Source organism: Cetorhinus maximus, chromosome 21 (assembly GCF_964194155.1).
Source record: "Cetorhinus maximus chromosome 21, sCetMax3.hap1.1, whole genome shotgun sequence".
Taxonomy (NCBI): Eukaryota; Metazoa; Chordata; class Chondrichthyes; order Lamniformes; family Cetorhinidae; genus Cetorhinus; species Cetorhinus maximus.
Window position 1 is genome coordinate 12,236,239 of NC_135899.1, and position 119,412 is coordinate 12,355,650.

General features: G+C 45.2%; 2 protein-coding genes and 2 long non-coding RNA genes across 7 annotated transcripts; 1 reads left to right on the top strand and 3 right to left on the bottom strand.

Annotated features, from left to right (window-relative positions):
• Positions 1 to 8,937: 8,937 nt before the first annotated feature.
• Positions 8,938 to 21,803, bottom strand: LOC144695685 (uncharacterized). 2 transcript variants are annotated; one of them, XR_013579991.1, is made up of 11 exons: positions 21,716 to 21,803; positions 19,524 to 19,576; positions 19,257 to 19,331; positions 12,181 to 12,221; positions 11,870 to 11,969; positions 11,635 to 11,679; positions 10,942 to 10,991; positions 10,690 to 10,746; positions 10,152 to 10,197; positions 9,397 to 9,443; positions 8,938 to 9,202 (listed from the first exon to the last, which is right to left on the bottom strand). It is a non-coding gene; the product is annotated as an uncharacterized LOC144695685 (long non-coding RNA). The 2 variants fall into 2 exon arrangements; XR_013579992.1 differs by lacking the exons at positions 19,257 to 19,331; positions 19,524 to 19,576; positions 21,716 to 21,803 and adding an exon at positions 13,042 to 13,470.
• On the bottom strand, positions 14,729 to 17,642 carry LOC144695686 (uncharacterized). Of its 2 annotated transcripts, none has more exons than XR_013579993.1 (6): positions 17,418 to 17,642; positions 16,736 to 16,785; positions 16,484 to 16,540; positions 15,943 to 15,988; positions 15,188 to 15,234; positions 14,729 to 14,993 (listed from the first exon to the last, which is right to left on the bottom strand). It is a non-coding gene; the product is annotated as an uncharacterized LOC144695686 (long non-coding RNA). The 2 variants fall into 2 exon arrangements; XR_013579994.1 differs by having other exon boundaries at positions 15,188 to 15,346.
• A 23,116-nt stretch (positions 21,804 to 44,919) lies between the features above and the next one.
• Positions 44,920 to 79,181, top strand: LOC144695684 (spliceosome RNA helicase DDX39B). 2 transcript variants are annotated; one of them, XM_078566626.1, is made up of 11 exons: positions 44,920 to 45,172; positions 47,494 to 47,724; positions 51,943 to 52,070; positions 54,206 to 54,298; positions 56,908 to 57,091; positions 59,309 to 59,427; positions 69,577 to 69,708; positions 72,454 to 72,563; positions 73,624 to 73,768; positions 76,446 to 76,593; positions 78,058 to 79,181. In XM_078566626.1, exons 2-11 carry the CDS (start codon positions 47,514 to 47,516, stop codon positions 78,072 to 78,074), a joined length of 1,287 nt encoding a protein of 428 aa, XP_078422752.1. In that variant the 5' UTR covers positions 44,920 to 45,172; positions 47,494 to 47,513; the 3' UTR covers positions 78,075 to 79,181. The 2 variants fall into 2 exon arrangements, with proteins under 2 accessions (XP_078422752.1, XP_078422751.1); XM_078566625.1 differs by having other exon boundaries at positions 44,921 to 45,168.
• Positions 79,182 to 88,437: 9,256 nt separating this feature from the next.
• LOC144695680 (apolipoprotein M-like) lies at positions 88,438 to 118,682 on the bottom strand. Its single transcript, XM_078566617.1, has 6 exons — positions 118,467 to 118,682; positions 107,290 to 107,438; positions 103,985 to 104,055; positions 99,074 to 99,184; positions 93,649 to 93,747; positions 88,438 to 91,573 (listed from the first exon to the last, which is right to left on the bottom strand). Exons 1-6 carry the CDS (start codon positions 118,566 to 118,568, stop codon positions 91,557 to 91,559), a joined length of 549 nt encoding a protein of 182 aa, XP_078422743.1. The 5' UTR covers positions 118,569 to 118,682; the 3' UTR covers positions 88,438 to 91,556.
• Between the last annotated feature and the right edge of the window lie 730 nt (positions 118,683 to 119,412).

The following is a 119,412-nucleotide window of genomic DNA, read 5'->3' on the forward strand; positions in this document are numbered from 1 at the left end:
CTCATCCAGCGGAGGAACAGGGCGGTAGGGTGGGTGAAACTCCGCCAACACCAGAGAGGAAACAGCTGAGAATCTGGGATCTTCCTCTCTCCTCCCCCTCGTCCAGAAATTCTTCCTGACGTTATGTAAGGGAGGGACTTTACGGAAACGTAAAAAGCTCATGTTACACACACACAGACGGTAAGGAGCTATTCAGCTGCCGATTGCAGTCAAAATGCACAACTGCACATCGAACTGGACATTTACTTGCTCTGCAACCGCTCTGAGCCCTTTAAGCACACGCACCCCCCTCAATAACAAAAAACTGAGGCTCTTGCAGCACAACATTCGGCCCATCCGCAAGTTTGCACCCCCCCCTCTGTACATGGGTCCCAACTCCCTGTCTCACTTCGCATTTCTGTATTCACCTCAAAGAGGCTCCTCTTAGGAATCCCCCCCCCCCCCCTCCCCTGTTATAATGGTAGGGAAACGAAGCTGTGATTTTTGCGCACGGCAAGATCCCACAAACGGCGCACCAGCTGGCTGAGGGATAAAGCAAGACACAGTCCCTCCTCCTCCTCCCTGTTTCCAAATACCGCCCATTCTAACCATCCAGCAGGGCCCAGGCCGGGCCGCCAACATCATCCTCTAGCTGCACCCCTGGCAGTGCGGCATTCCCTCCACCAGGGTTAGAAACTGAAAGTCAGTGGAGTCAGACACGAACCGACAACTTCCTGAGTTGGAGGGGAGAGTGTAACCCACTGAGCCACGATTAAACATGTGGCTTTTTGCTTCTCTTTGTTCCTTTATCCGCTTCCATCTTACAAGCTTCTGTGGCCATTGTAACTGAGGACAAGAGTGTTTGAGGGCCACTTGGATCTCAAACGCCAGACTAAGGCCATAAAACGTACGAATTAGGAGCAGGAGTAGGCCACTCGGCCCCTCGAGCCTGCTCTACCATTCACTAAGATCATAGCTGATCTGATTGTAACCCCAGCCCCACATTCCCGATAACCTATCACCCCCCTCACTTGCTTACCAAGAGTCTATCCACCTCTGCCTTAAAAATATTCAAAGACTCTGCTTCCACCACCTTTTCAGGAAGAGTTCCAAAGACTCACGACCCTCTGTGTAAAAAATATCCTCATCTTTATTCTAAATTCTTATTTTTAAACAGTGACCACAAGTACTAGATTCTCCCACAAGAGGAAACATCCTCTCCACATCCGCCCTGTCAAGACCCCTCAGGATCCAATATGTTTCAATTAAGGTCATGGTTTACCGGGTAGCAGTGATCCCCAGGGACTCTGACAACCTGCAGCAGGCACCTTAAAGTATTTGAGAAGGCCCAGCAGCGGTGCCCTCCCAAGATCCTCCAAATCCAGTGGCAAGAAAGGGGGTCCAACAACAGCATCCTCTTCCAAGCCAACTTGCGCTACATCGGGCTGCGAATCACTCAAAACCGGCTCCGCTGGGTGGATCATGCCTGACACCAAGCTCCCGGAGCAACTGCTATACTCGGTCGAGGCAGGAGGACAGCGGAAAGGCTTCTGACAAGGGTGGTGCTGTTGTTGTCTGGCGCACTGACCTCTACCTCGCGGAGGCTGAGCGTCAACTCGCAGACACTTCCTCCTACCTCTCCCTGGACCATGACCCCACCACTGAACATCAAGCCATTGTTTCCAGGACTGTGACTGACCTCATCTCCTCTGGAGATCTTCCTCCCACAGCTTCCAACCTGATAGTTGCCCAACCTCGGACGGCCCGCTTCTACCTCCTACCCAAAATCCACAAACAGAACTGTCCCGGCAGACCGATCGTGTCAGCCTATTCCTGCCCCATGGAACTCATTTCTCGTTATCTTGACTCCATTCTCTCTCCCCTTGTCCAGTCCCTTCCCACCTACATCCGTGATTCCTCTGACACCTTACGTCACATCAACAATTTCCAGTTCCCTGGCCCCAACCGCTTCCTCTTCACCATGGACGTCCAATCCCTCTACACCTCCATCCCCCACCAGGATGGTCTGAGGGCCCTTGGCTTCTTCCTCAAACAGAGGCCCGAACAATCCCCATCCACCACTACTCTCCTCCGTCTAGCTGAACTTGTTCTCACACTGAACAATTTCTCCTTTAACTCCTCTCACTTCCTCCAAATAAAATGTGTGGCTATGGGTACCCGCATGGGCCCCAGCTATGCCTGTCTCTTTATGGGGTATGTGGAACATTCCTTGTTCCAGTCCTACTCCGGCCCCCTCCCACAACTCTTTCTCCGGTACATCGATGATTGCTTCGGTGCTGCTTCATGCTCTCGTCTGGACCTGGAAAAATTTATTAATTTTGCTTCCAGTCTCCACCCCTCCATCATTTTCACATGGTCCATCTCTGACACTTCCCTTCCCTTCCTTGACCTCTCTGTCTCAATTTCTGATGATAGACTGTCCACCAATATCCATTACAAGCCTACCGACTCCCACAGCTACCTCGACTACAGCTCCTCACACCCCGCTTCCTGTAAGGACTCTATCCCATTCTCTCAGTTCCTTCGCCTCCGTCGCATCTGTTCTGATGATGCTACCTTCAAAAACAGTTCTTCTGACATGTCCTCCTTCTTCCTTAACCGAGGTTTTCCATCCACGGTCGTTGACAGGGCCCTCAACCGTGTCCGGCCCATCTCCCGCGCATCCGCCCTCATGCCTTCTCCTCCCTCCCAGAAAAATTATAGGGTCCCCCTTGTCCTCACTTATCACCCCACCAGCCTCCGCATTCAAAGGATCATCCTCCGCCAACTCCAGTATGATGCCACCACCAAACACATCTTCCCTTCACCCTCCCTGGCGGCATTCCGTAGGGATCGTTCCCTCCGGGACACCCTGGTCCACTCCTCCATCACCCCCTACTCCTCAACCCCCACCTATGGCACCTCCCCATGCCCATGCAGAAGATGCAACACCTGCCCCTTCACTTCCTCTCTCCTCACCGTCCAAGGGCCCAAACACTCCTTTCAAGTTAAGCAGCATTTCACTTGCATTTCCCCTAACTTAGTCTACTGCATTCATTGCTCCCAATGCGGTTTCCTCTACATTGGAGAGACCAAACGCAAACTGGGCGACCGCTTTGCAGAACACCTGCGGTCTGTCCACAAGAAAGACCCAAACCTCCCTGTCGCTTGCCATTTCAACACTCCACCCTGCTCTCTTGCCCACATGTCTGTCCTTGGCTTGCTGCATTGTTCCAGTGAAGCCCAACGCAAACTGGAGGAACAGCACCTCATCTTCCGACTAGGCACTTTACAGCCTTCTGGGCTGAATATTGAATTCAACAACTTTAGATCTTAAACTCCCTCCCCCATACCCCACCCCCTTTCCATTTCTTCCCCCTCCCTTTTGTTTTTTCCAATAATTTATATAGATTTTTCTTTTCCCACCTATTTCCATTATTTTTAAATCTATAACTGTAATACCCTGTCAGTCTTTCCACCCCACCCCCACTAGAGCTGTACTTTGAGTGTCCTACCATCCATTCTTAATTAGCAAATTCTCTTAGATAATATCACCACCTTCAACACCTCTCGGTTCCTTTGTCTGTAACATATTTTGATTATCTGCTCCTATCACTGCTTGCTTGTCCCTACAACCACCCCCCTCCCCCCACAACTTCTCCCCCCCCCCCCCACCCCCACCTTAAACCAGCTTATATTTCACCCCTCTCCTAACTATACTCAGTTCTGCTGAAGGGTCATGAGGACTCGAAACGTCAACTCTTTTCTTCTCCGCCGATGCTGCCAGACCTGCTGAGTTTTTCCAGGTAATTCTGTTTTTGGAAAGGCTTTAGGGATGTCCTCAAAGTATCCCTGAAGGGATCCAACACCCCCGACGGCACATGGGTAGTCCGACCAAATTGGACAAGGTTCATCTGGGAGCACCTCGAGGGACTCCGTCGGGAACCGGCAGAGGTGAAGTCGAACGCACAAACCTCCAAACAACCCGCCAACCCTACACCCCTCCCCCAGCCCGCATGTGGCAGAGTCTGCAGATGTGCACTGGACTAATCAGCCACCTCCAAACCCATCGAACCAGAGTGGAAGCAAGTCATCCTCGATCCCGAGGACCTGCCTAGGAGAGACGCAGTGAAGTGGAGATTAGAGCGCGGGAGACGGTTGGAGCAGGGCTCTGCAAAAATCAGTCCCTACTGTAAGATCAACTTTTTTTTTTCTATCCTTACTTTTATGTGTAACTTAGATTGAATATTATCATCTATAATTAAATTCCCAAATTCATGGCAGCGCAGGAAGCAGGGAGGTAGATTTATCTCCATTGGTAAGGCAGTGAAGGGATTTGGAGAGACAGGTAGCCTGTTTTACCATCCCATTTATAAAAAGTTCTCACAAGGTGGGAGAGGAACATTTTTAGATTTGATTATGAGTGACAACAATCAAATTGACACAATACTTGGAGATGCTTTAAGTACCAGAAAGGGGTCACATTTGACATGGCAAGAACATGAGAAATAGGAACGGGAGCAAACTATATGACCCCTGAAGTCTGCTCCACCATTCAATATGATCATGATCTTCTACCTCACTCCCACTTTCCCTCACACTCTCTATTTCCCCTGATTCCCTGAGATTCCCGGCCTTAATATATATTCAATGATGGAGCATCCACAACCCTCTGGGGTAGAGCACTCCAATGATTCACAACCCTTGAAGTGAAGAAATTTCTCCTCATCTCAATCCAAAATGATCGGGCCTTTATCCTGAGACCGTGCCCCTGTGTTCTAGATTCCCCAGCCAGGGGAAACAACCTCTCAGTGTCCACCCTGTCAAACCGTTTCAGAAATCTTCTATGTTTCAATGAGATCACCTCTCATTCTTCTAAACTCAAGAGAGAAAAGGCCCAATTCGCTCAGCATCTCATCATAGGGCAGCCCTTTCACCCCAGGAACCAATCTAGTGAACTTTAACTGAACCGCCTCCAATGCAAGTATATCCTTCCTTAAATTTGGAAACCAAAACTGCACAAATACTCCAGGTGTGGTTTCACAAAGCACTCTACAATTATAGCCAGGCTTCCTTATTCTTGTACTCAAATCCCCTTGCTGTACCTGCATGCTAACTTTCTGTGTGACGAGAATTGGAGTGGTTACTAAAAACACAAACACAACTGCCAAATTTTAAGAAGACCAACTTTATCTACTCGTCTAGCCTTGTTAGATGAGCCTAGAATGGGTGGCACCAAGGAGCAGCTGCGAAGTTCCTTCTGAATGCAAGGACCAAACTGTACACAAGCAAAACTAATGTTAAAAGGGATGTAATGGGCAACGGTGGTGTAGTGGTTATATCAGTAGACTAGTACTTATGTAGGCCAGATCAGGAAATGATGGTGGATTTCCTTTGCTACAGTACATTAGTTTTTTTTAAAATCCAAATGAATTAATTGTTATATTGGGATTTGAACTTGTGTCACCAGGGCATACAGCCAGGCCTCAGATCTAGTCCAGCAACATAACCACAATGCTACCATCTCCCACGTTGGGCCAAATAAGCGCCAAAAGGATTTGGCTATACTGTGCAGAATGTAGGAGTTGGGCAAACAGGTGGCGCGTACAGTTCAATGCAGAGAATAGCAAATTGCTTCATATTTGGACAAAAACATGATCCAGGAAGAAATGTATGCTTAAATGGAAAGAAAATAACACGAGGTGGGGGGTGGGGGCAGGTACCTGACTGACAATGAATTGAAGCTATGGTGCAGTAGCAATGAGTAAAGCATATCAGATCTAAAAACAGAAAGTGGTGGAAATACCCAGAAGGTCATGCAGCAGCAATGGAGAGAGAGGAACTGAGTCGATGTATCAGGTCGATGACCCTTGTCAAAACAGCAAATCAGAGACTGGGATATCTTAAAAGGTTAAACTGCAAGAGTGAGGTACTTAAAAAATCCATGAATGCAGTGGCATTTGAATTGCTGGTCACCACATTACAGACAGGATACTGCAGCAATTGCATGGATACGGAAGGGAGGAACAAGAATGCTGGAGAGAATTTCGGGACTCTGTTAATGTGGAGCACCTTGGCATGTTCTCACTGGTAAAGAAAGGTTGAGAGCTGATATGATTGCTGATTTTAGCATTGTAAAGGATCGAGATGATGTAGACATTGGAACAGCGAAAGGCCATTCACCACCCCCCGCCCCCACCACGCACACCCCCTGAGGCTGCCCCACCATTCAGTTAGGTCATGTTTGATATGTACCTCACCCCATTTAGCTTTATTAGCTCTATATCCTGTGATACACTAACTTAACAATTTTGATGCAATAGTAGCATTCAGAGGGTTAAGCTCACAATACCAAAAATCACACATCACCTTGGAATATAGCTAACAAGCCTGAACCTGACTGAGCTTTTGTTACTGCAATAACACACAAACACAGCTTGTTCCGCTGACTGAGGCTGACTAACAAGCAGATGACTCCTCAGGCGGTGCAGACAGATGGTCAGAGCAAGGATAGTGCAACTGTGATCTTAAAGCTCCCTGACTTACACAAAATATCAGAGTTAACTTGCCAACCAATCAGTACCCTTTTCTCCTGCAGTATAAATTGTTGTGATTGTTTAAAATTTGATATTCTGGCATTTGTCCTGATGAGCACAAGATGAAAAGCTTCAGCCACATGTCTTCCTTTTCAGCAATATATAATTGTGTAACATACATACAGCGGTACATGTATCATGTATACAATCTATAGGATGCTCACCATGTCATAGAATCATAGACTGGCTGCAGGAGGAATGGCAGAAGGAGGCAATTCAGCTCTTTGAGCCGCTTTCTGCAAATGCAATTTAGCTTGTCCCATTTTTCTACCCTTTCCCCATAGCCCTGCAAATAATTTCCCTTCAGGAATTTCCGTTTGAAAGCCATGATTGAACCTGCCTCCAATGCACTCTCGGATCCAAACCACTCGTTGCGTAATAAAAGGTTTCCCCTCATCTTGTCATTGCTTCTTTTGCCAATTACCCTAAATCTGTGCCCTCTGGTTCTCAATCCTTCCACTAATGGGAACAGTTTCTCCCTTCAACTGTGTCTAGACCCCTCATCATTTTGAATATCACGATCAAATCACCTCTCAACCTTCACCTCTCCAAGCAGAACAGTACCAGCTTCTCCAACCTATCCACATAACCGAAGTCCCTCAACCCGGAACTATTTGCAGAATTTTAAAAAAAAATTCATTCTGGGGATGTGAGCTTCGCTGGCTGAGCAAGCATTTATTGCCCATCCCTAATTGCCCTTCAGAAGGTGGTGAGCTGCCTTCTTGAACCGCTGCAGCCCCTGTGGTGTAGGTACACCCACCATGCTGTTAGGGAGTTCCAGGATTTTGACCCAGCAACAGTGACGGAACGGTGATATATTTCCAAGTCAGGATGGTGAGTGACTTGGAGGGGAGCTTCCAGGTGGTGGTGTTCCCATCTATCTGCTGCCCTTGTCCTTCTAGGTGGTAGTAATCATGGGTTTGGAAGGTACTGTCTAAGGACTAAGTGAATCCCTGCAGTGCATCTTGTAGCTGGTACACGCTGCTGTCACTGTGCGTAGGTGGTGGAGTGAATGTTTGTGGATGTGGTGCCAATCAAGTAGGCTGCTTTGACCTGGATGGTGTCCAGCTTCTTCAGTGTTGTAGGAGCTGCACTCACCCAAGCAAGTGGGGAGTGTTCCATCACACTCCTGACTTGTGCCTTGTAGATGGTGGACAGGCTTTGGGGAGTCAGGAGGTGAGTTACTCATCGCACGATTCCTAGCCCCTGACCTGCCCTTCCAGCCACAGTATTTATATGGCTAGTCCAGTTCAGTTTCTGGTCAATGGTAATCCCTAGGACGTTGATAGTGAGGAATTCAGTGATGGTAATGGCATTGAACATCAAAGGGTGATGGTTGGATTCTCTTATTGGCGATGGTTATTGCCTGACACTTGTGTGGCACGAATGTTACTTGCCACTTGTCAGCCCAAGCCTGGATATTGTCCACGTCTTGCTGCATTTGCACATGGACTGCTTCAGTATCTGAGGAATCGCGAACGGTGCTGAACATGGGGACCCTTGCTCTTCCTGATATATATTAATGACCTAGACTATGGTGTGCAGGGCATGATTTCAAAATTTGCAGATGATACGAAGATTGTTGTCAACTGTGATGGGGTTAGTCTTGAACTTCAAAAGTACATAGACATGCTGGTGGATTGGGCAGACAAATGGCAGATGGAAGTTCAATGTAGAGAAGTGTGAGGTGATCCGTTTTGGTAGGAAGAATATGGCGAGACAGTATAAAATAAAGGGAGAGCCTGAAGAGAGGGAACCGTGTACCGTATCGGTTAACATAGGGGCCAGAAGGAGAAGTTGGGTGACTAGTTTCGTGAGAATAGGGTCGAGGGAGCAGGAGCTGGTGTCTCATGGGCAAGATGAGCTCGGAGAGAGAATAGGAAGACATACGGAGAAACTAGGCAAAGATGAGAGTTCAGGGCGAGGCTAGGGGAGAGAATTGAAGGAAGTCTGGCCAGGTAGGCTAATGGGAGGGGCTTGGCTGAGATGATCACAATTTTACTTACAAAGAAATCCACAATTTCCTTGCACTTATATCTGGAGGAGAGCGTGGAGGGGGATAGGGGTTTTCAAAAGCACATTTGCAGCAGAGGGTTTACTCGGCATTCTGTGATAATCCTGGAATAGGGAGCAGTTTTAGCAAAACATGGGTGTTTTAAGTGGTCCAGGCAAATCTGGCAGAGGGGGGCAAAATCAGTTGCCCACTATACCCTCAAGAAAGGCTGAGCAGGTTCCAGAGAAGCAGTAAGGAGCTAAAATATGAGTTGAAGGGGAGAAAAAAATTGAGAAGCCATCTGCCTAACCATCATGTGTGTGAGTGCATCGAAGAAAGTAGCTTTGAATAAAAAACAACAGCAACATCACAAGTCATGCTACCTTTATTACAGATACAAGTCCCCAATAGATAACGCAAATCTAGCAGCACTCAGCTCGAGCACAGCTTAACCCTTCAACTCCAAATCAGCAAGGTCACAGACGTCATCACAGGGGGAAGGACTGCGCAGCTCAACAGGTCAGGCACAGGCGGTAGAAACTTTAAAAGGGAGATTGTTCACACCTCCCACTCTCGTCTCCACTTACACCGTGTTCATGGGTAGACATCTCAGGCCTCGTATGTTCCCTGCAACCTGTGGGAAAGGCAAAGACAGGTAGAACTCCTCAGTGCTGTCAGCATTAGCTGTGGACTATTCAGCAGACCGGCGAGTGTTCAGAGCACTGTGTGTATCATCAGGGGCAAGTCAGTAACTCTAGTCTGTGTAGCGTCATCATTAAACACTCTCTAACAAGGATTTCAATGTGTAACACTGAATTATTTACATACCTCATTACAGCACACGGCTTTAGGTTCTATTATCCTCCTCTGTAAACCTGAAAACAGAAAGAAGGTAAACAGGACCCTTTAAGTTCATTCGTGGAATGTGCCCATCCCTTATTGACCTCGAGGTGGTGGTGATGAGTTGCCTTCATGACCCACTGCAATCTGTGTGGTACAAGTTCACAGGATTTTGATCCAGCAACAGTGAAGGAATGGCAATATAGCTCCCAAGTCAGGATGGTGTGAAACTTGGGAGGGGAACTTGCAGGTGGTGGTGTTCCCATGTGTCTGCTGCCCTTGTCCAGTGGTCACAGCTTTGGAAGGGTTCATCTAAGGAGCCTTGGTGAGTTGCTGCAGTGCATCTTGTAGATGGTACACACTGCTGCCACTGTGCGTCAATGGTGGAGGGAGGGAATGTTGAAGGCGGTGGATGGGATGCATTGTCCTGGGTGGTGTCCAGCTTCTTGTAGTGTTGCTGGAGGCTGCACTCAGCAAGAAAGCAACAGCACAGGCGGGAGGGGATGGTCAGAGCACTGTGTTTACCACCAGGGTTAACTCAGTAACTCTAGTCTGTAAAGTGTCATCATTAACATCCCCATTTAAAAATAATAAACATCTTTAAAAAGCATCAATCCCTGCTGGAGTTCACTGAGGCCAATCCTGAACACTCTCAACAATTTCAACATTAAAATGTCAGTGGAACAAAAATGTGACCAGAAAATCGTAACAGGATGGTGTTGCTTGTCTGAGAATTCACTCACCTTGCTGTGCTGTACAACAATTCAACTCTTCATTCACTTCCCCAACCTGTAAAATACAAACAAAAAGATCAAGATGTATATCAATGATGAGTGTTATATAGATTTAGTTCAGTGCCTCTACTCCATAACATTAATGCTCCCATTGTTTTTTTTAAAATTCCCTTTCCTCAGGAACACTTGCCTCCCTTATCCAAGTCAACATAAACTTGGCACAAACTGAAGAGACGACCTTTTGAGTTCAGTGTGACCCCAAACTGCACTGTTTACCCATCGAGCCAGGAGGGTAGAGGTCCCTCTGCACTGAAGAGTGTTCTTTTTAAACTGTAATGCATCAACAAGTTGCCAATTGACACACCAGTGCCTTCCCTTCCTTCAACCTATGACAAAGGCCATAAACACCCCCCATAATGTACAGCAGAGGATGCCAGAGGCAGGAGTGCTCAACACCATGTGTTATCAGCAGGTTTAACTCAGGCACCAAACACACGCAGAATATTAACCATTTGATTATAAAAAAAAGTTACATTCCTGCACTTGCCTCTCGTATGGAGCCACATGTTTGAGCTTTTCCATTCATCCTGTGCATTCCCCTGACCTGTAAAGATGGAGAGGGAGAGAGGGTGAGCTGCTGTCTGCTGTGAGAATTACCTAGGCTTACCGCACAGTGTCAGAGTGTTCAGAGCACTGTGTGTATCGACAAGGTTAATTCAGTAACTCTAGTCTGTAAAGAATCATCATTACTGCCTCTGCTCCCAGTTAAAGTCCTGATTGTAAGGAATCATTCACATACCTAACAGCACACGACTTGGAATCACGGAATGGAGACTCTTCCATATAAACCTGCGAACAGAAAGAATCTGTAAGACGCTCCCTCAACCAGGGTGAAGTAACAGATCCCAATGGGGGATAGTCAGAGCACTGTGTATATCACCAGGGTTAATTCAGTATCTCTAGTCTGTAAAGCATCATCATTAATATCCCCATATGGGAATTATTTTGTAAACAACTCCCTCGTTTTGAAAGACAAGTCCCTGCTGGAATTCACTGGGGCCAATTCGGAATATTCGTAGCATTTTCAATATTTTTAAAATATATTTCTTGATGGGACATGGGCATCACTGACAAGACCAGCAATTGTTGCCCATCCCTAATTGCCCTTGAACTGAGTGGCTCGCTAGGCCATTCCAGAGGGCAGTTGGAGTCAACCCCATGGCTGCGGGTCTGGAGTCACGTGTAGGCCAGACCAGGTAAGGACTTCCTTCCCTAAAAGGACATTAGTGAACCAGATGGGTTTTCACAACAATGCTGTGTTTCATGGTCCCGGCCTTCAGTTCCAGATTTTTGTTCTGTAAATAAATAGAATTTAAATTCTATCAGCTGCCACAGTGGGATTTGAATACATGTTCCCAGAGCATTAACCAGCCCAGTGACAATACCACTAGGCTACTGTCTGATATATTGATGTAACAAAAGTGTGACTCACCTCGCTATGCAACAATGATTCAACTCCTCAGTCCATGTCTACAACCTGCAAAATAGGAACAGGAACAACTGAATCTTTCCCTCAAGACGTACCATCAGGTGGCATCCAGTGGTGACAAGCATTCAGAGCACTGTGTGTGTCGTCAGGTTTAATTCTGTAACTCTAGTCTGTAATGTGTCATCATTAATACTGTTTTTACACCATCAACCGCAGGTTGTAATAAGTTATCACGTACCTGATCAGATTGTGTGGAGCCGGCATAGACCAGTTGGACCGAATGGTCTCTTTCTGACGCGAATGATGCGTGCGCAACTGCACAACACCAGTCATCCATTCTGGTCAATGAGTGAGAGAGAGAGAAGAAAAAGATTAAATAGGGTCTCCGCGCTGAGGAACCACAGAAACAGGTACAGCAAAAGGTTCAGGAGTGTTCAGAGCACTGTGTGCGTCGTCAAGTTTAATTCTGTAACTCTAGTCTATAAAGGGTCATCATTAACACGCCGCTTAACACATTTAAAGTTTTGGATAGAATTCGTGTGTGTGTACCTGGGCCACAATGCAGAGTCCCGAGGTGTTCGGTCTTCACACTGCAAAACAAAAAGTTAAAGAAAGTTATTTTTTGTAAAAAAAATTCTTTCATGAGAATGTGGGCGTCGCTGGCAAGGCCAGCATTTGTTGCCCATCCCTAATTGCCCTGGAACCCAAGTGGCTCGCTCAGCCATTTCAAGGAGGAGTTAAGAGTCAACCACATTATTGTGGATCTGGAGTCACATGTAGGCCAGACCAGGTAAGGACGGCAGATTTCCTTCCTTCAAGGGCATTGGTGAACCAGATGGGTTTTTACAACAATCGATGATAGTTGTCATGGTCACCATTACTGAGAGCAGCTTTATAATTCCAGGATTTATTAATTGAATGTAAACCCCACTAGCTGCCATGGTGGGGTTTAAACCCAGGTCCCTTGAGCATTAGCCGGGTCTCTGGATTACTAGTCCAGTGACATTACCACTATGCCACCATTTCCCCCCCACCCTGTCGTCAGGAACACAGGAGCAGGCGACACAATGCCATCAGTTGTATCTTCCTCGGTATGTGTCATAGGAATATAGGACTTCAGAGGAATAGGCCATTCGGCCCTTCGAGCCTGCTCCTCCATCCTAATGAGATTACAGCTGATCTGGTTGTGTCAGCAGTGGCCCAGTGGACACTTCTCTTGCCTCAGAGTCGGAACGCTCGAGAAAATGCAAAGTACTTGTTCACCACCTCTGCTATTTCTCCAGCCTCCGCATGCAAGTCCCCTTTTTTGTCCCTTATCATTCTTTTACCACTCTTTTGTTATTTATGTGCTCATAGGCCTTGGGATTCCACATTATTTTAGCTGCCAGACTCTTTTCATGCTTTACTTACTTGCCCTCAGGTCCTTCTGTATTCAGTCTGATTCTCCATTGAATTTTCCACTTGATATCTGTCATATACGCACTTCTTCCTTTTCATCTTCACCTCTTCTCTCTCGTCCAGGGCGCTCTGGATTTACTTGTCCTACCTTTCCCCTTCAAGGGAATATACCTTAACATTGGTCACAATACCTTTTCTTTGAAGATGGCCCATTGTTCGGCCAGTCTTTGATTCCTGCTCACTTGGCTCAGATGCATTCTCATCCCATTGAAGTTGGCTTTCCCCACAATTATCCCTGCTCTGGATTGTGCCTTGTCCTTTTCCATAATTGACCTGAACTTTATGATACAACAGTTACTGTCCCCTAGAGGCTCTCCCACTGAGCTTTGATTCACTTGGGCCCACTCATTCCCCAGAACCAGGTCCAAAAGTGCATGTCCTCTCATTGGACTGGAAAGAGACTGCTCATCTTGGACACGTTCCAGGAACTCTTGCCCCTCTTGACGATTCTTATCCCAGTCCTTATTTGGACCACTGAAGCCCCCCCCATTATGACTCTTAACTTTTGCACCCCCCTCTAACTTCTTTGCAAATTTGTTTCTCCACATCCCTTCCATTAGTTGGTGCTCTATATACTACACCAATCAACTTCATTGCACCTTTTTTATTCTTCACCTCTAGCCAGAGATTCAGTCCTAGACCCCTCTGGAACATCCTCTCTCCAGTCTTATGCCATCTTTAATCAGTACTGCTACCACCTCCCTTTTCTTCCTTTCCTGTCTCTCCTAAACACCTCGTACCCAGGAATATTTAATGCAGTCCTCCCTTCCTTGAACCAGGTCTCTATTATAGCAATAATAATTCCATTTGGCTACCTACGTGTACAGTTCACCAATCTTATTAACCACATAAGCCCTGATTTAGGCTTTTTTACCTCTTCAGCTGACCCCATCTAATGACTCACTATTGCCTACTCTAATTCTATGAAAAAAGGGGGAGGTTGGAAATGGGACGGTAGTTTGCAATAACAGTGGGGGGGGGGGGGGGCAAGGGTTGTTTTTTTGAGGGAGAGGGGTGAGGATAGCAGTTTTGAAGGAGGAACAACACCTGAAGAGAGGGAACCGTGTACAGTATCGGTTAACATAGGGGCCAGAAGGAGAAGTTGGGTGACTAGTTTCGTGAGAATAGGGTGAAGGGAGCAGGAGCTGGTGTCTCATGGACAAGATGAGCTGAGAGAGAGAGAATAGGAAGACATATGGAGAAACTAGGCAAAGATGAGAATTCAGGGCGAGAGTAGGGGAGAGCATTGAAGGAAGTCTGGCCAGGTAGGGTAATGGGAGGGGCACGGCTGAGATGGTCACAATTTTACTTACTAAGAAATCCACAAGTTCCTTGCACTTATATTTGGGGGTGAGCATGGAGGGGGATAGGGGTTTTCAAAAGCACATTTGCAGCAGAGGGTTTACTCTGCATTCTGTGATAATCCTGGAATAGGGAGCAGTTTTAGCAAAACATGGGTGTTTTAAGTAGTCCAGGCAAATCTGGCAGAGGGGGGCAAAAGTTCCAGAGGCTCCAGAGAAGCAGTAAGGAGCTAAAATATGAGTTGAAGGGGAGAAAAAAAATTGAGAAGCCATCTGCCTAACCATCGTGTGTGTGAGTGCAACGAAGAAAGTACCTTTGAATAAAAAACAGCAACATCACAAGTCATGCTATCTTTATTACAGATACAAGTCTCCAATAGATAACGCAAATCTAGCAGCACTCAGCTCGAGCACAGCTTAACCCTTCAACTCCAAATCAGCAAGGTCACAGACGTCATCACAGGGGGAAGGACTGCGCAGCTCAACAGGTCACGCACAGGCGGTAGAAACTTTAAAAGGGAGATTGTTCACGCCTCCCATTCTCGTCCCCACTTACACCGTGTTCATGGGTAGACATCTCAGGCCTTGCGTGTTCCCTGCAACCTGTGGGAAAGGCAAAGATAGGTAGAACTCCTCAGTGCTGTCAGCATTAGCTGTGGACTATTCAGCAGACCGGCGAGTGTTCAGAGCACTGTGTGTATCATCAGGGGCAAGTCAGTAACTCTAGTCTGTGTAGCGTCATCATTAAACACTCTCTAACAAGGATTTCAATGTGTAACACTGAATTATTTACATACCTCATTACAGCACACGGCTTTAGGTTCTATTATCCTCCTCTGTAAACCTGAAAACAGAAAGAAGGTAAACAGGACCCTTTAAGTTCATTCATGGAATGTGCCCATCCCTTACTGACCTCGAGGTGGTGGTGATGAGCTGCCTTCATGACCCACTGCAATCTGTGTGGTACAAGTTCACAGGATTTTGATCCAGCAACAGTGAAGGAATGGCAATATAGCTCCCAAGTCAGGATGGTGTGAAACTTGGGAGGGGAACTTGCAGGTGGTGGTGTTCCCATGTGTCTGCTGCCCTTGTCCAGTGATCACAGCTTTGGAAGGGGCCACCTAAGAAGCCTTGGTGAGTTGCTGCAGTGCATCTTGTAGATGGTACACACTGCTGCCACTGTGCGTCAATGGTGGAGGGAGGGAATGTTGAAGGCGGTGGATGGGATGTATTGTCCTGGGTGGTGTCCAGCTTCTTGCAGTGTTGCTGGAGGCTGAACTCAGCAAGAAAGCAACAGCACAGGCGGGAGGGGATGGTCAGAGCACTGTGTTTATCACCAGGGTTAACTCAGTAACTCTAGTCTGTAAAGTGTCATCATTAACATCCCCATTTAAAAATAATAAACATCTTTAAAAAGCATCAATCCCTGCTGGAGTTCACTGAGTCCAATCCTGAATACTCTCAACAATTTCAACATTAAAATGTCAGTGGAACAGAAATGTGACCAGAAAATCGTAAAAGGATGGTGTTGCTTGTCTGAGAATTCGCTCACCTTGCTGTGCTGTACAACAATTCATCTCTTCATTCACTTCCCCAACCTGTAAAATACAAACAAAAAGATCAAGATGTACATCAATGATGAGTGTTATATAGATTTAGTTCAGTGCCTCTACTCCATAACATTAATGCTCCCATTGTTTTTTTTAAAATTCCCTTTCCTCAGGAACACTTGCCTCCCTTATCCAAGTCAACATAAACTTGGCACAAACTGAAGAGACGAGCTTTTGAGTTCAGTGTGACTCCAAACTGCACTATTTACCCATCGAGCCAGGAGGGTAGAGGTCCCTCTGCACTGAAGAGTGTTCTTTTTAAACTGTAATGCGTCAACAAGTTGCCAATTGGCACACCAGTGCCTTCCCTTCCTTCAACCTATGACAAGGGCCGTAAACACCCCCCATAATGTACAGCAGAGGATGCCAGAGGCAGGAGTGCTCAACACCATGTGTTATCAGCAGGTTTAACTCAGGCACCAAACACACGCAGAATATTATTAACCATTTGATTATAAAAAAAAGTTACATTCCTGCACTTGCCTCTCGTATGGAGCCACATGTTTGAGCTTTTCCATTCATCCTGTGCATTCCCTTGACCTGTAAAGATGGAGACGGAGGGAGGGTGAGCTGCTGTCTGCTGTGAGAATTACCTGGGCTTACCGCACAGTGGCAGAGTGTTCAGAGCACTGTGTGTATCGACAAGGTTAATTCAGTAACTCTAGTCTGTAAAGAATCATCATTACTGCCTCTGCTCCCAGTTAAAGTCCTGATTGTAAGGAATCATTCACATACCTAACAGCACACGACTTGGAATCACGGAATGGAGACTCTTCCATATAAACCTGCGAACAGAAAGAATCTGTAACACGCTCCCTTAACCAGGGGGATATTCAGAGCACTGTGTATATCACCAGGGTTAATTCAGTAACTCTAGTCTGTAAAGCATCATCATTAATATCCCCATATGGGAATTATTTTGTAAACAACTCCCTCGTTTTGAAAAAGACAAGTCCCTGCTGGAATTCACTGGGGCCAATTCGGAATATTCGTAGCATTTTCAATATTTTTTTTTTTTATTACTTGATGGGACATGGGCATCACTGACAAGACCAGCAATTGTTGCCCATCCCTAATTGCCCTTGAACTGAGTGGCTCGCTAGGCCATTCCAGAGGGCAGTTGGAATCAACCCCATGGCTGCGGGTCTGGAGTCACGTGTAGGCCAGACCAGGTAAGGACTTCCTTCCCTAAAAGGACATTAGTGAACCAGATGGGTTTTCACAACAATGCTGTGTTTCATGGTCCCGGCTTTCAGTCCCAGATTTTTGTTCTGTAAATAAATAGAATTTAAATTCTATCAGCTGCCACAGTGGGATTTGAATACATGTTCCCAGAGCATTAACCAGCCCAGTGACAATACCACTAGGCTACTGTCTGTCTCTATAGATATATTGATGTAACAAAAGTGTGACTCACCTCGCTATGCAACAATGATTCAACTCCTCAGTCCATGTCTACAACCTGCAAAATAGGAACAGGACAACTGAATCTTTCCCTCAAGATGTACCATCAGGTGGCATCCAGAGGTGACAAGCATTCAGAGCACTGTGTGTGTCGTCAGGTTTAATTCAGTAACTCTAGTCTATAACGTGTCATCATTAATACTGTTTTTACACCGTCAACCGCAGGTTGTAATAAGTTATCACGTACCTGATCAGATTGTGTGGAGCTGGCATAGACCATTTGGACCGAATGGTCTCTTTCTGACGCGAATGATGCGTGCGCAACTGCACAACACCAGTCATCCATTCTGGTCAATGAGTGAGAGAGAGAGAAGAAAAAGATTAAATAGGGTCTCCGCACTGAGGAACCACAGAAACAGCTACAGCACAAGGTTCAGGAGTGTTCAGAGCACTGTGTGCGTCGTCAAGTTTAATTCTGTAACTCTAGTCTGTAAAGTGTCATCATTAACACGCCGCTTAACACATTTAAAGTTTTGGATAGTATTCATCGTGTGTGTCTGTACCTGGGCCACAATGCAGAGTCCCGAGGTGTTCAGTCTTCACACTGCAAAAAGTTAAAGAAAGAATTTTAAAAAAAAAATAACTTACATGAGAATGTGGGCGTCGCTAGCAAGGCCAGCATTTGTTGCCCATCCCTAATTGCCCTGGAACCCAAGTGGCTCGCTCAGCCATTTCAAGGAGGAGTTAAGAGTCAACCACATTATTGTGGATCTGGAGCCACGTGTAGGCCAGACCAGGTAAGGACAGCAGATTTCCTTCCCTAAAGGGCATTGGTGAACCAGGTGGTTTCAACTATCGATGATAGTTGTCATGGTCACCATTACTGAGAGCAGCTTTATAATTCCAGGATTTATTAATTGAATGTAAACCCCACTAGCTGCCATGGTGGGGTTTGAACCCGTGTCCCTTGAGCATTAGCCGGGTCTCTGGATTACTAGTCCAGTGACATTACCACTATGCCACCATTCCCCCCACCCCCCCCCTTGTCGTCAGGAACACAGGAGCAGGCGACACAATGCCATCAGTTGTGTCTTCATCGGTATGTGTCATAGGAATATAGGACTTCAAAAGAGTAGGCCATTCGGCCCATCGAGCCTATTCCTCCATCCTAATGAGATTACAGCTGATCTGGTTGTGTCAGTAGTGGCTCAGTGGACACTTCTCTTGCCTCACAGTCGGAAAGCTTGAGGCCCAGTGCAGAATCCAGGACAACATACTCGCGAGGAAACGTTGCCGTTTCCCGCCCCCCCCCCCACCAAAAACGAGACATCAAACCAAAGCCTCATCTACCCTTCCCCAGCACCATTCGGAGAGCAGGGGGAGGGGGGGGTTCTCCTGCATGTCCCAGGCCAGTACTTGTCCCTCAACTAGCATCACTAAAAGCAGGTTAATGGGGTCAATTTTGTCAACGCTGTTTGCGGCACCATGCTCCATGCAAATGAGCTACTGCGTTGCCTACGTTACCACCGTGACTAGGCCTCACAGGCTGTAAAGCTCTTTGGGAATTCCTGAGCTTAGGGCCCAGGCAGCTGAAGGCACGGCCACCAAAATGGTGGAGTAATTTTTAAGAAAAATAAAATCAGGAAATGGCCAAGAGGATTAGAATTGGAAGGATTCAAAACATTTCGGAGGGTCATGGGGCAGGCAGAGATATTCAGGGGCAAGGCCTTGGAGGGATTTTAAGAGAGAGAGAGAGATATATATATATATATATATATATAAATAAAAAAAAACGGAGGCGCTGCTGAACCGAGAGTCCATCCACCAAATATCGAGTGTCCAAGGGTCCTACCTCTGCAGAGCGTCGGGAAAAACGGAAAATCGAATTCCTGCATCTCTCCGCTGCTCCGGATTCCATCACCCAAACCTGCTAAACAAACAAAGGCAGCAAGGGTTACTGGCAACAGTCACTAGTGGCGGCGGTTCAGGCCGCTGTATGTGGCTGGAAGCATTCAGTGCGCTGCGGGGTTCTCATCAGTTTAACTCAGGGAAAGCAAAACTTGGGAGTTTCATCATCACACCCAAAGGAAGTCTCGCGCACAACCAGGGTCTCACCTACCTCAGCGCCATGGAGCGGCTTCCGGAAACTCTGCCCGACCCATCACCGTTCTGCTGGGGTGGGGGGGGAAGAAGACGTGAAGAAAAAAAGTTAATGGTTTCACTTTGCTCTCGCCAGGGTACAGTTCCATCGCTGATATATAACGGAGGCTACCAGGGTAACACAGGAGGGGAGAACTGGCCAAGAGCAGCTGGAGGGGGAAAAGAGATCTCAGAGTGACCTGGGCCAAAACCCGACCCTCGGCCCAGACATGGAGGTTGGATAGTTGGCTGCTCTCACGTTACTGTTGGGGGGGGGGGGGGGGGGGGGCTTTGCTGTGCCCAAACGAACTGCCGCAAAAACAAACAGCCAGACTTTCACTGGCCATGAAGCACTTCGAGGCAGCCCAAAAGTGCTATATAAATGCAAGTTACTGCTCAGCACTCAACTGGTTACTTAGCAGTCATGAGGATAGGATACTGGGATTGGCAGTGACCAACACGGGGTGGGGGGGCATTGCTGCCCATTTACCCAGCACATAGCTGGATCAAGAGGGATCGGGTGGATCTCCGGTGCAATCCGTGGGTTAGAGGGTATAAAGGGATTGACAGCAATCGCCTAACCACTTGTTAAACTTTCTATCGACACCAGCTATCCTAGCTGACACTATGTACCACAGACTGAGCCCTGAAAACATAGCCCAGCACAAGCCAAGTCAGGCAAGGGTCAGGAAGAGAAGGCCAGGATTTTTGTCTTGCGGTAATTTGGACGTGATCACCTCCCCCACACCCCACCAGAGGGCAACTACTCCCACCAAATTCAGCGACTGTACATTTCAACTCAACCCAAAAGAAAAGCAGGGGCAGGCAGCTTTGTCCTTTGAGTTTTCCAACCCTCTCCCATTGTCTCTTTTTCTCCCTCACACACACACAGCACAAACCATGATTTAAAAGGTAATAAGTGTACCCCCCAGCATCGACAACCAAAACAATTTTAAAACCCTGACTGCAAAAAGGGTCTAGAGGGAGACACAGAAAGAGAGGAAGCTCGTAAAAGAATGGATCGTTAATAAAAGAGCCTCAGGTTCCGAGAAGGGGGATTCATATCTGAAACACTAGCCTATGTGCCAGTTAATATGTTGGACGTTTTCTGCTTTTATTAAAAAGGCAGCCAGTTTTCCCCACCTTTACACATAAAAGTCTAAGGCAGTGTTTAAAAAAATCTAATCAGCGAGTTTTGGTAATATGGCAATGGAGGAAGCGATGTATCTGGTAACTGTTATTGACTGACCCCTGCCAGCGAAATGGACTCTGGCCTTCAGGCAGATCACTGGGCCCAATGCAATGGACACAGGAGCCCCACTCTGAAGCAGCCTCCAGTCTGCAGCCAGTATGCCACACACTGGGTGAAACAGCAGAGAGAAAACACGACCAATTCACAACCTTCAGCACAGAAGCAGATTCCAAAACACAGGTTTAAAAAAAAAATCAACCAGAGTGGGCCCAGGCAAATCAGCAGGAAAAAAAAAGCATCTGACTCCACATCTGGGCCCACATGGACTTTGTATGAAACCACCTCCCCCCCCACACACACACATATATCAAATAAAACCTCAACAATCTACAACTCTCAGCAAGTTCCCTGAAACGCTTTGAAAGCTTTTTAAAAGGCAATTTTTAAATTAACAGAAAGCATCCCACTTATCATATTGATATATATATAGATATATAAATGCTCTCCCCACAAGCTCAACAATAAAAACTCAACGTTCTTCTTCCAGAGAGAGGGGGAAGGGGGGAACCATCTTCTTTTAAAAAGAAACTACAATATTAAATAATCCCTGAAGCGGTGAAATGTGCTTCTCAAGGTCTCTCCACCCCACCCCAGTGAAATACTTTACAATTGCCCTTTTTTTAAAAAAGGGAGAAAGAACTTTAAAAAATAACCAGGAGCACTAAAATAAGTTGCCAGAAAGTTAAACAGGAGTTGTAGCTGTCTTTGCTTTTTTTTAAAAAAGAGTAACCAGCACTTTGAAGAAGAAATCTAAAGGTCTGCAAACTGCAACTGAGCTCACATTGCAAAAAAAAAGCTCCAATTGCTGCACTGAAGCAAATTAAAATGATGGCACTCATGAATCTTACTCCTTTCTTCTCCCTCTCCCTTTCCTCATTCTTCTTTTCTTTCCCTTCCCCTCCTCCAAACCTCCCTCTTACCTCTCCCTCTGCTCAGCCGCAGATGGCTGCTTTTCGAGGTGCGCACCTCTAAATGCACCAAACCACGTGGCGCCCACAGGGCATCAGGACCCTGAGCCCAGCAGCTGCCCGCTGTGCTCGCCTCGACATTTCACACCGATTTCTATATTTATTTTAAACTTTATTTCCACGCAGTCGTTTTGGAAAAAAAAACCTTCCGTTTACTTACTCCTTCGGTTCGTTTCTTTTAAATTGGACTTCTTTTCGCGCAGGCACATTTGAGGACGAATTGTTGAGAGTGGGGTCCTTTTTTGAATGAATGAATGAATGAATGGCTGCTACAATTATAAGATCAAATAAGGAGAGATTGGTGCCCTCTCCTCCCCACCCCACCCCCATCTCATCCAATGAACAATAAACAACCAAATAAAAGTGACCCCCCACCTTTTTTTTGAGGGAAGTAACTAATAAAGAACTAAACCATCAAAAAATGTAAAGAAAAACATAAATGATATTGGGGATGGTCAGCATGGATTTGTAAAAGGCAAAAACAATGTTTGTTAAAAGCAAAATGCTGCGGATGCTGGAAATCTGAAACCAAAACAGAAAATGCTGGAAAAACTCAACAAGTCTAGCAGCATCTGTGGAGAGAGAAACCAAACAGACTCGAAACATGATCTCTGCTTCTCTCTCTTCACAGATGCTGCTAGACTTGCTGAGGAACGAAAATAAAAACAAAAAACTGTGGATGCTGGAAATCCAAAACAAAAACAGAATTACCTGGAAAAACTCAGCAGGTCTGGCAGCATCGGCGGAGAAGAAAAGAGTTGACGTTTCGAGTCCTCATGACCCTTCAACAGAACTGAGTAATATATTTCACCCCTCTCCTAATATTATTCAGTTCTGTTGAAGGGTCATGAGGACTCGAAACGTCAACTCTTTTCTTCTCCGCCGATGCTGCCAGACCTGCTGAGTTTTTCCAGGTAATTCTGTTTTTGTTTTGCTGAGGAACAATGTTGTTCCATGTTGTTCTTTCACAGAGTGCTTACCCTTGTCCAGCTATTATCACATTCTGCTTTCTTACCTTTATGCTGCAATCAGCACCTCCTTTAGCCTTTACCACTACCGTTAGTCCTTTTGTTCATGACATCTTTGTCAATCTCTCCTTTGCCCCCGCCTATCGCTGGCCTTCTATCCAGCTTCAACTGCCTCCACCCCCACCCCCCCCACCTGCTTAACCAGTATAAATTTTATCACGTTTTTATTTCTCTTTAGCTCTGGAGAAGAGTCAAATGGACTCGAAACGTTAACTCTGTTTTTTTCTCTCCACAGATGCTGTCAGACCTGCTGAGCTTTTCCAGCATTTTCTGTTTTTGTTTCAGATTTCCAGCATCTGCAGTATTTTGCTTTTATCTTTGTAAAAGGCAGATCGTGCCTTACCAATCTAATTGAATGTTTTGATAAGAGAAGGTTGATGAAAGGAATGCGTTGGATGTTCTCTATGGATTTTAAGAAAGTGTTTGATACTACACAGCATGTTAACAAAATTGAGGCTCATGGAATAGGAGGGTCAGTGTCAGCTTGGATTTAAAAAATTGGCTTTAGTACAGAAGACAGCGAGTCTTGGTAAACGGTTATTTTTCAGACTACAGGGTGTTAGACAGTGATGTTCCCCAAGGGTCAATGCTAGGAGCATTGCTGTTTTGCTTTATATAAATGATTTGGATCTTTAAAAATTTCCTGATGATATGGCAAACAGTGAGGATGATACAAAACGCCTACAACAGGACATAGTTAAGCTAGTAGAATGGGCAGAGAAGTGGCAGGTGGAATTTAATAGAGAATGCGAGGCAATAGATATTGGCAGAAGGGATAGGGAGAGGCAATGTAGACTTAATGGCACAGTTCTAAAGAGTGTGCAGGGACAGAGGGACCTAGGCATGCATGTGATAGATCTTTGAAGGATATATTGAGGACATATTGAGAGAGTGGCAAAGCTTATGGGATCTTTATAAACAGAGGTACAAAAGTATTGAATACAAAAGCAGGGAAGTTATGCTGAATTTAAAGCTCTGGTTAGGCCCCAAGTAGGGTACTGCACCCAGTTCTGGTCACCACACATTTGGAAAGATGTGAGGGTCCTCGACAGGGGGCAGAGGAGATTTATCAGAATGGTTCCAGGGATAGGGGAATTTAGTTACAAGGTTAGGTTGGAAAAGCTGGATTTTGGTGCAAAGGAGATTGAAGGGAAAAATTAACAGAGATGTATAAGATTATGACAGGCTTAGATAAGGTAGACAAGGAAAAAACATTTGCTGATGGCACAAGGACTGGGAAACACAGATTTAAGATTTTGGGCAAGAGATGCAGGGGGGGAATGTGAGGAGGAACATTTTTTAAGGAGCAAGTGGTAATAACCTGGCACTCGCTGTCCACGAAGGTGGTAGAAGCAGAAACAAACAATTTCATAAGGCAATCAGGTGGGCACTTGAAGGGAATAAACCTGCAGGGCTACGGGGATCGAGCGGGGGAGTGGGACTGATTAGGCCAGCAAAGACTCAATGGGCTGAATTGTTTCCTTCTGCGCCATAAATGACTCTAATTGACTGGCTTGCCAGGCCATTTCAGAGGACACTTAAGAGTCAAAAACATTCCTCTGGGTCTGGAGTCACATGTAGATGAGACTGTAATGATGGTAGATTTCCTCCCTAAATGAAATTAGTACACTAGATGGGTTTTTATGACAATCCGGTAGTTTAACGGTGACTATCACTGAGTCTTAGGAAAGTTGGGTCATTTGAGACCTCAGAAGGTGGTCATCCCTACCCTATGTTCCCTCATGCCTATGTAAGGGTCAATTGCTCAGGGTTATGAGCTACAGCCAATGGCAGAAACGACAAATTTTTGGTTCCTTCACCGTCATTGGATCAAAATCCTGGAACTCTCTCTCTCTCTCTAATTCCTGAGCCAACCAGGTGTGGACAACATCGCAGAAGACATTGAAACATTTCAAATGGTGCTGCAACCCACATTTTACACACAAGGTTCACTCGCTTCACAGATTTTCCTTTCCGGTGAAAGTATTTGAAACTGCGTCTGTGGCAATAATACTTACTGTAAGATAAACACATTCCATAATTGCCTCCATTTACTTCCAGACATTTCAACCCAGTCCAGAGCATAAGCACCAGCATAGACCAGTGCTGTCCAATAGGATTTCAATGCTTGCCAACCTGTGGCAATCAGGTCACCATATTTGCACATGATACAAAATATATACAACATTAATAAAGGTATATAGATAGATAATTAGCCATAGTGCACGAGGGACTTTTTTTTATTCATTAATGGGCTGGCTAGGCCAGCATTTATTGCCCATCCCTAATTGCCCTTGAGAAGGTGGCGGTGAACTGCCTTCCTGAACCGCTGCAGTCCATGTGGTGTCGGTACACCCACAGAGCTGTTAGTTAGGGAGTTCCAGGATTTTGACCCAGCGACAGTGAAGGAACGGCGATATATTTCCAAGTCAGGATGGTGAGTGGCTTGGAGGGGAACTTCCAGATGGTGATGTTCCCATGCCTCTGCTGCCCTTCTCCTGCTAGATGGTAGCAATTGTGGGTTTGGAAGTTGCTGTCTAAGGAGCCTTGGTGAGTTCCTGCTGTGCATCTTGTAGATGGTACACACTGCTGCCACTGTGCGTCAGTGGTGGAGGGAGTGAATGTTTGTGGATGGGGTGCCAATCAACTGGACTGCTTTGTCCTGGATGGTGTCAGGCTTGTTGAGTGTTGTTGGAGCTGTGCTCATCCAGGCAAATGGAGAGTATTCCATCACACTTGTACCTTGTAGATGGTGCACAGGCTTTGGGGAGTCAGGAGGTGAGTTACTCATCACACGATTCCTACCCCGACCTGTTCTTGTAGCCACGGTATTCATATGGCTAGTCTGGTTCAGTTTCTGGTCAATGGTAACCCCCAGGATGTTAATAAGTGGGAGATTCAGCATTGGTAATGCCATTGAACCTCAAGGGGCAATGGTTAGAGTCTCTCTTGTTGGAGATGGTCATTGCCCGGCACGAATGTTACTTGCCACTTATCAGCCCAAGCCTGGATATTATCCATTTCTTTCTGCATTTTAACATTTGCATCTTCAGTATCTGAGGAGTCGTGAATGGAGCTGAACATTGTGCAATCATCAGCGAACATCTCCACTTCTGACCTTATGATGGAAGGAAGGTCATTGATGACGCATTGACGGTTGGGCCGAGGACCTGCAGTATGACTGACCTCCAACAACCTTTGTACAAGGTATAGCTCCAACCCTGATTCCCATTTTGCTAGGGCTCCTTGATAGGTGTCAAGGGCAGTCACTCTCACCTCACCTCTAGAGTTCAGCTCTTTTGTCCATGTTTGGACCAAGGCTGTAATGAGGTCAGGAGCTGAATGGCCCTAGTGGAACCCAAACTGAGTGTCAGTGAACAGGTTATTTCTAAGCAAGTGCCACTTGATAGCACTTTTGATGACCCCTGCCCTCACTTTACTGATGATCCAGATTGATGGCTGGGTTGAGTTTGAGTGGCTTGCTAGGCCATTTAAGAGTCAACCACATTGCTGGAGTTACATCTAGACCAGGTAAGGATTGAAGAACCAGCTGGGTTTTTATGACAATTGACAATGGTTTTCATGGTCATTAGATGTTTAATTCCAGATTTTTATTGAATTCAAATTCCACCAGCTACCATAGTGGGATTTGAACCCTGGTCCCCAGACCTTGGGTCTCTGGATTACTTGTCCAGTGACAATGCCACTACGCCACCACCTCCCCTCTATACTGTAGGCACCTCTCTCTCTATTAATGAAAGACAATTGGTTGCATAGCTCAGGGGGATACTATTCCACATCAAGCATGGGGCAGGTGGGGAGGCAGGTTCCACGTCTACCTCAGCTGGAATGGGAATGGAACCTGTGCTTTGGGGGTTATTCTGAACTACATGTTGGCCAGCTAGCCAACTGAATTAACCAGCCACCACCGGTTTGTTAATAATCACTTGAAAGTAGGTTTGAGATGTTAAACCATCAGCAGTCAAGACCAATATATTCACTGTCGGAGCCAGGGAAACAGCTTTAAAAAGAGTTCTGCAATCCAACAGTTCCGCAAGGCAAGACTGCTGTACATTCTCTTAAAGGATGGTGACGATCTGTGAGCTGAGGTGTTCTGTTTCTGACAGTGTGCTCCGGTTTATTTTTTTTTAAAAATAAATTTTTTCAAGAGTAAACTGTCTCTATTTTATCAGAAACGATGTATGAGGAGACTTGGCGAGGGAAAAGGAGTGACAAATCTCTACATTTTGGCTTCTGTACTCTGACCCTCGCTTTGCTTACGCTCCGTCGCCTGCCATTTTGACACACAGTGGCTGGGCATTTAATAGACCTTTGGCCTTTAGCTCCAATTCCTTTCGAATGCTCGTTTCAGCAGATCTATTACGATGAAGGTTGAATGTATTTGGATGTTGCTACACCACCCCAGCTTGCCAAAATTTCACATTTCAACCCTCATTGGCAGCCATGCAGCCCTGTCTGTCGTTCGTGCATCTCAACTGATTTGCAAAAAAATAAGTTCAGGTCAGCGAGCGCAAGGGATGATGGATGAATGGAACTTGGTGCGAGTTAGCACACAGACAGCAGGGTTCTTGTATGAGGGAGTTTATGGAGGCCAGTCAGGAGTGCATTAGAATAATCAAGTCTAGAGGGAACAAAGGCATGGATGAGAGTTTCAGCAATGAATAAGCCAAGGCAGTGGCAAAGCTGGGCAATGTTAGGTTAGTGAAGAAAAATGTAGGTCCCTTACAGTCCGAAATGAGAGAATTTATAATAGAATAGAAGGAAATGGCAGAGCAGTTAAACAATTACTTTAGTTCTGTCTTCATGGAAGAAGATACAAATAACTTCCCAGAAATACTAGGGAACTAATGAGAAGGAGGAATTGAAGGAAACTAGTATTGCTAAAGCAATAGTGCTGGAGATATTAATGGAGCTGAAAGCTGATAAATCCCCAGGCCCTGGTAATCTATACCCCAGGATACTAAAGGAAGTGGCCGTGGAAATAATGGACGCGTTGGTTGTCATCTTCCAAAATTCTGTAGATTCTGGACCAGTCTCGGCAGATTGGAGGGTGGCAAATATAACCCCATTATTTAAAAAAGGAGGGAGAAAATAGCAAACTAAAGGCCAGTTAGCCTAACCTGAGTAATAGGGAAAATGTTAGAGTTTATTATAAAGGATATGATAACAAGACACTTAGAAAATATCAATGGGATTAGACAAAGTCAACATGGATTTATGAAAGGAAAATCATGTTTGACAAAACCTACTGGAATTCTTTGAGGATGTAACTAACAGAATAGATAAGGGAGAACCAGTGGATATGGTGTATTTGGGTTTTCAAAAAGCTTTTGATAAAGTCTTACATAAGAGGTTAGTTTGTAAAATTAAAACACATGGGGTTGGGGGTAATATATTGGCATTGACTGAGACTTGGTTAGCAGACAGGAAACAGAGAGTAGGAATAAATGGGGTCTTTTTTTGGAGTGGCAGGCAGTGACTAGTGGGGTACCGCAGGGATAAGTGCTTGGGCCCCAGCTATTCACAATATATATCAATGATGAGGGAACCAAATGTAATATTTCTAAGTTTGCTGATGACATGAAACTTAGTGGGAATGTGAGCGATGAGGAGGGTGTTAAGAGGCTTCAAGGCAACTTAGACAGGTTGAGTGAGTGGGCAAATACATGGCAGATGCAGTATAATGTTGACAAGTGTGAAATTATCCGCTTTGGTAGGAAAAACAGAAAGGCAAAGTATTATTTAAATAGTGATAGATTGAGAAATGTTGATGTCCTTGTACACCAATCACTGAAAGCAAGCATGCACATCCTGCAAGCAGTAAAGAAGGCAAATGGGATGTTGGCCTTCACTGAGAGAGGACTTGAGTACAGGAGCAATGATGTCTTACTGCAGCTGTACAGGGCCTTGGTGAGACCACACCTGGAGTACTGCGCGCAGTTTTGATCTCCTTAACTAAGAAAGGATATACTTGCCATAGAGGGAGTGCAGCGAAGGTTCACCAGACTGATTCCTGGGATGGCAGGGTTGTCGTATGAGGAGAGATTGGGCCGATTAGGCCTGTATTCACTTGAGTTTAGAAGAATGAGAGGACATCTCATTGAAACATATAAAATTCTGACAGGGATGGACAAGCTGAATGCAGGGATGATATTTTGTCTAGCTGGAGGGGTCTAGAATAAGGGGTCACAGTCTCAGGATACGGGGTAGACCATTAAGGACTGAGATGTGGAATTCTCTACCACAGAAGGCTGTGGAAGCCAAGTCACTGAATATATTTAAGAAGGAAATAGGTAGATTTCTAGACTCTAAAGGGGTCAGGAGTATAGGGAGTCAGCAGGAGTACGGCGTTGAGATAGAGGATCAGCCATGATCATATTGAATAACAGAGCAGGCTCGAAGGACCAGATGACCTACTCCTGCTCTTATTTTCTATGTTTCTATGTTACAGAGGTGGATTTAGGCGGCCTTGGAAATTGCACAGATATATTCAGGATCAAATACAACACCTAGGTTGCAAACAGCATGTTTCAGCCTCAGGCATTTGGCAGGGAGAGGGATGGAGTCGGCGGCTATAGGGAACGGAGTTTGAGATGGGCACTAAGGGCAACAGTTTCTGTCTTCCCAATATTTAATTGGAGGTAATTTCAGCTCATCCAGTACTGGATGTTGGATAAGCAGCCTGATAAGCAGCGAAGGAGTTGAGAGAGACAGTGGTGAGGGAAGAGCTGGGTGTTGTCAGCGTATACGTGAAAACTAACGCTCTGACTTTGGATGAGGTTGTCGAGGGGCATCACGTAGATGAGAAATAGGAGGGGTCAAGAATAGATTGTTTGGGGAAATCGAAATAACAGGGTGGGAGCAGGAAGAAAAGCCATTCCAGATGATTCTCTGACTACGATAAGAATGAAACAGGCAAGTTCCAATGCACCCAACTGGACAGCGGTGGAGAAGTATTGGAGCAGAATTCCAATTAGGAGTAACTGGCTGCCAAAGGTCAATGGCGTAAATCAAGAGTGAATACTGTAATTACCTGCAAAACAATCTGCTTATTTAAGGGATGGCAAAATTGAAGTGCTTATGACGATTAAAAGATTTGATTGGGTAGATAGTAACTATTTCTGCTGATGTGGGAGAATCTAGAACAATGGGGTGTAAACTTGGAGCTAGAGCTAGGCCATTCAGGGGTGAAGTCAGGAAACACGTCTTCACACAAAAGATAGCGCAAATCTGGAACTCTCTCCCCGAGCCCCCAAAAATGTTGAGGCTGGAGATCAACTTAAAATTTTTACATTGAGATCGATCAATTTTTGTTAGGCAAGGCTGATACATTTCACGGAACCAAGATGGGTAGATGGTGTTAGACACCTATAGGTCAGCCAAGATCTAATAGAGTGGCGGAACAGGTCTGAGGGGCTGAATGGCCTCCTTTTCCTATGAGTATGATAACATCATTGTTAATATTTTTCCCACTTTAACAGTTTAATCTTTGACAAGAAACGGCATAGGAAAATTATTTGTAAACAAAGTTACAATCAGTGACCAAACACTCAGAAAATCAGGGAGAGGATGTGGCCCTTCCTAAAATATCTCTCGGAACACTCCTCAACCTTGTACAGTTTGTAGCTCCGGCCTCTGGTCATGGAACTCAACAATGAACATTTCTGAAAGACAATGATCAGTGCATTGTGAAGGATTGCTGCCTGAGAGTACACTCCTGTTTTAACACAGCTCAAAAGCTCCAACATAGGGTTACCAATATCATCCAAAATCGCCCTCAAATCACGAAGACATAAATACTAACCTCCAGGAGACAACTTCCAGGAGAAAATTTGCAGAGGCTTCAAAATAAGGCAAATAAGTGTTTCTTTAAAAAAATTTATAAACTAGTTTTGAAAATATTGGAAGTGGGAAATTCTCACAGCCAAAAATCGTCCAATCAGGTAAGGAGGAGTCTGTTTGTGTTCTGATTGGACATATTGGGTGACCAATGGTAGATGTCTGGGGGCAGGCGTTTAGTGATAGGAGGGTCATACGATTAAACCTCCAGGATTAGAGTTGGTAGCACTAAAGTCCACAGGTACAGGCACACTGTACTGCGCATCAGGTCTCGCTGCCCAGGAGGTGACAGGCAAGTGACTCAGTCGAACTCTTCCCTGATGAAAATCCAGTGCTGTTGCGTGTCCGCTGGATCACACTGCATCATTTTCATGTATTCTCCCTTTGCAGATAGACAGAGGCCCAGTGCAGCATTCAGTATCATTCCATCCTGGGTTAAAAAAAAAACCCAGAACCGCATCAGTCGCCTTCTGGGGACCATTCCTGCAAACCTTTCCTGCACCCTCTGTATAGGAATCATAGAATCATTTACAGCACAGAAGGAGGCCACTCGGCCCATTCAGTCTATGCCGGCTTTCCATGGAGCAATCCAACCAATCCCATTCCCCCGCTTTATCTTTGTAGCCCTGCAAGTTTATTTCCATCAAGTGCCCATCCAATATCCTTTTGAAATCATCGACCATCTCCACTTCCACCACCTTCGTGGGCAGCGGGTTCCAACTCATTACCACTCGCTGCGTAGAAAGGTTCATTCTCACATCCCCACCTTGTCCACCTCTTGCCCAAAACCTTAAATCTGAGTCCCTCAGCCCTTGTACCATCAGCTAAAGGGAACAGGTTTTCCTTGTCCATCCAAACCTGTCATAATCTTGTACACTTCTATCAAATCCACCCCACCGCCCCCCTATTCAGTTTCCATTGCTCCAAGGAGAACAACCCCAGCTTTTCCAACCTAGTCTTGTGGCTGAAATCTATCACCCCAGAACCATTTGGTTAAATCTCCTCAGCTCCCTTCCTAAAGTGTGTAAAGTCTTCACATCTTTCCTAAAGTGTGTTGCCACTATTCCTGCCCAGCATGCAGGTCTTTGGGTAATTATGAAGAAAGGAGCAGGGCATTCAGCCCCTGGGGACTGCTCTGCTGCCAATCAATTAGATCATGATTTTGATCTGTACCTTAACTCCATCCACCTGCCTTGATTCTACAAGCCTTCAATACGCTAAAAGCTGATAAAATTCTATCGACCTCAAGTTTCAAAAATTTCAAATGAAGCCGGATCTTTTTTTGGGTTTTGGGTTTTTGAGTTCAAAATTTCCACTACATTTTATGTAAAGAAACTGCTTCCTGGCATCATGCCTGAACAGTCTGACCTTTGCAGTAAAGGCCCTAGCCTCTGGTTCTCTCCCAATAGAGGACATAGTTTCACTTCATCTATGAATTCCTTTAATCATCTTAGACACCTCAATTAGATCACCCCTTAATTCTCCCACATGCAAGGGAATACTACCCTAGTCTATGCAATGGCCCTCATAATTTGACCCGCCAAGCCCAGCTATTCTTATAGTGAATCTGCACTGCACCTGCTCCATGGCCAAAATATCCTTCCCGAGGTGCTCAGAGCTGAATGCAGCTAATCCAGGCGGGGTCATCCAGAGTTCTGCTCCCCTCCATTATACCTGGAGATCCCAATTCTAACTGGTATTAATTTCATGCACTAAATTTGTATGTAGCTATCTGACCTACTGTCCCACCCAGTCCCAGAGGGGGGAAAGGACAGCGGCTGACCCACAGTCCTACCCAGTCCCAGAGGGGCAAAGGACAGCGTCTGACCCACTGTCCCACTCAGTCCCAGAGGGGGAAATGACAGTGTCTGACCCACTGTCCCACCCAGTCCCAGAGGGGAAAGGACAGCATCTGACCCACTGTCCTACCCAGTCCCAGAGGGGGAAAGGACAGCATCTGACCCACTGTCCTACACAGTCCCAGAGGGGGAAAGGACAGTGTCCAACCCACTGCACCCACCCAGTCCTAGAGGGGGAAAGGACAGTGTCTGACCCACTGTCCCACCCAGTCCCAGAGGGGGAAAGGACAGCGTCTGACCCACTGTCCCACCCAGTCCCAGAGGGGGTAGAGGACAGTGTCTGTCCCACACAGCCCCAGAGGGGGAAAGAACAGTGTCTGACTCACTGTTCCACCCAGTCCTAGAGGGGTAAAGGACAGTGTCTGACCCAATATCCCACCCAGTCCCAGAGGGAGAAAGGACAGCGTCTGACCCACTGTCCCACCCAGTCCCAGAAGGGGAAAGGACAGTGCCTGACCCACTGTCCCACCCAGTCCCAGTGTCCAATGAACTGCATCGTCCTGTCTGAAAATGCAGTCAATGTTAAGCTTCCTCCCAGTGCATGCCTGATCTTCCAAAACCTCCATTTGCAGAGAGGGCAGGGTGGGGATGTGGGGGAATGTGACTGCTCTACCATCTCCATGATTGGTCAGGAAGTGGGTTTTCAGGACAGTTTGTAGATGGGGAAGCCACCCAGATTGGAAAAACTCCCCACTTGACCTCCGTCTGCTGCAGAATTTCGACAGCTGCCCACGTCCCGGAAAGCTCCCACCCACTCACCTGTTTGATTTGGAATCTCTGGGCTGCCAGTGCATTGACGACCCATGTGTAGGTGGCACATTTAGCCAGCAGCACTGCCAAAATCCCAGCCTGAAGGCACAGGCGGCGGGAGGATTTGGTGAGAATTTCGCCAAGGAACGTGTACTCAAAATACGACGGGGAGTCGGGGAGGAGAGAGAACATGTGAAGGGTGAGAATCCATTTTGAGTACTTCTATCATAGAAGGTAAGACTTGAATTAATGCAGAGCTTTTCCAGAAAGTCCCAAATCAGTTACAGCCAGTGAAGTGCAGTTGCAAGCTAGGAAATGCAGCACCCAATTTGTGCACAGGGAGCTCCCACAAACAACAAGAGCAGATAATCTGATTTTTTTTTATGCTGCTTCTCAAAGAATAAACATTGGCTAGGACGCTGGGGAGAACATCTCTGTTCTTCTTCAAAATACTGCCATGTGTTCTTTTACATCAACCCAAAGGGCAATCGGGACCCTGTTTAATGTCTCATTCTAAGGATGGCACTTCTGACAGTGCAGCTTTCCCTCAGTACTGTGCTGGGAATGTCAGCCTAGATTATGTGCTCCAGTCTGTGGAGTGGGTCTTGAACCCCAAACCTTTTGACTCAGAGGTGAAAGGGGCTACCTACTGAGTCATGACTGGCGGCTGCCGTGGATGCTTCTTCTCTAGTTTGGGCGGTCTCGAGCAAGAGATTCCCATAAACTGGTGGAGATTTTGCATTTTCTTCAGGGAGGCTTTGAGGACCTCTCTGAAATGTTTCCTTGCCCTCCTGGTAACCGCTTGCTGTGACGGAGCTTGGAGCTGAGAGATTGTCTTGGGAGTCTTGTGTATGGCATACGGACGATGTGACCCACCCAACACGGCTTATTAGCCATAACTAGTGCCTCGATACAGGGGATGTTTTTCTTCCTGACAGAGGACACTGATATTGGACCGTCTATCCTGCCACTGAATTTACACCATTTCGAGGAGGCATTGCTGGTGATATTTCTCCAGGGATTTGAGGTGTCTGCTGTATGTTGTCCATGTCTCTGATGTGTACAGACGGGCAGGTAGAACTGCAGTTCTGTAGGCCATGAACTTGGCGCCAGGTTTCAGGTCTTTGTCATCAAATACTCTTTTCCTCAGTTGGCCGAAGGCTGCGCTGGCACACTGGAGGCGACATTGCGTTTCATCATCGATCGGACATACTCCTGCAGGTTCCGAGACATGCGTTCACTCACCCCATGCCCTACACTCCTACCATTGGTCGCATTGCGTGCCCATTATCGCCGAGAACTGCCTTTCCTCCACCAACCAGACAGCGGCCAGACTCTTTGTCAACCAATTGTGTGACTCCCAATTAAACAGTCGTTCTTCCCCCATTCTGTCAGTCAACGATACAAAGAAAGAACTTGCATTTGTATCGTGCCATTCACAACATCAGAACGTCCCAAAGTACTTTACAGCCAATGAATTACTTTTGAATTGCAGTCACTGTTGTAACATAGGAAATGTGGTAGCCAATCTGCACACTGCAAGCTCCCATGAACAGCAATGAGATAAATGGCCAGATCCTCTGTTTTTCAGTGATGATGGCTGAGGGATAAATATTGGGCTGGAAGCTGAGAGGAGGTTCCCAAGGGATGAGAAATGATCCACATTGCCCAATGCTTCGTCGTGGATCTTGACAGTCGGGGTGCAGGGTTGTGCAGTGGGAGCAGGCTGATTCAGGACCTTTGTCTTCTGGATGTTTAGCCTGGGGCCCATTTTTTCATACTCCTCTGTGAATAAGTTGATGATAGTTAGGAGCTCAGCCTCTGAGTATGCAGCGTCGTCAGCATACTGCACCTTGATGACAGAGGTTGTGGCGATCTTGGTTTTGGACTGGAGGAAGCATAGGTTGAATAGTTTCCTGCTCGTCCTGTAGAGTGGCTCCACTCCAGCAGCGAGCTTCATGGAAATGGGGTGGAGTCTTGCTGTCTGTCCATATTCAGGGTGTACTCGTACAAGAAACATAGAAAGTTGGCATGAAAGTACAGCAAGCAATTAAGAAGACAAATAGTATGTTGGCCTTTAGTACAAGGGGATTGGATTACAAGAATAAAGTAGTCTTGCTGCAATTGTACAGAGCTATTGTGAGTCCACACGGGGAGTACTGTGTGAAGTTTTGGTCTCCATTTCAAAAGAAGGATACCCTTGCATTGAAGTTTCACTAGATTGGTTCCTGGGATGAGAGAGTTGTCCTAAGTTAAGAGGCTGAATAAATTGGGCTTATATTCACTGGAGTTTAGAAGAATGAAAGGTGATCTCACTGAAACATACAAGATTCTGAAGGGGTTCAACAGGGTTTTTTTTCATATTCATTCAAGGAATGTGGGCTTCGCTGGCTAAGCCAGCATTTATTGCCCATCCCTAATTGTCCTTGAGAAGGTGGTGGTGAGCTGCCTTCTTGAGCCACTGCAGTCCATATGGTGTAGGTACACCCACAGTGCTGTTAGGGAGGGAGTTCCAGGATTTTGACTCAACGGCAGTGAAGGAATGGTGATATATTTCCAAGTCAGGATGGTGAGTGGCTTGGAGAGGAACCTCTGGATGGTGATGTTCCCATCTATCTGCTGCTCTTGTACTTTTAGACGGTAGTGGTCATGGGTTTGAAAGGTGCTGTCTAAGGAGCCTTGTTGTGTTTCTGCAGTACATCTTGTAGATGGTGCACACTGCTGCTACTGTGCGTCGGTGGTGGAGGGAGTGAATGTTTGTGGATGGGGGGTGCCAATCAAGAAGGCTGCTTTGTCCTGGATGGTGTCATTGAATGTTGTTGGAGCTGCATTCTTCCAGGCAAGGGGAGAGTATTCCATCACACTCCTGACTTGCGCCTTGTAGATTGTGGATAGGCTTTGGCGAATCAGGAGGTAAGTTTCTAGGACACTACCCTGAGGAACTCTGAGGGTCTACACGGAGAGGTTGCTTCCCCTGGCTGGGGAGTCTAGAACACAGGGACACAGTCTCGGGATAAGGGGTCAATCATTTAATTAGGAATGAGATGAGGAGAAATTTCTTCACTCAAAGGATTGTGAATCTTTGGAATTGTCTACCCAAGAAGGTTGTGGATGCTCCATTGTTGGATATATTTAAGATTGGGATATACAAATTTTTGATCTCTCAAGGAATGAAAGGATATGGAGAGTGGGCAGGCAAGTGGAGCTGAGGTGGGTCAGCTATGATCATATTGAATGCTGCACTAAGGAGTGAACTTAATTTATTGCGGCTCAAGTCTCTGAAGCAGGTCTTGAACCCAAGATCTTCTGAGTCAGATGTGAGCGTGCTTCCACTGAGCCACTGTGTTCTTATCCATCAAGAGTCATTGGATAGTTGTAGCTCTGGGGACTGACTGATTTTGTTCTCATCTCTCTAACCCAAATAGCACAATTGTAATCTCTGCCCTGGGTTGGAAACAGGTCTAGCACTCGCCTGAAGGAATTCAGTGAATCAGCACCCACCAGAGGAGCTGGCAGCTTGTTCTCTGAGTCCAATATTCTCCAGGAAAGGAAGCATCTCCTAACATCTAACCTTGAATCTGGACCTGGTGCAATTTAAAACCGTGACACCTGGTCCTCCCTAAACTGAAACCTTCTTGATCTGCACCTTTTGCTCATTATTATTTATTATTATTATTTAATTCTACTTAGCTAATTGAGCCTTTGTAACCTCCAGTCTTGACTATTCCAATGCTCTCCTGACCAATCTTTCAGCTACCATAAACCACAGCTCATCCAGAACTCTGCTGCCCATATCCTAATTCGCACCAAGTCCTATTCATCCATCACCGCTATGTTCCCTGACCTACATGCTCCTGGTACGGCAACCCCTTAAATATAGAATTCTCATGCTTTCACTCAAGTTCCTCCATGGCCTCAGGCCTCCCTATCTCTGTAACCTCCTCTGGCCCTACAATCCTCTGAGATATCTGCACTCCTCCAATTCTGGCTTCTCACACATCCATGATTTTAATCGTTCCATCACGGTCAGCCATGCCTTCAGCTGTCTCGGCCTTAAGCTCTGGAATTTCCTCCCTCAACCTCTCTGCCTTTCTCTCCTCCTTTAAGCCACTCCTTAAAACCTACCCCCTGACCGGGCTTTTGGTCACCTGCTCTAATATCTCACTCATGTGTCTCAGTGTCAAATTCTGCTTCATAACGCTTCTGTGGAGTGCCATGGAATGTTTTACTACATTAAAGGCGCTATGGAAATGCAAGCGGTTCTTCCGCTAGGCAGGTTCAGTCTCAAAATGTTAGCACAGATACTAAATACCCTTGGGTTCTGACCTTCGGTGCTGGCGTCGTCCACAAGAACGACCTCTCTCAAAACTTGGGCAGGGACCGTGTACAGAACGCTGTGCACATTCCGCAGCAGAGTAGACCAGGCCTCATTATGGAATGCGATGATCACACTAGTAGGCGGCAGAGGAGGGCAACGCTTGAACTGTTGACTGACACACCTGAGGTGAGTGGAAAAGAAACAGAACTGAGTCAAGGAATTGGCTAGCGAGTCTCTCATCTCTCTTTCTCTGCCATCAGCTTGGTTATTACATTTCCTCAATCTTATCAGCGCCTCCGAGACTGTTTCCCCTTTGAACTTTCCTCTTAGCTTCCTTTCCAAGGTATGAAAATTAGTGTTTTTGCATCTTGGGCTTCCACCTTTCAAGATTTCTCAATTAGGCTGGTAAATGTTTGTGTGCAGAGGGACCTCGGTGTCCTTGTACAGGAATCACAGAAGGTAAACATGCAGAAAGCAAGCAATTAGGAAGGTAAATGTTATGTTGGCCTTTATTGCAAGAGAATTAGAGTAAAAGAGGAAGGAATTTTGCTATAACTGGAGTACTGGGTCCAGTTTTAGGCGCCTCACCTATCTTTGCCTTAGAGGAGGTGCAGCAAAGGTAGACTAGATTGATTTCTGGGCCATCCCACAAGAACAGATATATTCTCTAGAGTTTAGGAGTAGGAGTATATATTGAATATGAAGAGTCGGTTTGGAAATGAAACAGACTAGACAGAGAGTTTGATCTGAAATGTTAACAAGAAGTGAAACAAGGGTGGGAGACAGTTCATGTAATAAGGCATTGCCAAACCACATTAATGTAGAAGTTCAAAAGTGTCACTTGGGTGGGAATCCCATGGGATCCAGAGGAATGTTGATTTAACATCCCGTCGCATGAGTCACAGATTCATTTACGACACAGAAGGAGGCCATTTGGCCTGTCAAGTCAATGCCGGCTCTCCATGGAGCAATCCAGTCAGTCCCATTTCCCCCTCTTTATCCCCGTAGTCCTGCAAGTTTATTTCCTTCAAGTGCCCATCCAATTTCCTTTGAAATCATTGATTGTCTCTGCTTCCACCACCCTTGTGGGCAGCGAGTTCCAGGTCATTACCACGAGATGAAGAGTAAAATCTGTTTGGGGTGTAAACCCCATTGGTTTCCTGACGGGTGATTTTAGGTTCAGGTTGACCCCTTGGGCTCAAAATAAGTTAAAGAATAGTGCTGTGTCTTACTATGCCAACATTTTACTTCCTGGTCCAGCTGGACTTTACATGGAAGCCTTGTGGTGGTTAAGGATAGGGATGGTGGCATTACAGAGTGGAATGCTTTGTCCGCTGAAGTTGCTGGTATTGGAATGAAGTGCTCTGTCAGGCCAAGTACAGCTCGTGTACAGAGTAGAGCTCCTCTCTTCCTGCATCAACCATCTGCCTAAAGCTGGACTCAAAAGAACTTACCCCTCCCATTCCCCCAGCAGCATGACTTTTCCACTTCTCCCCCAGAGCCATTTTTTGAGGGAGATTGCCAACTCAGGCCCCAGAACCGAATTCTCAGATAGTCTCCTCTATACACTGGATACGAAGGATACTAGTGATACGAGGTTGGACAGTCTTATCCCCAGTGGTAACAGGATTAACTCAAGGCGTATTGTATACTGAAATAGAATACATATTCTTTGGAGCTGCGTAGGGGGAGCCTCAATCTGCATAGAACCCATGCTGTACAAGAGCTGGTGTGGGGATGGGGGGGGTGGGGGGTGGGCGGTGGGCAGGAGGAATATATGATGAGAACACATGCCCAAATTATGAACTAAAGGAAGGAAAGATCTTGCATTTTTATAGCACATTTACAACCTCAGGATGTCCAAAAGCACCTTTCAGTCAATGAAGTAATTTTTTGAAGTGTATTCACTATTGTAACATAGGCAAACAACGCAACGAATTGCACACAGCAAGCTCCCACAGATAGCAATGAGATAAAGACCTGTTTAATAATAATTCATTTTAAGTGATGTTAGTTGAAGGACAAATATTTGGCTAGGACTCCATCTTAATTGTGTTTAATTCTATGCAGGTGAAACACATTAACTGGTGATTCACCTCAGCCCCTATAGTAGGCACAGACTGCAACTGTGAGGTTAGGAGCTGCTTGCTTATAATCTGTAATAAGTGCTTTAAAAAGTGTGTAAAGATTGGCTCCAGTTATATCCATCACCAACTGGCTTTATGGAATATAACTCTGTAGAAGAGGATGGTTGCCTAAAGGTGAAGGTTGGAAGGAAAGAAAAAAATTCAGACAGAAAACTACTATCTTAAAAGCCATTATGGAAAATGGCATAAAGCAAGTATAAATTATCAGGGTATGATTACCCTGCACTGTTCTCAGGGTCTGAGACACTCCCTATTGGATCAGATGTCTGCTGTCTTAAAATAAATTCTTGGGAAACAGGCATTTCCTTCGGCCATTGTGGAACAAATGAGACGTCCTGTGATGACACATATGATTGTTAGATTTCAAAATGGTCCACATACTGGACACAGGCATCAATACAATGGAACAGTTAAAGAAAGGCAGAATGAGGATGAAAGCACCTTTAGCAGCTCTAGCTGTTACAGCTCAAGACAGAATTGGAACAGCAGAAATAGATGAATAAGTCCTAGGATTGCCTGAGCAACAGCCCGAATGCTTCATGTGTCACTCAAAGTGTCCCTGTACTGACATGACGAAAAGAATTCTGAGGATGAAGATAATGACAAATCCAAATGCATTATGCAGGTCAAAAGGTGTTTTAGTCATGTGATGAATGTGTTGCTTGCAGACCCCTTTAACTGTGCAGTGCTGGATAGTGGATAGTGCTTCCACAGTATTGGGGAAAAGATTTGTTAAAATGTTATTTCAGTTCACTAAGTAGTGAGGATTGATGCAAGATTACAGTCTATTAAAGTACTGTTTGCTTTAGGTTTGGTTATGACATCACATTAAGGACTCTTTAATTCGAAGCCTTTTCCTCTGCTCCTTAATTTAACTTCACTGAACAGGATCTTGCTGTCCTTGACCTTTGACTTAACACAAAGGTCTTCTTGGGACCTTTCTCCTTTTCCTTATACAAACATACTGAATAGGAGCAGGAGTAGACTATTCGACTCCTCAAACCTGTTCTGCCATTTGATAAGATCATAGCCGATTTGATTGTGGCCTCTGCTTTCCTCTATACCCTTTGACTCCTTTGTCAGTCAAGAATCTATCTAACCCAGCCTTAAAAATATTCAGTGACCCAGCCTCCGCTGCTCTCTGCGAAAGAGAATTCCAAACACAAAATGACCCTGAGAAAAACAAATTCTCCTCATCTCCACCTTAAATGGGAGACCCCTTATTTTTAAACTGTCCCCCCCCCCCCCCCCCCCCAGTTCTAGTCTCTCCCACAAGGGGACACATCCTTTCAGCATCCACCCCGTCAGGGTATTATATGTTTCAACAAGATCACCTCTCAATCTTCTAAATTCCAATGGATACAGGTCTAACCTGTCCAACCTTTCCTCATAAGGCAACCCTTTTATGTCAGGAATCAGTTGATGGAGCCTTCTCTCCACTGCTTCCAATGAAACTATATCCTTTCTTTAATAAGGAGACCAAAACTGTACACAGTACTCTGGATGATGGAAATCAGGGATGCACAAGAGGGCAGAAATGGAGGAGCACAGAGGGTTGTAGGGATGGAGGGGCACAGCCATGGAAGCATTTGAACCCAAGGGTGAAAATTTTAAAATGGAGGCATTGTCAAGCCAGGAGCCAGCGGGGGTCAGCAAGCACAGTGGATGATGAGTGAACTTGGCACAAGTCAGGATATAAACAATTTTTTGATGAGTTTTGAAGTTTGAGATTTGCAAACTGAAGCATGCAGTGAGCACATCCATTTTCTCAGCCACACTGAAAACAGCCAGGGGTAACAGGAGGAGAAAATCTCTACAGCTCGTTTCGAAATCAAGAAACGGTGACAAGTTTTAATTTGAAAGAGGATTTCTGTTTCTAATTGTCAGGTTCTAGCACATGATGTTCTCGAGTGCAGCTTCAGTGGTCACTTCCACAATCGGACCTCGTGTCCCCTTCAACCTGGAGTGCACCTTTTCTGCCCACGACTTAGATAGACCCTATCCTTTAACTTGAGAGTAGAGTAGTTCCCTAGTGTTGAAGTTTCAAGAAGTGAGCTGCTCACAATAGTCCAAAATGTTTCTGCACTGCCCTTCCTTCATCAGCCACGGCTCAGTTGGCAGCACTTTCGCCTCGGAGTCAGAAGGTGGTGGGGCTCGAGTCCACTCAGTCCAGGAACTTCAGCACAATATCCAGGCTGAAACTCTCAGCGCTGCACAATAGGAGGGGCCAACTTCAGATGAGATGTTAAACCAAAGTCCTGTCTGCCCTCTCAGGTGGATGTAAAAAAGCCCATGACGCTACTTTGGAAAAAAAGGAGGGGAATTCTCCCCGGCGCCTAGTCAATATTTATCCCTTAATCAACACTCCTGACAAATAGATTATCTGGTGATTATCAGATTGCTGTTTGTGGGACCTTGCTGTGCACAAACTGGCTGCTGCGTTTTCCACATTCCAACAGTGGCTTCACTTCGAATGCAGCTCATTGGCCGTAAAAGCGCTTTGGGGTGTCTTGAGGTTGTGAAATAGGTCTTTGAAAGGTCTATCCAATTAGTCTAACTTCCGGTAGTATAAAGGTCTGGCACCTATAGGATTAACTTGGAACTGAGTACCACTCACACAGTTATGTAAGAGAACATATGATCTGTACTTATGGGTCAGTCAAGTGTTGGACAGAGCTGTGTACATAAGCAAGCATGGAGGCAGCTCCAAGCTTGAACCCTTTACTGTATATATGTACATAGTTAATAAATATATAGTTAACCTACTTAAGACTACAAAGACTTCGTTAAGACCTACCGAACAGTATCCAACACCCTACAACGCTTCCCTTCCCTAAAGCCCTGCAAATTTCTTCCTTTCAGGTCTATATTTAATTCCCTTTTGAAAGCTACTATTCAATCTGCTTCCCCAACTCTTCCAGGCAGTCCTTTCCATAGCACTGTGTAAACTAAACATTTCCCCATCATCGCCCTGGTTCTTTTGCCGATTGTATTAGATCTGTGTCCTCTGGTTACCGACCCTCCAGTCAGTTTCTCTTTCTTACAATATCAACATCCTTCACAGTTTGAGCACCTCTAATAAAACTCCCCTTGCCTTTCTCTGCTCGAAAGAGAGCAGTTCCAGCTTTTGTAGTCTCTCCCCATGACCAAAGTCCATCTTCCTGGGTACAATTCTATTAATTCTCCTCTGCACCCTCTCCAATGCCTTGACATCCTTCCTAATATGTGGTGCCCAGAATTGGACACAATGCTCCAGCTGGTGCCTAACCAGTGAGATGATTTCCCTGCTTTTGTACTCCATGCCTTTATTTATAAAATCAAGGATTGTAAGAAATGAGTAGGCAATTCAGCCCTTCGAGCCCACTCCGCCATTCAATGACATCATGGTTGATCTTCTACTTCATCACCATTTTCCTGCACTATCCCCACATCCCATATGCCCTTATCACAACTTTATTAACTTGCTCTGCCAGCTGCCATGATTTGTGTGTCTGAAGTCCCGGGTCTCTTTGTTCCTGCGCCCCCTTTAAAATGGTACCATTTTGTTTATATGGCCTCTCCTTTCTTCCAATGTGCATCATTTCACACTATGCATTACATTTGATCTCTCACATCTGCCCATTTCACCAGGCTATGTCTTCCTGATGTCTGTTACTATCCTCCTGTTTATTACATTTCCAAGTTTAGTTTTCATCTGCAAACTTTGAAATTTACCTCTTCATATTCCAGTCCAGGTCATAATGTATATCAAGAAGAGCAGTTGCCCTAATACAGACCTCTGAGGAACACCACAGTAGACTTCCCTCCAAATTGCTAACCATCCATTCACCGCTACTCTGCTAAATTTTAGCCTTCTGTTTAAATCCCTTCATCATCTATCCATCTCTGCAACCTCTTCCAACTATAAAGCAGCTTGTACACGCCCCTTCTTTAGCCCCATTTACTGATGCCCATACCTTCAGCAGCCCAAGTCCTGTGATCTAGAACTATAAACGCCTGCACCTCCTTCTCCCCTTCTTGGTAACCTTCCTTAAAACCAATATCTTTAACCAAGCTTTTGACTTCTTCCTTCTATCATCTTTTTGGCTCACTGTCCAGGTTGGTGTGATTACACCTCAGTCTTGGGCATTTTCCTATAATGTTGAAGGCTGCATCAATACATGTTGTTGTTATATCTGTGCAATCAATGTTGAGTCCATTAGGCTTTAAATTTGAAGGATGAGGTGCAGTTTCAGACTCAAAATCGAGTTCAACAATTTCAGACCATAATCTCTGCTCCCATTTTGTTTCCTTGTCTTAGTTTGCTTGTTTCGGTTTTTCACCAATTCTTGCTTTCAGTCAGCACCACACCTGCCCTATAAGCACCTACTTTTGTTTTTTTCCTTGTCCCATCACCACTCCCTTTGGCCCTGGAAGACTAACTCTTCTGTCACTCAATCCCTCCTGTCTTCCACCCTCTCACAGACCTTCCTTTGTCCTTGTCCCACCCAAACCTTGCTGGAAACCTATGACACTTCTAACACCTCTCAGTTCTGATGAACGGTGATTGACTGAAGCATTGACTCCTGTTTCCCTCTTCACAGAGGCTGTCTGACCTGTTGAGTATTTCCAACAATTTTCTGTTTTGAATTTACCTTGCACTGATTTAAGGTCCCTCTGGCTTACTAGTCTTGATATACAATATTCACCCCCAACTGGTGCTTCCCTACTCCCGCTCGCCCGCCCCACCACCTTCCTCACTGCTTTCTTTCTAGTCACATGCCATCTTTAAGGAAGGCAACACCATCTCATTTCAAGTCATCTCACTAACACCTCCGGGGAAACCAATGTCTCTGCACCCGCCACTTTGTCAAACAGACGCATGTGCAGCCGCGGTTCAGCGGGGCATGCGCAGCACAGCTGAGTGAGAGTCGCCCTGGGACGTCCGCGCAATGGCGGCCGGGTTCCTCGGGGACGCACGCGCAGCGGCGAGCCGTTTGACACGGGGACGCATGCGCGCTGGCGGTCGGTTTTCCCGGGAGCGCATGCGCAGTGGCGCTCCATTTAATTTCGCCCCCTCCCCACCCCGGGCCGAATCCCAGCGCGACCGAAAGAAAACCTAGACTGAGGTGTCCGATCAAGTGCCTTCAATTGCCAAGGCAACGTGTGGGAAAGTGGTGCAGGGGAACGAAAATGAAATCTCCTTTTAACAACACAATAATTATAGTTGACGTTTAAATCATTTTAATAGTTGAAAATGAATCGCCTGCCTCGAGAGGCCGCGATGGGGAGGAGAGAGAGGGATAAAGAATCCGCATGAGGAAACCGGCGCTCGGGAGGCAGTCTCGACTTCAGGGGTCTTGAGGAGGAGGTTGAATGGAGTCGGTGAAAGCCGAGTGAAGAGAGATTGTTATATTCAATCCGTTATCTAAATATTTATCTGTATATTTATAGGTTCCTTCAGGTAGGTTGAAGGGAGCGATTATGTCTTTTATTTTAAAAAACTTGCAAAAGTTGCTGTTGTGACGGTTAAAAATGCGCGAGGCGAAATTGATGGGATACTCCTTCCCTCAGCCTCTCGCCGCTGCCGTTTGCAGCAGCTTCTTATGGGGGAGCGGGGGGCGGGGATGGAACAGCTCCCCCTCCCCCTTCCATCCCCCCCTCCCCCTTCCATCCCCCCCTCCCCCTTCCATCCCCCCCTCCCCCTTCCATCCCCTCCTCCTCTTTCCCCCCCCCCCCCCCCTCTCCCTCCTCTCCCCCCCCCTCCCCACCCCCTATTGCCCGCAAAACCTTCTGATGGCAATCACTCCCCCCACCATCACACTGTGTTTACAGTGATTTGAAACCTTTGGCTTGTTATTCCAACCCCACCCCACTGCTCTACCTTTATTAGGGACAGGACAGGAGAGGCTGGGCTGGGGGGCAGGCCATTGATCATTTCCAGCCTGTGCTGCCACCCTCGGGTCCATGTCCCTCAAATCCATTTACTTGGCATGATGCCTGTAACCTGATCAAAATTTGTCAATCTCAAGTCTGGAAAATTTTTGTTGATCTTTTGGAGGAGGTAAGGGCAGATTTGTACCACCCTCTTGTACGGGGGTGGGCAAGTGCAGCTTTCATTCCTAAACGTCAGGGCTTTAAATGTAAAATTATGTCTCCCTTCTTTGTTGACTTACCCACCAGAGGAACTTGGCTTCTCTGTTTCTACCCTGGGGGAACCCTTTTTATCGTTTTAAACATCTCTCATGGAAGTAGTAAGGGTGCCACAAACTGCCTCTACATGCGTGAGCTGGTGTGAGGGAAGACCAGCAAGTGCATCCGTGCCTCATTGCTGTCCAGTTATACCCCAGATTACCCCCTTCTCTCCCCACCCTGAGCTAGCCATGTCGAGGATAGGACATGGGAGTGAGGCCTTCCACTGTCAAACGCCCTTCTAACACCGTAAACTCTCACTTGGCTGAGGTTCAGAGTGGATTCACTTTACATGCTTATCCCAGCAAGAGGCAAAGGTTTCATTAAGAGAAGAGAGATGAAGTTTGCCAAAGAAAAGAGGACAGAGTTGTCAGAATGGAATGATACAACACAGAAGGGGGCCCTTTGACCCATCAGGCCTGTGCTGGCTCTTTGAAAGTGCTGTTCAGTTAATTATGTCCCCCCACCCCCCCGCCTCCACACCCGCACTCCTGCACCGCTAGTGTTGGTCTGTTCTGTCATGCTATGCTTTGTTACTTTAAACACGGACATCAGTTGTAACAACTGCAGAATTTGACCTTTCCCTTTAAGAAGCTCATGTTACACAATGCTGCATGACTGAGTCAAATCACACAATGTGATCCCAGTGTGATATGATTCTTAATTATTGAGTTCACAATTTACTATAGGAGCTCAGGTTCCACACTTCACAATTCCAGCATAATGACAGCAAACAGTGGTTTTACTCAAAATGCTTACGCCAATTCCACCTTTTGACTTGTACATTCCGTGTATACTGACACTAAACTACAATACATTCCAAGACAGATGATGCAGACTTCAGATAACATGGAGCCAAGAAGATACACGTGTTCATGTCAGCCTCCCCCAGTGATTTTGTTATCATCGTTATATGGTCCACTTGAGTTCTTCAATCACTTTATTACTATAAACAGTGACCAAACAGCATGCTTCAGACCCTTAAGACATGCATGGATCACCTTTCCATTCCTTCAGCTTCTCAACCTTGCTTTAGGTCTGCTTGGCAAAGCATCCCCGTTTAGCAGAGTTGAAAGTTATTTTAAAACATCGTGTGCTGATCCTGGAAAAAAATGAGGTACGTTGAGCATACGAGTGGTGTGAACTCACATTCCCACAGCCTGTTCTTTTCCCATAGCCCTGTAACTGCTTTTCCTTGAAGTATTTACCCAATTCTCTTTTGAATGTTACTGTTGAATCTGATGGTTTCTGGTCGGCCGTTTCCCATTGGATCATTTTTGTTTATGGCAAGTTGCAGCGTGTTCTGTCCTCTTAATTTGGCAACTGAGCAGCAGCACCAGATTTTAATTGGGAGCAAGCTGACCTTGCCATCACTACAAGACACGTAGAAAACAGGTTGGAAACAACATGATACTGTTGGGGACAAAGCCAGAGTGTCTGTGATTGACCCTGTCATACAGGGCATATGTAAAGGGCTAGTGGTTAGGGGTGGGTTTAAGAGCTCTCGGAGTGTCTGGATCACTGGAGCAGGGCCTTGTCCAGGGTGTCTAATTTTGAAATTAATATCCTTGTGCTCCTTCTTTCTCTTTTGTTTTAGCAAAAACTAAACAACACAGAATGGCGGAAAATGACGTTGACAATGAGCTCTTGGACTATGAAGATGATGAGGTTGAGAACCAGGCGGCTGGCGATGCCTCAGAGGTGCCCCTTAAGAAGGACGTGAAGGGCTCGTACGTGTCCATCCATAGCTCCGGATTCCGAGACTTCCTGCTGAAACCAGAGTTACTGCGTGCCATTGTCGACTGTGGCTTCGAGCATCCCTCTGAAGGTATCCCTGAGCACCTGAGGCAGTTTTTTGTTGTGTCGAACCGTAGAGGCTGCCGCCTCCCCCCCCCCCCCCCCCCCCCCCCCCCCCGCCAAACTGGACTACAAGATAGTGAGACAGGCAAAAACTTCCTGTAGCTTTATCAGTGCCCTCCGAATTCCTGAGGTGAACAACCTTCTGGCACTTTCCTCAGCCGCACCCCAGCTGACCAATTTCAATCTCTTTTTTTACTTCTCTGTCTTCTATTTTCTCCTAGGCGGTCTCTGTTCCCATAACATGACATGAAGTTGCATTTATACAAGCAATCCAATCCAAGGTGCCTCATGTGTGCTGGCCACACTTAAGTCCCTTAGACTTAGAGGCTTTCCCCTGTCTAATGACGTATGAGGCAGACAAAGCACGTTCTTATGTCTGTTTTCCATAGCTAGTTTTTTCCGGAACAGGTCACTAGCATGTTGCCAGAGACTATAACTTGAGGTGTGCCACTCCTCATCAAGCATTGCTGACCAGGAGACTCTCCCATTCTTACTGCCTGACTTAGGGTATTGGGAGGCTTTACAGGTTGATAATCAAGTTGTTTGGCCACGTTATGAACGTGAACATCAAGTCCTGGAGAGGGACTCAAAACCGGAGCTTCTGGCTCAGAGGCAGGGACGTCACCAACTGTGCCACAAGACCTCATCTTCAGTACCTTGGCCAAAAAGCCATTCTTCAGACATTATAACATGAGCCCAATGTGTGTTGGCAGGGTGTTTGATTGTGGATGAAGAGAGTGGAGGGATATCACAGCCAATCCTGATTCTATTCTCGCCTACTCAGTTTGCAACAGAAATCACTGGATTAAGAACAGAAATGGCATCAGCAGCCAATTCCCCCCCCTCTCCACCCTGTCATGGGGGATTGGAATCGGAGAATCTCTCAGCACAAGAGGAGGCCATACACCTATTCATGTCTGTGTCGGCTCTTTGAAAGAGTTGCCCGCTATAGTCCTTCAACCCAACTTTTACCTCAAAACCCTGCAAATTAGTCCTCTTCAAGTACCTGTCCAGTTGCCTTTTGAAAGTTACTATAGAATCTGATTCTACCGCCCTTTCGAGACTGCATTCCAGAAGGAGCTCTCTCTATGAAGAAATGACTCCTCATTTCCCCGCTTGTTCTTTTGTGATTATTTTAAATCTAGGACCCCTGATTAGTGGAGCATCACTGTCCCATTAAATCTCTTCATTCTGGTTTCTAATATTGAGACGCTTATCCATGTGTTTTGCTTCCTCAAGCCCCAACTACTTGCTTTCTTCCCCTACACTTTCCTCACCAGAGCTATCCTGAATTCTACCATTCTCAGTTTGGATATGATGCAGAATTCTGCTGTCCGCAGTGCAGCCCGCACTTCGGACCTTCCTGCCTGCCCTCAACAAACAATCACTGGCTTGCCAATTCTGAACACCTCAGCTTCAAAATCTTTGTCCTCATTCACAAGCCCTTGGCCTTTCCTACCTATGCAGCCTCTTAATGTAGGAAATAGGAGTGGGAGTACTGCCCCTCTATCCTGCTCTGCCACGCAACAAGCTCATGGCTGATCATCTGCTCCTACTTCACTTTCCCACCCACACCCCAGATCTTTTGATTAGTGTCCAAAAATCTATTGGTTTCAATCTGCTCAATGACTGCGCATCCACAGCTCTCTGGGATAGGGGATTCCAAAGATTCACAACCCTCCTGAGGAGAGAAATTTCTACTTGCCTCAGTTCTCAGTGGCTGATCCCTTATCCTGAGGCTATGACACCTAGATTTAGACACTCCAGCCAGGAGAAACACCCTCTCAGCATCTACCCTCTCTTTTCAATGAAATTATTTCTCATTCTTCGAAACCCCAGAGAATATAGGCCCTTTTGATGCAATCTCTTCCTCATAGGAAACCCTCTCATCACTGGAATCAATTTCGAATCACTGAGGCACAAGAAGGGGCATTCGGCCCATTGAGTCCTGCAATTTAGCTGGTCCCACAACTCGTCCTTTCAGTTAGCTCTGCCATTTTTTTTCCCTTTTAAGTACACATCCAATCTCCTTTTGAATTGTTTGAATCTGCCTCCACCACACACTCAGGATTCCAGATCCTAATCTCGCTGCGTAAAAAACATTTTTCTTCAGGTCACCCTTGACTCTTGCCAAATCACCTTTAATCAGTGCCCTCTGGTTCTCTACCTTACCACCAATGAGAATAGTTTCTTCCTATCTACTCTGTCTAGACCCCTCATGATTTTGAACGCCTCTATCAAATCTCTTCTCAACCTTTTTGCTAAGGAGAGCAGTCCCAGCTTCTCCAACCTGTCCGGGTCAATGAAGTTCCTTATCCTGGGATTCTAGTTTCTATGTATACGCTCCGCTTATTCAACTTTTTCCTCCTCTGCATCCCCTGCCCCCAACCCCATTTGGTCTACAGCCTCCTTTGACTCCTCGAAAACCTGCGACCTCTACCACCTAGAAGGTCAAGGACAACGGACACTTGGGAAAACCACAATCAGCAAGTTTCCATCCAACTTACACGCCATCCTGACTTGGAACTATATCACTGTTCCTTCAGTGTCACTGGATCAAAATGCTGGCGCTCCGACTCTAATAGCACTGTGGGTGCACCGACACCACAACCCTACAGCGGTTCAAGAAGGCACCTCATCAGCTTCTCAAAGGGTAATTAGGGATGGGTAACAAATGCTGGTCTTGCCAGTGACGCCCAGGTTTCGTGAATAAAGATGTCACTGGCAAACCTATCTGCTGCTTTGGCCCCATAGCCTGAAATTTTTTCCACTAGACACCTCCAACTTGCAGCCTCTCTCCTGCTCCTCAGAAGAATGTTTAAGACCTGCTGCTTTGCTCCTGCCTTCAACCTACATCCCATATCTGACTCAAGTGCTCAGTATTCACATCTCTGTGAAGGGCCTTTTTCTGTGCTGTCGATCTCTATGACTCTGTGACACTTTGGGATGCTTTCTTACTTTGAAGCTGTTGTATACGTGCAAATTGTGATAACCATTAAATTTCCCACCACCTTCTAGCACACGCCTATTATTTTATTTGTAACAGCCACCACCTGTAACAAGTAAATGCACACAATGCAGCACCCGGCAGTGTGAAGTTATGGCCAAGTGCCTGAAATTGTTCCAAGCTTTGACGTACGTATAGTTTTGATCGGTTGCCTTAATTTAATTGGCCCCATGGATCTGCTTCTCAAATAAAAATAGAAAGTCCTGGAAAAGAGCCAGCAAGTTTTCAGCACATGAGGCAAGAGGGACGCAATTGTTTCTGGCACGACTCTATTGCCAAACAGTTTTGGGTTCTGACGAATCAGACTCATAGAGGTCGACAGCACAGAAAAAGGCCCTTCACAGAGTGAAGTGCTTCACAGAGATGTGAATACTGAGCACTTGAGTCAGATATGGGATGTAGGTTGATGGCAGGAGCAAAGCAGCGGGTCTTAAACATTCTTTTGAGGGGCAGGTGAGAGGCTGCAAGTTGGAGGTGTCTAGTTGAAAAAATTTCAGGCTATGGGGCCAAAACAGCAGATAGGTTTGCCACTGACAACTTTATTCACAGAACCTGGGCGTCACTGGCAAGACCAGCATTTGTTACCAATCCCTAATTGCCCAGAATTGGGCTTCTGTCACCCTAAACATGAGCCTGCCCCTTAACAGTGGCGTAGTGGTAATGTCACTGGAATTAGTAATCCAGAGGCCCTGGTGACAAAGGTTCAACTCCACCACAGCAGCTGGTGGAATTTAAATTCAATTAATTAAAAAATTATAGCATTGAAAGCTATCATCAGTTGTCAAAAGACAACTGTCTGATTCACTGAGGGAAGGAAATCGATTATTCTTGCCTGGCCTGGACTATGTGTCCCCAAACCCAACCCCCACAACGCATTTGACTCTTAACTGTCATCTGAAATGGTCTAACAAGCCACTCAGTTGTACCAAACCGCTACAGCAGTTCAACAAGGTGACTCACCACCACCTCTCAAGGGCATTTAGGGATGAGCAGCAAATGCTGGCCTTGCCAGCGATGCCCACACCCCATTAAAGAGTAAAATAATTCAGGCCTGCTGACTGACTCGCTCTGTGTTGCCAGAACTTTCTGCTTTTACTCCAGGTTTTCTTACTTTCTGATTGCGTGCTTTTAGTTGATGTCCGTTTACTCATATTAATTGTTGCTTCTGCTTCCTTGCAGTACAACATGAGTGCATTCCCCAAGCAATTCTGGGCATGGATGTCCTGTGCCAGGCCAAGTCTGGCATGGGAAAAACAGCGGTGTTTGTCTTGGCTACTCTCCAACAGCTTGAACCTGTCACTGGACAAGTGAGTTCCGTGCAGTCGCCATTTTGCGGGCAGCGGCCGTACGCCCAATCCTTGCTTCTATTTCATATGTTCTTAAGGTACTTCATGTGAAGCCAACAAACTGTAATGGCAACAAAAGCAGAAAATGCTGGAAATGCTCAGCACGCCTGGCAGCATCCATGAGAAAGAATTGGAGTTAATGTTTCAGTTCGATGACCCTTTGTTAGAACTTAGTGCATCTTGTGGATGGTATTTTTGACAGCCACTTTTGTAGGATCTTGAACCTTTTTGTTGGGGACCACTTAGGCAGGCAAAAGACTCCGTTGACCACCTATCAGTTCTACTGCACCTGCTTTCACTTGACACCACAAAATAAACCTCAGCAGACTTCATGGGAACTTATGGAAACCATAAAAAATCCACTGCCTTTTGGCTACTAAATGTGATAAATTGAGTGTATTAATTTTTTTGTTAAATCCCATAAATTATTAATTCATGTCAGAAACAAAAATATAAACATTTTCATACTATAAGCATTAAGACCACGAGAGAATGTGCTTATTTAAAACATTCTAAAATGGGTTAGAAAATTATCATAGTAATCTTCTTGTGAGAAATGAAATCTTGTCTTAAATCTGTATCAATCAAACAAAATCAACAGTAACATGAGTACGTGTTTGGCAGTGCAGAACTTGAGTATTGCTGAAAAGAGACATGTCGAAGCTTTTTGTCTTGCATTCATCAGGACACTTTGTATTCTTGCCAGTGTCCTGATGAGTGCAAGACAAAAAGCTTAAATGTCTCTTTTTTTTCAGCAATACTCAAATAACGAGTATTGTAAAGCTACGTTGCCGTTGCTTGTGCTTATGTCAAGTTAGGCTGTGCAGACACGGAAGCCAGTTTGGTTGTGTGACATGCGAGTGGAGGGGATGAGGGTTCTAGCCTGTTCTCTCGTATGGCTTCGGCCATCGCATTGCACTTCAGCGACTTCCAGTTTGGACCATGACCTGGAGGACCCTTGCGAACCGCAATTTGAGAACCACTGGTGGTGGAGGATGGTGAATATTTAAGTAGAGGTTCTGTCGAAGGATCGTCAACCTGAAACGTTAACTCTTTTCTCTCTCTGCAGATGCTGCCAGACCAGCTGAGTACAGCATTTCCAGCATTTTCTGTTTTTATTTCAGATTTCCTACAGCTGTAGTATTTTCCCTCTTGTAAGCCGAAATTAAGGCTGGGGTTATTTAGCAGTTTGCAGTCTGACAGTGGGATCTGCCCCTTGTATTACAGTTCCTGACTGGAGAGTGGGAACTGCCCCTTGTATTACAGTTCCTGACTGGAGAGTGGGAACTGCCCCTTGTATTACAGTTCCTGACTGGAGAGTGGGAACTGCCCCTTGTATTACAGTTCCTGACTGGAGAGTGGGAACTGCCCCTTGTATTACAGTTCCTGACTGGAGAGTGGGAACTGCCCCTTGTATTACAGTTCCTGACTGGAGAGTGGGAACTGCCCCTTGTATTACAGTTCCTGACTGGAGAGTGGGAACTGCCCCTTGTATTACAGTTCCTGACTGGAGAGTGGGAACTGCCCCTTGTATTACAGTTCCTGACCGGAGAGTGGGAACTGCCCCTTGTATTACAGTTCCTGACTGGAGAGCGGGAACTGCCCCTTGTATTACAGTTCCTGACCGGAGAGTGGGAACTGCCCCTTGTATTACAGTTCCTGACTGGAGAGTGGGAACTGCCCCTTGTATTATATATAATTCCTGATCTGAGTGGGATCTATATCTTGTACTATAGTTTTGAATCTGAGAGTGGGATCTGACTCTTGCACTACAGTTCCTGCTAAGCTGGAGGCTGCACTCTTGCAAGGTTGCGATCACAGGAAGCCTATTTTTGGTTCAGTTAACACTTTGGAATCTTCAGCATGTTTCTAAGATTTCCCCTGATTTTTCGTAACTATTCTGTGTTTCCTGTAGCCCTGTCTTGTTAGCCAGTTGCCAAGTCAGAGATATGAATGTAGTTGTTTGCGGTTGTGTCCTCTTCAATGCTGAGATGCCTGCACTGTAATACAGCAGAGCACACACCATGTTAAGTGTTCTCTTTGTACAAAGTCTGATGGTTCTGCGCCAGGGATGTTCATTGTTTGTTTGGTTCTAGATTTCAGTCCTGGTGATGTGCCACACTCGAGAACTGGCATTCCAAATCAGCAAGGAATACGAACGGTTCTCCAAGTACATGCCAAGCGTGAAGGTAAGAGAAGATGGCCATATTTCATTTAATATTTTCCCCGAACCACCGTCACCACCACCTCCCCTCACTCCTTGCCTTGAAGGAGTTGACTATTACTTGGGATGTGGTCGCATGGATTTTTTTTTTTTGTTTGAGATTCATGCAAGATCTGTATTTATTTCCCATCCCTAATTGCCCTTGAGGTGGGTTGAGCTGCCTTCTTGAACCGCTGCAGTCCACATGGTGTAGGTACACATGTAGTTATGGAGAGAGTTCCAGGATTTGGCCCTGTAACAAGGAAATATAACAACGTTTTTTCAAAGTCAGGATGATGTGTGACTTGCAGAGGAACCCGCAGGTGATGGTTTTCCCATGCATCTGCTGCCCTTGTCCTTCTAGATGGTAGAGATTGCAGGTTTGGAAGGTGCTGTCAAATGAGGCTTGGCAAACTGCTGAAGTGCATCTTGTACCTGGTACATACTAATGCGACTGTGCATCTGGTGGATGGAGTGAATGTTTGGGGATGGGATACCAATCAAGTGGGCTGCCTTATCCTGGATGGTGTTAAACTTCTATTGAGTTGTTAAACTTGAGTTGTTGGAGCTGCACTCATCCAGACAAGTAGAGAAATTCCATCCCACCCTTGGCTTTGCTGATGGTGGACAAGCTTTGGGGAGTCAGGAGATGGGTTACTCACAACAGAAATCCCAGCCTCTGACCTGCTCTTGTAGCCACAGTATTTATATGACTGGCCCACTTCAGTTCCTGGTAAACGGTGGGGTATTTACTTGCCAAAATAGTTGTACTTGACCCATCCCTGCCTGATTTCAAAGACAGCATTTCGACAGCATCTCCCAAACACAGCTTCTACTACTTAGAAAGATAAGGGCAACAGACACATGGGAGCACCACCGCCTGCCAATTCCGCTCCAAGTGGAAACGTTGAAATATATTAGACCATAAAACCATAAGACATAGGAGCAGAAATTAGGCCATTCGGCCCATTGAGTCTGCTCCGTCATTCAATCATGGCTGATAAGTTTCTCAACCCCATTCTCCCGCCTTCTCCCCGTAACCTTTGATCCCCTTACCAATCAAGAACCTATCTGTCTCGGTCTTAAATACACTCAATGACCTGGCCTCCACAGCCTTCTGTGGCAATGAATTCCATAGATTCACCACTCTCTGGCTAAAGAAGTTTCTCCTCATCTCTGTTCTAAAAGGTCTTCCCTTTACTCTGAGGCTGTGCCCTCGGGTCCTAGTCTCTCCTACTAATGGAAACATCTTCCCCACGTCCACTCTATCCAGGCCTTTCAGTATTCTGTAAGTTTCAATCAGATCCCCCCTCATCCTTCTAAACTCCATCGAGTATAGACCCAGAGTCCTCAAACATTCCTCATATGTTAAGCCTTTCATTCCTGGGATCATTCTCGTGAACCTCCTCTGGACCCTCTCCAGGGCCAGCACATCCTTCCTGAGATACGGGGCCCAAAATTGCTCACAATATTCTAAATGTGGTCTGACCAGAGCCTTATAAAGCCTCAGCAGCACATCCCTGCTTTTATATTCTAGTCCTCTCGAAATAAATGCCAACATTGCATTTGCCTTCCTAACTACCGACTCAACCTGCAAGTTAACCTTAAGAGAATCCTGGACTAGGACTCCCAAGTCCCTTTGCGCTTCAGATGTCTGAATTCTCTCCCCATTTAGAAAATAGTCCATGCCTCTATTCTTCCTACCGAAGTGCATGACCTCACACTTCCCCACGTTGTATTCCATCTGCCACTTCTTTGCCCATTCTCCTAACCTGTCCAAATCCTTCTGCACCCTCCCGCCTCCTCAATACTACCTGTCCCTCCATCTATCTTTGTATCATCTGCAAACTTAGCCAGGATGCCCTCAGTTCCTTCATCTAGATCATTAATGTATAATGTGAAAAGTTGTGGTCCCAACACTGACCCCTGCGGAACTCCACTAGTCACCGGCCGCCATCCTGAGAAGGACTCCCTTATCCCCACTCTCTGCCTCCTACCAGACAGCCAATCTTCTATCCATGCTAATACCTTGCCTCTAACACCATGGGCTCTTATCTTACTGAGCAGCCTCCTGTGCGGCACCTTGTCAAAGGCCTTCTGGAAGTCCAAGTAGATAACAACCATTGGCTCTCCTTTGTCTAACCTACTCAAAGAATTCTAACAGATTTGTCAGGCATGACCTCCCTTTGATGAAACCATGCTGACTTTACCCGATTTTGTCATTCCTTCACTATCGCTGGCTCATCACCATCTTCTCAAGTGCAACTAAGAATTAGAAATAAACGTCAGTCTTGCTAGTGATGCCCACATCTCTTTTTTTCCCAAATCTGCTCACCTGTGCTTTATGCAGTAGGTCAGTTAATGATCTCGATCAATTGTTCCGCCATGATGTTTGATGTTGGTAAAATTGCAGCTCAGTGAACAGTGAAGACTGGACAGACTAGCTCAGTCTGAGACCATTTACCCAGTGAGCCAGGAGGGAGTAAACCGTTTGATGATTGATGATCCCCTTTAACCCTTTCACTAGAAGCAGAGGTGGTTGCTGTCGCCCTACCAGAGGGCGCGACTCACTCCGTTTCTTTTTGGCTGCCCTAGGTTGCGGTATTTTTCGGTGGGCTCTCCATTAAGAAGGACGAGGAGTTGTTGAAGAAGAACTGCCCACACATTGTGGTGGGCACCCCTGGCAGGATCCTGGCACTGGCTCGCAACAAGTCTCTGAACCTCAAACACATCAAGCACTTCATCCTGGACGAATGTGACAAGATGCTCGAGCAGCTCGGTGAGTGTTCAGCTTTATAGAGGTACAGTCCCTGCAGGTTTCATGGTAAATGTCTTAACTTCAGCCCTGTGCAAGTAATATTGGGCATCTCCTAAGCCAAATCAAACACAGAAGGCAGAATTTTGCCGTTGGTGAGCAGGGGGCTGGGCTCGCTCGCCAACGTGTAAAATGATGCGGGATCACGTCAGGCAGAACTCCCGACATCATCCCGCCCCATTTAAATTTTCAGGAAGGTGGGGGCACAGCAAAATCAGCTGCGGGCCCGCCGACCTGTCAATGACCAATTGAGGCCATTGACAGGATCAATTATACAACCAAAGGACCTGCCCATCCAACCTTAAGGTTGGCGGGTAGGCCATGAGCCCCGGCGGCAACTAGAAAAAACATGAGACCTCATCCACCGGCAGGATGAGGTTTCATGTAAGGTTTTAAAAAGTTTAAGAAAGTTATTATGTTAATTATGAACATGTCCCATCTCATGTGACATTGTTACATGAGGGGGACATATTAGGGAAATTTTTTTCTATTTTTCATATTTTTGAAAGCGTAAGCAATCTCCCTGAGGCAGCACTTAGCCTCAGGGAGATGTGTGCTCTTTCGTGCGCATGCGCAAAAGAGCACACTCTAGCATTTGGGGAATTCCCCCCCCCGCCCGCACAGGGAGCGCATAGCGCTTCCCGCCGGACGTCACGCTGGGCGGGCCTTAATTGGCTCTCCCATGTAAAATGGTGGTGAGGCCCACTTCTCCGGCGGGGATCGGCTCCCCGCCCACCGGAGATTGGGTTGGGCCTGACAGGCAGAAAATTCTGCCCAGAGTCTTTCTATCAGACTTAACTTGTATATGCGTTTCATTTTGTGCATGACCAAGAGAGAGAAAAAAATGCTATGGCAAGTTGCACTAAACATTTTCACACTTCTTTAGACTGGCCGGTGTATTAAGACTGATGTTGTCCTATCCCCTTGGGGTTAGGATTGGGTGATACAGTGGGTTCGACACTGTCCTATCAATTATCAAATTCAGCTCCATGAGCATCCCCTCTCTTTGCTGTTGGTTATTGGTCCCATGTAGAACAGGCTTTGGAGGCAGCTTCAACCCAGGCCACCAGGAGCAAGAGTCCACAGCACGCAACTATTTTGAATGAGATTCAATGCAGCTGAGTGTGAGGTGGTACATTTTGGTAGGAAGAATAAGGAGGTCACACAATCCTTGGAAATTAATTATCTAAATGACGTAAAAGAACAGAGAGAAGTGAGGGTACAAATACACAAATCACTAAAAGTAGTGACACAGATTAATAAGCCCATTTCTTTTTAAAAAAGCAAAAGTACTGGGTTCATATCAAGAGGTATAGAACTGAAAGGCGGAGAAGTTACATTGAACTTGTATGTAACCTTGGTTCGAGCACACTTGGAATACTGTGAATGTTTCTGGTCTTCATATTATAAATAGGATATAGAAGCACTGGGAAAAGGTGCAAAAAATGTCTATTAGAATGGTACTAAAACTGAGAGGTCATACCTATCAGGAAAGAATGAACAGACTGGGGCTTTTTATTTTTTACCTAAAACAATGACTGAGGGGTGAGCTGATAGAAGATCTTAAGATTATGAAAGGGATAGACGCACACAAGATGTTTCCACTTGTAGGTGTGACCAAAACTAGGAGGCATGAAATATCGTAAAAGCAAAATACTGCAGATCTGAAATAAAAACAGAGTGCTGGAAAATCTCAGCAGGCCTGGCAGTATCTGTGGAGAGCGTTAACGTTTCGAGTTGGATGGCTCTACTTTGAAACTGAAAATATAAGGTAGTCACAGCCCAACCCCCGACAGGGAATTCAGGAGAAGATACTTCACCCAGAGAGAGGTGAGAATATAGAACGGCCACAAGGAGCAGCTGAGGCAAATAGCAGAGATGTATTTAAGAGGAGGTGAGATAAGCACATGAAGGGGGAAAGAAACAGAAAGTTATGGTCATAGGGGAAGCTGAAATGGGGTAAGGGAGCAGTGTGGACCCATTAGGCTGACTGGCCCGCTTCTATGTTGTAAGCACCATATAATGCAGTGTCATAATAATGCCAGTCTCTCCGAGATCACTGGATGGCTGACTGTTTTGAGCAATGAAGATTATCATACTGAAGGTTGCGGATATGAATTACAAAGCGGCTCATTATCTTTTTCTGCCTTGCCCTCCCACCCCACCCTTGCTTTCTTTCAGACATGCGTCGAGATGTCCAGGAGATCTTTCGCATGACTCCTCATGAGAAGCAGGTCATGATGTTCAGTGCCACACTAAGCAAGGAGATCCGCCCTGTCTGCCGCAAGTTCATGCAAGACGTAATTATCCTTCTAGCTTCTTTCTGGCCCTAACTGCCTCCACATTAAGCTGGCTGTACATCAGTGCCAGCACGATCTAATTTTTAACCCCCACCCCATCATGGGTGATGGATGTAAATACAGAAGAAAAATGCAGGCACCCCTTAACACAGATAGTTTGAGTCAGGTTAAGGGCAGTGAATCGTTTATATATTCCCCTTGCGCCAACTCACCCTAAGCGAGGAACAGAGATATGCGGAAGACATTGCGGGAAGATTATCTCAAATGAACACTTGGGTCATGGGGTGTAGGCAGAAGCAGATTCTCTTCTCACCCACCTCAAGGCAGCTGTGGTAGTTGAATCAAAACTGGTCCAAATAATGGAGAATATAGTGAGAAATGGCATTAAGAACACATGGACAGAGATTATTCCATCCACCAACAACGCCACCACCCATCTCCTCTTGTCCTTTGCAAGTAACAAAGTGCAACTTCCCTGTAGCAAGTCTGAAGGAATACCAGCTGTTTTCCAGATCTTGACTTTAGACATTTTTAAAGCCTACTTAAAAGAACAGGAGAAGGTTGCAGTTTTTGCTCACTAAAATGGGCAAAAGCTTTCGTTCAGAAAGGAAAAAAAAACAAAGATTGTTAGCTGCTAGGACAAGGGGTGAGGGTGGGGAAAGGAGAAGAAATTAGTGTATTAATTCTTTCCCCTATACACACATACGCGCGCGCACACACATTCCCAGCAGTTAATAGTTGTTGGGGACAAACCACAGTCCATTACCACAGCCAGAAGACCTTTTGGGATGCACCACCCCACGCTTCCCTCCATTCCACCCCAACCCTATCCCATCCCATCCTACCCCCACCCCAAATCTCTCTCCTCCCAGTGCAGCAGAATACCTCGGCCAGTGCGGCGGGCAAGAGTGATGTGGATGGCCATGTGCGGACCCCATGCGAAAATTTCCCTGGTGAGGACCGGAGTCCGGAGCCCAGCAGACCCTGGAACTGAGGAGGAAGACGACACAGTCGGCCAGCTGTGGGGGGGAGGCACTCTATCCTTTTTGTGTGGCTGCACATATCGGTCTTTAGAAGGGTGAAGGTTCACAGGTTAAAACCAGCTGCCTTAAAGGGTAGTGCAGGGGGATAGAATGCTTGTTATTTTCTGACTAAGCAGCATTTTGGGGAAAGAATCCAGCATAGAAAAGGTCAAACTAAAGGCTTTGTCAACTTGAGGTGAACGGCAAGATTTAGGAGGGTGCCGCTATGAAGAGACAGCGTCCTTGTTGTTGGCCTACTCTTTGGACTCAGAAATTGTAACTGCGCATTAAGGTAATGAAAGCTGGGGGGGAGTAACGTGTAGGAATTTATCAGAATTTTAAGGAACAGGAATAAGAGCCATTTAAGCTCAATAAGCATGCCCATTTACCTGGATGAAACATATGTTATATCTCAAACCCTCTAGAAAACCCATCTCAAGCCTATTTATACTGTCTGCTACCAACCTACCCCTTACCACCATCTTATCCCTCTTGGTGGCAAAATAATGTTGAACTTCCCTTTACACTCCAAAGTCTTAATTTGTCTTCCCTGGTATTCGAGTCCCTTCGCCAGAATGACTTGCTCCCCCTTCGAGTTCTTGAAAACTTCCCCAAAATCTAGGCTGACACTCCAGTGCAGTACTGAGGGAGTGCTGCACTGTCGATGGTGCCGTCTTTCAGATGAGGTGTTAAACCAAGGCACCCACTGTCCCGTAAAAGATTCCATGCCATTATTTTGAAGAGGATGGGAGCTACCCCTTTGCCAATGTTTATCCCTCAACCTACATCACTAAAATTACCTGATCATTACCACATTGCTGTTTGTGAGAGCTTGCTGTGTGCAAATTGGCTGCCAGACTTCCTGCATTACAGCAGTGACTACGCTTACAAAGCTGTTAATTGGCTCTAAAGTGCTTTGGCCTTGAAAAAGGCGATGTAGAAATGTAAGACTTACTTTCTTTATCCCAAAGAAAGCAAGCCTGATTTGCTTAACCTTTCCTCATAAACTTCAGATACACAAAATCATATTTGTTCTCCCTCTGTGTCATCGCAAGGCGGCGATTGTGATTTAGTGATTGGAGCTGAGTGCTGTAACATCCACGTGATGTCCACTGGAGTTGGGGCACCAGTCCAATCTAAAGGATAGCGCTCCTGACAATGCAGCACTCCCTCAGCCTAATACTGGAGTGACAGCTGTAGTTTTATGCTCAAAACTCCCATCTAAGGCTTGAAGCCATAACTTTCTGAAGCAAAGGCAAGTCTGACGTCTGTTCGCCTACCAGGCCATTGTGGGAAAGCTCCGATTAAAATCGTATATCCTTCAAAGTTTCAATGGGAATTTTATGTAAATTCTGGGTTGGCTGACCATAAGGAAGCTGTCTCTTTATTAGTCTCAGCTTTGCACGATATTGTGGACAATCATATTGGCAGCATAAGGACATGAATTTTCAAGCTTGCAAGCCATACAATCTCCTCTTGGCAGGGTGCCCCCTTCCCCAGATGCAGATCTGAGGCAGTAGCCATCCTTTGCCAATCGTGTCGGTGCAGACTCGATGGGCCGAAGGGCTTCTTCTGCACTGTGTGATTCTGTGATTGGCAGACAGTGGTGATTGGTTTCCCTGCAGCATTGACTGGCAGTGGTTGTAAAACACTCCCATAGATACATTATATATTGGGATATAAACAGAAGATGCTAGAATGTGCTTAGGTTAGGCAGCATCTGTGGAGGGAAACGCGAGTTATCGTTTCAGGTCGATGGCTTTTCATAAGTTGGTGGGAGGCTTGGCAGCCAACCGTAAACCTCGTCATCAGAAAAGAGGAATTTATTATTGCGTCTTACCCAAATTGTGCTGCTCTGTTAAATGGCCACTCTGAAACTTGGCATAGTTAGTTGGTGAGCAAATGGGCATAATCTTTCCTATTTTAAGAAGTAATCTTGGAAAAAAAGATTTGTTTTTCCACTTTAGTTCATTTCTAGAAATGAACTAATTTGACAAGTTGTTTTCCAACTCTAATCACGTGATATTAAATCCACCCATTCTCATAGCATAAATTCACCCAAGTAAGTTTAAATATTTATATACATATATTTTGCAATTATCTCCCCCCCCCCCCCCCCCCCCCCCCCCCCCCGACCCCCGGCTGCCCTGAAAGCACTGACTCCTTGCTATGCAATGGCTAAGGAGGTGCCAACCCCCTTCATTTTTGTTAGGCAAAGGTATGAACAGGTGTGGAACCAAGTGCAAATTCTAGTTGAATAGCAGAGCAGGCTTGAGGGGCTGAATGGCTGCCTGCTATGTTCAACCAGTACACCGTTAAAATGCCAATTTTAAGTTGTCTGGAGCAAACCTCTGACTATTCTGTAAGGAGGCTGCAGCATAAATTCTCTCATTAACAAACGGGTAAGAGTTGGGAAATGTTTGGTGGGAGTGGGGAAGGAGCAGTGTGAACAGAGAAAACTTGGCCCACCTAGAAAGGATGAAGGAGAAGCAATTTCCATTTTGTTCTGGGTGAGGCCCCATTCCCAGCCCTGATGATGTGCCAACATGGGATTGTATGGTGTGTAGATGCATTCAGATGTTTCAAATATGGAGAAAGAGAGGAGATGCAAGGGTAGAACTGCTACTGTTCTAGACAGTGGACGTGTGTATGTCCTTTTAACCATTTTATTGCGGTATGAAAGAATTTCGTCTTCGACTGGAATTGATTTGCGGTTAAGAAGGGTTAATTTAACAATTTGAGCTGGTTTCTAAGGCAACCCTGCGAAGCCCCAGTTTATAGTTCAGCCCAAAGGATTCCAAAGCAAACTTAAACCAAAATGGTTTTACAGATCTGTTGTGGCTGTCTCCTTTCCACTAAACAAGACATTCAGTTTACTTTTGCCTGGGAAGTTGGGTGAGTGCTGGGGTGAGAAGTAGGATGAGACTGTATACTTTTGTTTACCCCTACTGAGTTATTCTATGTTGATACTGATTGGAACTGCTAGCATATAGACCCAGTCTGCTAGTGCTTTTCATCATAATGAACTTTCTGCTTATCGGGGTGTGGGCCTGTTAGTTCTGGGGGCTGCAAAGGTTTCCATTTCAAGCATCAAGCACTCTCCCAAATGTGGTATAGCACTAACCTGCTAATATTCTTCAGGCCTGAAAAATGCCCCTTGCTATAAGAAGCAGAAGTATGGTGTTAAGAATTTGGCACCTGTTGTCAGACGCAGACTTTTGGTACACGGTTTCTATTTTAGTGATGTCTGGGCAGCCCACTCAAAATAAACCTGACTGCCCTCTCCGAAACTCTGCAACTATTTTCTTTGCAACGTTTCTGTGTCTGGGACTCTCATCAATGTCTTTGTTACCTCTATACCAATTCTCTCACTTGGCAGCCTCCCATCTTCCATCCTCCATAATCTTGAACTCATCCAAGACACCGCTGCCCTTCCAACTCATTCCAAGCCCTGTTCCCTAACCATCCCTGCTTTCTGACCGACAGTGGCTCCTGGTTCTGTAGCACCTTGATTTTTGTCATCCTTGTTTTCAAATCCCCCAGAGTCTCACCCTTCCCTATCTCTGTAATCTCCTCCAGTCCTGTAACTCTCGGAAATATCTGCACTCCTTGAATTCTGGCCTCTTGTGCATCCCCGATTTTAATTGCCCCACCTTTGGTAGCTGTGCCTTCAGTGCCAAGGCCCTAAGCTCTGGAATCTCCTCCCTAAACCTCGCTATCTCTCGCTGCTTCTTTAAGACTCCTTAAACCTATCACTTTAACCAAGCTTTTGATTATCTGACTCTGATAAATTTTATTTGGAAACACTCCTGTGAAGTGCCTTTGGAGGCTATATATCTACCTGGAGACTTTCAGGAGATTTTTTTAAGTAAGTGTTGTGAACCTGTCAAATTTTCCACTTCTTATTTATATTTGCCATTACCATATGAAATACGAAATTCAGCTTAAAAGCCCCAGCCCGCTAAGATTATTGTAAACATTGTCCTTTTTTCTTTAAAGTTGTATGACCCATCCCACTTATTTTGCTTCAATAATAATTTTATCTTTTGGTTAAAATAAATTAAATGCTAAATGTTTCATTTGAAACTGAGTCTTTAAATTGCAGCAGCTACAATAGGCAAATTCAGAAAAAAATTGTTGGAAGTATGAAACAGGCCTGCTAGCATTTGGAAATGGAAATGAGAGGTTTCTCCATTTTTGTTAGGTCTGAAACTGGAAGATGAGTTAATTTCCTTAATTGGCCTGAATTAAATGAGTTAGGGGCTATGGGGCAGAGCGAGTACACCAAGTAGAGTCCCGGCATACCGACTTCTTTCACAAGAGAGTTGCTGGGCAGATTTTCCTACTCCTGAGCTGTTGGATCACCCTGACATACAAGTGCAGGGATATTAGACGGAAAGAAATGTACGTATACGTACAACTGTCAGTAAACCCAGCTGACTTTCTCTCCATTTAAGGGAAACCGATTGCATTCTGTCTGGGAAATGTGAGCTGCCCTTGTATTCAGTGCATTCGGGTAATCCTACAACTTATGAGAGGGAATCTCCGGCCCACTGAATTTAATGCCTTTTGAAAAAATCTTTAGCTGCTGTGTATTTGCATTAACTGGGTTTGTTTTTCTTTTCAGCAGCCACAATAGACTGTTTGGCTTTCCTCAGTAAAAAAAATTGCTTTCTTACATTACATCCCTTGTGGGGGTGAAATCCCTCCTGTCAATTGTTTTTCAAATTGCATTTCCTGCAGGAGGCATTCCACCTTGTCTATGAGTGCTGAATCCTTTGGACTCCCCTATAAATCTGAGAGTCTTGTATTAATGTTTATGGAAATAAGGGTGGGGGGAAGGTTTGCTGGGTTGAAAAAAGTATTACAATTTGCATTGCTGTACAATCAATATAATTCAGTGAAACAGGCCATTTGGCTCAACTGGCCTATGCTGGCATTGATTCTCTGCACGTACCTCACCCCACTCTAGTTTATATCAGTATAGTCTAGGCCCTTTCTCCCTCATGTTCAAATCTAGCATCCCTTTAAATGTGTTTATTTGACCTCGATCATTAAGTAACGCCCTGGTGGTAGGCACCATTGTTAGCTGTTACGTGCCGCAGCACCTAAAGGGCTGTGTCATGTTGCAGGGAGAGTTGCATTGGTGTTGCCCCCTCCCCCAGCTTACCATTGCAGCGGCGCACACATGAGGCCAGCGATGCGACCTTGCATACTCAAAGCTGCTCCTGCATTTTCTGCTTATGTTTAAAATTTAAGGCAGGCTGCTTTAGAGACTGCCACAGGGTGGTCTCTGAATGTCAGTTTGAATGGTAAATTCTGACACTCTAGCATAAAATCCCTGCCCCTTGGTCATCCCTCATTATTTCCTTCAGCCACAGCACCCTAAACCCCTCCATAAGTCCTGCCTTCTGCTTTCCCAAACCACCCAACTCTTTGTGCCTTTGGGAGCCCCTTCCTCCCTTGTTTCAGCTCACCATTTTCTCTCCTCCTTGTCTACCAGTGTTCTCCACACCCTGATGTTCCTTGGACACGGAGAAACCTGGCACATGCTGGAGAAATGAACAGAAAGATAATATAGGGATAGATGAAAGGTGTAAGGAGGCTCATGCAGAGCATAAACATCAGCATCGACCCAGTTGGGCTGAATGGCCTGTATTTGTGCTGTAAATTCTATGTAAAGCTGTTGAACCTGCCAGTGACACAGCCCTTTAAAAGAGTTTATTATTTTGTGGATTACTATTTCCGAACTGAGAATGTTTTGTTTAGTTTCTGGGTTGAGTCTCTGTTTAAATCGTGAGGCTGAATCTATCGTTTTCTGAGCTCCTTAATCTCCTTAACTGTTTGGGCAGTTTTCAGACATTGGACCAGACCTCAGTCTCAAACTGGCTATTGGTGCCACCCGTGTCTAGATGGGGGTGTCCCTGGGTATTTCATAGAATGGTACGGCACAAGAGGAGGCCATTCAGCCCATGGTGCCTGTGCCAGCTCTTTGTAAAAGCTATCTCATTAGTCTCACCCACCTGCTCTTTCCCCATAGACCTGCAAATCTTTTATTTTTTAAACATATGTCCAGTTTTCGTTTGAAAAGCTGTTGAATCTGCTTCCACCACAGCCTTCAGGCAGTGAATTGTAGATCATGACCACTCTCTGCATAGAAATTTGCTCTTCATCTTGCCTCTCGTTCTTTTGCCAATGACCATAAATTAATGTCTTCAACTTACCGGCCCTCCTGCCAGTGGAAACAGTTTCTCCTTATTTACTCCCATCAAAACTCCTTGTGGAAAAATTGCCAGTGCAGAAGGAGGCTATTCAGCCCATTGTTTCTCTGCCTGCCAGAAAAGAGCTTTCCAGCCTATCCCAGATTAATACCTCATGATTTTGAATATCTCTATAAACTTCCCCTTACCCTTCTCTGCTCTAAAGAAAGCAACCCAGCTGCTCCGGTACCTCCACATAACTGAAGTCCCTCATCCCTGGTACCATTCTAGTAAGTCTCTTGTGAACTCTCTCTAAGGCCTTGACTTCCTTCCTGAAGTGTTGTGTTCGGAATTGAACACAGTGCTCTAGCTGAGGTTAAACAGGATTTCATAAAGTTTTAGTATAACTTCCTTGCTTGCTTTTGTACTCAGTGCCCCTATTAATAAAGCCAAGGATCCTGTATGATTTTTTTTTGAAGGCATTTTCAAATTTAGTATACACCCCACCTAAAGTGTGGTGCTGAGAATTGCAAACTTCATTCCAGATAGGGCTTAACCAGCAATTTTATTAAGGCTTCGTATAACTCCCTTGCTTCTGTTTGTCAAATCACCGACAATAATTAAAAGCTGAAGTATTTGTGGCTTTTCCAAACCCTCTACATTTTCTCCATCCCTCTTAGACGCTGTATTGGGTGGGGGTGGGGGCGGGGTCTCAGTGGTGATGTACTGCCTGACGCCCAAACCACTGTGACCGGCCTGGCACTGAAGCGCATGCTGTCATTCACTGCCAATCATGGGAAGACTGTTCAGTTGAGTTTTGCTTCCCCGTCCTCTCATCCGATGCTGAAGGCTCTGACTCCTGGTGAGGTATTGTACCACAGAGGCTGATATCTCGCTCAAACGACTGTCCTTGATGCGCAACATGCATGCAAGCATGGATAGGTTATTTGGCCTCACAACTAAAAGGGTCATGTCTTTACTTGACCTCCGTATGCATGGAGGTGAGTGGTGGTCAGCAGATGGGGGCAGAATTCAAAATCCATTCTTTTCCCCCTTTTGCCTGCTGTAAAAACAGGAATTTTTTTTAAAAGGTGAGACTAGTAAATATTGATAGGCAAGAGAGGCTTTGGTGTCGGTATACGTGAATGGTGGAATGTTAACATGCAAATACAGCAAGCAGTTAGGAAGGCAAATGGTGTATTAGCCTTTAATGTCAAGAGTAAGGAAGTCCTGATGCAATTACACAGTGCTTTGGTGAGCTGGAGAATTGTGTGTGGCTTTGGTCTCCTAAGGAAGGATTTACTCTTTTTTAAAGGGAATGCAACAAAGGGTCTCCAGACTGATTCCTGAGATGAGAGGATTGTCCTATGACGAGAAACTGAGCAGAATGGGCCTATACCCTTCAGGGTTTAGAAGAATGGGAGGTGACCTCATTGAAACGTAGCAAATTCTTATGGGAATTGATAGGATGGATGCTGAAAGGCTTTTTCCTCAGGCTGGAGAGTCTAGAATTAGCAGCCACAGTCTCGGGATAAGGGATCAACCATTTTGGACTGTGGTGAGGAAAAATTTCTTCGCTCGGAGGGTTGTGGATGCTCCATTATTGACTATGTTTAAGCCTGAGATCGCTCGATCTTTGGACATTGAGGGAATCGAAGGCTATGGGTTTTGGGTGGGAAGGTGCAGTTGAGGTAAAAAAAATGGCGGAGCAGGCTCAAGGAGCCAAACAACCTGCTCCTATGTTCTAACCCTGAGGCACTCGTAGTTAATTGTAGCAAACAGCTCCCTCCCCCTACCCGACATCTGCCTTTGCTGAAGTCTGCACTCACCCGGAACAAATGTCATGTGGATAAAGTTGATGAAGAAAAGGTTACGTACCCCATTTGAAAGGTTATCCCGACAATGTGGTGACCCAAGCTATTAAAGTTTCTTTCCTTCTACACCCAATTTAGCTGCCTACACAGTGGTCCGTTTCATTGTAAGGCAGCAACTGTGGTCATTAACCTTTTGAGGATTGTGCGCTGTCAGGTCAACGGAGCCCTGCATCTTTCGAGGGAAGTTTTAAAGGTGGACGCACTGGTTACAGTCTTCTACCCCCCTAATGTCTCTAGTAACCAACATGATTTTACAGCCCCTGTGTCGGACCTGGGAAGGTGCTACATGTTCATGACTTCAGTTTTGCTGACTGGTCATCACCATGGTCACTGGTGACAGAATATGTCAAACTCTGGGATATTTGGAACATAGAAGGCCACTCAGCTCCCTCGAATCCGTTCCGCCATTGAATTCAACCACGGCTTAGTTCCGTAACCCTTACCTAATAAAAATCCATCGATCTCTGTTTTGAAACCCAGCCCCAACATCTCCTTGAGGAAGAGAGCTCCAGATTTCCAATACCCTTTACGTGAAGAAATGCATCCCTGAACAGCCTAGCTCCAACTTGAAGGTCCCCTACCACCACTCCCCCCCAGATACCAAGAAAGGAGAAACAGGAGAGATTCTTATTCTAACTTCCCCACCTTAGGAAATACTTTCTCTCTCTACCCTGTCAAATCCTTTGGTCACCTTAAAACTCTTGATTAAAGAATCCCTTAATCTTCTATACTGGAGGACATATGAGCTTTGTCTGTGCCTTTGCAGTGAGAAGTATTTTTTGTATAGGAAATCCAACTGAGGCATGGGAGAGGGTTAAGAGCAGTGTTACCTCTCACTTGACTTTAAAATGCAGACGTTCGTTTTTCAAAGGGTCAATAACCTTCCCATTGGCACCGCTTAGCATGACATTGGTACAAGACTGCTATCCTTGCTGCTTTTGGGGCAATGGGGGACTATTTCGTGTGGGTGGCTGGGGTTGTCTCAAAGTGGCAAAGCTCAGAGGCTGCCTAGAGGGGGGTGTGGATTTAACAATGGGGTAATTTCCTTCGCAGCCAATGGAGATCTTTGTGGACGACGAAACGAAGCTCACCCTGCACGGACTGCAGCAGTACTACGTGAAGCTGAAAGATAACGAAAAGAACCGCAAGCTCTTTGACCTGCTCGATGTTCTGGAATTCAACCAGGTACTGACATCTCCCCTCGTCCCTTCCCCTCAGATAAAATAGGAACAGCAAAATTGCTGGGACAACATGGGTTTAGCTCCAACATCTAAATGGAGTGAAAAGATGGTGTGCTCCCTTTATGAGATAGCCACTGTGTGCATCCAGCATTCTCTTTATTTAAGGATTTTCTAATTGGGGTGAGGATCAGTGAATTGAAAAGCTGATCGACTTAAGAAACATTTTCCAGGGAGGCGGTGCTCGTTGGTAGGGAATTCCTTGGGGTTCATGGAATGTTGGTTTTACACCTCACACCACTCCCCACCCACCCGACATGGAGGGTGAAGTCAGGGTGGGAAATAAAGTCAGTGTCGCATCCGCTTCCTCAGCTTCTTGATGGGAAGGTTAGCAAGACTTGCATTTATATAGTGCCTGTACAATCTTAACGTCCCAATGAGGTTCACGGGCAATGAAATATTTTTGATGAGCAGTCACTATTATGACATAGAAAACAGTCAGTTTATATACAGCAAGCTGCCACGAATAGCAATGTAATAATCAATTTTTTTTTTTGGTGACGTTGGTTGAGGGATAAATATTGGTCAGGCTACCATGGATAACTCTCCTCTTCTTCAAAATGGTGACATGGGATCTTTTACGCCCACCTGATAAGGTGGACAGAGCCTTGGCTGAAAGACGGTACCTCTGACAGTGCAGCATTCCCTCAGTAGATTTTTGTGCGCAAGTTTCTAGAGTGAGACTTGAAACCACAGCTCTCTGACTCAGGTGAGAATGCTACCAACTGAGCCACGGTGACACCGTGATAGGTTAAAGTTGCACTTTTCTTTTGCTGAAAGAGCATTTTTAGAATTGGCATTTATTGAAAATATTGATAAATTATATCAAAGTCTTCCCTGGTGATCTAGTGGGTAACCAAGCTCTTCAATCTGGTACTCAGTCATATAGGTCAGAGAGATATCAAATCGGAAACCTGGTTTTAACCAAGGTTTTACAATTAGCATCAGGACAACTTGGCAGGGTTTTCAATACCAGAACTTAACCAGCGACCCATAGAGGAAATGTAAATGTGTGTACATCTAGTGAGGCTTTAGCTTGACTGATATACCCATACAAGCAAATAAACTGCTGGCATCCTCTACCTAGACTTGCAGATGAAGAATGTCCGCTTGCATTGAGGTAGCAGAGGGCTGCCAGTGCTTGTGGAACCACAGCTCAGCAGAGGGAGAGGGATGGAGCAAAATGGTGGTGTTTTCACTTAACAAATAAAATAATTATTATCTGAATGAGTGGAAACCTAAAATTATAAGAACAAAGTTGAATCATATAAATCATCTGTATTTCTTAATATCCAATTGCTGTGGAAATTGTTAGCAAGGCCGGCTTTTATTGCCCAAGTATAATTCTCCTCGAAGGTGACGAAGGGCCTTGAACCACTGCAGTCTGTGTGGTGATAGTGCTCCCACATTTAGAGAATGTGCAAACATGCATCAAAATGAAATTCACTGTTGCCACTGGGGTTTCACAGAAACCCTCCGAGATCTCTGCACTTGTCCAATTCCGGCCTTTTACACTTCCCTAATTTCCATCACTCTGCAATAGGCGGCCATGCCTTCAGCTGCCTGGGCCCAAAGCTCTGGAATTCTCACCCTAAACCTCTCTGGCTCTCTACCCTCCTTTAAGACGCTATTTAAAATTTAGCTTTTGGTCATCTGTCCCAATGTTTTTCTTTGGTGTTAAATGTTGTTTGATAATCATTCTTTTGAAGTCCTTGGGACAGTCCACACTATCTAAAAGGCACCATATAAATGTAAGTTGTTGTTGAGGTGCATTGGGGAGCACCTGAAGTTCTCAGTGACCGTCCATTTGAGCTGTGGAAATCTCTCACCACACCCCCCCCCACCACCACCACCACCACCACCACAATTATGGATTGTAAAAGCAAAATACTGTGGATGCCGGAAATCTGAAATAAAAACAGAAAGTGCTGGAAAAACTCAGTAGGTATGGGAGCATCTGTGGAGAGAGACAAACAGAGTTCACAAGAAATAGGAGCAAGAGTAGACCACATGGCCCATTGAGCCTACTCCACCATTCATTACAATCATGGTTGATCTTGATCCAAAGAGGAGTCATATTGGACTTGAAACGTTAACTCTGTTTCTCTCTCCACAGATGCTGCCAGACCTGCTGAGCTTTTCCAGCACTTTCTGTTCTTATTTCTATTATAGATTGTGTTCAGCCAAACTTAGGCTACATCTGGGCCGAGCACTTTTGAGGTGTGTACCACTTGGATGAACTACTGGGAGCTTACTCTAATGATGGATGCAGTCTGACACAATGAGCTAAGGGCATTGCACGACATTTAAGTATAATAGCTCAAGAATGACTTATTTTCTCTTTAAAGCGGTTGGTACCTTTTATCTTTTATAAAATCGTGAAAGCCCATTCTGCTCTTGATGTCACACTTCGCATAACGTAACAAATTGTAGCTTAGTTTTAATTTTTTTTAAAAAAAACTACGTGAGAACTGAAGTCTAGTAATTTACTTTCTTTCGTGACCTGGGGAGGTTCTGAGGTAATGAAAGGAGTCAAGCAGCTGCTATTCTAGAGAAACTCTGCACAGTGATTAGCTGCAAATTTATCCCTTTTTGGGACCGCGTCCCCACAGAGAGCATTTGGGCCTTAACTTTGATTTGCCACAGCTCTCAGACTCGGCAACTTAATACACCGAACTCTGTTTCTCTGCAGGTGGTGATCTTCGTAAAGTCGGTGCAGCGGTGCATTGCCTTGGCACAGCTCTTGGTTGAGCAGAACTTCCCCGCCATAGCCATTCACCGAGGCATGCCCCAGGAGGAAAGGTTAGCGCAGCCACATTCAGTGACTTAACAGGTCAGAGGAGGGTGATCTCACCCTCTGTTTGTAAGGGAAGGGAGGGTGGAACATGTAGAATCTCTCAGCGCAGAAGTATCGTAGCCCATACCAGCTCTTTGAAAGAGTTGTCCAATTAGTCCCGCTCCCTTGCTCTTTCCCCCCGCTAACCCTGCACAGCTTTTCTTTTTCAAAGTGTACATCCAATTCCCTTTTGAAAGTTATTACCGAATCTGCTTCCACCGCCCTTTCAGGCAGCCCATTCCAGATCACATGTCGCTGATTTTTTTTTTCCCTTCCCATCTTCCCCTTAAGGAATCAGTTTCGCTTGCTTTTGTCAAAATCATAATTTTGAGCACCTCCCTATGAAATGTCCCCTTATCCTTCGCTGCTCTGACATAAATAACCTAAGTTTCTTATCTCCAGAGCTGTGGGAAGAGTGAGAGAAAAAACATCTATGACCTTCAGCCTAGGGCTCTCCCTGAAAATAGCTGCTGGAAGATTGCAGGGAGGGTTTCACCACCCCCCGCCCCCTCCAACCTTTCTGCAGGCCTTGTAAGTGGGCCACCAGACCACAAGCACCCTGATGATGAGCATTCGCATATAGTGATCCTGCTCATCTCCAGTCTTCTCCCATCCCCCGACAAACTTTACTCACCTCAATGGGATGCGTTTCCCTGCGCTCATCATCTTCCAACACACGGGTGGTTTACATATTAATGACCAGGAGTAGGATATGCATACATACTTACACACAGACACACGCGCGTGTCTACACACACACACACACATGGTTTACATATTAATGACCACAAGTAGGGACCCTTGGCTGACTCTTGTTGCTTCGCGCTAACTCAGAGGTACTGAACCCGATTGTAATGTGCCTGCTTCCACCTGAGCTAAGATCAACTAACTTCAGGACCTTGTGCTTGTGTTTATTTCCCTGCCCCAGGATCTTCATGTTGTTTCTCCCTCCCAACACCCCCACCCCAGCCCCCACAGGACTAAATGAAAACAACACAGTGAATTTGTCATACTTTACGTCCCCAGGTTATCCCGATACCAGCAGTTCAAGGATTTCCAGCGGCGGATTCTGGTTGCCACCAACTTGTTTGGCCGTGGGATGGACATTGAGCGAGTCAACATTGTATTTAACTATGACATGCCAGAGGATTCCGACACCTACTTACACAGGGTATAGTGCCTTTTGATTCATCGCTGAAGCTAAACGTGTTTCCTTTATTTACTATGGTGAAGTTTGTGCTCAATGTGCTAAAAATTTGGTGACTTTCTGTTTCAGGTTCTGAAGCTCAGAGATTTCTTATCTAATTTTGAGCATCCCCAATTTTTATCACTTCACCATTGGTGGCTGGGCCCTAAGCTCTGGAATTTCCTCCATACACCTTTCTGCTTCTCTCCTATTTTAAGTCACTCCTTAAAACCTACCTCTCTGACCAAGCTTTTGATCAGCTGCCGTAATATCTCCTTCTTGTCTTGGTGACAAATTTTGTTTCGTGATTATCTTGTGAAGCCCCCCGGAATGTTTGCTACCTTTAAAGGTACTATGTAAATGCAAGTTGCTGTTGTTGTGACGTCAGCTGGTTTTCATACAGATGGACACTAGTCTGTCTTTGCTGAGACTCTGTTTCAAATCCATTTCCAGGCTATTGGAATGAAAGGTTTCCCTCTGCTGGTTGAGTCCTGTATGAATTGAATATCGAACAATCTCAACCTAGTGCCAAACTCCGCCTGGTCCAACAACGCAAGTTAACAATCTCGCTCAGAAAGGCCACGAGATGGCTGTGTGTGGTATATCTATAAAAAAAAATCGGAGCAGAAGGATATGTTCTCCTGAGATTGGGGCTGGAGAATGCAGCTGGGGCAGAATTAAAGGCTCGAGGCTGTGCTGTAGCTTACTTGCAAGTCCTTGACGCTGACGCTGGGTGCTTCAAATGGGAAGTGTTTCATTCTTCTGCACTAATGTCCCTCTTACCTGGCGCACAAGATTTTTAAGCAAAGTTTTATTTGAAGATAACTTGCCATCCCGACTGAAATGTAAAACAAAAATTTGTCATGTGAATGCACTACGTGTGTGTTCACTATTGTCACTAACAGTTATCTCCAGGCTACGGTGATGGCATCAAGCACAAAGGTGGTAGGTAGCATCCTTAACACTGCTTCTGTAGATAATCACACTGACAATACAGGTGTTGAGCATGATTGGAGTGTAGTCTGACTGAAGGGCAGGATAGCAGAGTATATTGAGACTAGGGGGACAGCAGTTCCAACCTATACCCCATTTGGTCTTAACCTACATTCAGCAAGAAAGGGACTTGGTTGCATTTTGTCCCTGACTGAAATAGCAGAAATTCATTATTTCAACCCTTCTCGCGAACCACATTCCCGCCCTGCCCAGTTCAGAGTAACTCAACACATTGCCTCTCTGGACATGTGTGGGACCACACTGTTCTGTAGAGGGTCTAACCCAAGCTTATTTGGTGCTACTTGAGGATAAGAAGACGGGGTGAAGATGGGTCACTGGAGTAAAATTGGCTCCAAGGTGACATGCCTGGCGATGGTAGAGTGGAAGAAACTCATCCGTGAGAGACTTGGTACCTGAGCTGGGCGATTCCCTTAAATCCCTACTGTGGATTGAGCAGCTAACCTGGTATGCTGCTTGGACCAGGGAGGGTGGATTAGTCATTGGGGATTACTTGCATACTTTGCCCTCGACAAAGCAGAGCCCTAACTGGTAAGATGGGGCAGATGGTGGCGTAGTGATGATGTCACTGACATGCAGAGGCCCAGGCTTTCGGGCACAGGTTCATGGCAGCTGGTGAAATTTAAATTCAATTAATAAAATCTGGAATGTAAAGCTAGTCTTGGAAACCATGACAAGTATCATCGATTGTCATAAAAACCCATCTGCTTCATAATGTCCTCTAGGGAAGGAGATCTGCCATCCTTACCTGGTTTGGCCTACATGTGCCTCCGGGCCCACAGCAATTGACTCTTAACTGAAATGGCCGAGCAAGCCATTCAGTTCAAGGGCAATTAGGGATGGACAACAAATGTTGGCCTTGCCAGCGACGCCCACATCCCATGAAAGAATTTTTAAAAAAAAGAATGTCCCAAATTGTAAAGGACATGGGAAGCTCCCTGCTGCTGATAAATCCCCACTGGGGTTGGGTTTACCTGTTAAACTCCAGCAGTACCAGCTGCAGCACCTGGCATTGATAAACAGCGGCTCTTACCAGCCAGCACTGAGACTGACTGTAGGAACAGCTCATCGAGCTATGCTGAATGGAATGTGCACTCACTCAGTCGAAATGCAAATTCCGGTTAAGTAACTTGGGGAGTTTTGCAAAGGGCTGTTTGCAAGGTGTCAGCCACCCAGTTCACCAGAATGTCACCAACGCCAAGGAAACTGCCAACGCAAGGTTAAATCTGATGTCCGCTTATTGTACGTTTGCCAACTTTTCCACCCACATTAATCACTGGAGGAAAATGTGCCCAGAGTTTAAACAGAGCCTTCGATGCTTCATTTTGCTCGACTGTGCCCATTCATGAATGAGCTGATTTTAATAAGTTTCAGCTTCTACCTGCAGGTCAATGCAATGTGTGGTCAGCAATTAGCTGTGCAGGCATGGAGAGCTGAGGACTGGACCCTGGATGGTGCGAGAGTTCGCAGCTCTCGACTAAGGCACAGCCGTGGACCTCGAGCTTTAAGGTGGGCAGAGGAAGGGAGGAGCCAATGATCCGACTCCTGGACTGCTCTCTGGCACCTTTCTCTGAGCCCCGATATTTTACTGAGACAGCCCTCCAGTCACATGTCCTCGGATGACCCTGACATCCCAGTCTCTCTGTTGCAGGTGGCCAGAGCTGGCCGTTTCGGCACCAAGGGACTGGCTATCACATTTGTGTCAGATGAGAATGACGCCAAGATCCTCAATGACGTGCAGGACAGGTTTGAAGTGAACATCAGTGAACTGCCTGACGAGATCGATATTTCTTCATACAGTAAGTGTCAAGCATAGCCTCTGTTAACGACACGTTCTGGTCCTCCCTCTAGGACCGATGGGTTAAAATAATACACGGATTGGGTTTCAATTTACTCCAGTAGAACTTTTCATATCGTTCTGGCCTTGGTATTCGGCAAACACTTTTATAACCTTGTTTCAGTTTATTAGCAGTTGAGTGTCTAGTTACAAAGCATTGCACAGAATGTACATCATGGAAACAGGCCATTTGGCCCAGTCAGTCCATGGTGAATTTTATGCTCTACAGGAGCCTCCTCCCACCCTACTTCATGTAATTCCCATCAACATAGCCTTCTATTCTTTCTCCCACATATAAATATCCAGCTTCTCTTTAAATGTATTTATCCTATTCATCTCAAGCACTCCATGTGCTAGTGAGTGCTAATCACTCTGCATAAAGATGTTTACTTTGAACCCGTCTCCTCTGGCATAAGAACCGAAAGTGCTGGAAATACTCAGCAGACATGGCAGCATCTGTGGAGAGAAACAGAGTTAACGTTTCAGGCTGATGATGTCCCTTCATCAGAACTGAGGAAAGATAGAAGAAATGTAATAAGTTTTGGGTAAGTGAAAGGGAGGAGGAAGGACAAAAGGAAAGGCCTGTGATAAAGGGGAGGGCAGGAGAGATTAAATGACAAGCTTTTGTGGTGATGTGTAAAGAAAAAAGATGTTCTCCACATTGTAGAATTCATTTTCCAGCTTAATGGAATTGAAACTCGGGGCCTCTTGAGTTGTTTGTCTAACACCGTAGCGATAACCATTGCATCTACCTGGTTTGAGGATTTGTTGCTTTCACTGTTCTTTTTAATTTTGAGTTGGAAATGGAATGCAAAACCCAGGCTGACACACTCGGTATAGTACCAAGGCAGCACTACACTGTCAGAGGTGCCATCTTTTGGGCAAGATGTTCAAGTGGTGCATCATCTGTTTTCTCAGGTGAACATAAAAGATCCCCACAGTACTATTTCGAAGAAGGGTAGGGGAGTTCTTCCAGTGTGCTGAGCCAATATTTATCCCTAAAGCAAAATCACGAAAACGAATTAACTGGCTGTTATCATTGCTGTGTGTGGGAGCTTGCTGTGTGAAAATCACCAGCCGTGTTTCTTAGGTTATGACAGTGACCACACCGTCAAAAAAAAACTTAATTAGCTATGAAGCGCCTTTAGGATGTGTTGAGGATGTGATATGCGCTGCAGAAATGTAAGTTCTTCCATTGCTTCATGCTTGGAGACACCAGGTCAGCTTGCCCTAGGCTAGGCTGGTCAAAGCACCTCATGGCCTTTTACTGATACTTGGTTTGAGGAGTTAGCTGATCTCAGTCCAGGTAGTGTTTGAGGAAGAGAAGGGATGGGTGGAAATGTCAATGTGCAAAATGGACTTTTTTAACATGAAGGATATCAAACTGTATTTAATTCTCTCTCTCTCTCTCTCTCTCGTGTTCCAGTTGAACAGAGCAGATAGACCAGGAACACCACAAGTCCAGCTTTTATTGCCGTCGATTGTTGACAGCCCCAAGTGTGAAACTGCACCATTTTACATTGATGTCATTCATCAGCATTGACAGTGGAAGTGGCTGTATGTAAATACCATGCGTTTGGTTGCACTTGACAGCGAGTGACACTATTCCGTTATATAGACAATTTTTAGAATTATTTTCCTCTTTCCTTTATCTTTAGTGAACTGTGTTTGCATGGAAATTATGATTGTTACTATAACACTACGTCATCGCACCTGGTACAGTGTATTTGAGTAGAGAATATGTTCCAATAGTAATTAAAAAAAAAAAAACCCCCACAAAAATCCTTGGTACCAGGAGCTGAGTATGTTGTCAGTCTTCTGTTTCCTCTCACACTTCTGTGAAGCAATCGACAAGCTGTTGAGATGTACTGTCCGTGGGACTCCGTGTGTGAACTGAAACGGTGCAGGCCTGCATTATGGAGGGCATCGTAACCCCGCATGGTTCTGCCCCTCAGCCCACATGCACGCACACACTTTCCAGCAGGGGTTAAGAGCAGATCCACTGGTTTTCATCCTCCCTTTCATATGGAGCCTTGCCATGGCCAATTGGGATTCCTTGGCTGAGATCAACTGAGGGAGTCACTTTAATCCGAGCTGTCTGGAGGTAAGCTGAAAGGATCGGATGCAGCACTTGAGTTACACCCCTGCATGATTTTATTCTTCCTCCTGAAGAAGGAGACCGCAATACAAAAACAGTGGAGACAGGTACGAAACCATATTGTCTGACCTAAGTTGTGCAGTGCAGGTAGGACTTTGAAAACAGTTTTTTGTGACATAAAATCTGTCCTTGCATTAGAAATCAGTGGTAAAGTATTGCCACTCAAAGGCAATTCTGTTAATGGTACTTTGTGATGTAACTATTTAGAATTGCTGTACGGCACAATGTATTAAGTTAACTTGTTTCTTCACAAGGATAACTTGCATCAAAATGGAATAAAAATGAAATGTGACTTAGTACATCACAACTAATGGCAAAATACTGTTGGAAACGTTTTTAAATATTACAATTTTACCACTGTCTACTAAACAAGTTTTTATTCATCTTCCTAAGGTGCTGTTTCGTGCTGGGTGATATTTCCACTTTGGTCCCACCAGAGCAAGTGGTCTTTCCTCAGTTTTGAACAGTGCGAGCAATTCCACGGTCGACTGCAGTTTTCAGGAGTGGAGGAGGACACGAGATGGTGACGAAGAAATGGGGAGTCTGACTGAATTTCCTCTTTCTAGTTTAGAGTATGCTGAGGTCCATTGCAGCATTCCCAGCGCTGCCCTGGATTGAATAAGTTACCTCAGTGTAGAGCGTGTGGAGATAATCCTAGAATTTCCTGATCTTTGTGTGGTCCCGATACCCCTATGCTTGACATAGGAACAGGAGAAGGCCATTCAGTCCATTGAGCCTGCCCCGGTATTCAATTTGATCGTGGCTGATCGAATACTTCAATGCCTTTTACCCACACTGTCCTCATAACCCTTTACGTTATTCTTAATCAGAAATCTTATCAATCCCTACCTTAAATATACTTGATAACTGATCTTCCACAGCCCTCTGGGGTAGAGAATTCTAAAGATTCACAACCCTCTGAGTAAAGAAATTCTCCTTATCTGGGTCCTAAGTGGCTTCCCCTTTATTTTGAAATTGTGTCCCCTGGTTCTAGACTCCCCAAACAGGGGAAACATCTTACCTGCATCTACCATGTCTACCCCTTTAAGTATTTTGTAGATTTTTAACACGATCACCCCTCATTCTTCAAAACTCTAGAGAATATAGGCCCAGTTTCCCCGATCTCTCTTCATAAGACAGTCCCGCCATCCCTGGAACAAGCCTGGTGAACCTTTGTTGCACTCTTTCTATGGAAATAATATCCTTTGAGGTGAGGGGACCAAAACAGCACCAGGTGTGGTCTAACCATGTTTCTATACAATTGAAGCAAGACTTCACTACTCCTGTACTCAAATCCTCTGGCGATAAAGGCTAACATTCCATTAACCTTCCTAATTGTCTGCTGCACCTGCATGTTAGCTTTCAGTGACTTATGGACAAGGACACCCTTTGGTCCCTTTGTACATCTACATTTTCTAACCTCTTACCATTGAGGAAATACTCTGCACATCTGTTCCTTCTACCAAAGTGGATAACCTCACATTTTTCCACATTATATTCCATCTGCCATGTTCTTGCCCACTCACTAAGTCTGTCCAAATCTTCCTGTAGTCGCTTTACATCTTCCTCACAACACACATTCCCACCTAGCTTTGTATCTTCTGCGAACTTGGAAATATTACATTTAGTCCCCACATCCAAATCATTGATGTACATTGAACAGCTGGGGCTTAAGTGCTGATCCATCCAGTACCCCACTAGTCACTGCCTGCCAACGTAAGAATGACCTGTTTATTCCTACTCTGTTTTCTGCCTGTTGGCCAATCCTTAATCCATGCCAGTATTGCCTATATTGCCTCCTATCCCATGTGCTTTTATTTTGCTAATCAACCTCCTGTGAGGGACTTTATCAAAAGCCTTCTGAAAATCCAAGTATACTACTTCCATCGACTCTCCTTTATCAATTTTGTTAGTGACATCCTCAAAAAAACTCCCAAGTTCGTCAAACATGATTTGCCATTCGCAAATCCATGCTGACTATGCCCAGTCAGATCATGATTATCCGTTTATCACATCCTTTATAATAGATTCTAGCATTTTCCCTATTACTGATAGGCTAACAGGCCTGTAGTTCCCTGTTTTCTCCCTCCCTCCCTTCTTAAATAGTGGGGTGACATTTGCTATCTTCCAATCTTCAGGAACCATTCCAGAATCTATAGAATTTTGGAAAATGATCACCAATGCATCCACTATCTCTATAGCAACCTCTTTCAACACTCTGGGATGCAGAATATCAGGTCCAGAAGACTTATCAACTTTCAGTCCCATTAATTTCTCTAATACAACCTTCTTACTTATACTAATTTCCTTCAACTCCTCATTCTTCCTAGTCTCTTGGACATCTAAATCTGGGAGATTTCCTGTATCTTCAGTGAAAATAGACACAAAGTAATCGTTTAGCTTCTCTGCAATTTCTCTATTCCCCATTATGAATTCTTCTGTCTCTGCCTGTAATGGACCCACATTGGTCTTAGCCAAACGCTTCCTTTTTACATACCTATAGAAGCTTTTACAGTCTGTTTTTATGTTTTTTGCTAGATTGCATTCATATTCTATTCTCCCTTTACCAGTTTCTTGGTCTTCCTTTGCTGTATTCTTAAAAACCTCCCAATCCTCAGGTTTACTACTACTTCTGGCAACTTTATAAGCCTTTTCTTTTAATGTTATACAATCCCTAACTTTCTTCGTCAGCCACAGTTGACTGACTTTTTTGGATTTTTGCACCTTGAAGGAATGTATAGGTGCTGTAAGCTATGTAATAGTTCTTTTGAAGACTATCCATTGCCTATGTACAGTCATATCTTTTAATGTTTTTTCCCAATCCACCTCAACCAATCTGTCCCTCACCCCTTCATAATTTCCTTTATCCAACTTTAACACCCTTGCTTCAGAGTGAACTACCTCACTTTCAAACATAATGTAAAATTCTATCATATTGTGGTCACTCATTCCTAAAAGTTCTTTTACAGCAAGATTATTAATTAGCCCTTTTTAATTTCATTATACTAGATCAAAAATAGGCTGTCCTCTAGTTGGCTCCTCAACATACTGCCCTAGAAAACCATCCCTAACACACTCCAGAAACTCGTCTTCCACAGCATTAGTGCTCAATTGGTTTACCCAGCCTATATGCAGATTGAAGCCCCCCATGATTACTGTATTGTCCATGCTACATGCTTCCCTCATCTGCTGATTAATACCATGCCCCATATTACCACTACTGTCTGGTGGCCGATAAACAACTCCAACCAATGTCTGCTGCCCTTTGTTGTTTCTTAGCTCCACCCAAACAGATTCCACACATTGTTCTTCCGATCTGAGATCCTCCCTTACTAATGCATTGATCCCATCCCTTATTATCAGCGCAACTGCACCTCCTTCCCCCTCTTGCCTGTCCTTCCTAACATCGAATATCAGTTCCCAGTCTTGGTCACCATGCAGCCATGTTTTTGTAACGGCAATTATATCATACCCATTTACCTCTATTTGTGCCTTAGATCAACTACCTTATTGTGAATGCTGCGTGCATTCAGGTAGAGTGCCTTTAACTTTGTCTTTTTGACATTCTGCATTCGAAGCATACTCAATGCTCTGCTTTGTTTCTCCTGCTTTCTAGTCTCACTACTACTTCATGTTACCAACTTGACTTTCTTCCAATTTGGGCCACCCCTCAGGTAAGTTAGTTTAAACCCACCCCAACAGCACTAGCAAATCTCCCTGTGAGCATATCAGTCCCAGTCCTGTTAAGATGCAACCCATCCAGCTTGTACAGGTCCCACCTGACCCAGAACTGGTCCCAATACCTCAGAAATCTGATGCCCTCCCTCCTACAACAGTTCTCCAGCCACGCATTTAATCGATCAATCCCCCTATTCCTGTGCTCATTAGCACTTGGCACTGGGTCTAATCCTGAGATTACTGCTCTTATGCCCTTTTTAATTTCCTTCCTAATTCCCTGAAATCTGCTTTCTTCTTTTGGTACCAATATGGACCACAACTTCTGGTTGAACCCCCTCGCCGCCACCCCACCCCCACCAAAAGGATGTTGTGCAGCCACTCTGACATCCTTGACCCTGGCACCAGGGAGGCAACACACCATCCTGGAGTCACATTTACTGCCGCAGAAACGCCTGTCTCATTCCCTGACTATGGAGTCCCCTATCATTATTGCCCTTGCATTCATCTTCCTCCCGCCCTGTACAGCTGAGCCGCGTGTGGTGCCACAGGCTTGGTTCTGGTTGCACCCCCCTGAGGAACCATCAGCATCCAAAATGGAATACCGATTAGCGAGCAGGATAGACTCGAGGGACTCCTGCACTACCTGCCTGGCTCTCTTAAACTGCCTGGCGGTCACCCACGCCCTCTCTGGCTGTACGCTTCTGACCCACGGTGTGACCACCTCCCTAAACGTGATATCCACGCAGTTCTCTGCCTCGCGGATGCACAACAGTGACTCCAGCCACCGCTCAAGTTCCGAAACCCGGAGCTCAAGCTTGTGCAACTGGTGACACTTCCTGTAGATGTGTTTGTCAGGGACACGTGGTGCGTCCACAGCGTCACGTATACCGCAGGATGTGCACCACTTGGCTGAGCTGACCTGCCATCCCATAATTCTAAAAACTATTTATTACCCTTAGAGTAAGTAGAATGAGTAGAATAAATTACTAGTAACTTAACTTTACTACACTTAGGCTAACTATCTTATTCTGGTTTACTTTATTACTTTATTTCACTTTGACTTGATTTTAACTTTACTTCCCTATTGCTAGTGTTCCTTACTAAAATCCAAGTAGCTACTTCTCTATAAATGATACGTTTTTCTAGTTTTAAGCTATTTAAACACACTCGCTAACAGCAGCTTCTCACCAACCAGTGAACTTAAAAGTTTTCCTGTGACGTCACTCCTGGATTTATTTTTTCAAACTCAGTCCATTATCTGAGTAGAGGTGTCCCTGCTCCCCGAAGGTGAGTGAAGGCCCTGAGCCGCGCCCTCTATTTATCCGCTACCCAAGAAGAGGTGTCCCTCACAGGTCCGGCTGTCTCCGCTCCTGGAAGAGAAGTTGACATGTTTATCATTGAGGCAGCAGGCAAACAGTTTGAATTCATGCTTGGGCTAATAAATGGCATGTAATTTCATATCACACAAGTGCTAGGTAATGACCATCTCCAACAAGAGAGAGTCTAACAATCTTTGCTTGACATCTATTGTTTAATTTCCCCACATCATGGAGATCGCCACTGACCAGAAACTTAACTGGACCAGCCATATAAATACTATGGCTACAATAGCAGTAAAGAGGCTGGGAATTCTGCAGTGAGTAACTCACCTCCTGATTCCCCAAAGCCTGCCCACCATCTGCAAGGAACAAGTCAGGAATGTGATGGAATGCTCTCCCACAGATCTGGACAAGTGCAAATCCAACGGCACTCAAGGAGTTCGACACTATCCAGGACGAAGCAGACCGCTTGATTGGCACCCTATCCATCAACTGAAACATTTACTCCCTCCACCACTGGTGCACAGTGGCAGCAGTGTGTACCGTCTACAGGATGCACTGCAGAAACTCACCAAGGCTTCTTTGACAGCACCTCTAAAACTCTCAACCTCTACCAGAAGGACAAGAGCAGCAGACACATGGGAACACCGCCATCTGAAAGTTCCCCTTCAAGCCACACACCGTCCTAACTTGGAACTATATTGCTGTTTCTTCACTATCGATGGTACTTCAAAATCCTAGTACTCCCTTCCTAACAGCACCTATGCCATTTTTAAAATTTGTTTATGGGATGTGGGTGTCAATGGCTGCGCCACCATTTATTGCCCATCCCTAATTGCCCCTTGAGAAGGTGGTGGTGAGCTGCCTTCTTGAACCGTGCAGTCGATGTGGTAGCCTTACCCACCCTACTTCCGTATTTCCCCCGTTTGTGGGAGCTTGCTGTCCACAAATTGGCATTTGCATTTCCACAACAGTGACTACACTTCAAAAGTATGTCATTGGCTGTAAAGTGCTTTGGGACGCCCTGAGGTCATGAAAGGTACATTCTCTCTCTCTACCTGTTCTGTCATCTGTCTGCCTGAAATTAAGTCATGGATGAGTCAGAATTTACCCTTTATCTGTACATCCGAAAGCTGAACACATCCAAAAACCAAATGTTTTTTTTAATGGACCCTAACCTGAACAAACACAAATCTCACCGACCTTCTGAACTGGAAGCCTGTGACCCAAGCTGATAGGAACCTTGCTGACTGGACACAATCTTTGTATTTGTAGACTATAGCTAGCCTAAGCTTAGGCTATTGTAATGCAAGTAGGCCTAGGCCTACCGAACATATGTTAGATATATCACATCTGAATACAGAAACACAATCCACCCCAAGTATAAAGAATACTGTGGAACTGAGCAGCAGGAAGTCTAAAGCTCTGAGCCTTGACTGTATTTGCCAATCCTTTCCATGTCCTTCCCAGCCACTCATTCAGACTGAATTAGGCTGCATAAAACCTTGGCCTCCTATTTGAAACACAGCTGAGTTTCGATCCCGCAGCCCACCCACAATTCAACTCCTTCCACCTCCGGAACCTCGCCTGCCTCCACATTAATTCAACTCCACTACCATGTTTCCTGCCACACCTGGCTCACTGGTTAGCAGTACGCCTCTATCTAATAACTTCAACGCTGTGGGTTCAAGTCCTGCCTCACAGAACTAAGTGTAAAATCTAGGCTGACGTTCCTAGTGCAGCACTGAGGAGCGCTGCACTGCCAGTGATGCTGTCTTTCAGATGAGACGTTAAACCCAGGCCCCACCTGCCCCCTCAGGCGGTTGTAAAAGATCCCATGACACTATTTTGAAGAAGAAGAATTATCCCTGGTATCCTGGCCAACATTTATCCTTCAGTTAAAATCACAGAAAACAGATTATCTGGGTCATCATCACATTGCTGCTTGTAGGAGCTTGCTGTGCGCAAATTGCCTGCTGCCTCCCTACAACACCTCAGAATTACTTTGTTCACTATAAAGTGCTTTGAAATGTGAGAAGTTCAATTCCACATCCATGTCTTCAAATCCATCCATATACTTCTATACCTTCCTGTTATCTTTGTTCCTTCTGCAACCCTCAGTCCTCTAATTGTGTTTTCTGCACATTCCCAGCTTTTCCCCCACCAACCTCCCTTTATGTCCCACTGCGACAAGAGCCGTCAGCTGTTTTGCCTTAGTTTTGAAAGGGAAAGGAAACATTTACAGGGCTATGGGAAAAAGCAGGCAAATAGAACTAATCAACACAGGCACAATGGACCAAATGGTCACCTTCTCTGCTGAATTTTCTTTATTCTTGCATGGGATGTGGGTGCCGCTGGCAAGGCTGGCATTTATTGCCCATCCCTAATTGCCCTTGAACTGACCTTGCCTGGTCATTTCAGAGGGCAGTTAAGAGTCAGCCACATTGCTGTGGGTCTGGAGTCACATGTAGGCCAGACCAGGTAAGGATGACGGATTTCCTTCTCTCATCGACATTAGTGAGGCAGATGGGTTTTCGTGTCAGTCGAAGATAGTGGCCATGAAACTATCACTGGGACTAGCTTTATATTCCAGATTTATTAACTGAATTCAAATTATACCAGGTGGAATTTGAACCCATGTTCCCATTAATAATCCCATCTCTGGATTACTAGTCTAGTGACATTACCACTACGCCACCGTCTCCCCTACTCTTCTATATTTCTGCTTAACTTCAACATCTGTCTGCACCCAGCAAAGTGATGGAAGGCGCCATTGATAGTGCTATCAAATGGCACGACCTCAGCAATAACCTGCTCACCGATGTTCAGTTTGGATTCCGCCAAGGTCACTAAGCTCCTGACCTTACTACAGCCTTAGTCCAAGCATGGACAAAAGAGCTGAACTTGAGGTGAGGTGAAAGTGACTGCCCTTGACATCAAGGTGGCATTTGACCATGTGTGGCATAAAGGAGCCCCAGCAAAATTGAAGTCTATGGGAATCAGGGGGAAAACACACTTATTGGTTGGAGCCATTCCTAAAACAAAGGAAGATGGTTGTTGTTAGAGTCAATCATCTCAGTTCCAAGACACCACTACAGGAGGTCCCAGGGTAGTGTCCTAGGCCCATCCATCTTCAGCTGCTCCATCAGTAAGGTCAGAAATGGGGATGTTCGCACAATGTTCATCGCCATTCGCAACCTTTCAGACACTGAAGCGGTTTGTGCCCATTTGCAGCAAGACCTGGACAACATTCAGGCTTGGGAAGGTAAGTGGCAAGTAACATTTGCGCTGCACAAAAGCCGGGCAATTACCATCTCCAACAAGAGAGAATCTCTCAATCTACCCTTGTCATTCAACAGCATTACCATCACTGAATCCCCCACTATCAACATCCTGAGGGGTTACCATTAACCAGAAACTGACTGGACTAGCCATATAAATACTGTGGGTTCAAGAGCAAGTCAGAAGCTAGGAATCCTGGGGAATGTAACCCACCTCCTGACACCCCAAAGCCTGTCCACCATCTGCAAGGCACAAGTCAGGAGAATAATGGAATACTGTCCACTTACCTGGATGAGTGCAGCTTCAACAATACTCAAGAAGCTTGACACTATCCAGCACAAAGTAGCCTGCTTGATTGGCACCCCATCCACCACCTTAAACATTCACTCTCTCCATCACCAAAGCTCCTTGACAGCAGTGTGCACCATTTATATGATGCACTGCAGCAGCTCACCAAGGCTCCTTTGACAGCACGTATCTGCTGCCCTTAACCTCCACCGCTTAGAGATAAGGGCAGCAGATAGGTGGGAACACCACCACCTGGAAGTTCCCCTCCAAGCCACTCACCATCCTGACTTGGATCACCATTCCTTTAGTTTCATTGGGTCAAATCCTGGAACTCCCTTCCTTACAGCACTGTGGGTGTATCTGCACCACATAGACTGCAACGGCTCAAGGCGGTGACTCACTACCAGCTTCTCGAGGGAAATCAGGGATGCTCAATAAATGCTGGCTAGGCCAGCGAAGCCCACACCCTGTGAACAAATAAAGAAAAAACCCTTAAAACTAACTACGTGGGAACAGGAATAGGCCACTCAACCCTCGTGCCTACTGTTTTTCTCTCAATTAGATCATGGCTGGAGTAAAAACAAGACGTGTTGGAAATACTTAGCAAGTCTGGCAGTGTCAGTGGAGTTAACATTTGAGGTCGATGACCCTTCAGCAGAACTGGGAAAATGAGAAATGTGAAAGATTTTAAGCACATAGAAGAGAGAAATAATCTGTGACATGGTGGAATACAGGAGCGCTTAATTGAGATTTTGGCTGATCTGCATCTCAACTCTGTTTCCCCCTCTGCCTTGGTTCCAAACCCTCAATACCCTTGTTCTAACGTTACTCTATTTTAAAACATATTTCCTCTGCAAGTGCCTTGGGCTGCTTTTCTATGTTGTTATTGCTTTATCAATGCGAGTTGCTGCTGTGCTGAGAGAAGCCTATAATAGTCGAAAACAAAAACAGAATTACCTGGAAAAACTCAGCAGGTCTGGCAGCATCGGTGGAGAAGAAATCAGTTGATGTTTCGAGTACTCACGACCCTTCGGCAGAACTGAGGTATAGTTAGGAGAGAGGTGAAATAATAGTCGACCACTTTTCAATACAGAGGCGGGATCTTTATTTGCTGTCCATTTATTTCAAATAGAGGCACATAAATATACACAGACACATACACACACAATTATCACTGATAATGTCTGTAGTTCGTTTCTCTACTTTGCATAATGCACATTTCCAGCTATTGGATGTTTGACCAGATAGCAACAAAAAAAAGTTCAGAGGGGAGGATTATAACGTGATCTGGTGCTTGGGTGCAGTGGGTACAGGAAAATCAGTCATACACACACCCCCACAAAGAAAATCTGATTTTTACATTCATGAATATAAATTAGCAGACATTAAGCAGACACAAAATAAGGCTGCCTCAGTTATAGGTGTGTATGTATGCTCCTCGGTGCTCGATTTTCCAGTCTTCACTGCATTCAGATCCAGTTGACCTAGGAACAGGAAAATCAGTCCCCAAAAATGTCTCAACATTTAGGGATCAGCAAAAGAAAGCAGAAACAAAAAGAAACCCTTTCGTTTGGATCAGAATTTAAGACAAGTTTATATTTTACACTCGATTATCTTCCTTTCCTGAGCTCCTGAAATACCAGATGTAACTTTATTGCTGTGAGATTAACCCCACTGTTCTGACTTGATTTCCCCCAATGCCTCGCATTTAAAGTTCTCATCCTTGTGTTTAAATCCCTTTATAGCCTCATCTCTCCCTCTCACCATTGTCTCTCTACCACCAAACTCCCCATTCCTTTGACTCTGGCGAATTATGCATTTTCCCCACCCCTCTTCGCAGCACACTTGGTAGCTATGCCTTCACTGGTCCAGGCCACACTGTGCACTCCCCACCTCAAATCTCTTCACCTCGCTCTCCTCCTTTGAGAGCTTCCTTGAAACCCTTGACCAGGCTTATGGTCGCCCTTATGAACCTCCTCCTCTGGATCAGCATTCACTTTTACTAATGCAGCCGTGTGAAGCCCCTTTGGTGGTTTCCCTCTGATACATTGAACATTTCTTTGAATGGAGGTGTGCATGTCAAGTGACTGCTAGGCTCTGTGGAATGCACTGACTGCATGTGTGAGGACCAACAAGTGACTGACTACAAGGCTTTGTAAGCCTAATCATCTGAAAGCTTGGCGACCAAGGGTTTGCAGAATAGAGTATATGGACACACGATGAGCTGCTGCGGTCCAGACCTGGCAAGATTGGAAAGAGACCTATCTTTGGAGTATCTTTATGGTGTTTCCATCATTAAAGATAAATGTAAGTTTCTTTTACCAGACTGATGCCAGTCGAGAGATTAGCGCATTCAGATCAACAGTGTGATCAGCTCAATCTCAAATACACTCCAGGTCGAACATGGAATTGAAGTGTTGCTTGTGTTTCAAAATTCTTGTTTTTAAATTGCCAATTGCACTTCCTGTAATGCCCCTTGATGAATGATATTTTGATCTCTCCCCCTGAAGTACATCTGTATGTGCACTGGTGATTCTTTCCCAAATGGCCACTCCTGCTGCCTCAATTTGAATTTAACTGCCGGTTGACTGACTACTGTGGGCTTCGTGCTCACATCTGATCCTGCCTGCATCTGACACTTACAGGCTCCCCTACAAAATTTCCAGCAGTCACCAGTGGCACTGGCTAATTTTAACATTTCTTGATTTTTAAAAAAAATCTTTTTCACATCATTTACTGTGCTGTCCTCCTGTAATAACCTGATAATCTTTTAGAGAAAATTGTGTGAAATGAGTAAATCTGAAGTATTACTTTAAATAATACTGGGTCAAAATCACAGAACCACCTCACAGCACTGCAGGGGTAGCTACACCACATGAAATGCGGTTCAAGGAGGCAGCTCACCACCAACTTCTCAAGGGCAGTTAGGGATGGGCAATAAATGCTGGTCCAGCCATCGACACCCACATCCCATGAATGAATAAAAAATTTTTTTACAGGAGTAGGACAAGGAGACATTGAATCTAAGCAGTAAAAGTTGGCTTTAGGATTGACATCAAGACATTTGTGTTACAAAGAATGATAAATAATTAGGTGGACCTCCCAATAAGATTTGTGATGTTGGAAATTCTGGATAAATTTGAGAAATGACTGGATGCTGCAATGAAGAATGGAGGCGGGATGGGGGAATAGAATAATATTTCTGGGTGGAGGAACATACATGGACCTAAGACCCTTTCTCAATCACCATTATGTTTTGATCTAGAAGAGATTAAGGAGAATAGGTCTTTATCCCCTGGGATTCAATAGTGCTTGACAGGGTAGATGCTGAGAGGGTGTTTCGCTCTGGATAGAGAGCCCAGAGCTTGAGGTCATATTGTCAGGATATGACACCGGCCACTTAGGACTGAGATGAGGAGAAATTTCTACAGAATTTTTGGAGTTCTGTGCCCCAGAGAGCTGTGGGGCTATGGAAACACTTCAATTCCCTGTTTGACCTCATTGAGAATATTCAAGACTGAAGTGAATTGATTCTTGGGCACCAAGGGATATTGTGGGGGGAAAACAGAATTGACGTAGAAGACCAGCCAAGAGCTCATTGAATGGTGGAGCAGGCTCGAGGGGTTGAGTGGCTGTCTCTTGCTCCTGTTATGCAGTGTAGGCTAGGTGCATTGAGACCATTTGTGGTACCCCATTTCTGCAATCCCTGGTGAATTCAGCTAACTCAGCAGAGGGTGAATTAAATCTTGGGACCCTTCCTTGCTCCTGTGGTTCAGGAACAGAAGGGGAGTTGTGAGGAACAATTGTTTTTATCCTGACATTTCTGCCTGAAATTGGCAAAATTGTAAACCTTTTCCTCATTGTGCAACCGCATCATCTATGGGCAGAAGTTCAGTACCAAAGTACATGAAAAGTGATAAATCTTGTTTTTAAAAAAAGCCTAGATTAAACAAAAGAGAAAACGAGATGTTTCTATTCCTTCTTCTCCCCTCTCTCCACCTTCCATCTAAGAAGGACATTTCTTTTGCTGTTCCCCAATGGAAACCAAAACGAATTGCAGCATTGTCAAGTTAATCATCAACTAACAAGATAAGATAGCATCTTTTACTCTTCAGGGAACAAGTGCAGAGAAGGCCGGTCATAAATTGTGCCTATGCCCGTGTGGTCCTGTACAAGGTAATGAAGGTTGGAAATTGTAACTCAAATTTCACAAGGCGCTGCAGGAAGAAGGAGAAAAAGAATTACTACAATTTGAAAAAAGAGTCGAATGAAACTCGCGTTTTCAATACTTATCCAACTTTTGGTTGACTAATTTTCCCTGCCCTTGCTCCTCCACCTCCTCTCTTAAAGATGCTGTCCTTGCTGTTTGATTTCCGCAGGCAATGGCGACCCTCTGGCACATGAGCTACTCTTATGTTTGCCCAGATAGACGATCACTGGCAACTTCACAAACGCACATGCCTTCAGCTGATATCCGCGCAGTGGATTTAACACAAGATCCCTTTCTACTTTGTAACACACCAGGTACTGCATGTGGCATGGTGGGAAGTACTCTATCTTGAGTCAGAAGGTTGTGTGCTCAAGCTCCACTCCAGAGACTTAAGCCTAACACCTGGGTTTCTGGCTCAGACTGAGAGAATGCTGCACTGTCAGAGGTGCTGAGATGTTAAACTCAAACTCCATAATGTCCTCTCAAGTGCATGTAAAATATCCCAGAGCACTTGTTTGAAGAACAGATGGGGGAGTTCTCCTCTGTGTCAATATATTTATCCCTCAAACAACATTACTACAACAGATCATATTGGTCACTAACTCAATACTGATTGTTGGATCACGCAAATTGGCTGCCGCATTACTTATATTGCAATGGGACTATACTTAAAGCCTTTTGCAACCAATGAAGTACTTAAGAACGTAAGAAACAGAAGTTGGTGTAGGCCATTTGGCCCCTTGAACCTGCTCTGCCATTCATTAAGATAATGGCCTACCTGATTTTGGCCATGACTCCACTTTCATGCCTGCCTCCATAACTCTCAACACCCTTTTAGATCAAAAATCTGCCTAATGCAGCCTTGATAATATTCAATGACCCAGCCTCCAATGCTCCCCTGGGGAACAGAATTCCAAAAATTAATGACTTTTTGAGAAAAGAAATTCCTCCTCATCTTGATTTTAAATGGGACACATTTTTTTGAAACTGTGTTCCCCTAGAGTCCCCCATGAGGTGAAACATTCTCTCAGCATCTACCCTGCCAAGAATCTTATTTTCAATAAGATCACCTCTCGTTCTTCTAAACTCCAGTGAATATAGACCAAAGCTGCTCAACCTTTTCTCATAAGACAACCTCTTCATCCCAGGATTCAACCCAGTGAACCTTCTGTCAACTGCCTTGAAGCATATCCCTTTTTAAGTAAGGAGACCAAAACAGTGTTCTAGGTGTGGTTTCACTAATTCCCTGTACAGTTGTAGCAAGACTTCCCGACTTTTATACTCCCCCCCAGCCCCCTGCAATGAAGACTAACATTCCATTTGTCTTCCTAATTACTTACTGTGCCTTCATGCTAACATTTTGGGATTCATGTGTGAGGACACCCAGATCCCTCTATACTACAGCTTCCTGCCGTCTCTCTCCATTTTAATAGCATTCCACTCTTCTATTCTTCCTGCCAAAGTGGACAACCTTACATTTTCCCTCATTATAGTCCGTCTGCCAATTTTTTGCCCACCTGCTTAACCTATCTGTATCCTTTTGCAGACTCTTTGTGTTCTCACAGCTTGCTTTCCTACTGATCTTTGTATTGTTAGCAAGTTTGGCTTCAATATACTTGGCCTATTCATCCAAATCATTAATATAGTAAATAGTTAAGGGCCCAGCATTGATCCCTGTGACACATCACTAGATACAGTTTGTCAACCTGAAAATGATCCTTTTATCCTAACTCTTTGTTCCCTGTTAGTTTGCCTCATGGACATGATAAGAGCATAAGCTCCTATCTTGTCTGGTAATCTTTTATGTGAATCTTATCAAATGCCTTTTTGAAATCCAAATTCACTACATCTACTGGTTCTCCATTATCCATCTTGCTTCTTATATCCTCAAAGAACTCATAAATTTGTCAAATTTTGGGACAATCTGAGGCAGTAAAAGACCCTAGTTCTTTTGCCAACTAACGCATTTTATTTAATAAATTAACTGAATAATTCATGTAATAATTTACCCTTATAAGCCTTAGCATCTTCAAGAGAGGAAGGGAGAGGGCTTAAAGAAGGAAAATGCCACTTATTACTAACCTTGGGCCTGCTCCAGAACAAAAATGGCCGACAGGTTCATGCAATTGGCACGGTGTTCAAACTCTAGGCGGCTGTACTTAGTCGCGGTAGGAGATCTGTCTGAATTGAGAGAGGAGAAAAGAACAGAAAGTGGGGGGAGGGAGACTTTAATATTGTGGTCCATGTGTATTAGTAGAATGGCAGTCATCAATGGATACCTCAAATGACCTCTCCCCTGACATTCCTCATTCATAGTGCACGGTGCAGTTCTATAACCTTATAGCTAACAGTCCCCCTGTGACAGTACTCATGGGGAGCCAGATGGTCAGGATTTTTATATGGTCTCCAGTATTTTAACACATAAACATAGAATGACACAACACAGAAGGAAGCTATTTAGTCAATTGTGTCTGTATCAGCTCTTTGACAGAGCTATTCAGTGAGTCTCATGTTTCCTCTAGTCTTTTCCTTGCAAAGTCCTCCCTTTTAAATGTTTATCCAATTCCCCTTGGAAGATTGCTATTGAATGAGTGCATATTGAGTGCAGGAGGGCATGCCAGGAGCAGCACCAGGGATGCCTAAACATGAGGCGTCAGCCTCGTGAAGTTACAAACAGGGCTAATTGTATGCCAAACAGCAGAGGCAGCATGCGATAGACCAAGCTAAGTGATCCCACAGCCAACAGATCAGATTCAAGCTCTGCAGTCCTGCCACATCCAATTGTGAATGGTAGTGAACAATTAAACGAGTAACTAGAGGTGGACGCTCCACAAATATCCCCATCCTCAATGATGGGGGAGCCCAGCACATCAGTGCAAAAGGCAAGGCAGAAGCATTTGCAACAATCTTCAGCCAAAAGTGTGGAGTGGATCATCCACCCCAGCCTCCTCGTCAGGTCCCCCGCATCACAGATGGCAATCTTCCCACATGATATGAAGAAACGGCTGAAGGCACTGGATACTGAAAAGGCTATGGACCTTTTTTTTATTCATTCACGGGATGTGGGAGTCACTGGCTAGGCCAGTATTTATTGCCCATCCCTAGTTGCCCTTGAGAAGGTGGTGGTAAGGTGCCTTCTTGAACTGTTGCAGTCCTTGTAGTGTAGGTACACCCACAGTGCAGTTAGGGAGGGAGTTCCAGGATTTTGACCCAGCGACAGTGAAGGAATGGTGTTTTATTTCCAAGTCAGGATGGTGAGTGGCTTGGAGGGGAATTTGCAGGTGGTGGTGTTTCCATCTATCTGCTGCCCTTGTCCTTCTAGATTGAAGTGTTTGTGGGTATGGAAGGCGCTGTCGAAGGAGCCTTGTGAATTCCTGCAGTGCATCTTGTAGATGGTACACACTGCTGCTACTGTGTGTCGGTGGTTGGGTCTAGGACACTACCCGGAGGAACTCTTGCAGTGATGTCCTGGAGCTGAGATGACTGACCTCCAACAACCACAACTATCTTCCTTTGTGCTCTATGACTCCAACCAGCGGAGAGATTTTCCCCTGATTCCCATTGATTCCAGTTTTGTTAGGGTTTCTTAATGCCACACTCGGTCAAATGTGGCCTTGATGTCAAGGGCAGTCACTCTCATCTCACCTCAGGAGTTCAGCTCTTTTGTCCATGGTAGAACCAAGGCTGTAATGAGGTCAGGAGCTGAGTGGCCCTGGTGGAACCCAAACTGGGTGTCAGTGAGCAGTTATTGCTAAGCAAATGCTACTTGATAGCACTGTTGACGACCCCTTCCATTACTTTATTGATGATCGAGAGTAGACTAATGGGGCCGTAATTGGTTGGGTTGGGTTTGTCCTTTTTGTGTGCAGGACATAGCTGGGCAATTTTCCTCATTGCCGGGTAGATGCCAATGTTGTAGCTGTACTGGAACAGCTTGGCTTGGTGTGTGGCAAGTTCTGGAGCACAGGTCTTCAGTACTATTGCCCATAGCCTGACAACATCCTGGCTCTTGTACTGCTACAACACTGGGATCTACCCGATGGTGTGTAAAGTTGCCCAGGTATGTTCTGTCCATAAAAAGCAAGACATATCCAATCCAGCCAATTACTGCCCCATCGGTCTACACTTGATCATCAGAAAATTGATGGAAGGTGTCATCAGCAATAACCTGTTCACAGGTGCCACCAGGGCCACTCAGTTTCTGACATCATTGCAGCCACGGTCCAAACATGGACAAAAGAGCTGAACTCAAGAGGGAGGTGAGCGTGACTACTTGACATCAAGGCAGCATTTGACCGAGTGTGACATCAAGGTGCCCTCGCAAAATTGGAGTCAATGAGGAGTTGTGAATGGCAGTGGGAAGTCAATGGGAATCACTCCACTGCTTGGAGTCATACCTAGCACAAAGATGGTTGTGGTTGTTGTGGGAGGCCAATTATCTCAGTCTCAGGACATTGCTGTAGGAGTTCCTTTGAATAGTGTCCTAGGCTCAACCGTCTTCAGCTACTTCATCGATGACCTTCCCTCCATCATAAGGTCAGAAATGGGGATTTTTGCTGATGATAGTACAATGTTCAGTGTTATTCGCAACTCCTCATCTACTGAAGCAGTCCATGTCTGTATGCAGCAAGCCTTGGACAAAATCCAGGTCTGGACTGTTAAGTGGCAAATAACACTCATGCCACTTAAGTGCCAGGCAATGACCATTTCCAACAAGAGAGAATCTAACCATCTCCCCTTGACATTCTCCAACAACACTCAAGAAGCTCCACATCATTCAGGACAAAGCAGTTGAAACACCATCCACTACTTTAAACATTCACACCCGAGATTACCAACACACGATGGCAGCAGTGTGTACCATATAAAAGATGCAGTGCAACAACTCATCAAGGCTCCTTCGACAGCACCTTGCAAACTTTCAACCCCCACTACCTAGAAGGACAAGGGCATGGGAACATCGCCACTGCAAGTTCCGCTCCACCATCACACCATCCTGACTGTTCCTTTCCTATTGCTGGATGAAAATCCTGGAACTCCCATCCTAATAGCACTGTGGGCGTACTTGTACCAGCTGGATGCAGCAGTTCAAGAAGCCAGTTCACCACCACCTTCTCAAGGGCAATTAGGGATGGGCAATAAACGCTGACCTAGCCAGCGACGCCCACGTCCCATGAAAGAATTTTTTTAAAAACCCAGAGTAATTTTTTTCCCTCATGTTGCCTCTGCTTTTTTTTTTTGCCAGTTACTTTAAATCTTTTCCAGCCCCATTGCGGGTGGGACCCGCTGTGGGCGAGGCGGTGCCCCAGCCAGAAGTCCATTGACTTGTGGTGGGACCGGAAGATCGCGGCGGTGGGCGGGTGTGGAAAATCCCGCCACTGGTTACTGACCCTCTGTCATTGGAAACAGTTTCTCCTTGTGTATTCGATCAAAGTCCTGCATAATTTTAAACACCCCTATCAAATCTCCTCTTAATACCCCCTGTTTTAAAGAGAACAACCCTGACTTCTCCAGCCTCTCCACATGACTGAAGTATCTCATCTCTGGAATTTCATCCTCGCAAATCTCTCCTAGAAAATCTCCCCTGCACCCTCTCCAAGACCTTGGTGTCCTTCCTAAAGTGTGAGTCCCAGAATTGAACACTATTCTCCAGCTGAGGCCAAATTAGTGTTTTTAAAGGTTTAACATAACTTCATTGCTTTTATCCTCTCTACCTCTATTAATAAAGCCAAGGATCCTGCAAGCTTTTCAAACAGTTTTCATCAACTTGCTCTGCTACCTCCAAAGATTTGTGTTCTGCACAATATATTATTTCTGCTATCTATTAAGTTAACCTATCCCTTTGAGGCCACATAGTCTAAATAATGTACGTACGACACATCTCCAGGTTAGGCAGAGATTAGTTTAATTAAAGTTCGGCAAATCTCCTTTGCAAAGCTCCTTTTGCCAAACAAAGTATTCCAAAGTGCTCCACTGAGGCAGAAAAGAAGCAGAGATTCAGGAATGAGAATTCAAGAATGGTGACTAAAAGCTGGATTCCTTGAGGAGGCTTTTGAAAGAGGGGAGAATGGCTGTGATATGCCAACTCCTGGGTAAGGGGTGAGTGGTATGGCATGGTCGGTGGAACCAATACCCTAAAACTGAAAGTGGAACAACCAGAAGGGAGCGAAACGGAACCAGTCCTTATAGGCTCCCAACATACAGGAACAGGAGGAGGCCATTCAGCCCCTTGAGCTTGTTCATTCAATTAGATCATACAAATTAAGAGCAGGAGAAGGTCACTCGGCTCCTTGAGCCTGCTCTGCCATTTGATAAGATCGTGGCTGATCTGATTGGAACCTCAATTCCCGCCTACCCCTTATAACTTTTCACCCCCTTGTTTATCAAGAATCTATCTAGCTCTGCCTTAAAAATAATCAAAGACTCTGCTTCCGCCACCTTTTGAGGAAGAGAGTTCCAAAGGCTCACGACCCCCTGGGAGAAAAAATTTCTCCTCATCTCTATCATAAATGGGCGACCCTTTATTTTTAAAGAGTTTCTAGATTCTCCCACAAGAGGAAACATCCTCTCCACATCCACCCTCTCAAGACCCCTCAGGATCTTAAAGGTTTCAGTCAAGTTGCCGCTGACTCTTCTAAACTGTAGTGGATCCAAGCCTAACCTGTCCAACTTTTCCTCATAAGACAACCAGCCCATTCCAGATATTCGTGGTTGATCTGCATCTTAACTCCCATTTACTTGCCTTGGTTAGAATTATGGAATCTTACAGCACTGGTGGCCATTCAGCCCATCATGCCTGTGCCAGCCCTTTGAAACAACAGTCGAATTTACTTGCGCTCCCCATTATTTTCCTCATAATCCTGAAAATTAGACCACTCTTTTTGGTAGTGCTTTCTAAGTCTGAGGTGTGCCCTTAACCTTCTCTGCTCTAAGGAGAACAATCTCAGCTTCTCCAACCTCTCCACATAAAGTCCCTCGTCCCAAGTATCATCTCCTGTAGAGCCCGTCTGTACACTCTACAAGGTCTTGGCATTCTACCTGAAGTGTGGTGCCCAGAATTAGACAGAATACTCCAGCTGAGGCTGAACCAGAGATTTCTTCACGTCCTTGCCTGATGTCAATTTCCGTTCTAAAATTTTCAATTGAACCCCAGCCTCAACAGGGAGGGAGAGAGTTTCATATTTCCACTACCCTTTATGTGAAGGAATGCTTCCAGATATCAGCCCTGAATGGCCTCGCTCTAATTTTAAGGTTATACCTCCTTGTTCTGAACTCTCCTCAAAAAAGGAAATGGTTGTTCTCTATCTATCCTGTTAAGCAGCTGAATTAGATCATGCTTTAATCTCCTATAGCCAAGGGAATGCAAGCCTAGTCTTTGTAGCCTGTACTCATTATTTAGCCCTTTTAATATTTAATATGACATGGAAATAGGCCATTTGGCCCAACTAGTCTGTACTGGCATTTATCCCTGTGTCTGCCAATGCTTGTGCCCATGGGTGGCTCCTACCATAAAGCATCAGCCTTCTAAAGGTCTCCGATCCTTTTTCCTGAGTCTCCAGGAGCAGAATACAATCATTATTCTTTTTCACAAATATCTCTGTCTTCAGATCGGGCTGGCCTGAAATAAAGGGACAAATGGAAAAAAAGTGTAAGAACCAAACACGTTTATCTGTGGCTTTGACAGGAATGGAGGCTCTTTTATTGATTGCTCGCCAAACCCACTGCCCCACCCGTTCCATAGGGGGAAAGGACAGTGTCTGACCCACTGCCCCAAACAGTACCAAAGGGGGGAAGGACAGTGTCTCACCCACTGTCCCACCCAGTCCCAAAGGGAAAAAGGACAATCGACGTTTCGAATCCTCATGACCCTTCGGCAGAACTGAGTAAAGTTAGGAGAGGGGTGAAATATAAGCTGGTTTAAGGTTGGTGGGGGGGGTGGGGGGGGGAGAGAAGTTGAAGGGGGTGGTGGTTGTAGGGATAAGCAAGCAGTGACAGGAGCAGATAATCAAAAGATGTCACAGGCAAAAGGAACAAAGGGGTGTTGAAGGTGGTGATATTATCTAAGAAAATGTGCTAATTAAGAATGGATGGCAGGACACTCAAGGTACAGCTCTAGTGGGGGTGGGGTGGAAAGACTGACGACAGGGTATTACAGTTATAGATTTAAAAATAATGGAAATAGGTGGGAAAAGAAAAATCTATATAAATTATTGGAAAAAACAAAAGGGAGGGGGAAGAAAGGGAAAGGGGGTGGGGATGGGGGAGGGAGTTTAAGTTCTAAAGTTGTTGAATTCATATTCAGCCCGGAAGGCTGTAAAGTGCCTAGTCAGAAGATGAGGTGCTGTTCCTCCAGTTTGCGTTGGGCTTCACTGGAACAATGCAGCAAACCAAGGACAGACATGTGGGCAAGAGGGTAGGGTGCAGTGTTAAAATGGCAAGCGACAGGGAGGTTTGGGTCTTTCTTGCGGACAGACCGCAGGTGTTCTGCAAAGCGGTCGCCCAGTTTGTGTTTGGTCTCTCCAATGTAGAGGAGACCGCATTGGGAGCAACGAATGCAGTAGACTAAGTTAGGGGAAATGCAAGTGAAATGCTGCTTAACTTGAAAGGAGTGTTTGGGCCCTTGGACGGTGAGGAGAGAGGAAGTGAAGGGGCAGGTGTTGCATCTTCTGCGTGGGCATGGGGAGGTGCCATAGGTGGGGGTTGAGGAGTAGGGGGTGATGGAGGAGTGGACCAGGGTGTCCCGGAGGGAACGATCCCTATGGAATGCCGCCAGGGGGGGTGAAGGGAAGATGTGTTTGGTGGTGGCATCATGCTGGAGTTGGCGGAAATGGCGGAGGATGATCCTTTGAATGCGGAGGCTGGTGGGGTGATAAGTGAGGACAAGGGGGACCCTATCATGTTTCTCTCCCCCCCCCACCCCCCACAACCTTAAACCAGCTTATATTTCACCCCTCCCCTAACTTTACTCAGTTCTGCCGAAGGGTCATGAGGACTCGAAACGCCAACTCTTTTCTTCTCCGCCGATGCTGCCAGATCTGCTGAGTTTTTCCAGGTAATTCTGTTTTTGTTTTGAAAAAAGGACAGTGTCTGACCCACTGTCCCATCCAGTCCTAGAGGGGGAAAGGACAGTGTCTGACCCACTGTCCCACCCAGGCCCAGAGGGGGAAAGGACAGTGTCTGACCCACTGCCCCACCCAGTCCCAGAGGGGGAAAGGACAGTGTCTGTCCCACTGCCCCACCCAGACCCAGAGGGTGAAAGGACAGTGTCTGACCCACTGTCACACCTGGTCCCAAAGGGGGAAAGGACAGTGTCTGACCCACTGTTCCACCCAGTCCCAGAGGGGGAAAGGACAGTGTCTGACCCACTGTCCCACCCAGTCCCAGAGGGGGAATGGACAGTGTCTGTCCCACTGCCCCACCCAGACCCAGAGGTGGAAAGGACAGTGTCTGACCCACTGTCCCACCAAGTCCCAGAGTGGGGAAAGGGCAGTGTCTGACCCACTGACCCACCCAGTCCCAGAGAGGGAAAGGACAGTATCTGACCCACTGTCCCACCCAGTCCCAGAGGGGGAATGGACAGTGTCCCACTACATCAGTCAGTCCTAGATGTCGTAATGCCATTGAATGTTAAGGCGTGATGGTTGAACTTCTTTCTTGTTGGAGATGGCCATTGTACTTGTGTGGCATGAATGTTACTTGCCACTTCTGAGTCTAAGCATGTATGCTGTCCAGGTCTTGCTGCATATGGACACAGTCTGCCTCAGTACCTGAGGAGCTGTGAATGGCATTGAACACTGCAATCATCAGTGAGCTTTCCCACTTTTGACCTTATGTTGGAGGGAAGGTCGTTGCTGAAGCAGCTGAAAATGGTTGGGCCTAGGACACTATCCTGAGGATCTCCTGCAGTGAGTCCTGGGGCTGAGATGACTGACTTCCAACAACAACCATTGGATCTAAAGTTCCTATGTCCATTCTATCAAAAGTAGACTAGGTATGAGAGATTATGCAAACTAGCCTTATATTTCAGGGAGGATAAAACGTTAAGGGGTGATATGATTGAGGTTTATAAGGTTTGTAAAGAATAGGTTTGATAAAGAGAGATACCGGGAGAAATCTTGCAGCCCCATCGTGGAAGGGGCGTGGAAGGTGTAGTGAACCGTTCAAAACCCCATTGACTTTGGTGGGCATGGAAGATCCCACCAGCAGGAGGGGCAGTAAAATTCCGCCCATCATTTTTGCTGCTGCGGTGAGTTAAGGACAAAGGGATATCAACATAATGGAGGGAGGTTAGCAGACACTTCTTCACATAATGGATGATAGATGTATGAAACTCTCTGTCTCTAAAAGCAGTAACCTGCTAGGTCAATTAATAATGTTAAATTGGAAATTTATAGATCTGTGCTACGAACAAGGAGCAGGAGTAGGCCATTCAGCCCCTTGAGCCCTGCTCTGCCATTTAATAAAATACAAAATAAGATAACGGATACAAAAAGCAGGACAAATCCAACCCGGCCAATTACCACCCCATCAGTCTACTCTTGATCATCAGTAAAGTAATGGAAGGGGTCATCATCAGTGCTATCAAGCGGCACTTGCTGAGCAATAACCAGCTCACTGATGCCCAGTTGGGTTCTGCCAGGTCCACTCAGCTCCTTGCCTCATTACAGCCTTGGTTCAAACATGGACAAGAAAGCTGAGCTCCTGAGATGAAAGTAACTGCCCATGACATCAAGCAGCATTTGACTGAGTGTGGCATCTTGGAGTCCTAGCAAAACTGGAGTCAATGGGAATCGGGGAAAACTCTCCACTGGTTGGACTTATACCTAACACAAAGGAATATGGTTGTGGTTGTCATCTCAGCTCCAGAACATCACTGCAGGAGTTCCTCAGGGTAGTGTCCTAGGCCCAACCATCTTCAGCTGCTTTATCAATGAACTTCCTTCCATCATAAGGTCAGAAGTGGGGATGTTCGCTGATGATTACACAATGTTCAGCACCATTCGCGACTCCTCAGATACTGAAGCAGTCCATGTCCAAACGCATATCCAGGCTTGGGCTGACAAGCGGCAAGTAACATTCACGCCACACAAGTGTCAGGCAATGACCATCTCCAACAAGAGAGAATCCAACCGTCGCCCCTTGATGTTCAATGGTATTACCATCGCTGAATCCCCCACTATCAACATCCTGGGTTTTACCGTTGACCAGAAACTGAACTGGACTAGCCATATAAATACTGTGGCTACAAGAGCAGGTCAGAGGCTAGGAATCATTCCATGAGTAACTCACCTCTTGACTCCCCAAGGCCTGTCCACCATCTACAAGGCACAAGTCAGGAGTGTGATGGAATACTCCCCACTTGCCTGGATGAGTGCAACTCCCACAACACTGAAGAAGCTAGACACCGTCCAGGACAAAGCAGCCCGCTTGATTGGGCACCATGTCCACAAACATTCACTCCCTCCACCACCGACGCACAGTAGCAGCAGTGTGCACCATCTACAAGATGGACTGCAGGAATTCACCAAGGCTCCTTAGCACCTTCCAAACCCACGACCACTACCACCTAGAAGGACAAGGGCAGCAGATAGATGGGAACATCATCAACTGGAGGTTCCCCTCCGAGTAACTCACTGTCCTGACTTGGAAATATATTGCCGCTGGGCCAAAATCCTAGAACTCCCTTCCTAACAGCACTGTGGGTGTACCTACACCACATGGACTGCAGCGGTTCAAGAAGGCAGCTCACCACCACCTTCTCAAGGGCAACTAGGGATAGGCAATAAATGCTGGCCCAGCCAGCGAAGTTCACATCCCGTGAATGAATAAAAGAAAAGATCATGACTGACCTGAAAGTAACCTGAAATCTGTAGTCCACCTACCGCCGATAACCTATCACCCCCTTGCTTACCAAGAGTCTATCCACCTCTGCCTTAAAAAATATTCAAAGACCCTGCTTCCACCACCTTTTCAGGAAGAGAGTTCCAAAGACTCACGACCCTCTGAGTGAAAATTTTTTGCCTTATCTGTGTTTTAAATGGGCGACCCCTTATTGTTAAACAGTGACCCCTAGTTCTAGGTTCTCCCACAAGAGGAAGCTTCCTCTCCACATCCACCCTGTCAAGACCCCTCAGGATCTTATATGTGCTACACATGTGTATTTAAGGAATATGGAGCCATGGTGAGTGGAAGGTGAAAAAGATCAACCGTGATCTCATTCAATGAATTGGCTCCCCCTGTTCTTATGTGGAATGTTCCCATGTGTATAATAGAGCAACCCACAAACTAATACTGAGGAACATACAGGGAGAAAGCTCTTGCCTATATAAAACTACATCCTGTTTGTTGGTATGTGTCTGTAACAAGAACATTTTGATCCGTGAAGACGCTGGTGGAGTTCCTCCTGTTGTGAGCTCACCTTCCAGGATCAGCTCCTGAGTCTCGTTGTTGATGTGATAGGTCCACTGTCGAGTTATACATTTCATCGATCTGTGAAGCAACAATAGAAAGTCATATCCTTGATCAGACTCTTACTTCCTCAACCGAAGACACTGATCATAGCCCCATTACTTTTCCTCGCACATTTTCTCCAGTGATTGTGATTGTTTTAAGTTCCTCCCTCCCTTTTGCCTTTTGACTTTCTACTATTGTTGAGATGCTTACTGTGAAGACAGACACAAAATACTTCTTCAAAGTCTCTGCCATTTCTTTGTTTCCCATTAGTTCCCTGGTCTCATGCTCTAAGGGACCAATGCTCACTTTATCCATTCTTTTCCTTTTTGTATACTTGTAGAAGCTCTTACATAGAAACTAGGAGCAGGAGTAGGCCATTCGGCCCTTCGAGCCTGCTCCACCATTCATTATGATCATGGCTGATCATCCAACTCAATAGCCTGCTCCCGCTTTCTCCCCATATCCTTTGATCCCTTTCGCCCCAAGAGCTATATTTAACTCCTTCTTGAAAACATACAATGTTTTGGTCTCAACTATTTTCTGTGGTAACGCATTCTACAGGCTCACCACTCCCTGGATGAAGAAATTTCTCCTCATCTCAGTCCTAAATGGTCTACCCCATATCCTCAGACTGTGACCCCTGGTTCTGGACTCACCCACCATCGGGAACATTCTTCCTGCATCTACCCAGTCTAGTCCTGTTAGAATTTTATAGGTTTCTATGAGATCCCCCCTCATTCTTCTGAACTCCAGCGAATATAATCCTAATCGACTCAATCTCTCCTCAAATGTCAGCCCCACCATCCCAGGAATCAGTTGGGTAAACCTTCGCTGCACTTGCTCTATAGCAAGTACATCCTTCCTCAGATAAGGAGACCAAAACTGCACACAATATTCCAGGTGTGATCTCACCAAGGCCCTGTACAATTGCAGCAAGACATCCCTGTTCCTGTACTCGAATCCTCTGGCTATGAAGGCCAACATACCATTTGCCTTCTTTACCGCCTGCTGCACCTGCATGCTTACCTTCAGCGACTGGTGTACAAGGACAGCCAGGTCTCGTTGCACATTCCTCTCTCTCAATTTATAGCCATTCAGATAATAAGCTGCCTTCCTGTTTTTGCTACCAAAATGGATAACCTCACATTTATCCACATTAAACTGCATCTGCCATGCATTTGCCCACTCACTCAGCTTGTCCAAATCACACTGAAGCACCTCTGCATCCTTCTCATAGCTCACCCTCCCACCCAGCTTTGTGTCATCTGCAAATTTGGAGATATTACATTTAATTCCCTCATCTAAATCATTAGTATATATTGTGAATAACTGGGGTCCCAGCACCGATCCCTGCGGTAACCCACTAGTCACTGCCTGCCATTCAGAAAAAGACCCGTTTATTCCTACTCTTTGTTTCCTGTCTGTCAACCAGTTTTCTATCTATCTCAATACACTACCCCCTGTCTGTTTTCATATCTCTTGCTGGTTTTCTCTCATGCTCCAATTTCTCCCTCTTATTTATTTTTTGAGTCATCCGTTGCTGGTTTCTAAAATGTTCCCAATCTTCTAGCCTACCACTAATCTTAGCAGCCTTTTCTTTCAATTCAGATAAACACCCAATAGATTACTAATAAATAGAGGGTAGTCTGACAGTCATTCAGTTAAGTAAGGTCACAGTATGTTTGTCAGATTTAAATTAAATAATTGAGGGGTCAGTGGTTCAGGTAGTTTATATATGTAGAATAATGGAATCTAATTGAGGATGGCTTATACATAGAATAATGGATACCCGGGAGTGAGTTACAGGCTGGAAATATCTTTGCTACGTCTACCTTATCAAACCCCCTCATAACTTTAAAGGACTCTTTTAGATCAGGCCCAGCCTTCTCTTTTCTAGAGAAAAGAGCACCAGCCTGTTAATCTCTCCTGATAGGTATAACATTACAGGCTGGAACCTAATGAGGGGTTCAGATGGTTTATATATAGAATAATGGATACCTGGGAATGATTTACAGACTGGAATCTAATGAGGGGTTCAGATGGTTTATATATAGAATAATGGATACCCGGGAGTGAGTTACAGACTGGAATCTAATGAGGGGTTCAGATGGTTTACATATATAGAATAATAGTTATAGAATAACAGAATAATGCAGCAAGTGACTCAGATGGAAAATGGAATGTTTTTTATTGCAATGGGAATGGAATATAAATGTGGGGATGTTTTGCTACAGTTGTACAGGGTGTCGGTGAAACCACATCTAGAGTACTGTACAGTTTTGGCCTCCTTATTTAAGAAAGGACCTAATTGCTTTAGAAGCAGTTCAGAGAAGGTTCACTCGACTGGTTTCTGGAATAAGGGGGTTACCCTATGAGGAAAGGTTGGACAGATTGGGCCTGTATCCATTGGAGTTTAGAAGAATAAGAGGCGATCTTATTTGAAACATGTAGCGGGTTTGTAGGTGATGGGGGCTGGTGGTGGTTTCAGCATAAATTTCTTCGGATGGGCTTCCTGCTGGATTCCCACCTCTGCAATTTTATGCTGGGGCAGGCAAGGCTCGCTCTTGTCCTAACTGAGGCTCTTAAAATAATCGGGATCAGGCCTCAGGCAGGAAGTAGGGGGGGGTGGTGGAAAGGTGCGCCTTCTTCAGAAGCCCCCCTTTAACTTTGGGCATCCCGCCCCATTTAAGCTCCAGTAACCTCAGGACCTCCCTCCCACACCAGCCTCTCCCCAGACACCCCAATTCCCACTGCCCACCCCTTGCCCACGACAGGTCTTCCCTACCCTCCCCGCCCTGAGTTCCCCCAAACTTACCTCTTTGTGGAATCCCGAGACTTTGGCTCTGAGACTAGAACTAGGAGATACAGTTTAAAAATAAGAGGTCTCCCATTAAAGAGGAGAAATTCTTTCTCTCAGAAGGCCGTGAGCCTTTGGAGCTCTCTTCCCCAGAAAGCGGTGGAGGCAGGATCATTGAATGTTTTTAAGACTGAATTAGATAGGTTCTTGATTGACAAGGGAGCCATCGGGTATAAGGGGGTAGGCAGGGAGTGGAGTTGAGGCCACAATCGGATCAGCTACAGTCTTATTGAATGGTGAAGCAGGTGCAAGGGGCTGAATGGCCTACTCAATCTCCTCATTTGTATTTTTGTTTGTATGTACAGTACAAAAGGAAGGGACATTCGGTCCATCCTGCCTGTGCTGGCTGCTTGGCCATGTTGAGAGGCACAAGCGTGGTCAATCTAAGCCCATATAAGCAGTGAAGTACGCACTGGCTGAGACGGATCTGTCCTTGGAGCAGCAACATCTCCGTGTCGTCCATGGGTGTGAGCAGGAAGACTGAGCTGTCCATGGCCCTGAATTTAAGCAGTGAGTTGTCGGAGTCCGCTGCCACCATGAGGAAGTGCCATTTACCAGAGTACTGCAGAAGGAAAAGGCAAAACAAACCCATCAGGAAAACCCCATAGTGATTGTAAACAAAGCTATGCCAGCTCACAACAAAGGTTACAAAGTATTAGGAAATGTCTCCAGCACAGAAACAGTTCATTCAGCCCAACTGGCCCTTGTTGATGTTTATGCTTTACACAAGTCTATTCCCACCCTACCTCATCTCACCCGATATGTTCACCCTATTATTCCTTTCCCTCTCATGCACTTATCTAACTTCACCGTAAATGTGTATATGGTATTCAATGACCTCAATTACTCCTTGTGATAGTGAATTCCACGTTCTGACTATTCTCCGGGTAAATACATTTTTCCTGAATTCTCTGTTGGATTTATTGTGATAGGGGAACGGGACTTGGTGCGAGTTAAGACAGGGGCAACTGAGTATTGGATGACCTCAGGTTTACGAAGGGTAGAGTGTGGGAGACTGGCCAGGAGTGCATCGGATTAGTCAAGTCAGGAGGAATGAAGGCATGAATGAGGGTTTCAGCAGCAGATGAGCTGAGACAGGGGCAGAGTCAGGCAATGTTATGGAGGTGGAGATAGGCGTTCTTAGTGATGACATGAATATGAGGTAGGAAGCTCATCTCAGGATCAAATGCAACAAGAAGATTACGAACAGACTGGCTTAATCTCAGGCTGTTACCAAGGAGATGGATGGGGTCAGTAGCTAGGAAACCGAGTTTAGAGCGGGGACCAAAAACAAAAGCTTCAGTTTTCCCAATATTTAATTGGTAAAGAAATTTCCCCTGAATTCCCTGTTGGATTTGTCAATGACTACCTTATATTTATGGCCCCTAGTTCTGGTCTTTCCCTCTGAGTGGAAACATCTGTTCTACATCTACCTTAACAAACCGCCTCATAACCTTAAAGGACACTATTAGATTACTCCCAGCCTTCTCTTTTCCAAAGCAAAAAGCACCAGCCTGCCTAGTCTTTCCTGATGGTTACAACCTCTCAGTTCTGGTATCATTCTAGGAATGATGCATAATCTGGTGCATTCAAGCAAGGAGTTCAGCTCTTCAGGAAGAAAGGATGAGATCACATTTGAGATGGAAGATCAGTTTTTTTAAAAAACTACTTAAGTTGTAAGATAATTACTCAGATCAAAACAATACTAACTAGGGACAAAGACATCGTCTAAAAATAGGATTTGCAAATTCATGAGATAAATATAAGAAAATAAAAGTCCAGGATTTTCAGGTTAAGAGGTATATTCCATATCACCCAATTAGATTCCAGCCTGTAACTTATTCTCAGGTATCTTGTTCTTCTACCAATGAGCTATCTGAGCCCCTTGATTAGAGCTCAACCAGTAAGTCATTCCTGAATCTGTATGTACACAAACCTAGGAGTTATAGATGGCAGTGACAAATTGAGGAGGCTGATGAAAAAAATAACTATCTGGATCCTTGGCTTTCTAAACAGAGGCATGGAGTTAAAAAGCAAGGAAGTTATTCTGAACTTTTATGAATCAGTGGTTAGGCTTCCGACTGCAATATATCAAAGAGTAGAGACAAGGTAAGAGAGGAAGGTATTAAGGTGGGAAATGATAAAACAGATCGTGACAGGAAGAGACAGAGTAAAATCAAAGAGCAAAGCAATAGATAAGGCTAGAAGTTACAAAAATAATAAAAGGACAAAACTTAAGGCTCTATATCTGAATGCACATAGCTTTCAAAATAAAACTGATAGTGCAAACTGAGATAAATAAGAACAATCTAATAGCCATCACATGGCTGCAGGATGGCGTAGATTGAGACCTGAATATTGAAGGATATGTGACATTTAGGAGGGATAGGGCGTTAGGAAAAGGTGGAGGAGTGGCTTGTTAATTAAAGATGACATTAGTACAATAGAGAGGGATGACCTACGTTCAGGAAACCAGGAAAAAGAAGCAGCTTGGGTAGAGTTGAGGAATGATAAAGGCAAGAAGTCACTTGTGGGAGTGGCGCACAATCCCACTAACAGTAATCACACAGTAGGATGGGTATCAAAGAAGAAATAGTGGGAGCTTGTCAGAAAGGTACCACAATTATCATGGGGGATTTTAATCTACATATAGACTAGAAAAAGCAGATGGGCAAAGGTATCGAAGTTGACAAATTCATAGAATATTTTCAGGATAATTTCTTAGATCAGCACGTTATGGAGCCATCCAGGGAGCAGGCTCTACTCGACCTGGTATTGTGTAACAGGATAGGATTAATTAATGGCTCGTAGTGAAACTCTTTCGAGTTATCAACAGTCACAGATTGCAAATCTTTTCGAGTACAATCACAGTTCTTGGTTTCCGGAAGTGGGACATGAACCCACAACCCTCTGATTCAAAGGCGAGGGCGCTATGAACTAGCCACAGCTGACACCTCTCAATGGTTCATAGTGAAACTCTTTTGAGTTATCAACAGTCACAGATTGCAACTCTTTTTGAGTACAATCACAGTTCTTGGTTTCCAGGAGTGGGACATGAACCCACAACCCTCTGATTCAAAGGCGAGGGTGCTATGAACTGAGCCACAGCTGACACCTCGGCTCGTAGTGAAGGCGTCCCTAGGTAGCAGTGATCATAATATGATTGAATTTTACATTCAGTTTGAGGGAGAGAAGAGTGAGTCTAAGACTAGTATTTTAAACTTAAACAAAGGTAACATTATAAAGACATGAAAGCAGAGCTAGCGAAAGTGAACTGGCAACTGGCTACAATACTGGCATCTGCCTGGCAATGTGGAAAATTGCCCAGATATGTCCTGTACACAAATCCAACCCGGCCAATTACCATGCCATCAGTCTGCTCTTGAACATTATTAAAGTGATGGGACGAGTCATCAACAGTGCTACCAAGCGGCACTTGCTTAGCAATAGCCTGCTCACTGACGCTCAGCTTGGGTTCCGCCAGGGCAACTCAGCTCCTGACCTCATTGCAGCCTTGGTTCAAACATGGACAAAAGAGCTGAACTCCAGAGGTGAGGTGAGAGTGACTGCCCTTGACATCAAGGCCACATTTGACTGAGTGTGGCATTAAGGAGCCCTAGCAAAACTGGAGTCAACGGGAATCAGGAGGAAAACTCTCCGCTGGTTGGAGTCATACCTAGCACAAAAGAAGATGGTTGTGGTTGTTGGAGGTCAATCATCTCAGTTCCAGGACATCACTGCAGGAGTTCCTCAGGTTGGTGTCCTAGGCCCAACCATGCTCAGCTGCTTCATCATTGCCCTTTCTTCCATAATAAGGTCAGAAGTGGGGATATTAGCTGATGATTGCACAATGTTCAGCACCATTCGCGACTCCTCAGATACTGAAACAGTCCATGTCTAAATGCAGCAAGACCTGGACAATATCCAGGCTTGGGCTGACAAGTGGCAAGTAACATTTGTGCCGCAAAAGTGTCAGGCAATGACCATCTCCAACAAGGGAGAATCCAACCATCGCCCCTTGACATTCAATGGGATTCACATCACTGAATCCCCCACTATCAATATTGTAGGGGTTACTATTGACCAGAAACTGAACTGGACTAGCCATATAAATACTGTGGCTACAAGAACAAGTCAGAGACTACTCCTAAAACCTTTCTACCATTTACAAGGCATAAGTCAGGAGTACGATGGAATACTCTCTGGTCGCCTGGATGAGTGCAGCTGCACATACACTCCAGAAGCTTGACACCATCCAGGACAAAGCAGCACATTTGATTGGCACCCCATCCACAAACATTCACTCCCTCCACCACTGATGTACAGTTGTAGCAGTGTGCACCATTTACAAGATGCACTGCAGGAATTCACAAGGCTCCTTCGACAGCACCTTCCAAACCCACAACAGTTACCATCTGGAAGCACAAGGGCAGCAGGCAGATGGGAACACCACCACCTGGAAGTTTTCCTCCAAGCAACTCATCATCCTGACTTGGAAATATATCACCTTTCTTTCAGTGTCGCTGGGTCAATATCCTGGAACTCCCTCCCTAACAGCACTGTGGGTGCACCTACACCACATGGACTGCAGCAATTCATGAAGACTGCTCACCACCACCTTCTCAAGGGCAATTAGGGATGGGCAATACATGCTGGCCTGACCAACGATGTCCACATCCCATAAAATTAATTTTAAAAAATTAGGTTAAGGGATAGGTCAATAGACATGCAGTGGCAGACATTTAAGGAGATATTTCAGGATACGCAGAATAGATGCATTAAAACGAGAAAGAAAAATTCCAAGGGGAGGATCCACCCACGGTTAACTAAAAATGTTAAAGATAGTATCAAACTTAAGAAATGCATATAATTGTGCAGGTCAGATCATTGGACAAAATATAAAAAACAAAAGATAAATGAGGGAAAAATTAGAGTACAAGAGAAAGCTAGCGAGAAATATAAAGACAGATAGAGTTTCTATCGATATTTAAAAAAGAAAAGAGTTAACAAAGTGAGCGTTGGTCCGATAGAAAGGGAGTCTGGGGAATTAATATTGGAAAATAAAGAGATGGCAGATGAATCGAACTGATATTTTGTATTGGTCTTCACTACTGAGGATATAAGTAGCATCCCAGAAATAGCTGTAAATCAGGAATTGGAAAGGAGGGAGGAACCCAAGCAAATTACAATCAGCAGGGAATTGGTACTTAGCAAAATTGTTGGAACTGCAAGTTGACAAGTCCCCGGGCGCTGATGGATTCCATCTTAGGGTCTTAAAAGAAGTGGCTGGTGAGATAGTTGATACGTTGGTTTTAATTTTCCAAAATTCACTAGATTCGGGGAAGATTCCATTCGATTGGAAAATAGCTAATGTGGCTCCTTAATTCAAAAAGGGAGGGAGACAGAAAGCAGGAAACTACAGGTCAGTTAGCTTAACAACTATCATAGGGAAAATGTTAGAAGATATTATTAAAGAAGGGAAGGGATTATAGAAGGGAACTTAGATAAATTCAAGGTAATCAGGGAGAATCAACATGGTTTTGTAAAAGGGAAATCATGTTTAACCAATTTATTGGAGTTCTTTGAAGAGGTAACGTGTTGTGGATAAAGAGGAGCCAGTAGATGTACTGTACTTGGATTTCCAGAACACATTTGATAAGGTGCCACATCAAAGGTTATTGTGGAAAATTAAAGCACATGGTGTAGGGGGTAACACATTGGCATGGATAGAAGATTGGCTAGCTAACAGGAAACAGGGAGTAGGCATAACTGGGTCATTTCCTGTTTGGCAGGATGTAAAGCTAGTATGCAGGTACAGCAGGTAATAAGGAAGGCAAATGGAATTTTGGCATTTATTGCTGAAGGAATAGAGTATAAAAATAGGGAAGTGTTGTTGCAACTGTACAAGGCATTGGTGAGACCGCACCTGGAGTACTGTGCACAGTTTTGGTCCCCTTATTTGAGGAAGGATGTAGTTGCATTGGAGGCGGTTCAGAGGAGGTTTACTAGATTGATTCTAGAGATGCGGGGCTTGTCTTGTGAGGAGAGATTGAGCAGTTTAGGCCTATACTCGCTAGAGTTTAGAAGGATGAGAGGAGATCTAATTGAGGTATATAAGATGCTAAAGGGGATAGACAAAGTAGACGTGGAATTGATGTTTCCCCTTGTGGGGCATTCTAGAATGACAGGCCATAGTTTTAGGCTAAGGGGTGGTAGATTTAAAATCAGAGGTGAGGAGGAATTACTTTTCTCAAAGGGTCGTGAATCTGTGGAATTCACTACAGTGAATGCCGGGACGCTGAATAAATTTAAGGAGGAGATAGACAGATTTTTAATTAGTAACGGGTTGAAAAGTTAGGGGGAGAGGGCAGGAAATTGGAGTTGAGGCCGAAATGAGATCAGCCATGATCATATTGAATGGCGGGGCAGCCTCAAGGGGCTGAATTGCCTACTCCTGCTCCTAGTTCTTATGTTCTTATGTAATGAGTGATGTGCCACAGGGATTATTGCTGGGGCCTCAACTGTACAATTTATACAAAATGATTTGGATGAAGGGGCTGGTGTTATGGTAGCTAGATTTGCTGATGACACAAAGATAGGTAGGAAAGTAAGTTGCGAAGAAGGTATAAGGAGGCTACAAAAGGATATAGGTGAGTGGGCAAAGATCTGGCAAATGGAGTATAATGCTGTAAAATGTGAGGTTGTCCATTTTGACAAGGCAAATAAAAAAGAAGCATACTATCTAAATAGTGAGAGATTGAGAGCTCTGAGATGCAGAGGGACCTGGGTGTCCTAGTGCATGAATCACAAAAGTTAGTATGCAGGTACAGCAAGTAAGTAGCAAAGCTAAGAGAATGTTAAGTAAAAACAGAAAATGCTGGAAAAAGTCAGCAGGTCTGACGGCATCTGTTGGGAGAGAAATAGAGTTAATGTTTCGAGCGTGTATGACTCTTCTTCAGAGCTTCTTCAGTAAAGCGATGGAAGGGGTCATCAACAGTGCTATCAAGCAGCACTTCCTTAGCAATAACCGGCTCACTGATGCTGAGTTTGGGATCCACCAGTGTCACTCAGCTCCTGACCTCATTACAGCCTTGGTTCAAACATGGATAAAAGCGCTGAACTCCAGACGCAGCTCTGAAGAAGAGTCAAACAGACTCAAAACATTAACTCTGTTCCTCTCTCCACAAATGTTGCCAGCCCTGCTGAGTTTTTCCAGCATTTTCTGTTTTAATTTAAGATTTCCAACATCCGCGGTATTTTACTTTTAGTTAATAGAATGTTATTGTTTATTGCGAGGGGAATTGAACACAAGAGTAGGGAGGGTTATGCTTCAGTTAAACAGGACATTGGTGAGGCCACATCTGGAGTATTGTGTACAGTATTGCTCTGCTTATTTAAGGAAAGATGTAAACGCGTTGGAAGCAGTTCAGAGAAGGTTTACTAGCCTAATACCTGAAATAAGCATGTTGTCTTCTGATGAAAGGTTGGACAGGTTAGGCTTGTACCCGCTGAAGTTTAGAAGAGTAAGAGGTGACTTGATTGAAATATATAAGATCCCGAGGGGACTTAACAGGGTAGATGTGGAAAGGATGTTTTCTCTTGTGAGAGAATCTAGAACTAGGGGCCACTGTTTAAAAATAAGGGGTCACCCATTTAAGACAGAGATGAGGAGAAATTCTTTCTCGCAGTGGATTGTGAGATATGGATTTCTTTTCCTCAAAGGGTGGTTGAGGCAGAGTCTTTAAATATTTTTAAGGCAGAGGTAGATAGATTCTTGATAAGCAAGGGGTGAAAGGCTATTGGGGGTAGACGGGAATGCGGAGTTGAGGTTAAAATTAGATCAGCCATGATCTTATTGAATGGTGGAACAGGCTCGAGGGGCTGAGTGGCCTACTCCTGCTCCTAATTCATATCTTCACATGGAGTATTGTGTCCAATCCTGGGCACCACACTTTAGGAAGGATGTGAAAGTATTGGAGAGGGTTGAGAAGAGATTTACCAGAATGGTACCAAGGATGAAGGACATCTGTTATGTGGAGAGAATGGAAAAGTTGGGATTGTTTTTAGAGTAGAGAATGTTACCTGAAGAGATCTATCTGAGATGCTCAAAATCATAAAGGGTTTTCATACAGTAAATAAGAAGAAACTGTTTCAAGCAGCTGAAGGTTCGGTTAATAGAGGACACAGATTTTTGGCAATTGGAGAAAAACAGAGGCTAAATGAGGAGAAGTTATTTCATGCAGTCATTTTTTATGATGTAGAATGCACACCATTTAAAAGGTAGTGGAAGTAGATTCAATAACTTTCAAAGGGAAATTGGATAAATACTTGAAAAGGAGAAATTGGCAGGTCTATAAGAAAAATTCAGGTGGGTGGGGCTAGAGGGATCGATCTTTCGAAGAGCTTGCTCAGGCACGATAGGCTGAATGGCCCCTTTTGTATCATTCAATGATTCTATATCCATTATTCTAAATGTGAATCATCTGAACTCCTCGATTAGATTCCAGTCTGTAACTCACTCCCAGGTATCCATTATTCTATATATAAACCATCTGAACCCCTCGATTAGATTCCAGTCTGTAACTCACTCCCAGGTATCCATTATTCTAAATGTGAATCATCTGAACTCCTCGATTAGATTCCAGTCTGTAACTTACACCCAGGTAACCATTATTCTAAAGATAAACCATCTGAACCCCTCAATTAGATTCCTGTCTGTAACTCACTCCCAGGTATCCATTATTCTAAATATGAATCATCTGAACCCCGCGATAAGATTCCAGTCTGTAACTCACTCCCAGGTAACCATTATTCTAAAGATAAACCATCTGAACCCCTCAATTAGAATCCAGTCTGTAACTCACTCTAAGGTATACATAGCTCAATGCACTGTGTGTGTGTGTGTGTGTGTGTGTGGGCATGTGTGTGGGTGGCTGGCCAATGCAGTATATCAACGTGCCATCAAAAGATAGCCAATAGTGTGACTTTGGTACCAGACGCATCATAGTCAATATTTAACCACTTGAAGGCCTGACCTCTCAATTATCCAAGGTCGATTTGACAAACCTGCTGTGACATTATTTTTAAAGAGCATGCTTTCAGCTGCCATTGGCAGCTTCCCCTTTTTTAATTAGTAACTTATTCGGTTCCTCAGTGGCTTAGAACCAGAGGTTATGCCACGCTGCTGAAGACTTTGGAAGGTCAGTCTGCTCTATCATTGTCTACACCAGTAACTCACTGCATTTCCAATTTGGTAATGGGAAAGTCAGTGCTGGGTGATAAAATTAGATAGATTCCCAGTTCTCCATCCCAAGGACTGCATAATAAATTACCTAAAGAAGGGAATGCACTTCCCCTGGCCCTTGAAACAAGAAAAGGAGACCTTACATTTATATATCTCCTCTCACAACCTCAGGACATTCCAGAGAGCAGCATAGTCAGTGAAGAACTGTTTGCAGTGTAGTCACTGCTGTAATGTAGAAAATACAGGAGCCAATTTGCACCCAGCAAGCTAAACTCCCGCAAACAGCGGTGTGATAATTACCAGATAATCTGATTTTGTGATGTTGATTGTGGGATAGATATTGGTCCGAACAGAAGGAAAAACTCACCTGCTTTTCTTCAAAGTCATGCCGTGGGATCATTTACATCCACCTGAGAGGGCAGACTGGGCCTCGGTTTAAAGTCTCCTCCAAAAGATAGTACCTCTGACAGCGCAGTACTTTCTCAGTACTGCACTGGAGTGTCAGAATTGCTCAAACCTCTAGAGTGGGACTCTGATTCAGAGGTGAGAGTAGCATAAATAAATGACAACTAAAAGGAAAAAGCAAACTAGTGGGCTCCTTTAGCGGCACAGATCAGCCATGACCTAACTGAATGGCAGAACATGCTTGATGGGCTGAATGGTCTGCTTCTTTTCTGACGTAAGATGGTCAATATTTATCCTTCAACCAATATCATTAAAAACACATCACCTGGTCTTTTTATCATGTTGCTGTTTTTGGACGCTTGCTGTGTGCAAATTATCTGTTGCAATACAACAGTGACCTTCAAAACAAAAGTACTCCATTGGCTGTAAAGCACACTGGGTCATCCTGAGAATGAGAAGGCCACTATATAAAATATGTTGTTGTTAGTGGGTAAATGAGCCATTCCTTGCCTCTGTAACCTCCCGCACTCCTACAGATCTCAGTACACCTCCAATCCTCCGATTTCCATCGCTCCACTATTGGTGACCATGCCTTCAGCTGCCTGGGCCCTAAGCTCTGGAATTCCCTCCCTAAATCTCTCCACCTCTCTATCTCCCTCCTTTAAGATGTTCCTTAAAGCCTACCTCTTTGAACCCTGCCTTAATATCTCTTTGTGTGGCTCAGTGTCAAATTTTGTTTGATAATTGTTCCTGTGAGGCACCTTGGGCCATTTTATGATGTTAAAGGCGCTATATGAATGTAAGTTGTCATTGCTGTGCTGGCCAGTTGCAAAACTCTCAGACACTCCTGGTTTGACCCCAACCCAGTAGAGTTAACTGTTATCAGGCAGCACCGGGCAAAGGAACCATCTTGATAGTGTCAGTGTGTCCTGTGCAACAGGCAATGAATTTCATGGAAAAATACACTTTTCCATGACAGTTCCTAACTATGCAGTGCAATCTAATAAAAGCACCTTAGCACATATCATCACAGTGCTCGGCACAGACAACACACAATCCTTCCAGTGCTGATGCAACAGAAGTTTGCAAAATACTTTTGTAAATGACAAAGTGGGGGAGATGTTGACCTTTGGTGACAGTGGGTTGAGTTGGCTGCTTGTTTTACATCTCTCCCCATTCTTGCTTCCATTGAACTCAGATGGGAAGAGACAAAAAAACAGGGTTACTGCCTTGCTATTGTCCATCTTGCACCATTGTGAAAAGCTAAGATCTACCCCATTATCTGTTTAAGCTGTGGTAACGTTGACATGATGACTTATTTTGCGCTAGGCAGTAAGATGTTCATTTCACTCCCTTCCACTCTGCAAACTGTTTTCCTCCCTGCCCCACCTTGCCCATAGCTGCCATCAGTTCACTGAATGGATTTTTTCATGTCTTCCTTCTCTTTCACTCTCTCCATTAGACTTTTGGCCATTTTATTTTCAATCCTACCACCCCACCCCCACCCCCCACCCCACGCCCTCCTACCACAATTATCTTCTCTCCACTCCTGGCCTGCTCAGACTTGTACTGCTATGTGATACCGGCCTCCTTTCTTGGTATCTTCGCTCTGTCCTTCACTTCTGGGCCTAGATGGTGACTGCACGGCTACTGCATAGGGCATCCCACAAACACATTCAGATACACTCACTCTGTCTCACACACACACACATTTCCAGCAGGGTAGTAATCTACCAGCTAGAAATCAAAAACTGAATTCTCTGTCCTTTCCCCTAGCACAGAAGCATGCTTTAGGTCAGCCCTGACTGCCATCAGAACAGGCCAGGAATCCAACCTCAGCACCTTGCCTGGCTTGATTCCACGTTCAATTTTTACCTGTCCTAGCCACCGGTGCGTAGTTTGAAAAAAGTGGCCTGTCCCCCTGGCCTTGTTTATTTTTACCTGGGTCTTGTTGAGGCTTCCAGCATCCATCTTGTCATCATATTTACATTGCCAAAAGAGCATGATGAGATAGAGTAACTTTTCCCACAGTTCCCGGAACATGACTATACAAAAAAACAGCACTTTCCAAAATAAATTGTGCCGACTGATTCCCAAATTTACAACCGTCACAGATCCGAGTGGACTCCGAGGGTACTGGACACTTGATGCTGGGTATTATATTACAGGGCAATTATTAACCGCATTTCCCAATAAGGTTGAACCTTGAGCTGAGCTGGGGAGGAGCAATCAGGGGAAAATAATGTTCCTCAGTCAGGAAAGATCTATGGGGAAAAGCTTCCCATTTCCTGTTTTCGATTTTGTATCCTTCATACCAGAACCACAGGATTCATTCTTTACAAGTTGTTCTTTTGAAAAGACAATGTGTCCTTGCCTTTGGGAAAGTTACTCTTGTTTGGCAATCATTTAGCAAAACCTTGTCATGCACATGATGCAAATCAGGTCAATATCCATCATTAAAGGGGCAAAATTATGGTGAAAAATGGTGCAGGGTTACTTTGGTTATTTTCTGCAACCCCACCCAACCTTCCCCCTAATTCAAACTCATGCAGACCTTCCTCTCACTCCTGAATGTGAGCCCAAGGTGTGTCTCTACTCTCTCCCTCCGACTTGCTGGCCCCCAATCAAAGGACTTTGAGTTTCAATTAGTTCCCCATTTCATCTCATGACTGAGCACTACACTACCTCCTTTCCCCCACCCCCTCCATTCCCATTCCGGAGTCTGCGCGCATCCTCTCCCAATCATACATGTGGTATCCCATCCACCCCCTTGTTTGTCAGCGTTTCAGTTTCCCTTGTCAGGCTCCAGCTGCCCACCTCTTGGTCTCCCCTCTGCCTTCCATCGTTCCCCCTCCTCCCTCAACCCCTTGCAAAGCCTTCCTGCCCC

Coding starts and splice junctions, on each gene's coding strand:
- LOC144695684 (XM_078566626.1), top strand. CDS start 47,514: ATGGCGGAAAATGACGTTGACAATGAGCTCTTGGACTATGAAGATGAT. Junction 57,092..59,308: donor CAAGATGCTCGAGCAGCTCG/GTGAGTGTTCAG, acceptor GCTTTCTTTCAG/ACATGCGTCGAGATGTCCAG. Junction 59,428..69,576: donor GCCGCAAGTTCATGCAAGAC/GTAATTATCCTT, acceptor TTTCCTTCGCAG/CCAATGGAGATCTTTGTGGA.
- LOC144695680 (XM_078566617.1), bottom strand. CDS start 118,568: ATGTTCCGGGAACTGTGGGAAAAGTTACTCTATCTCATCATGCTCTTT. Junction 107,439..118,466: donor GAAGCCTCAACAAGACCCAG/GTAAAAATAAAC, acceptor TTCCTTCTGCAG/TACTCTGGTAAATGGCACTT. Junction 93,748..99,073: donor TAGAAGGCTGATGCTTTATG/GTAGGAGCCACC, acceptor CTCTCAATTCAG/ACAGATCTCCTACCGCGACT.